Source organism: Acartia tonsa, chromosome 8 (assembly GCF_053477335.1).
Source record: "Acartia tonsa isolate MP-2025a chromosome 8, ASM5347733v1, whole genome shotgun sequence".
Lineage (NCBI taxonomy): Eukaryota > Metazoa > Arthropoda > Copepoda > Calanoida > Acartiidae > Acartia > Acartia tonsa.
In genome coordinates, this window is record NC_137267.1 from 31,913,168 (window position 1) to 32,057,346 (window position 144,179).

Here is a 144,179-nt window from a genome sequence, read left to right on the forward strand (position 1 = left end):
TAATTTATATTGTATTTCGTAAATTTGTTATGGGCACTATAAAGAGCTTATATCTGAAAACTTCAAATATACAAAATTGTATACTTTTTTAGAAAGTACCTATACTTTTTTAAATACTACACAAAAATGCGGATAGCAATCCTTTTAAATCTAATATAATGCAAATGAAAACTAATTTGTAACCTGAGGAGAGGGGAGGTATAGTTATTCTAAGATTTTAATTAATTTATTTGTTATCATGTTTTGCTTGTGTTAAAATGTTGAAATATTGATGAACAAGGACAATACTGTTCATAGAAAGCAAGGACAAACACAAGTACAGAATATTGTCACTATTACAGAGAAGCTTTGTTCTTACATAATAAAGAATAACTAATTTTGGCAAATTGTATATATCCTATCCTATTATATAAAGCAGTAAGCTTTTTTTTTCTGTAGCGAAGGATCTCGCTAACCGCTGAACCGATATGGTTCTCCTTTAGTGTGAAGCTTCTTATAGATCCCAGGGTGGTTTTAGGCTGTTTAATTTTTATAAAAAAAGTCGTTGTAAAGTTTTACGTTATTTTTCTTCACTTTCGTGTCCCTTCTAATATCCCTAGATACTAGGGACGCAGCCGCTAGTGTATCTATAATACAAAGTAGAACGATGTCTGTCTGTTTGTTTGTAGCGAAGGATCTCGCTAACCGCTGAACCGATCGGGTTCTCCTTTACAGGGTAGCTTCTCATAGTTCCCGGGAAGGTTTATAACTATTTTCTTGGGGGGTGGGACACCCCTAACCCCCCCAAAAATGAAAAATACCCCCCCAAAAAAATTTAAAAAATTTTCTTTTTAAAACTAAAATTTAAAAAGTGGGGTCGACTACCCCCCCCCCAAAAAAAAAAAAAAAATCCCCCCCCCAAAAAAAACCAATTTTTTTATATTTTCATTTCAAATCTAAAATACGAAAAATTGGTTTGATCAAACCTCTTGGGGCAAAGCCCCTAGAGGCTAGGGGCGAAGCCGCTAGTATGTATATAATTAAGTAATGGCAAAGTTATATTTAATTATCCTATGTTCATTTGTTTATCTAATTATCTTACATATGGTTTCATATTTGGTATTTCTGTACAATTTTTGTGCTGTTATTTTATCAACATAAGACTAAATATGAGAAAGTTTCTTGAATGGCTTTTAATCTGATTAAATATCGATCACACTTTGGGCTAGAACCGAAGGACGTACGTACATATCCTGTATATACATATATTAGCAACGCTTCTAAAATGTTTCTTATCAAATAAATAAAAGGATAAAATTACTACAATTAAAATTTTTAATGGCCTTGCCTTTAATTTTACAATATTAGAGGTAAAATAAATCTTTTTTTTAAAGAATAATTTACTTTTAGATAAAATGATTTTGTTTCCTAATATCTAGAAGAAATAATAAATTTTGTCATAATAATGAATCTTTTAAATATTAAACAAGCCAACTCAAAGTAATAGCATAAATATCATAGTAATACTTTAAAAAAAAACCAGAACTTCAGGATTAAAAACACTTAATGCTTAGCATTTAAAGAACTGACTCTTTTAGTATAGTTAAATATTACTCATATAACAGGTATAGAAATAATACTTACTACTTTGAAAACATAAACTAATATGCTTTCTTATGAGTAAGTGATAGTATAATTATTTATATGCAAATATTATAAAAAATTATGCTTACTAATATAAAAGCTAAAACTAATATGCTTTCTTAAAAGCATATGATCACTCTAAAATTGTTCTAAATTGATATACTTGTTTTCATAACTTTACTTCTGAGAGGGCTGTCTAATTTTACTTAATTTTATTTATCTGTAACTTAAAGTTTCATTCTTTTGCAATCTTCTGAAAGATACTAATAATTTTTAAAAGCGAAGCTTTTCTATAATTAGGGTTGGTCCGTCCGTCCGTCCGTCCGTCCGTACGTCCGTCCGAGATAGATAGCTTTTATTTGTTAATTTAGGCATGTTAGAATTGTCCTATCGATTTCAAACTTTGCATGATGATTCCTGTAGTAGTTAGGTACGATTTAGAAAGTGTAGCAACTCTATAATCATTACCAGAATGTCCGTACGTCCATTTTAAACATGTTGATTTTCTACTTTTTTACAACAAATTTTTTTGTGATCTAATTATCCGTTTGATCTGATTTTTTGTATATTGATTCCTGGAACAACAAAGAACAATATTATAAGCGAAGCAACTCTATAATCAAGTCCTAAAAATGTAAGTATATCCATAAACATTATCCTGTATCAAGCAGTTTTTCAACAAATTTACTTATAATTTTCCTTCGACTCTAATACTTCTATATTCTGATTATTCAGTTCAGACACTATACAAGCGTTTATGTCCGTTTGTCCTACCGTTTCAGTGCTTCGCTTTTATGGATGTTGTCATCCTTGTTACAAGATAATTAGATGATTTTTTCCATAAACTTTTACAAGCTTCTTCAGCATATGAAGAAAGGCTTGTAGATTAATTTAACTATAATAGCCCTCTCCCAAGCTCTCCATTCCATTATTGTGAAACAAAGTTTCTTCCCAATAACAGATATTGATCTTGGAGTGTTTAAACAATAATCAGAAAATAGGAAATTTAAACACTTTACTTATCAAGCAATTAGGGTTTGCCCAATAACATTTTTTTTAACAATAACTACACAATTTAACTTAATTAAGATAATGTATTAGGTTCGAATTAAAAAAATCCAATAAATTCATTGATAGGTCAATTCCTTCAAGTCAAAATGTACAAAATTTTGTCTCGTTTAGCCTAAAATATTAGAGGGTAAATAGAGAGAACATTAATTTGATATTTATGAAAATCTTTATGATTTTAATTTAACATTTATGTAAATAATTAAGATGTTCATGAATTCCTTCAATACTGAAATATTTTTGCTATATTTAAGAAACACACACACACATACACCTCCCAAGAAGGATAATGTGTTCTTAAGGGAATGGATACCCCTAACACACACACTCACGGGGCGTGTAAGAGGGGTATTTGTTGGCCTCCTAACCTGAACCTGTCAAAAAGAATATTTTAGACAAAAAACATTTTTCATTTCATACTACTAAAGCTTTCTTAAACTACTTAAGCTTTACCAACAACGAAAATAATTCATCATAAACAAAAACTATAATTTTTGTTTATCACAAAGTTATATTCAATATTTCTTTTCTACATGTGCTGTATCCCCACTCTAATCATCATTATTAAGATAAAATCTTCTTTCCCCTTGTTTCTCATTAATACATTATTATATAGGGGGGGGGGGGGGGGGGAGGCAGTTAGTACTCTCCCCTAAGAAAGCAATTCCAGAAAAAAATCCTTATTATATTTATTCCAAAACAAAAGTCTTATTAGTATTACACACAAACTGACAAACTTTAGGCTAGAAGGAAAAACTTAATAATGCAAAAGCTTTGCATTTAAAATGACATCATTCATATTAATTGAATAATTTAAAACAGATTTAAGTTTTTAAATTCTTGATTTCAAAAAGTTAGATAATACTTTTTTTTCGAATATGGGTTCGGAACCCAATTATTCGATCTAATTATTTTTAATGCATCATGGGCAGGCCCTTGGCTATTTTTTGGGGGAGTCTAGGCCTACGATCATATCTAAGCGCCATACTTATGTAAATAATTACAACCACCCCCCTCCGAATTTTTATTTGCTATAATATTTGTAAGACCGGTATACTTCCTTACCACCCTCTGATATTAAAATATTATTTTGGCATCCCTTAGAAGTATAAACTGTTTATCTCAAACATAAACAAATTAAATGAAAATATTAACATTTTTAAAATTTTTAAACTGCTAGAATTAAAATATGCATTTTGCATTAGGTGCGTATCATCTCTATACTACTCACTCATTTAATAAATCACTGATTTAATCTTCAGTATGTTACTGGAAGTGAACTGTTCGAATCTAAGCAAAAACAGTTTTTATTATATTTAAAGTGTTTACGTGATTGTAATTTTAATTTTCGTGAGAATTAGTCCTAACTAAACTGATAATCATACATGTTGATTTAGTAGAAATAAACATTTTTGAAAATTGTGATTGTATATAGCACAAGGGTAAGATTTCAAGTATTTATATTTTAGAACAACTTAATAGATTACTTAATCTCTTTAGATTATATGCTTTATAAATGTAAAATTTGATGTAGTTAACATATTGATATGTATTTAATTTGGTAAAGTAAATATAATAGTTTTAAAGTCAAACAAAAGTTATTTAAAGTTTATTTGTGTTGACTCCCAAACAATGACGTACGGTTGGGGTTGTCGACACCCTATTGAAATTTATAATTGAAAATGTTTTTTTTCTTTTATCACCCCTTTATGGTTTTTACACCCCCTTGGTGAAATGCTGTGCACGCCACTGCCCCCAACTAAATTGAATATATGCAAAGACACTAACTAACTAAGCTATCAGCATTAAAAAAAAAATTAGAATGGCAAAGTCTTAAAAAGTAATAGTAGATAAAATTTTAATTAACAAAAATTGCTATAGATTGACTTAATTTTTATACATACATTGACAGGAATTCACTTTAAACCAATAATATTGGGTTGATACTTATATTTACGGCTGTAGAAGATACATTATTAAAAACCAGTGATGGAGGGGACATTGGGCTGTTTATTATACTATTCCCTAAAGTTTTATAATAAGGTTTTCTTATTTGTTCGCTTAACAACTTTAGAGTCTTTTTGATTGGATGGTTCATTAAGTTGAGTGTCCAAACGTTTCAACCACTAATTGAAGTCTACAACAGAAGGGGTAATTTTGGGTATCTTCACAAGGGATTTACATTAATTTATCAGCCATTGTTTTTAGTAGCGAAGCTACTCTATAATTCGAAATGTCCGTCCGTCTGTCCGTCAGTCACGAAGTTTCATTAAGATTTGCTTAATGAGGTGCTAGATCGATTCCTAAATTTTCACGTATAAATTTTACAAGGTTTCGTGATTTTTTTTAGTTTAATGTTTTTTATGAAACTGCTCTATAGTTCATTTTTTCAGTCATCATTGTTTTAAAATTATTTATCAAAAAATTGTTTAATAACAAATAATCTAATGCGTTGGGGTTAACTCAAACTTTCAAAGGTTTCCTCAAACCACAATCTAATTAGATGATATATTGATACAACCAAAGGTTGTGGTTTGTTCTTGGGGTTGAACCAGCGAATAGAGTTTTTATTTATTTTAATCATTTAATGCTTGTCTGTATATTTCCATTTAATTTTAATCAACTTCCCTTTGATTCCTGCTTTTTCAACACTATATGCCCCCCCCCCCCATAAAAAAACCAACATATTTGTGAAAAAGCTATGTTTGTCTAAGTAATGAGTATAATGTGTATTAATGCATTAGCGGGTGAGATGGTTATATTATTAAGCAAACAAAAGATGTTTTTATCATGGCAAAAAATATATTTTTATTGTATTAAAGTTGTTTAATTTTTCTAAATATTTTAAAATTCATAACAAGGTTAAACTTTCGATATATTTTTTAAAGGTTTTTATTTATTTTGACATTTTAAAGCTTTTTTGATTTAAAGCAAGTTATATTTATAAATCTATAAAGATCCGTCCAAAACAATGAGAAAGCCATTTTTTGCTTATTGCTTTAAGACCACCAGTACCAAACTTGAATGACAAGATTTTGCAAATATTATTACAAGTTATAAACAAGTGCAATCATTAAAGAGTAGTTTCGCTACTATAAAAGAAGAATGTAAAAGCAGCTGTATTAAATTTAAATAAAAAAAATAACAAAGGCCAATTAGGATCTTAAAGACAGCTGCCTAGTACATGCCTATTTAAGGCCCAATTTTTAACAATTTTGATAATTTTTGTAGAAAAAATCTATATTTTTATAAACGCTAGCGGCTGGACCCTTAGCCTGGAGAAGCTTTGCAAGGGGGCAAGAAAACAGCTTAAGACCACCATAGGAGACTCTAACTACTTCATATAATAAGATATGTCCTCTATAAACAAAAACATGGGCAATAAAGAAAATCGAAAATAAGAAAAAATATGAATTGATTCAATTCGATTAAAATAGCTGTTCAAGGAAATGGGTGGAACTGTTAGAAAACAAACATTCCGGATTTTCTATAGTTTCAACCAATTTATTTCCCATTAAAATTTCCATATTTGAATAAGTATAAAGTATTTGGTTTTAATTGTGTATTACCGCCTTTCTATTTCTATTAAAATATATAGAGAAAGTCTAAGTGAACAATCCCTTAATTTACACAATAGGAACATAGTGTAGGGACTATCCGACAACATTATTGGTTGTTGAGTGTATACTATTTGTTATGAAAGGATATTTCATTCATATAATATGACAGTTGAATTATGGCCTGAAATCCAAAATTCATTTATATTGAACACCTAAGGAAATAAATCTAATTAATAAATCTGTAATTTTATATTTTCAAAAAGTGATTAGTAATGCAGCGTTTATTTGTAAGGTGAGGTTAGGTTAAGTTTGGTAAGGTCGGAGCTTCCCGCGGGTAAGAGGGGGTGTAGAAGATCTTTTGGTGAAAATATTACTTATCGGTTTATATATACCCAATAACTTTCTAAACTTTCATAAAACCAAAATATTCCAATTTTAGGATATTTTCATGGAAGTTTATTTGAGGATGTACGCAATTGAAAACAAATTAGGGTGGTTTTGTTCATCTAATATTACACAATTTATTAAGTAAGAGGTCCAGGGATAGGAAAATGGACAACAAATTATCTTCATCCCATGTCTTATCATTGCTGTCGGTAGCTGTTAAATTATATAGAGAAATAAAGGGTTGTAGAATATTATTATAAAACGTTTTCAGCAAATATTTAGAAGATTTCTTAGCAAAAAATTTGAAGATTTTCTGTCATAGAATTAAAATAATGAACATCCAGCGTTTTCGTTAGGCAATATTCTTGTCCGACGTTTGTCCCACTCGACTCTGGCGTTTGGGACTCCTACGTTTCTTCTTGAACCAAAAACCAGTCAAAGTTCAATGAATCATTTTACCAAAAATGTCATTTTACTGTGTTTTCGAAATTTAATTTAGTTTACTTTAGGTTGTGATTTTATTGCCTCGCCACTAATGCACATATTATTCATTCATTCATATTAACATGAATTATTGTGGAAGGAAAAATTATCTAAACCTAACCAGGGGTAGAGAAGGAGGTAAATAAAATATTTTCTCGTATTCATTCGAATCCGGTGGATAGAAACCGGTTCTCATTTATACGAAAAAACTATGTCTAGCATCGTATTCTATCCAGCTTTCTACGAATATAAAAATGTACAATCATAAGATTAAAACTAGTTTTTTTAGCCCGTGCCTTCGGCATCTCGGGGCTAAAAAAACTAGTTTTAATCTCATAATTGTACATTCTATGTCCGCGGAAAGCCGTTTATAATACGATGCGAGAAATAACTATTATATTTCTATTAGAATCAACAAGCTTCATTATCTCCATTGTATCCAAAAATAGTGCAAATTTTACTTAGGTCTTAAGAAATTTCTCAGTAAAACTAATTGCTGTCATGATATTAACATAAGTTTAACAAGTAATATCAAAATTAAGTAAACTATGTCAACATTTATGAACTATAATATCGATAAACATTTCTGGAGGTTTATTATATTTCATCGTGGTGTGTCGACTTAAACCATTAACTTTTTGTCAACACTATCCTCGAAAGCTTAACAGGGATGTTTTTGATCGTTTTACCAATAATTGAATGGAAAACCAAGCCGTGCTTCCCTGAAAAATGCCTTTAGGGGTGAGAAGGAAATGTAATAGGAAGTAACATTTGTAAACTTTCTGGTGATTTCCTAGCAAGCCCCTTTTGGACCATTCACCCTCCCCCCTCCGATTTTTAAAAAAACAACATAATAGAAATAAAGAGAGGGGGGGAGGCTTTATTTGATGTTATTATTTTAGTGTTGTCAAAATTGGATGCTTACTATAGACTTAATGCTTGAAATGTAAAAATGGGCATGGCTGAAAAAGTATCGACATCTTCAATTATGTCGACAATTTTCTAATAGATTAACATGCAAGTGTTTGACATTTTATCGACACTTTGTGTTTTGTTAAAAGATTCTATTTAATCAAACTCAGTGTTCATGGCTGACTTATTCTCGATTTAAAATATTTCCAATGACATTGTTTATTGTAACTACCAGGGATCTAAAGGGATAAGACAATGGCCGATAAATTGATATCCCCAATGATATTACACAAAATTATAACATCTGTAGATGGCAATTAGTAATGAAAACGTTTGGACACTCAATTTCATCAACCAACTAATCAAAATTTGATAAGAGTCTCCAAAATTGTTAAGCAAAGGAATAAAAAACGTTAATATAAAACTTTGGAAACTAATGTAATAAACAGCCCAATGTCCCCTCCTTCCCTGTATAACTACAGTCTTATGTTGACATAATAACAACATACCTAAACCAGTTAGGGAGTTGAATCCATTTTTATAGAAGCAGAAATATAATCTATGATTATGGTTTGGACCCTCTAAAACTGTAATCTACCTTTCCACTTTCCCCTCTCTTGGTGAAGATATCTTCAACGCCGATAAGATTTTTGAAATGTAAGATTCTACTTTCCCTTCTCTTGGTGAAGATATCTTCAACGCCGATACGATTTTTGAAATGTAAGATTCCACTTCCCCCTCTCTTGGTGAAGATATCTTCAACGCCGATACGATTTTTGAAATTTAAGATTCCACTTTTGCCTCTCTTGGTGAAGATATCTTCAACAAGAGAGACAAAAGTGGAATCTTATATTTCAAAAATCGTATCGGCGTTGAAGATATCTTCAACAAGAGAGGGGAAAGTGGAAGGGTAGATTACAGTTTTAGAGGGTCCAAACCATAATCATAGATTATATTTCTGCTTCTATAAAAATGGATTCAACTCCCTAACTGTAAACGTTTTATAGTTTTGTATCCGAATTGATAAAATGTCAGGGGGGTTGGGGTATTGAAGTGTCCACTTAACATTTGAAGGGGTTACACCAACTTTCATAAATTTAATTGTAATATTTAAATTTTACATTTGAATAGAGAGGAAATTTATAATAATTATGTATGTAAATAACAAATACTTTAGTCGTTTGTTTTTCTATGATCTCTAAAATGGCCTTTGTTTGCAAATATGACAATTAAACAAAAATGATAATGTGCTTTTAACATCCATAAAAGCGAAGCTCTAGATTTAGATAGTAGGACAAACGAACATTTACACTGGTATAGTCTCAGAACATTGCATATGAATTGGCTATAATTTTTTTATACAGGATTCTGCTTATATCATTGTACCTTGTTGTCCTAAGAATAATTATTTCAAAGTTCAGATAGGATGATTATACTGTATCAAATATTGTTATGACATTGATAACATGCATAAATTAACGTTGAGGGCTATCCGTCAATGGACGGACGAAAGGACGGACCAACCATTATTATAGAAAAGCTTCGCTTTTAAATCAACCGATTAAGTGACTTGTTTAAAAAGAACGTACTTTCCAATAGCTTTATTGTTGCTACGCTTACAAAAGCATTACGAAGACAACAAAAGACATATGATAACTTTAATTTGCTTAAAATAAAAATCAATTCAGACTTACAGTATGTAAATTTACTCCCTCCTTAGATAATATATGCTTTAATTCTTAAAAAGGGAGTTTTTAGATTAGTTCCACTTTTTGCTTTTTAATGAATAGCACAGATGCTCTATGATCAGTTTCGTCCATAGGTCATTATACGTTAGTACTTGTTATTTTTTGGCGGATTAAGATATGAAGTTAACTTAATTTAATTTTTTTTTTGTTTAGCCATAGTTTCTTAGAGTTTGGATCTAAGACTCCTGGAGTATTTTGAGACACTTTTGTATAGCCACCAGGGCCAGTTTAAGCTCCACATTCAAGTATAACTTGACCTGATGTCTCATGAGAGCTCCTCATTATTACCTCACCCTCGCCGATTTTGAGTATGGCAGGTGTCCCAGATTAAGTCACCGTAATGAATGACACTCTCCTGAGAGGAGCCTGGGATTAAGGGATGTGTTGGTATTAAACACTTGATTATTAGGCATCCAAACTACCTAACAATCTCCCTTCCAATGTAACTGGGGGAGGTTGCGTGAATCCACATTATAGAATTTGAGACAACATGTTGTGATTGCAACACGAGTGGGTTTGAACTCAAATTTTCATCACCGTGACTCAGTGCGTTACCACAGAGCTACGGTGCCCCCTAACTTAATTTAATGACGATATCTGGTGTTTTTTCATTCAATAGTGTTGGTACTACTAATTTGCATACCCTCTTTTTATTTACTAAAGATTTTTTTTAATATGAATAAATGAAGTACAAATGTTTAAGATTTTAAACTACATTTATGTTATATCCTATAAATATAAGCATTGAAATGAAGTGGAGGAAAACGCTGATTTTACATTACATTTGTTAACTACAATCGCTAATCAAATGTCCCTTTTAAATTTGCCTAGACAAAGGCTGTTATACAAAGACAGAAAAGTTTTAAAGATAAAAGATTAAAAAAACAAAACAAATTCAGTCATTCAGAAAATTTTGATTTTTACTAGCGCAGCTTCTTTCTTATTTGTATTTGTTAGTACATCAGTTTATCCAGGGACGTGTGTGTATGTTTGTGTGTGTGTGGGGGGGGGGGGGGGGGGGTTAATCAACTGAATTTTAAAAAAATGATTTACAATATCTGCACAGTCTATACTCTACAGTATATTCAATAGACTCTCAAGTATTTGTTCAGTCCACAAAGTCTTGATTTACTTCACAGCATAAACTCAACAGTCTAGACTCTGCAGTATCTACATAGTCTAGACTCTACAATATCTACACAGTCTAGACACTAGAGTAAGATTCAACAGTATCTACATAGTCTATACTCGACAGTACCTACATATAGACTAGACTTTGAAGTATTTTTGCAGTCAAGTATTTAATGATTAGACTTTACAGTACCTTCCAAAATCTGTTAATGTGTTATATTGCTTTGCAGTATCTACGCATTTTCTTTATTATCAACTAGCGGCTACGCCCCTAGAGGCCTCTAGGGGCACTTGAGGAGGAGAGAGTCGAATTTGATAATTCAATTTCTTATTTTAGATTTTAAAAGAAAAAGTTAAAAAAAATTTACGTTTGATGTTTATTTTTCGTTGAACTCTCTTTCTAAAATTGGTAAATTTTTAAAAAATTTAATTTCTCTAGGGAGGGTGGTGGTACCCTCCCCCAAAATAGTTATAAACCTTCCCGGGACATATGAGAATCTACCCTGTTAAGGAGAACCCAATCGGTTCAGCGGTTAGCGAGATCCTTCGGTACACACAGACAGACAGACAGACACACAGACAGACAAACATCTTGTTACTTTAGTATAAGGATTATTTTTACTAAAACATATCTCTATCTGTATTCGCACACGCAATTAAAGATGACTATTGTATTTATTTTCAAATTGGGGCTACTCGACATTAGGCTGTGTCCGTCCTTAGTTATGGAGGAACGTATAGCATTCATCGTAAATTTAGGCATGAAAGAACTATCCAGTCATTTTAAAACATGTTTTTTTTTAGATTCATTTCTCATTTTTTAATTTAGGATGCAAAGTATGATTCCCATGATATAAAGGCATAATACTGTGAGTATAATGAAGTCTCAAACTATTCTAGATTTTAGGTATTTTCTTGTTATTGTTCCGCTACTCATTGACCTGATTGTCCTTGTTTTTTGGATGGGAAAACAAAACCCTTTCTTTAATCTTATTTTTCTTAATATCATATGTGTTTGTTGTCAAATTTATTTGATTTTAGTTATATCTCATCTCTTATAAGTGATTGTTTTATTGTTTTCATTTTTATAAGCGAAGCTTTTCTATTATTAGGGTCGGTCCGTCCGTACGTCACAGACATTTAGCTCTTTTCGTTAATTTAAACAGGTTAGAATTGTCCTATCTATTCAAAACTTAGCATGATGATTCCTGTGGTATTTAATTACAATTTAGTAGCAACTTTATAATTGTTACTAGAGTTTCCCTACATCCATTTTTCACATATTGATTTTTAACCTTTTTGACAACAAATTTTTGTATGTTAAAATTATCCTATTTGTCTGATTTTTTGAATACTGATTCCTATTACAACAAGATACAGTGCTTACTCAGTTCTGACAAATTAATGTTCGTTTGCCCTTTCATTACAGAGCTTCGCTTTTATGGATATTGTAATCCTTGTTAATAAAGCAGTTACTCTAAAATTATAGTAGGTAAGTCCTTCATCTGTCCATCCGAACGTACGGCCGGCCGAGTAATGCTATCTATCATATTACGTTCAGTAAGTTATTTCTTCGCTATCGACTAAAAAGATTCAAACATATTAATTTCACACAAAAATTGCATGATTCAAATCGATTAAAAAAATTGTTAAAATGTTCATGAAATTTTTATTCACACATTTGTCGTCAAATTATTTAAAACTTGATTTTTAACATATTTATTTTATCAAATATTAATGAAAATGGGAGGAGGGGGGGGGGGGGGTGTGGAGGCTTCTTAAAATAATTTTGTTAGATTTTGTTAACTTTAGAAGGTATCATTGTAATAACTTAAGCCTTTCCTTGACCAACATAAAGCTTCCCAAATTTATATCAGTGGCTCAGCTACTCTAGAGAAAGTGTTCTTCAAGCATAACGATTAAGGTAGAAATGAATGTACCTTTCCTTTTTTATTTAACTTTAACTGAGCCCCTAGCATCTTGGGTCTTTTTTAAATCGAAGGAAGTGATGGGGTATGATTATAGGATACAACCTATAGACTTTAATTTAAACATGAATATGCATAAAACAATCTCAGTGATCCCAACAGACGAGCTTAAATTTTTTTTTAAAGAATGACAAAATATATATTGCATAGAAAAGTTATTTTAAAATCCATTATCATTAGAAATACGCATTGCATCCTACTTATGGAAATAGCTGCCCCTATAACATAAAATGTCTGTATTTTATGTTAAGAATGACCTCATCTAATGATGTTTCACATTAAAAATCTGTTTTAGAGTATTTTTACAAAACTTTACTAGTACACATCTCTTGCAATTAGACATCATTCTCAATCACTCATCTAAAGTTTGAAATAGATAGTACGATTTTAATTAGAGCGATTCTCTACGGACTTACTGGGGGACGAATTTACTTCAGGAATATAGTTGCTGAGCTGAGAGAAATATGGTTGTATCGTAGTAACACTAGGTATTAAATGTTTAATGAGAGTCCTTATTTACACAAAATACATGGTGTTCCAATAATATTGTTACTATATAACTATACAGTTCATTTTTAGCTTGAAAAACTTGTTTACAAATTAGAATTTTAAGTTAACATTATATAATAATAGGAAGTAATTACACTAGAAAGAATAGTTACTTATTGCATCGTATTATAAACAGCTTTCCGCGGATATAAAAAATACGATTGCAAAATTAAAACCAGTTTTTTTAGGCCCGAGATGCCGAATGGCCGTGCATTAAAATCTGGTTTTATTCTTATCATTGTACATTTTTATATCCGTAGAAACTGGATATAATACAATGCTATATATAATTTTTAAGTATGGGTGAGAACTGGTTATGATCCACCGGATATTAATCGGTTTTGAGCTATACTGGAATTTTTTTTGCATTCTGCAAATGTTACATGACATGACAATAAAACCATGAAAAAAAGAAAAGAAAATTTGTTATTTATATATACAGGGTGTCCCACGTAAACTGTTTTTTTTTAAACGCTTATTACTCCCTTAATATTTGGGCTATCTTCGTAAAATAAAAAGTATTTAGCAGCAAACTACTGACCATTTAATGATATAGTGATGAAAAATCCGCAAAGTTAACAGAAAAAAATCTACAAGGTAATACATAACAGGCTGATTTTAGTGAATATAAGACTAATCCACAAGAAAAATATGCCTTAGTTAACTTTTAAAGCAGCTGGTGGTCAAACGGTGGATCACAAAGACTTACTCTGACATTATAAGAACTGGCATTGTAGTCTAATTTGAAAATCTGGTATATTTCAGGTTCTTGTAATTCTTGGTAATTTCATGATCTTAAAGTACTGAAAATGTTCTATTAAGTTTCGCTAGTATTGGGAGTAATCATCCTTGTTCTTCATTGTAGAAACATAACTACAACATTAGCAAATGGTAGACCAAGTACAATTACATCCATATGCAGCTTAAAGACCAGTTTTGATAAAAATCAAGCAGTACAATAATTATGTAAGATGACATCATACACAGATTTTTAAGATTTTTTGTCAATAAATCACACAATATGACATTTTATTGATAGCTTATATTTAAGAAATCTATTTTTAATTTTCTAAAAAAATACTGTGTAGGTAACGTTTTGACGTACAGTGTTTGTATAAAGTATAGAGTAGTTGCGCTACCACAAAAAGCAAAAAAAATTGCAGAATTAAGTTTACTGCATTAACTGTTTTAGTTGTTTTGTTTATTCATTTACATCATTTACACTATTTTTAGTAGTAGCTTATAATAAAGGTAGATATGTACGTCCATTATGAAAAAAAAGATAATTGGTTAAATCTATGAACGAGTTACTGTATTTATTAGAGCCTTACAGTAAATTGTATAATTCTAAGAGAAGCTTTTCTTAGTCCTGGTACTGTTTTAGGCTATATTGCATTGGATATACATATAATTTAACTGTAATTATTGAAATAAAAGGTAATGAAAGTACGAAACCCATCCATCAAAATTTAAGTTAGGAGATAAAAAGTAAAAAAAAAAACATATGCTTGTAAAATAGATAAGAACCTGTCTAGAATCTATATCAAGCTTCCCTGCAAATAGAGCTCAATTTGTTTAGTTGTTAGTGCTATTTCTAAGCAGACAGATAGATAGACAGACATACATCCTTCCTTGTAATTAATAAAATTGTTTACATAACACTTTATTTTCAGAGTTAAAATGTTTAGCTGACGAAAGAAAAATATCATTAAACAAAGTTTATAAACAAATTTACAAGAAGAAAAAAAATATATAAAAAAGCAGCAAAATGGCTGAAGGTAAGTTTATTTGAAATTGTCTGTCAGTCTGTAAAGATCTTTGATTTAAAAAAAAAATACAGCAAGTCTAAATACCTAATCACCTAATTGGACCAATAGTAAAACAGTATGGGTACAATTCGATCATATTAGTGTAAGAAATCATATTTTGGTACGATAAAGAAGGCATTTCTTTATCTCATACAAATAATCATTTCTATTATCATTTTCATAAGCTCAACAACTCTTCTATTTCTTATTGTTAAGATTGTATTTTAGCCATCTGATTTATGACACAAATGGCAGAAAGTTATCTTTGGTTTATCTTACATTGTACTATCCCTGTTTTCCAGGGTGTCGGAGCCGTTTAATTTTGATGCGGCTCCGGGTCCAGCTCCGGCTCCTACCTTAAAATTAATATATCAATTTTTGTTCATTATTGAATTTGATAAAATAAAATAAATAATATAAAATATTTTGCTTTTATTTGATGAAAGCTATATAAAAGTAGAAGGATGTGTGTCTATTTGTAAGTACCAATATTTTTTCAGTTTATTATATGGAAATAGACCGTTGCCAAATTATAATATTAGTTAAAAAAATCATTTTTAGCTAATCTGGAGCCGGAGCCGTTTTTAACGAAAAATACGGCTCCGGCTCCACCAAAAATGTTGCTGCTCTCGGCTCCCGGCTCCGGCTCCAGCTCCCGGATCCGGCTCCGAAACACTGCTGTTTTCACCCAATTTTTGTTGTTGTTGTAGAACGTATTGTGATGACCCCCAAAAAGAAGACTCAAAATTCTACCACCCTGTCTATGGAGAGAAAAGTGCTTAACCCCAGGTAATTGGTATTCTATGTCAGGTTTGAGTCCCGACCCCAACTGTATCAAACTAGAGACATTTAAAACATCATCAACTAGTGCTGTGCCAATTAAGTGATATTCATAACAGTAGGAGGAATGCCATTTCCTATAAACAGGCCTTACAATGCAAAGTCAACACTTCCAGACAAGGGTTGTGTAATCAAAAAGTTGGTTGTCTGACTTTGGTGACTTTCTACGTAATGCTAGTTCAACTATTGAATACAAGATATTTTTCATATATGAATAAATGTTTACTGTTCTTTTTGGACTTCATGGTTAATTTCTACAATACTATGCACATAGTTGTCCTTGTTTTCAGAAATACTACTGGACATAATCATTCTTGTTTATTTCAGCGAGGGTGGCACTGGCTACGTGGCGGGGGGCGAGCACAAGGGCATTGTTATCAACAAGGACGGAAATGTGGGGGGTGAGGACCTGACCCCCTTCCCCCATCTGTCCCTGGAGTTTAGGGTGTTCTTGGTCAATACCAACACTGGCAAACATGCACAGGTAACCAAATTTATCTACCTATTTATCTGTATAACTATAACCATATAGGCATGTATCTATCTTATCTTTAAGTTTATCTTTTACCTTACTGTATACCTATACTAGCGCCCCTAACTTTAAAAAGAAAAAGTAAAATTTTTTTAAATGGCTATTTTTTTTGTAAGCCCCCAGAATAGTTATATACCTTCCCTGGACCAATGACCAAGCTTCACTGTAAAGGAATATCAGTTCAGTGGTTGTCGAAATGCTGCGAGATCCTTCAGTACATACAGATTGACACCCGTTTACCTTTAATTAAGGATTTATAACAATTGGACTTGAAAACGGCATTTAATTTTTACATGATAAAGCGTAAAATTGTGTCAAATTATCTTATTTTGTTTTATCCATTATTCTTTATATCTATCCATCTCTTCGCCAACCAATAAGTCTATGTTTCTGTGATATGCAATTTAACATATCTAAAATATTTTTAGGAGAAACGTGTTCTAAGCTTTTGGTTCAAGGCAACACTTCATCAAATTAAATTACATTTGTTTGTTTAAAAATATGACCGAGTGGAAGGATTCATATTGAAAATAAAATTTGGCTGTTTTTACGTCACTGCTTGCCGAGCCCTAGATTCCACCAAAATCATAAATAATTCACTTTCTTTTAAATTGAATTTATTTATAAAATTGAATAATGTCACAATATTTGGGAATATTTGCCAATAATTTCAATAAAAAATATTTCAAATTTATAAAAAGTTAAAGGAAAATAAATGTATTTGCTGTTTCTTTAGGGCAAAAATTTGAATAAAGCCTATAGTGTCCATGGAACATAAATTTCTATAAAATCCTCCCGCTTAGTACAATACGTTACACACATAACATTAACCACCCTTACAGACCATTACACACACTCAAATAAAAAGCAAACACATAGAGTCCTATTCTGAGACATACCCGTTCTTGTTTATAAACTTATTTGATGGAGTTTTCACTGTAAAAGGAGGAGGTAGAAATAACAATTCGACCAAAAATGGCTCAGAACTTTTTCAAAGAATTGGTCAGCCCAGCAGAGTTTCCTAGAGGTTGGTAGTTAGAGGGATACAATAGATGAATATATGGATGGATGTATGGATAGATAGACGGATGGATGAATAAAAAAAGAGCAAAATATGTGGATGGATGTATGATAGATAAATATTTTCCATAAATTCATAGATGAATTGAAAGATAAAGAAATGGATGGATAGATAGAACTATAAGATTTAACTAAATTGAATAGACGGGTGAATTTAAAAAGAGATAGATGAATAGACATACAAATAAATAGTAAGATAAGATTATTAAAAATTTTATTTTATTTTAGACTACGTTGGATTTATTAAGAAAATTATGAAATTAATGCAGGTATGTTTTTATTTTTAGCGTAGCTACTCTATACACTACTTTATTTTATTATTGTCATAGTCCTAAAGGTTGATATTAGTGACTACGCCCCTAGTGGCATTAGAGGGAAGGGGGGAGGGTGAGCTAAGTCATCCCTTCAATTTCCAATTTAGTTTTAAAAAGATAAATTGAACTTTTTTGCGAATCTTGGACAAAGTAGCTTCGGACAAAATAGCTTCAGGACAAAGTAGCTTTTTAAGAAAAATAGTCTCCAATATGGCCGCAGCACGCGGCCCCCTAGCCTATAACCTAACCTAACCTAACCTATGTTAGCCTCAGAACATTTATTTAGGAAAAATATCATCAACTGATTTCGTGGATTTTGCTAAAAGTGGTTGATAGATTTTACAATTTTTAATATTGTTTTTTACAATTTTTAATAATGTTTTTACAATTTTTTGGTAAGGTTAGGTTAGGTTATAGGCTAGGGGGCCGAGCGCTGCGGCCATGACCTTTATTAACAGTGGAGGCTACTTTCCTTAGGAGGCTACTTTGTCCTGAAGCTACTTTGTCCAAAGCTACTTTGTCTGAAGCTACTTTTTCCGAAGCTACTTTGTCCAAGATCCCTTTTTTGCGGGGATATTTTTCTCTTATGAGGATGTAGATTATAAACATTCCCCGAATCTGAAGAAACTTAATGTAAGGGATAACTTTTTTAATCCGAGATCTTAATCTACAGACAGACACAAAGACTTTTTAAAAAGGATAATAATACCAAGAAAACAAAAAGTAAAAATGTAGGGAAGAAAAAGGGCAGTAAGGAAATAACGCATAGAGTAAAACAAACAAAAATAAAGCGAAAAATCACAAGAACTACTAAAAACAACAAACAGACCAACAATTGTGACTTGTAGTAGAGTACCTTCACTGTTACAAATAATGAAAAGGTTGAAAATGATAATTTTGTAGAGAGATTGTCCAAGTTGATAATCTGATCGATTTCGTTATACAAATAGTTAGTAGAACTGTTCAGATGCGTTTTGGAAGGGGGTGTCAACACCCCAATGAAAAAATTTGAAGGGGTGTGAAACACGTGCTTGGCTTATTTTTTTTGGTGTAAATTCCCCTTATCAACAATGTGCGTTTATTACAGGATTTTCTATGCAAGGTTTGAAAAAGTAGGACATTTATCCAAGCTTTTACTTTAAAAAATTAAGCAAATTGATCATCAGCAAGAATTGAGAACTTTAATTCTACTCTGCGCAAATTTGTAAAGAAATTCCTAGAACTATTTTACTCAGGGATAGATAGGTGATAGCGCAATGGACCATAAATTAATCTTTACCGAATTCTTTATTGGGAAATATTTCTTTATGTGGCTGATACATTAAGGTGGGAAGAAAAGATTGTAGGTTAATTCTTAATTCTACTATTTATATTTTTGATAGAATTTATATTTGCAGGTTATTTAATAAGATACTAGTTCTGTGGGAAGTTCTGCTTTTATTTTAGGATAAGAAGGGAAAAGAGATTAGTTTGTCAATGGAAGGAGTCAACAATGGTGTTTTAAATTGATTTATGGTTTTAGAACCCTTCCAAATCAAGTAATCATATGTAAAATTTCACACAAAAGATATTGTGGAAGATTTTTATTCTTGAGAATAGCTCCTAATTTATAACCTCAAAAACTACAGATAGCGACGCACAGTTAAAGATTAAATTTGTAGAATATCAGTTCCTGTTCTGTATTTGATTTGAACTTCATTGCCCTGTTTTTATCAAAATATTTTCACTTTTTTTTTAAAATAAGGAAAATTGAAAACTAGGTGCAGCAACAAACAAGAATAAAAACATCCAAAAACCAACGTTATCGTATAATCAAAGGGTTGGTTGTCTGTTCCTAAGTTTGTGTTATTGATCAAATTCTTAATTATTAGTCATTAACTTTTAATTAATTTTTATCTATCTGTCTATTTATATATCAGTCAGTCTATCTCTATATATATATCTATCTATTTATCTATCTGTCCATAGGCGTCCAAGGGGGGGGGGGGGTAATGGGGCGATTACCCCCCCCCCAAACGATTTTTTTTCATTTTACCCCCCCCATTTTAAATTTACCCCTACCCTGGGGGTGCCGTAGGCACCCCCAACCATTTAGGAGGGGGTATTTACCCCCCAAACAATTTTGGGGGGGTAAATTAAATACCCCCCCCAAAATAGAAAATCTCTAACAAAAAAAATTTTTGCGCGCTTCGCGCGCATTTTTAATACTAAATTTTTGATCAAATTTAACTTACCCCCCCCAAAATTTTACCCCGGGGGTAAATTTTGGGGGGGGTAAACAAATTTTACCCCTGCCAAAAGATTTCAGGGGGGGTAATTACCCCCCCAAGCAAATTTTACCCCCGGGGTAAAAATTTTGGGGGGGGTAAAAAAAATTTGCGGCGCGCTTCGCGCGCCATTTTACCCCCCCAAAACCGAATTACACCCCCCCCTTAAAAAAATTTTACCCCCCCCAAAATAAAAAGCTTGGACGCCCCTGTATCTGTCTGTCTATCTATTTATCTATCTGTCTTTCTATTTATCTGTCTATCTGTCTATCTTTCTATATATCTGTCTGTCTATCTATCTATCTGCCTGTATATCTATCTATCTGTCTGTCTGTTAATCTATCTATGTGTCTATCTATCAATCTATCTATCTATCTATTTTCAGACTAGATACCCAGAATTCAGAAAGATAGAGGTGGAATTAACCCAGGAGAAAGAATTAGATAAACTTCCAGAGAGACCAAGTAAGTTTTTCTTTTACACCAATATAATTTATAGCAGCGTAGCTTAGCTACACTAACTAGGGTATGTCCGTCCATATGTACGTAACATTGAAAAAAAAGTAATTATTGGAGAGGTGTGGTTTGGGAATTAAAAATAAAGGGAATAGGTCATTCCCCACATGCGCCCCCTTTAAAATCTCTGGGTACTCTGAGTTACATTACCTGACAAAACTTAATTAGACTGTTTTTTTTCATTTAGTCTATTTTATTTTTTTTATCTGTGTAAATACTTCAGAAAATTTTTATTTGTTCAGCTATGTTCAACAAACCAACATATACAAAGTATCTTATAAAATATTCATTGAAAACCATTACATTTGGCTAGGTAAATCAAAAGATATATTATATCTAGATGGTCGAACTGATACCATAATCCGTCAGACATTAAAAGGAAATTCTAGCAGACAAAAACCTTTGTTTAATTTGTAATTTTACATTTTTTGTCATGTGCTTCACATTCTACAAGCGGAGAATTTTTTAAACGACATAATTTAACCAAGCAAAGCTTTTTCCTTTTCCACCAAAATCTATAAACTTTCTAATCAATAACATGACCGGGGTCCGAATTGAACACTTTATCCCATGTATTCATCTATCTATCTATTTTAATGATATAATGTATGTATCAAATTCTATCAATTAAATATCAATCTAAATATCTTTCTATCTATCCATCTATCCATCTATCTATCTATCTATCTATCCATCTGTCTATCTATCTATCTATTCATTTCAGCTGAGCAGGGGAAACTATTGTTTACTGTTGGGTCTAACAGACCTAAAGGTTTGGGCTCTAACAAAATTGTGTTTTATTTAAGGACCAGGCATTTACTCCGCGATTTTTTTCAGTTTGAACAATGTAATGTTTGAATTTTAAAAAGGGTAGAATGTGTAACACAAACATTACTTAATTTAAATGTATTTAAATCGCAGAATTTATGTCTTATTGCCTGGGTTTGTAGAAATAACAGTTTTCTGTGTTTTTAGATACATAGAAATATACTAACATTTATGAGAACATTAACATTTTTTCAGGTTTTTCTGTTTTACAGTTTTTGCATCCAAATGTAAACAAAGTATATTACATATAAAAATAATATCGAAGCTTTATGAACAAACATATGTGCCCTATTGTTGTGTTTTTTTTTAAACTACAGAGCATTTATTGAATAAAGTAGTAATGAAGTGAGAGATGGGATGGGAAGAATTTCTTTATGTTTTACTAGCGGCTACGCTCCCAGAGGCCTCTAAGGGCATTTGAGAAGGGGGGGGAGTTGAATTCAATAACGCAATTTGGATCATATGAAGGAAATGAAGTCATTCCTTAAAAGGACAGAAATTTCATTCAAAAAAGGACAGAAATCATCTTCCTTTTTCTCAGATAAGTGAAATATGTACAAAAATCACTCTCCTTTTTCTCACATATCTGAAAAAGAGAATTAAAATCGCCTTCCTAAATCTCACTTAATCTTCCTAATCCTAAGAAAATTAACCTAGTTCATCCAAATTCTACCTTTTCATAACAAAGTCTACCTTTTCCTTAAACATTCTCACTTATTCTCAGATGACCTACCTTATTCTAAGAAATTCTTCCTAAATCCAAGAAAATCTACCTTACTCCCCCAAATTCTTCCTTGGTCCCCCAAATTCTTCCTTTTTCTAGGAAATTCTACCTTATTCTAAGAAATTCTTCCTTATTATAAGAAAATCTTCCTTATTCTAAGAAAATCTTCCTAATTCTCCCAAATTCTTCCTTATTCTAAGAAAATCTACCTTATTCTCCCAAATTCTTCCTTATTCTAAGAAAATCTACCTTATTCTAAGAATTTCTTCCTTATTCTAAGAAATTCTACCTTATTCTAAGAAAATCTACCTTATTTTAAGAAAAACTACCTTATTCTAACAAATTCTTCCTGATTCTAAGAAAATCTACCTTATTCTAAGAAATTCTACCTTATTCTAAGAAATTCTTCCTTATTCTAAGAAAATCTACCTTATTCCCCCAAATTCTTCCTTATTCTTGGAAATTCTACCTTATTCTAAGAAAATCTTCCTAATTCTCCCAAATTCTTCCTTATTCTAAGAAAATTTACCTTATTCTCCCAAATTCTTCCTTATTCTAAGAAAATCTACCTTATTCTAAGAATTTCTTCCTTATTCTAAGAAATTCTTCCTTATTCTAAGAAATTCTTCCTTATTCTAAGAAATTCTACCTTATTCTAAGAAATTCTTGTAAAACATAGCAAATTCTTGCAATACATAGCAAATTCTTGCAAAACATAGCAAAATCTACCTTATTCTGAGAAATTCTACCTTATTCTTCCTAATTCTTTCTTATTCCCCCAAATTCTACCTTATTCTAAGAAAATCAATCTAATTCTATGAAAATCTACCTTATTCTGAGAAATTCTTCCTTATTCTAAGAAAATCTACCTAATTCTCTCAAATTCTTCCTTATTCTAAGAAAATCTACCTTATTCTAAGAAAATCTACCTTATTCTAAGAAATTCTTGCTTATTCTAAGAAATTCTACCTTATTCTAAGAAAATCTACCTTATTCTAAGAAATTCTTCCTTATTCTAAGAAAATCTACCTTATTCTAAGAAATTCTTCCTTATTCTAAGAAAATCTACCTTATTCTATTAAACTCTTCCTTATTCTAAGAAAATCTACCTAATTCTCCCATATTCTTGCAGTATATAGGGGTCCCAAACTCAAAAACAAAGTTTCAGCGTGATCCGACCACCCATTCTTGAGATATGGTGACCTGGTGTCCTTGGTACCGACGGTGAGATTTGGGAAATGGTTCGAATCCTTAGTCCAAAGATATTTTGGCACTTTGTCAAAATTTTGAAGAAAAAATACCCAGGACAAATAATTTTGATCAAATATTTGAAAATTTGTCAAAATATTTTTGGACTTTGACCAAATTTACTGAGGATTAGAACCATTTCCCAAATCTTACCATCAGTACCAAGGACACCAGGTCACTGTATCTCAAGAACAGGTGGTCGGATTGCGCTGAAATTTTGTTTTTGAGTTTGGGACCCCTATATATTGCAAGAATATGGGAGAATTAGGTAGATTTTCGTAGAATAAGGAAGAATTTCTTAGAATAAGGTAGATTTTCTTAGAATAAGGAAGAATTTCTTAGAATAAGGTAGATTTTCTTAGAATAAGGAAGAATTTGGGAGAATTAGGTACATTTTCTTAGAATAAGGAAGAATTTCTTAGAATAAGGTAGATTATCTTAGAATAAGGAAGAATTTCTTAGAATAAGATAGATTTTCTTAGAATAAGGAAGAATTTCTTAGAATAAGGTAGATTTATTTGGGTGAATTTTGTAGATTTTTTTAGAATAAGGAAGAATTTCTTAGAATAAGGTAGATTTTCTTAGAACAAGTAAGAATTTCTTAGAATAAGGTAGATTTTTTTAGAATAAGGAAGAATTTGGGAGAATTAGGTAGATTTTCTCAGAATAAGGAAGAATTTTTTAGAATAAGGTAGATTTTCTTAGAACAAGTAAGAATTTCTTAGAATAAGGTAGAATTTGGGGGAATAAGGAATAATTAGGGAGAATAAGGTTGATTTTCTTAGAATAAGGAAGAATTTCTTAGAATAAGGTAGATTTTCTTAGGACAAGTAAGAATTTCTTAGAATAAGGAAGAATTTGGGAGAATAAGGTAGATTTTCTTAGAATAAGGAAGAATTTTTTAGAATAGGGTAGATTTTCTTAGAATAAGGTAGAATTTCTTAGAACAAGGATGAATTTCTTAGAATAAGGTAAGTTATCTGAGAATAAGAGAGAATTTGTGTAATTAAGGTAGAATTACTGAGAATAAGGAAGAATTTGGTAAAATAAGGTAGATTGATTAAACATGATTGTAATAGTGAGGAAAAGGAAGAATTTCTAAGAACTAGGAAGAATTTGTAAGATGGTGGACAGAGGTCACCTTCCTTTAGTGAGAATTTGTAAGATAGTGGACAGAAATCACATTCCTTACTGAGAATTTGTAAGAAAAAGGAAAGGAAATAGCCTTCCTATACCCAAGGAAGGGAATTTCTGTCCTTTTTAGGAATGACTTCATTTCCTTCATATGATCCATGTTCTATTTTATATTTTAAAAAGAAAAATTTTAAAAAAAGATTTATTTTTTTTTTTTTGGGGGGGGGGGCCGGGGTTCTAGGGGCGATTTCACTTGGGAGGGTGGTGGTACCCTCCACTGAAACCTTCCCAGTACCTATGAGAAACTACCCTGTAAAGTAGTACCATATCGGTTCAGCGGTTAGCGAGAACCTTCGGTACAAACAGACAGACAGACTGACAGACAAACATCCTATTACTTTATTATAAAGATTTTGTGTGTAAAATGAAACCCCATACTAGGACAAGAATGGAGTACAAGTATTTATAAGATTAAACGATATGAGTCTGGTTCAGTTCACGGTAAAATGTTCCAGGGATCCAATATCTTCAAAAGCAAAAAAACTGTAAAGTCTGCTAGGAGCCAACGGCTGAACGTACATGTTTTCCCCCGTACATCGTTCTAAAGCAGCATAAGAAGGCCTATAAATAATCTGGAATAGCCAAGATCATAGATTATTTTGGTAATAATCGTTCCCTGGAACATTTTATATTTAACTGTATAGATCCAACGATTTAAATCGATTGAAATCGCTGATTATATTTTTGTGATTTTTACCAAATTAAAATCAATTTAACTCCCCATTTTTTACTAACAGACCACGCTTGGTTTTTTATTAAATGAATAAGTTAGGGTACAATGTTTGGCACTTTCGATATAAGTAAATGATAATAAAAAACCCATAGAATGCGATAATAACTTCAGAAAAATCGAAGAAAATAGTTTTAATACTTAATTAACGTTTTTAAGTTTTTCTTCAAAAAGTTTAGATAAGATGCCTTTAAAAGTCGTCTATGATTTTGTCAGGGATAAAAATGTAACTTTAAAATAAGAATTACAACATATTTTTTCAATTAGTACAAAGTAAAATTTTGAACATTTTATTGATCAGTATATTTTTTAAAATGTGAAGTAGAAACCTGAATATTGTATCATGAAAATTGTGTTATGATTTGATTGTCTGCTAGATTACAAGAAAAAAGATACTGACAGTACTTGTTGGTTCTTTAAAAATAATTAGGTAGATTACTTTCAGAACCCCTCTTTTTGCAACGTTATTTCAATAGAACAGAGCCGTAGTCTTAGTGTACTCAATATCTAGACAGCCAACCATTGTTTTAGAATTGTTCAATTTTTTTAACTTCTGATAAAAACAGAATTAATGGTATTTTTGTAAATATTATACCTCCAAGAAATGGCTATACTTCCCAATCATATGTTGTGTGATATTTAAGAGGAATTATTTTGATATAATGTCATTAAAATATTCGTTAAAAAAAGTGCTATTCTAGCTTATACTTTACATTTTAATGTGTATGATAATTCAAATAAAAGATAATGAAGATTTATATTATATTTAATTGTTATAATTATAAAGAAATTTCCTGGAAACAGTAAAAAACTGACTTTATTTTATTGACGTAGGGAAAATTTTGTCAAATATTTGAATAAAAAAACAATATGAAACAAAATAAATTATTTTTAATATAGTCACAAAAAGGCTTAATGAGTTTAGGAAATATTTCATTTACTAATCATGTCATTTAAACTCTATTCCACAGAATACAGTGTAAAAAGATGTTCTCGTTTTAATTTTAAGTAATTTGAAATGCATTTTAATACCTTTTAATGATTTATTTTTTGAAACATCTTTTTATAAAATGTTATTGATTTTTGAAGTTATATGTTAAAATGTTTTTAAATTTTGTTAACATTTTGTTTTAAATGTAGAAAATTGGTAATTCTAAACATTCAAAAAATGATTTTATTAAATTTTCATCACTTAAATTGCATGTTTGATGAAATTTTCAACTGATAATTCAAGAAAAATCGTTTAAGTTTTATTATATTTTACTTTGAAATGTTAAAAAAATATAATTATTGTCAAAAATGTGGAAGTTATACTTTCCTCAAAAAAAGACCTAAAACATGCAAATTAACACGTGTAATGAGATTTTTTTTCTTTCAGGTTTAATTTTAAGTAATTATTGATATTTTTTGTAAAAAGGATTTTATATAAAAAGTTTTAAAACTCGAGTTAGGTAGTGGTTCTAAAAAAGGTTGCGAATTTATGCAATTTTCTTGCAAAAAAAATTTTCTAGGATTTTAAAAATAGCAAAGGGTGTTATTAGACGTACTTAGTCTTACAGATACAATTGCAAAGTCATTTTGGCCAAACACTAAAATAAAGTTTTGACATCTGAGGGTCCAACCGTGAGACATATAAAACAGAAATATATTATTTTGAAGTATTAACATGTACTTTAATGTTATTTAAACTAATGTATTATACAATAAAATGTTTGTTTGATTTGTTTGAAGTATTTTATGAACATATTGGGTATTTTTAAGGGTACATTACATATAAGAAAGAAAAAAAAAATTTCCTAAAACTGGAAAGATTTTATTATTAGAGAGTTGAAAGATTCGTCTTTTTTACTTAATTTTTAGTAGCGCAGCTACTCTTTAACGATAGTATGTCTGACTGACCGACCGTCGATACACCTACTGACCAATCCACATAAACAAAATCCAAACACACACACACAATTACTCAAAGACACGCACACAAACAATAAGCTATTCTACAATTGATGAGTAAATAAAATTTTTAACAACTATTACTTTAAGATACTTTGCTGTAAAACTGACATATTTTAATTTAAAATTAGACGTTACACGAACACAAATTTCTAGACTATTACTATATTACAGTTTACTGTTCTTTTGAAATCAAAATATCGTTAGCTTGTTATTTGTGCGCTTCTTTTAGGCATAAATAACCATATATTTTAGTTTCCACCGAACCAAGTAACAAATCATCCGAAGCCACGGAGGAAAAAGTTCTGGAATTAATAGAAGCCTCTTATCCTAACCCAATTTCTCTGGAATCTATGTGCAGGTAAAGAAATAAACTTATACCTTCTCTTACTTTCTGTCCCTTATTAATGAAATAAATAAATTGAAAACAAGGGGGAGTTTTTTCTTTATAAGCTTAACCCCTGCAGGAGGCCTTTTCTTGGCTAGATCCAGAGTAGCTATGGTGACCTAACTATCTACTATCGTGTCTTTTTACAGAAAAGAAACTATGCGAAAAAAATGATATGCGAAGGTGAATAATTAAATCCACACTTTATTATTTAAGTGGTTCAATAGCGAAGAACAATTTAAAATAACAATTTATATATTTCCAGCCATTTCGACAGTGATGAAACTTCAATCCGAGCTCTTTTATCTGAATTACAACTGAAGAAAAAAATCAGGTTTGTTTGTTGTAAAGAGTTGTGAAGCTTCTCTACAAAGCTCTGTCTTATCAGTTAGTATATAATGCTAAAGGATTACCCCTTTTAATATCAGGATTTTTAAAATTTTCTTTTTTTTGTGATTCTAGTGTATTTTTTCTATGAAAATGAAAATTTATTAACTTTTATAGGTATATCAATATTAATCATGTCAAACGGTAACTTTGATAATCTCAAACACGTAGAATATCCGCTCGTTTGCCAACTCTTTTACCACAATTTTTGTAATTTAAATTTCCAACTTTTCCAATACTGTAAAGTATACATTCTCTTTTTTCATACAATATAATTATTGTTTGGTTTAGAACAATGGAGAACAATTTGAACAATTTTACAAGAATAGAAAGAGACACAAGCAAAATCACAATTGTCAAACAGATGCCAAAGGTAACTAAAGGGGAAGCTTCACTGATCTTATGTCTATTCAGTTCAGTCATGGACGTCGAAGCTCTTTCTTGGAGGGGCGTACTAAATTTTTATTTTGGTGAAATATAGTTTTGGGTAAGGCGGTGCTAATGGCGCGAAGCAAGCACGCTCTAAATATTGCTAACCCTTCCCTTTCTTAATTTGTTTTGGGGAGTGTAATAATCACCCCCTAACCCCTCCCTTCTCTTTATTTCCTTCAGTTTAGATGGTTAGAGGATAATAATTGATAGATGGTTACAATTACAAAGTGCCTAAATTGGACGCATTGCATTGTATATTTTATTTGGAATTTCCATTTAGAATCTACTTTTTCCTATTAGTGACCCAATATATTTTTAAAAGTTTAAATATTATAACTCTATACATTTCCACGCCATTATAAAAAAAGAAAACGTTCTTTTAAGGTTGAGCGAGCTAAGCAGCCAAGTATAGCAATCATTTGTAGCCAGTTCCACGAGAAAACAGCCGTGGATTGCCTGCTCAGAAATCAACAAACATTTGTTAGATATGCTACAGTAGGTTAGTAATTAAAAAATGCATCCTTTTTGTTCTTGTTATTGATTCTGTGCCTAAATGTTGAAAATTAAAAACAAAAATTCAAAATATTTAATTTTATTTTCTAACATTTAAGTGCTTTTACTTTTGATGTTGTAGTGTTCATAGCAATTACAAAATCTTTCTCTAGGACAGATAGATTAGTTATTCATCGCATCGTATTACAGACAGCTTTCCACAGATATCATAAATGATAAATTATATGATTAAAACCAGTTTTGTTAGACCCGAAGGTCCATAGGCCTGGGCAAACAAAACTGGTATCGATTTTTGAATTTTAATTTAATATTCGTGGAAAATTGCCTGTAATGCGATACTACACAGGATTTTTCAGTATGGCTGATTAGCGGTTCTAATCCGGTCAATGTCAATAGGTTTCGAAGCCATACTGGAAAATATTTTTCCCACCTTACTAGCTTACTCTTACTATAAAGCATCACTGATTGAAATACCAATCAATTTAAAACAGTTTGTATAGATAACTATTTGTATGAACATTAAACACTAAAATTATCAGATTCCCTTATTTCGCAAGTGAACTACTTTTAATTCAAGATCCTCTTATAATTATTTGTAAATTTAGCCACTACGGAACTTTAAGCCCAATGCAATGCAATGGTGCAAAAATACTATTCACCTAACCACAAAAAATGATAACAATAAGATATTTTTTAATGAAGAATTTATTATTAGTGAGAAGGGTTGGTTCACTAGTGAAATAAAGTATTTCACCCTCTTTGTTTTGTCCTAAATTTGTCGTTATAGATATAAATAAACACCAATTTACAAAGTACAAAAATGATAATGATTTCTTATAAGGTTTAATTATTTATTGGGTTTTTTAAGTTTTATGCATACAAAAAATATATTTTAACAATATTTTTAAGAATGACATTTTAACGAGGTAATAATAATAGTATAACTGGTATAACTTCGCCTGAAAAAATGAAAAGAACATACAAATAATCCAATAACAGCAATAATTACAATGATATCTTATAAAACAAGGATGACAACATCCATAAAAGCGAAGCACTGAAACGGTAGGACAAACGGACATTAACACTTGTATAGTATCTGAACTGAATAATCAGAATTTTAAAGTTTAAGAGTCGAAGCAAAATTGTAAATAAATTAGTTGAAAAACTGCTTGAAGCAGGATAATGTTTATGGACATACTTACATTTTTGGACTTGATTATAGAGATGCTTCGCTTATAATATTGTTCTTTGTTGTCCCAGGAATCAATATACCAAAAATCAGATCAAACGGATAATTAGAACACTTGGAAATTTGTTGTTAAAAAAGAAGAAAAATCAACATGTTTAAAATGGACGTACGGACATTCTGGTAATGATTATAGAGTTGCTACGCTTTCTAAATCGTACCCAACTACTACAGGAATCATCATGCAAAGTTTGAAATCGATAGGACAATTCTAACATGCCTAAATTAACGAATAAAAGCTATCTATCTCGGACGGACGGACGTACGGACGGACGGACGGACGGACGGACGGACCGACCCTAATTATAGAAAAGCTTCGCTTTTAAAAAGAATACACAGTTAATCAATTAATTATAAAATAAAGTAACACAAGTAAATGGGGATGGGAAGGAGAAGTCGAAAATTATCAAGTGTAACAAAAAAGTACAGAGCTATTCTCAAGAAGAATAAACAAATATTGCATAGAAAAATGTAATAATAGCAATAGATCTAATAGGTATATCAAATAAGAACATGATTCACTCGACGGTTTCTTCTAAATACTATTTCCAGCAAATCTTGATTTCAGGAATCTTCAATCTTCTTGGCATTATTTCGGTAAAGTTGTATGTAAATAATAATAATAAAGGACACTCTAAAGTTTTCAAATCATAGTAACAAAAATACCGAAAAGCAAACTTTATTTGAAGACTTAAAAGTGTCCAAAAATTACAATTAATTTTAAAATATATCATAACATTATATAATTACAAGTCACATTAAATATCAAATTTGCCAAAAATCAGTCCTTTCTTTAGGCCTATTGGCCGATTTTATACTCTAAAGAGACTAATGAAACAAAAAATGAAAGAGAATGAAAGGCCTAAGTGACCAAATATTAATGACATTTTGTTTTACATTCCAGATCTACCTTGAATTGTAGTTTACCAGTGATTTGTAAAACAATTACCAATAATTGGTAATTCACTTTTTACCGACAGTACAAAGTAAAAAATAGAGTTCTAATTTAAATGCCTACATTTTTAAAACTAAAACGATTACGTTAAAAGGTATGAATGCCCTTCCTAAAGTGAATTAAAAGCCAATTTAAAACAAAGGCTAATAAAAAAGAAAATTCGTAGTCAAACATAAGATTACAGATTTCAATTTAAGGCCTATAATTAAAGTAAGTTAAGGATGTTTCCTGAACATATCAAAATAGGTAAAGTTTCATTTTTATACTAATAAGATGTGCATTTTATTTAACAAATGGTGGTCCATAACTATAATCGAATCAATGTATCTAAAGTTCGAAACCTAACTTTTTAGATTTAAAGAAAAGAAAACACCAAAACACGCACACACACATACACAATCGTAGTGCTACAAATTAACAACAAAAATAACATAACCTAATTTATATAAAATAATGTGTATTCTTTGTTTAGAACTAACTCATCTGAAGGTATAATAATTTTATGTACAAGCCATAAAAAATAATCAAGAAATTTCTCACTCTTGTAGATAACACACATTAATGACATGATATAAGTTAATAGTCCGTTTTCTTAAACAAGCTGCTAACTTATCTAAAATAAGTGTGGTTAGGTTACAGCTCTCAGTTCAGTTACCAATCATAAAGTACGCAAAAGTTTTATTATGGTTTCATAAATAAACTGATGTGGACAATGCGTCATTTTTAACATAGGTTATAAGCTGCCGCAGCTAACTGATGAAAGGCAGGGTTGCCGTTCTAAAATTAATTTAAAATAGCATAAAAGGCCTATTTCTGAAAAATGTCGTCTTTTAAAAAAATCCTAATACGTCTTGGTACTAATTTTTAATAATACCATATGTAATGAAATGATGCAAAGAGTATAGAAAATAAAGAAAAGGTACAAAGAAGAAATTTTTAATTAAGGTTAAATACATATAATATTTTATATGATAACATTTTTTTTTAAATCCCTTGTCAATTAAGATCTACAAAATTAATAGGCCCATGCTGATTTGTTATAAATTTTTAATTGATTTTTTTTTTTTTGGGGGGGGGGGGCAGGGGGATGGACGCGACTGCAGTCCTTTATTAAGTAATTTTTATAAAATTATTTTAAAAAATTTATATTTTTTTTGAAAAAAAATGTCTTCCTCCAAAAAAATTTATTTTTAAATCTACAAAATCATCGTAGCTATTTTTGCTAATTTACAAAATTAATACCACCCCTTTTCTATTTTGTTTTTATTTTTTTTCTGCTGAAGTACAAATGCCCCGTACGAATTTTGACAGCTGGCTTTGGTTAAGCTGTTTTTACCACCTTCGGTTAAGTCTTAACTGATGTGAACATTGGTTTAGCTTTAACTTATGTTATGACGTCACACATCGGTTATCATGATCAGTTAAATTTACTTCAGTTTGGTCTATGAAACACTTAACAGCACCCTTTACTTATGTCTAAGCTGCTAACCGATGTCAATTTATTTTATGAAAACGGAGTAATAATTATTCTTAACAGCACAAGAGTATGACAAATATGTTAACTTTTAATGTAAGAGTTTAAAACAACACATACTTTCACAAATTTACCGTCGCAAACTTTAACTTTAGCATTATTTGTAGCACCACTGAATAGTAAGAAAATATGTAGTCTCAATTTATACCAGTAATATAATAATTGTTTTAAATTAAGTAACTTAGAAAAAAAGTATTTAATGAAAACTTTAATGCAAATAAATAAAAAATTATACCGATATTTAATAAAATCCGTCCATGATAATTATTTGCTTTGCACGTGGTAATCCACTAATACTTATTATTTAAAGGGCGAATATAGGTTCGATATGATATGAGCTTATATCAAAGGTGCAATTTCATAGATTATAAATAACTTAAAAATATTGACATATTCAATTGTATAAGTCTATTTATAGCTTAAAACCCGTCAATCTCGAAAAAAAAATTTGGAATTAGTGTGGTTCCCTAAGAACTCAAACACCCTAGCATCACACAAGGCTTCGTGGCAAGGTTGAATTAAAAAGCTTTTGTTAAATGATAGTCGTAATAACGTGGAAACCAATTAATCAGGGGTAAATATACCCTCCTTCTACCTTCATAAAGTAAATTAATTAAAAGTTAAAAAAAACATCAAATAATGTAAAAAGTAAAAAAAATTAATCGATAAAATTTTCTTGGAGGAAGAATGATTTCGAATCCCTGTTTTTTTGTGGCCGTGTGTGTGTGTGTTGGAAATGCGTACAGAAGGGTTGTTTATATCATCATGAATTAATCATTGATCTTTATACAGAAAAAAAAACTTTAAAACGTATTATTTACCCTAGTAATTACTCCGGACGCAAACTGACGCAAATTATTTTTATGCTTTTTTAAAAATCAATAAAATAGTATATAATATAAAAAAATAAACACTTTAATTATCAATTAAGATGCATGCCAATGTAATAGTCAATTAAACTTAAGAAAAATAGTCAAAAAAAGTCTTGTAAAGGGCTAAAATAAACGATTTTGTTGACTTTCTCATTTAACATATGTTGAAGTAAAAGCAAAAATTGCAAAATCTACTTAAGGATTTTTTTGATTTTTTAAATTTAACATAGATATTTTAAAAGTATGTAATGGCACCTTTCATATAAGCTCATATCATATAGAAACTATATTCGCCCTTTAAATACAGCTGTTAGTCAGCATAGACTATTAAAAAATCATTCAAAACTTTAAGCATTCGAGTAAGAAAATCCAGTAAAAACCTAATAACATTAGTATAAGGTGACGCATACACGTGGGTATCGAATAAAAAGTACATTTAGTAGCTGGTTATTCAACTTGAAATATGGAGGGGGGGGGGGGGGGGGATTAAAAATGTAAATTTTGGGTTAGAGGAAAAACATTTAATTTTATAAAAATCACGATGACACCTTATTTACATGTTGGATCAATCAAAAACAAGTATAAGTTAAGGAATTGTTTCATAACTCCATACAAAACAAATTCCGTACAAAAACCACCTGCGGACAAAATAAATTCAGTAAAAGAGAAATAAGGACGAGAAGAATTGTTTGAATTATGAAGAAAACTTAAGCGACAAAACTTTATAAGAGATAACTATAAATCTTATCACACACACACACACACATAAATAATTTGTACAACCTAACACGACGGTGTCCGCCTATAAAATGCGTGTCGGTGATCCAACAGGGTATAAACCAGTTTGTACGAGACTGCGCAAAGACAGGAGAGGTGTACAGAACACCTTCCTTCTTGGCGTCTCGTACTTATTGAAAGTTATAATAATACTGATTTTTTTATAAAACCTCAAGAAAAATGTAAATCATCATAACATTTTTGTACTTTAATTTTCTAATACCTAAACATTTTTATCAAATTTTCTTACTAAAACCACATTTTTCTTCAAATTCACATATATTTTTTTGAGTCACACCAATTTTGAAACAAAACCCTGAAACATGTTTTAGACTTCTAAGTAAGTTATATGTATAGATCAATTGAAGATAATCTTGCTAAAGTAGTGAAAATGGCAAAATTTAAATTTCTATTTAGAAAATGATTAATTTATCTTCAATTGAGCTATCCGTGTTCCTCTTACGAGAGTTGCAAATAACCAACACATATATATTTTTTACCTTTATATATTAATCACTCTTTAGTTATATTTTTAACCTTTATGTTTTGTGTTTTTATTTTAGGTTTCTTTCTCCATGTTTTGTCTTTGTGTTGTCCAAATAGGATTTAAAACAATTTTCTTTTTAAAAATTTTTCAAAGATCTTAAAAATTTAAGAGACATAATCAGTAAAATTTGATGATAATTTATATTTCTGGTATGGTTTAATAGACAGTTAACCGCAGACATGTAAATAAAAACAGGACCAACAAAAAAGATCAAAAAATTTAATTTTATTTATGTTTCTGTGGACAATTTCTAAAAAAGAACATACTAGATATGCATTTCATCACGGTTTAGAACCGGTTTTTATCTCAAGAAAACTTATCTTCCTGTAACTTTTCCAACAGTCAAAATTTATCATTAATAAATCAAAATTTAAAAGCTTGTTATAATTTCTATTGGCGGAAAAGTTGGAGATAAATTGTTTTTATTAATATGAAATATTATTATCCAATTAATTTTCTTGTCTCTTAGTAAAATTTACAAATTTTATAAAAACAAAATTGTTTTAATATCTATTATCCTCTACCTTTTTTTAGAACGGTAAGTTTTTATAAACTGCATGATTTTATGTTTTATTTTTTATTTTATGTTTTTTTCTTAACTACTAGCAGCTGCAAATAGCCTATTATATAAAGTAGTAAGGTTTTTGTTTGTCCGTTAAGATCTCGCAAACAACTGGACCTTTTAAGGCTATTTTATGTTAAAATCAAGTATTGGACGGTTTTGGGCTATTTAACTGCCTTCCCTAGCATTGGGGATTACCTTAACTCTTTCTCGAACGAACTAAAAATCTACAAAAGACCATTATAAAGTTTTTCTTAAAGATTTAATGGTTAGTGAGATTTTAAGAGACAGACAAACTGATATTAAGATATGTACATAGGTTCGAATCTCTTGCAAACTGTAAAATACTAAAGAAAATAAGATAAATACCTGATACTTCTATGTCAGATGTGTGACTTTAATTGAATAGGGTCTTTAGCCAAAAAACAAGCCCAACTAGTTAGATAAAAACATTCAGGAAAAGGTTGTAAAATCAAAACTTTGTTCGTAAGTAAACTGTATAATTTTGAATGAAAAGGGTCTATTTTTTTTTACATTTTACTCTATTTATGGTACTTGAAGTTTCTAATTTGCCTAGTTTTAAAATATTTTTTTTACCCCCCCCCCCCCAAAAAAAAACAAACAAACAACTACCACAGTTTACTTTTATGGGTACAGAGAAATTTAAATGGATTAAAGAATGATATTTTGAATTATATAGGAGAAGCACAAGCCTATACTCTCGGTGATTTGGGTCCTCATAGAGTTGTTGTTACGAAATTGCCTAGGTAAGATATAAAATTTTCTATCTTTCTAATTAGGGATTCGGGTCCTCATAAAGTCGTTATTACAAAATTGCTTAGGAAAGTTATCTATTTTCTATCTTTCTATCTCTCTATCTAATGGCTGATTTGGATCCTCATAAAGTTGTTGCTACAAAATAGGCTACGTGGGATATCTGTTTATCTATCCGTATTTTTTTTTAAATTTCTTTCTTTAATTATCTTTTATTAATTTTTGCTAGTGGCAGTATCACTATATTTATCTATAAATTACAGGACGGGTAGCTCAGAAGAGGCGGGTATAGCCAGTGGTAGTATCTGTATATCTATCTAACTACATATCTATAAATTACAGGACGGGTAGCTCAGAAGAGGCCAGTATAGCCAGTGGTAGTATCTGTATATCTATCTATCTACATATCTATAAATTACAGGACGGGTAGCTCAGAAGAGGCGAGTATAGCCAGTGGTAGCAGCACAACAAGATTGTTAGGAACCTTCCAGGTAATTAATCTTCTATATAATTTCAAAAGTTACAAGATGTCTGTGTGTACCGAAGGATATCACTAATCGTGGAACTGATTTGTTTTCCTTCACAGTGTAGCTTCTCATAGGTCCTAGTAAGGTTGATATCCATAACCACAACTCACAACCCTCCTAAGACTGAATATCTCTTCTCCCCCCCCCCCCTTTTTTGAAACTTAAAATTGCAAGTGGATGAATCATTTCATCCCCCTTAAGTGCCCCTATAGGCTACTGTGTTTGAGGGGGGGGGGGGGGCGTAGTAGATAATAATAATGACCTATCCATCATCTTATCTAGCTATCTATTTATCAATCTATTTAGGAAGTAGAATATGTGCTGCTATTGGGTGTGGGTGGAGGAGTTCCCAACTATACAGATTATCTATCTATCTATTTAGGAAGTAGAATATGTGCTGCTATTGGGTGTGGGTGGAGGAGTTCCCAACTAATTAGATTATTTATCTATCTATTTAGGAAGTAGAGTATGTACTGCTAGTGGGTGTGGGTGAAGGAGTTCCCAACTATACAGATTATCTATCTATCTTTCTATCAATCAATCAATCTATTTAGGAAGTAGAGTATGTACTGCTAGTGGGTGGAGGAGTTCCCAACTATAGATTATCTATCTATCTATTTAGGAAGTAGAGTATGTACTGCTAGTGGGTGTGGGCGAAGGAGTTCCCAACTATACAGATTATCTATCTATCTATCTATCTATCTATCTATCAATCAATCAATCTATTTAGGAAGTAGAGTATGTACTGCTAGTGGGTGGAGGAGTTCCCAACTATAGATTATCTATCTATCTATTTAGGAAGTAGAGTATGTACTGCTAGTGGGTGTGGGCGAAGGAGTTCCCAACTATACAGATTATCTATCTATCTATCTATCTATCTATCTATCAATCAATCAATCTATTTAGGAAGTAGAGTATGTACTGCTAGTGGGTGGAGGAGTTCCCAACTATAGATTATCTATCTATCTATTTAGGAAGTAGAGTATGTACTGCTAGTGGGTGTGGGCGAAGGAGTTCCCAACTATACAGATTATCTATCTATCTATCTATCTATCTATCTATCAATCAATCAATCTATTTAGGAAGTAGAGTATGTACTGCTAGTGGGTGTGGGTGGAGGAGTTCCCAACTATACAGATTATCTATCTATCTATTTAGGAAGTAGAGTATGTACTGCTAGTGGGTGTGGGTGGAGGAGTTCCCAACTATACAGATTATACAAAACATGTTCGTCTGGGGGATGTCGTCCTCTCATCACCCCTACATCACAACCAAGGTACGCAGTGTAGACACATGCACAGTAGTTAGTGAAATAGGGTCTGTCATTGTCGAAGGGTGAGAGAAGTGAGTCGACATACAATTTAAAAGGTTTTTAAGGTTGTTTTCAATAGTTGTCAAGGTTGACATATTATCCATATGTTGTTATTAAAGCTAATTTACCTAATATTTACATCGCTATTTATTGTTTTACGCTATTCTAATAATGATTTTTTGATAATTAATTTATAATGATTTCCTTTATTAGAAAAAATGGGAGGGGGTAAAATTTTCATTAATTTAAAAATATTTTAGGTGACTCAAAAACGTCAACAAGTTACATCTATCAACAATGCGAATCGGCAGAGGTACATTTTATTTTACTTGCTAGTAGCGAAGCCACTCTAAAATTCAAAATGTCTGTAGGGCAAAAATGTTTTGATGCAAACAAGATTTTTCTGCTGCTATTTAACTAGATGGGTTTGGGTGAAACATTGTGGATTAAGGTCGCTTATAAGTATGTTTATTTTTAGCTTCACGAAGATGGTTTGGTAGAATTTGAATGTAAATCTTGGTGTCCACCTGACCTCCTTTTACAGAACTTGGCATGCCAGCTTCTGGAAGAACAGGTACAGATATAGATAGATAGTCAGATAGATAGCCAGGTAGATAAAAAGATAGATATACAGCAAAGTAGTTGCATAGAATAATTAACAAAAGATTATTTGCAAAACATCATGATTCGTTGATTATAGCAATCTTCAGTTATTATCTTTTTAATACTGACAATAACGTAAGTGTTTACAGATTTTTCTATGAGATTTAGAGGATTTATTTAGGATATTTAGTTATATTGCTATGCAAACAGCTAAAGGAATCGATAGACAGAAAGCTTGAAATAATAATAAATAGTAAATGTATAACCAGCGGCTGTGTCCATAGAATCTAGGGTAACGAGTAAAAAGGCAGTAAAATATCCTAAAACCATCTCTACACCGGTGTCCTGGATAGAAAACAGGTTTTTTTTGACATACGTCTCACAAGACCTACATAGTCATGACCGGGAGACAATGACGGTTCAGTACATGACTTTCGTTAAATCACAGCTGATCATTTTTGTGGATTTTTTTGAAAATTACTTTTTTATCCAAAATTTCATAGTTTTTCCCAAAAAAATCTCAATTTTCTCACATTTGCTGCTTAGTTAGCCTAAATTTACGCAAGAAAAGTATAATAAGTAACAGCTGTACTGAAGATTGTGCCTATAACAAGATCTTTCAGAATCAATGGAATAAGATTTGTAGTCTAGAAATTGAGTAAGAGTTAATTATTTTGAATTAATGTTCAACAATAAATTTGCACGTCAGAACTGCTTCTAGCCTCCATAGGCTTTCACCTGGCTTTAACATGATTTGACTCCACAACATAAAGTTATTGCCCTCAAATTTCTTTCACTAAAACATTATCTCCTATCAATCCACATGTTAAACTTCTTGTTTAAAGATGTTAAAGTTACCATCCCTGTCCTTCAACTTTAACAAGTATGCCTCATAATACTTTCCATTAAACAGGGTACCTCTCTCCACCCTGGTATAGCCAGACCTCTATTCTAGCCGGCTGACATGTTTCACCCAGCCTATAAATCTTGATGGAAGTCAGTTAAGAATTCTGACCTTGTTTGTTAATCAACAATTTCACACACTTTTGACTCTTTCTTTATGGCACTTGTTTGCTATTGAACTTGTTGCTTGACTTTTGCCATATAAAGGGATAACCTCAAGATTCAGAATAAACTTTCAAGTATTCATACTTTTTACTTCCTTTGGTTTCCTATAAACCAACTACCGTGAATGAAAGCCAAGACTGCCATGCATCTAGCTACATGGTCTTTAAGACTCCCTTGCCTTAGTTACTTCAGCTAAGAGCTCATATCCTCTCATTCTCTATTACTCAGAAATTCACCATGGTTTCTGCCTACTCTGCTGATTGAAAGTCAGGTGGGTCTATGATTTCAAATTTAACACCACTTGATAGACAAACTGCCTGTTATTTTTGCTTTGCTAATCCTACATTTTGGTCTTCCTGTTCAACACCTTCCTAAGTCCCTTTACTACTGGTAGCTTTTAGGAAGGGTAGTATTGATCTACTTAGGACAAAGAACTTGTCTGTGTTGATTTTTAAAGTCGCCATTGGAAATCACACTTAAATAAAATCCAGTTATGATCATGTAACCAGCATTCACATTCACTCTAGTAATAAGCTACTATTATTTTCTTCAAGCTATGAGCCAAGTGCTTTCCTGTCAGTTAGCTGCTCTTACACTATCTTGAATACACTATCTTGCAAATTATTCATCCAGCTTAGAATCCAATATGTATCTATAATCATTCTGTAGGTTCACCTATGTAAAACCTTCCATGGTTCTCACTATGACATTTAATCAGTAGTAAAGACAGGCAGTGTGTACAAAAGGCAGAGACTCAATCAAGATCAGCTATAGACTGGTCTTTACACGGATTCCAAGTTCATGTCAAACACTTACAAGTGATAATCCCACTTGTTAAAAATATTAACCTTCTACTAAGCTCTTTTGAACCAAGTACTGGTTGTATATTCAATTGTAGCCTGATATATATGGTAATATAGAACTTTAAACATGGCAACTGTGGTTGTGGATATATATGTTATACTCCAAGAAGATATTGTTTTGATGTTGAGACATCAAATTAGCCAGGAACCAATATTGAGCAGGATAACTTGTTAATATTTCAAGAAAACTTGTTTTAAAAATATGATATGTCATGAGGCATGCAACAGGGACATGAAATATTTTTTTAAAAAGTTAATTACAAGAGTTGTTTAGACATCAATTCAAATATTTACTTCAAATAACTCTTATTTCATTTCTAGACTACAAATCTTAGATTATTCAAGATTCTTAAAGATTTTGTTATTAATGATAACACAGTTTTTTAGTTCAGCTGTATTTATTATACTTTTCTTGTGTAAATTTAAGTTAACTAAGCTGCAAATGTGAGAAAATTGTGATTTTTGAAGGAAAAACTATGAAAAATTGGCCTATAAAAGTAATTTTCAAAAAAAGCCACAAAAATGATCAGCTGTGATTTAACGAAAGTCATGTACTGAACCGTCATTGTCTCCCGGTCATGACTATGTAGGTCTTGTGAGACGTATGTCAAAAAAAACCTGTTTCCTATCCAGGACACCGGTGTCTAGACTTAAAAAATTATAATATAGCCCAAATCATCTTTGAACCTATGTAAACATTTTCTGAAATGGAGAACTCAAACGGTTCAGTGGTTCTAGAGATCTTATTGGACAACTACTTCATAAGATAAGATAGAATAATATATATTTAAATAAATTCTTTTTCTTAAGGCATCACAAGATCTTGGTACAAGATGTTGGGAAAATTATTTCAGGTAAAATTAATTATAAAAGTTCGTTTATCTTTTGGTGATTTCCCTCTAAGCGCGAAAAAAAACCCTACTCTCCTTAGGATTATATAAAACTCCAGATATGAGGGGGGGGGGGGGGGATTCTTTAATATTAAAAGTAAAACTCATGTTTGAAAAATTTATGGCTTGATTTATAAAAGGTAAATTTCTGATTATTAATTTTCACTGAAGGTTTCATCGGGATATCGCTTAAAGTTAAACAGTCAAACTCTTTGTTTTAGTCTAAAATACCGTAATTATAATAAAACTTTAACTTTTATGATTCAATCTATTTTTGTTGAAAGGAGACAGATTTTTAAGACAAAGGCTAAAAGAGACTCTTTTAATTTCTAAAATTTCTTTGCTTTTTCAGGGAAGGTTTATCTGAGTTAGGAGAAGAATGGGACAGACCTTCAAATGAAACTGACAAACTTTTTATGTCATTAGGTAAATTGTGAATTATTTTTTAATGGAAAAAAGAATAGAAGGAATTCTTTAAAGTACAGTTTACTATGTCATAAACTATGATTAAAATGTTAATTATTAATTGCTTTAAGAGATATGCTTCAAAAATTTATAATGTAGATTCTCCCATACACATTGCTATGAAAAAAAGGGATTTATAAGGATAATTGTGTAGCAATATGAAATAGGCGTCTGATATTTCTATGATTTTCTCCTGGTCAATAACAACCATCTACTTAACAAGAGCAATACAAAAAAATGGAAGCTAAATAGTTTTTATAAAAGTGCAACAACCTTTGTGCTTAGATTCTCTAAAAATGATTTAACCACTTATTTATCTTCATAATGATTTTGTTTTATAGGAGGACAAGATCTTATCGAGGTTGGGCACCCGGCACCCCCCGAGGGGGTAGAGGACCCCCGTGTACAGGGAGCCCCAGTGCTGCACATGGGCCCTGTGGCCGCTGGTAAACTGGTCGCACAGGATGATCAGCTCAGACAGGACTTTGCAGCTAAGGTGATAAAATCTATGTATTCCTTTTATTTTCTATCTATCTATCCATTTATCTATCTGCCCATTTGTGTTTCAAATTGCCTATCTGTTTATCTTTGTATATCTTTCTACATAAATATCTATCTATATCTAACTACCTATCTAATCTCTCTAATTAATCTAGAATGGAACGCTTGCCTATGACAGTGAGCTAGGATCTGTGGTGGAGAGTATATATGGAAACAGAAAGGATAATTATATTCTTATTAGATCTATAGCTGACTATAAGGTGGGTAGAATATATTCTAAATTGATACTTAATTGGCTTTGAATTCAAATAAGACACAAATGATAATCAACAAAATAACCCTTATATAAATTATAATTATTTGTTGAAAAGTTTGAACACTACCAGATTGGAACCAACCAATCAAATTTCAACAAAGGTAAAGAAGATTATTAGCCAACGAATAAAATAGTTTGGTTATGAAACTTTGGGTACCATTAAAATTTTCAGTCCAATGTCCCCAATCTATATACTGAATATTTTATATTTCTTCAGGATGGCAGTAGGCGTAGAGAATGGCAACAGTATAGTGCTCTGGTGGCCGCTAGTGTTGCCAAATCTATAGGTATAGTATTGCCAGTATTTATAGTAGAGAATGGCAACAGTATAGTGCTCTGGTGGCCGCTAGTGTTGCCAAATCTATGGGTAATGTATTTCCAGTATTTATAGTAGAGAATAGCAACAGTATAGTGCTCTGGTTGCTACTAGTGTTGCCAAATCTATAGGTATAGTATTGTCATAATTATAGTAGAGAATGGCAACAGTATAGTGCTCTGGTTGCTACTAGTGTTGCCAAATCTATAGTTATAGTATTGTCAGTATTTATAGTAGAGAATGGCAACAGTATAGTGCTCTGGTTGCTACTAGTGTTGCTAAATCTATAGGTATAGTATTGCCAGTATTTATAGTAGAGAATGGCAACAGTATAGTGCTCTGGTTGCCGCTAGCGTTGCCAAATCTATAGGTAAAGTATTTCCAGTATTTATAGTAGAGAATGGCAACAGTACAGTGCTCTGGTGGCCGCTAGTGTTGCCAAATGTATGGGTAATTTATTTCCAGTATTTATAGTAGAGAATGGCAACAGTATAGTGCTCTTGTTGCTACTAGTGTTGTCAAATCTATAGGTATAGTATTGCCAGTATTTATAGTAGAGAATGGCAACAGTATAGTGCTCTGATTGCTACTAGTGTTGCCAAATGAATTGCAAATGTTTTTACAAACCAAGTTAAAATTAGGGACCTTAAAAATTGTTCCTTCAGTTGTTATATAAAAAGCGCAGAGTAGTGGGCATACCTTGGCCCAAAACAGTCGCAACTTATTACAATGCTCAGTTATGACAAAGGTCGTGGAACAAAGGGTGGTTTGTCTGCAATAGGTTGGGACTTGAGTTAGTGCCTTAGGACTGACTATAAGGGTTTAATTAACTGTATATAGTTTACTTTAATTTTTGAATCAATACAATATTTATTTTCTTTTTATTATCCTTGTGTTTCAATATATAATATTTTCAGTTGAAATGATTCCAGTTCTTCAAAATTAAAGGATCTCAGCTGGTGGCGTGCATACTCATAGGGGGGGGGGGGAATGTGGTTTTTTCCTCCCCCCTTTTCCCCTCATCTCTACAAATCTCTGTGCACATTACTAATCTCATCGAAGAAGCAATCAAGATTTTATAAATACAATCTATCCACAATCTTTTTAGAAGCAACTTATAGTGCCTAATAAAAATTACAATTGACCAATGATAGGCCAGTTTACATTTATATTGACCAATGGTAAAATGTATACTGGCCTATCATTAATCATTTGTATTTAATGAAGTCATTTTTTGTTAAGCACTTTAAGCTTCTTCCTATTTTTATACTATTATGATTAAATGGTGTTTATTCACTTCTGTATAATGTATTTAATGTTCGCAGAAAAATACAGAATAGCAAGCAAATGTAGTGAGGTTTTATATTGAAAACATAGTGAATGTGGAAGTTTGTTATAATTTGCAGCTCTGACGCATTGTTAATGTGATATATATGCGGAAGTGAAAGCACACCTTTATATATATTATTCTTGTTTTTTATTAGCGCAGCTACTCTTTACTATATTGTGTCTGTATAAAGTTCAGAATTCTTCAATTTACTTTTGGAATAAAGGAAAGGGTGGGGGGGGGGGGGGGGTATTTGAGATTTTCATTCCATTTCTTAAGTCTAGTGGCTAAATAACCCTAACCTAAAGACCAATCTATCTTGCCATTTTTAGTGCCATTTTTCTTGACATAAAGCTTTGCTCATTTTAGACCGTATATTGACTTTAAGTGACTAAAAGTAATTGCTATGCATCATCTAATGGATAAAAAATTCACTTTGGTTGATTTATTTCATGTACATTGAGTAAAACATACTTCATTTTAAAAATAGTTTAAGATTAGAGAGAATTTTCTACTTTTTAAAGGTTAAAAATTTCTTTAATTGTCTTTTCCCTGTTTTCATATTATAAAAAAATATTGTAATTTAAAGAAAATGTTTTAGCATTTTAAAGCCATCATGATTTCTATTTTTTGTTGTTGCTGGAATCACATAAGAGGTATAGGTATACCTACCTAACTAAAATTAGGGATACCTATTTATAGTTAGGTATGCTTATATACATTCTTGTATGTGATTAGATCCCTTAGCAATTCGATTTTACATCAAAAGAAAAATATTTTGTCTCACAACTACTCTTATTTTTCATATTATCCATAGAAATAAACGATATTCAGCTATTTTAATTATGCAATGATTGGCTAAATAGAACCATAAAAAACAGGGCTCGGCAGCCGCCTATAAGTCACAGAGAAATAAACCTTTTACAATTTTAAAACATAAGCTGGAAGTCTAAACCTGACCCAAAAATTACGATACATATTTTCAAAGCATCCAAACGGGTTTTAATTTGAGGCTTGGTCGCGGCTGCCGAGCCCTTGTAAAAGTATATTATGATTTAATTTGACTGAAATTGCTGAGTTTCTGTCTGTATCTTATAATAGAAATATAATTTTATTCATAATGATTCAGGAAGAGGGGATAATGCATCAGAGAAAAACTAATGTACGTCAACTTCTTGACAGTATCTTTTTGTAGCATGCTTATTTTCCATATTAAGTTAATAATGATTAATTGACCTAATAATTAATACTTTTGATTGACGGAAAAAGTTTGCGTAGTTTTTTCTTGAGATACATTATCCCTCCTTGTCCCTGATAAAACTAAAAATGTTGTGCCTATTCACCTAGTCAATAAATTTTAGTCTTTTAGTAAACTATATTTTTTAGAATCTATGCTGCTTTTTAAGTCTGTTGATATGAGTCTGTATTAATTCTGCAGCCGCTCTAATGCGATTGATTCTCTCTCCAAGACGCCCAGCTATCTCAAATCAGAGCAGTTTGTTGAGACTGTTAGTGCACATTTGTCTAATTGCGGCTCGAGCTAGATAGCCGCGTAGCTGAGGCTATACATTTTGATGGGAATTAATACGATGGGTGGCTTATTAGGTAGCTTTAAAAACCGCACTTCTTACTGATAGATGCACCTTTTAATGCATCGGCTGCCGACCACTGTCATTTCAGTTGGTCCAGAGGCGTGCGGAATTGGGGAGGTCGAATCAAACCCCCATGGAAAATACAATTTAATTGTGATACTTGTTTACGCATAGCATTCAGACGGATAAATGTATCATAGTTCTAGAGTAGTTGGACTTTAGAAATATGGTACCTCGTAAGGTTTTTCCTTTGATTTTTAAGTGATCTCTAAGAGAATAGAGCATCGTCCGCTTATAATGGGATGCGATACTCATTACTCAAACGCCCAAGGATATTAACCAGACAACTAACCCTTTTATTACACGACCTTTATCTGAGAGTCCCACCTATCAATGGTAATGAATTGCGTCCGTTGTTGGGCAAAGATATTCCCCCTACACTTAATTATTTATGTCGAGGACCTAACATAGCAGCAGTAGAACCCACTTTTAAAGTATTTAGTTCTGACGCGGTGTCGAGCCAAGATTCGAACCAAGCACCTCCCTGACGACGAGCGGATGCGCTACGTTTTGATCCACGTTCGCAGGTTGAAAACACAAAATTAAAAATCAAACTTTAATAATCAAATTTATTTTCATATAATAATTACTTAACACATTTACAAAATGCTGACAAATAAAAATGCTCTAATAAATAATATGTAATTAAAATGAAATAAAATCACTAGGATAAAATAAATATAATAAATCACAATAATATAAAAACACCAATTCTTTTTCAAATTTTACCTATAGTCTTAGATGTTATATTAGGAGGAAATATAAGTTTAATTTTAAATAACCTTATATGCAAGGCTTTAGAATTAAAATCAATAAGTAAGGTTCAACTTTAAATCAATTTATCTTCAAAATTTTTATATAAACAAACTTTTAATTTTCTTATATCTAAAACACTTAAATATAAATGACTTTTTTAATTTGATAATTTAAGAGTCTTTTTATCTTTTTTTACAACGATTTTTCTGTTGAAATTTACTGAAATGAAACAGCTTTAACAGAAATAAAAAAAGAATTAATTTTGGTGTGATTAAGTTCCTATTTTTTGGTTATCTCGAAGCAATAATATAGTTCAACCTAAACCTATAAAAGATAAAGTCCACTTAATTCCACCAAAATTAATCTAATTTCCTTGTTATATTGGATAAGACAGATCAAAGCAGGCAGAAATTTAGAAGATGGGAATGTAGTTATCAATCTTGGCCCTGAAAAATAAAAAAAATATACATATAAATATACATTTGAAAATTTATTTTTATTTGGTATGCCTTCCTTACCTTTTATTACCTATTGAAAATATCAAAGCACCAAAACCGAAAATTATCATCAATTATCCGTTCTTAGACTCCATTTTTCAAAGTTGTAAGAATAGATTTATTATGACTTGGATCTTACACTAACATTTACTCTAATAAAGTGAAACTTGAAGCGGGCTAAAATAACGATTCCACCCATCCCCTCCTCTAATACTGTATGAAAGAACTGACCAGTAAATGACAGGGGAAATAGCAACCTACATTGATAACAACTTTTCCACTGTCATAATATCAACGTATATTCTACATCTATTCTTGTAAGTCAAGGGAAAGGGGATGAAGTTTTGACCACCACCAACAATCTAAGAAGTATCGCCAATGAACAAACTTACCTGTGCCGTTGTGCGACACACTCAGAGATCCACACAACATTCCTACACTCCTGTTCCTTCAACTTCAGGAAGGAGTAGAATACGCCATAGTGGAATTGTTGCAGGAACGCATTCACGTTCAACTTAACCTAGATAGATAAAGAATAGAAAGGTTGACAAATCAAATAGCAAGGTAGAAAAAAGATACTGGTATAAATGAAGGGTTAATAGCAATAAAACCCCCCTCCCCCTTGAATAAAAATTATCTCCACTCTTAGTACCATTCCATTTTTCTTTTTACAATTCAAAATCTAACACAGGCAACAGATTTTATGAAGTTAAGATGTTAAAATTGTACTTTCTGTGCTACTATCAAGTCAGTTGCGCGTAAGAAATATAAAGATCAAGGGGAATACATTAGCCTAAACAAGAACTCATGGCAAACCAATTTATGGCAAATGTTGTGCTATCAAAAAGATGCTTCTATCATAGTCAAGATTAATAAAGTCCTTTCTGTTAAGAAAATCTGCCCTTTAGTTAATAATATTAACCATCCACCAAAATATCAATCAATATTGGGCTAATAAACCATTATTGATAAAACTCACCTCATACTCAAAGAATTTATCTTCCAGTGTCTTCTCCCCGGGATTGGTACCAGCACCCTCAAAACATTGCTTGTACTCACTGTAGTATTCAGCTACTTGCCTGACCTAAAAATTAGAGCATTTTATTCATGTTCAGCGGTCAAACTAAAGTAACATTTGAAGGATCACTGCCTAAACTTATTTAATAAACTTCATGGAACTCCCTTTTAAACTAGTGAAAACTATCTAAAGTAGTTTCTTTCTTTTTCCTTTGAAAATATGTTTCAGTTAATCTATTTGCTGTCAGTGGGTAAGATCATTATGTTCCTTTTAAAAGGTTGGAGATAAATAAGACACCTGCCACACTTAGGCAATGATAAAGTAATTAGACAAATTCCGCTTTGAAATAGGGGTTTAATGTTTGGTTATACCTAAATAATTAACTATAATTTAAGAGGTACTACTCATAAGTTCATAACCTTTTTATGGCTGTTTCTAATCCTTATATATTGTAAGTAAACAATATACATAAGGTCTTGGTAATCAAAAAATAACAACAAAACCTTTTTCTTACTGCAATTAATTCTCAGATATGCAAAGAACCTAGAGAAGTTTTTTTTTGTCAGTTAAGATCTCGTTAACCACAACGCTCTCAACTTTAGGAAAGCTTCACATATATCACATGATGGATTTAAGTTAGCTTAAAAAATAAGTATAGAGATGAATTTAGACTATCATTTGTCTCCTCCCTCGCCCTTCGTTTACAAAAACCTTAGATGCAAAGGGCACAGAGTTAGTTGCTGTAAAATATCATACCTGTTCGTAATCATCGGCCCTGGCAAGGGACTTCAATCCGTCGGGGTACAGCTTGCCACATGTAGGGTACAACTTCTCTCTATCATCCTAAATAGGTAGGTAATAATCAACTAAAAAAAAAAATTATAGTAAAATCATCCAAAATAATAAAGCTACTATTCTGAAAATTCGGATTTGCCTATTTTTTTGGCTTCGCAGTGTATTTGAGAGATAATAGGTAGGTAGTTATTGGAAATCTATCTTAGGATAGGTAAACAATTTATTAGATAAATAGAAATCGGTTTGCCACAAAATACGGACAGACAAGGGGAGTTAAAGAGGAGAAGAGGCTAATACGAGCCATGGGAATATTCACAACAAACATAAGACATTTCCAAGAAGCAGGTAGACTGACGATTGTACAAAAATAGTTATAACAGAAGAATCAGGCATATGTCTGAAACAGTAGCCGAGAAAATCAGATTTTAATTTGCTACTAACAAGAATGCAGCTTACCTTAGTGAGCTCAGTGCCGAAAGAGTTGATAGTGATGATAAATGCTCTTCTGTCTGCCTCAAAAGCCAAGATCTCGCACATCACGTCAGCGGTCTCGCTACCGATGGCCTATAAATAATTTTAATTCTTTAATTCTGCAAGTAAGGTGTGCATGGGGGAATCTACCCATCCGGGGTACCATTTTGCTCTTAACCTTTACTTAACCTATCCTTTAAAAGCCAAAAATATTTTTATCATTAAGAATGTTTGTAGTTCAATCCTCTTTAATTTAACAAGACATTTCATTACACATATTATTACCTATTAATGTCATAATTCTTAAATACTTACCTATGCGCTTAAGAACCATTAACTCCTTAAAGGGGGGAGGCGGATGTGCCACTTGTTGAAACCAAAAGTAAAACGTGCATGATCTCAGCCCATTAAAGAGTTATAACTCTAAAATTCGGCACAGCAGTTGCTTTTGTGGAGAACAATAAGAAACTGCGGCGGAACCGCCGCTCCCGCCGAAACCGCCGTTTCCCGCCGAATTTTTTTTTGCACATTTTCGCCAAATTAGACAGTTCTCAACCATCTGAGATAAACTTTTTTTCTCATAAAAATTTCCCTTATATTTTCACGTGACACTTGTAATATTTCAAACATGTCAATATTAAAAAAAAATGCAAGTGTAAAATCTTACAAGTGTCACTGTCAAGAGAAAATATAAGCGAAATTTTTATAAAAAAAGTTTATCTCAGATGATTGAAAATGGCGAGAAAAGGCAAAAAAAAATCGGGGGAAACGGCAGTTTTCGGCGGGAGCGGCGGTTCCGCCGCCGTTTCTTCACAGTTCCTTACTGTCCACCACAAAAGCAACTGCTGTGCAGAATTTTAGAGCTGTAACCCTTTTATGGGCTAAGTTCATGCACGTTTTACTTTTGGTTTCAAAAAGTGGCACATACGCCTCCCCCCTTTGTAGGTAGAGGCATAATATTTTATGCGGATGTTAATTTACCTTGCAAAAATTGTAGAATGACTCGAGATAAGATTTGTACAGGGTGTTACGGATGATTTCAATGTTCATCTCATCAAGATCCTAAAGAAATTCATTTAATTACATGGAAAAATGTACCTACCAAAAGAGAAGATTATTGTAACAAACTCGTAATTTAAGTATCTACATTTTTATATTAGAATTACACTAGAAAGTATAAATTCAGAAATAAAATCAAGAATTTGGTAGCCCAAATGAAATAAATAAATATATCTAATAATTGACATTCAATATACTGCAATTTATTTGACTTCTTATATTTTTCTTCTATTTATTGTTAAAGAATTGATTACCTACCAGAATTTCTATTACACTTTAAAAAGTTAACTTACTTTTTAATTTAATAGACTGAATATAAAAGTATGACACCTTCTATATCTTTTTTATGAAGATGTTTAGTGTGGACTTTTAATACTTTTTAAACAAGAAAGATATTAAGCTGTAAAGCTTAAGTTTCTGAGACAAAGTGACGTACAAACATACTATTATTTTCCCGTAGCTGCGCTACCATTAGTGATGGGAATCCGGATCCGGAATCCGAATCCGGAATCCGGAATCCGGAATCCGCTCAATTTTCGGCCAATTTTGGAATCCGAATCCGGATCCGGAATCCGTTTTTTTATAGCGGATTCCGGATTCTAAATTGGTAGGCTAAAATTACCGTCTTTTTTCTTATAACTCCCTCTGTTTGAAGACAAAGATCAAAAAAAAAATTTTCTATATAACAAATTTTAATAATTACTAATGTGATGTAAATGTTTTAGTTATGCTGGAAGTCAACACTTTAAACAAATCAAGGCTTCAACCAAGTAACATGACATAGTGATAAATTAACGAAAAAAGCTATCCCTCTGTGACGGACGGCCTTTTAAAATACTGCTAGAATCCGGAATCCGAATCCGGAATCCGCCAAAAATAAGAATCCGGAATCCGCAAGAATCCGTCACTTTTTTTGACGGATTCCTTCAGAATCCGGAATCCGAATCCGGCCCAAAAATTCGACGGATTCCCATCCCTAGCTACCATGCAACAAAAATGTACCTGTTCATTGATGCATGACTGGAAGAAAGGAGCAAGCGGGGTGTCGACAAGGACAGCGTTGTACAGCTCAGCGGGAGTTGATGCAATATGGATAGCCTCCATCTTAAGTAATAAAATACTTCATAGATCAATAATGATTGTCTACTGAGTTTTTAGAGAAATATTTTAGGTGCGATTGTTTTATTTTAGATACCTAGCATCTATATATTCTTAGTATAATACCTCAACTCTTCTACATTTGTTTATTTAAAATGTTATAATGTACCTGTTCGAAGCTACCAAGAGGATGGCATTTTCCAACCAACTCAGCAATTGGTCTTTGGTGCAAGGTTCCTAACAGTAAAAAAGTAAAGTTGATACCTAGGTAGTGAACATATCATGAATATCCAATAATTATATTTTATTTTCTGTGCTTAGATAAGATCTTAAATCAGTAAAGTAAATCAATGCTAATGTAGTGATCAAACTATACAAAAACAATCCTTTAATTATAAGACCTTTGTTCAAAAGTACTTGGTGTTCAAGGTAATAGGTTCAAATAGCATCAAACGTGACAATGTGTAAGTAACATCTTCTGAGTTTAGCTCGAGTCACCTCTTGAACAAAGAACGGACGCTATATCTTCCCCTTATAGTTGCAATCTGCACAAGTTGGAATTTTGTACATTTTAAAAAAGGATTAACATATCTGCAACTTACTTAGCCTTGAATTGTGAATACCTGTGATAAGGAGGACAATATTATCAATCATGTATCCATAAGTGATATAGTCCAGGAATGTAGCCAGAGGACCACTGGCATGGTTGCGCAAGTGCTGGAACTCCACCACAAACTTCTCGCGGATTTTCTCGTCGATGACGCTGACTTGCAGGGTGCTCTCGTTGGCAAGGAAGTTTCCGTAGTCGGTAGACTAAAACAATATTACCACTTTAAAATTAGGACTGTAGGTATACATGTTTAAAGTGAAATGTTTTATTTAAATGTTGGGCTTAACAGACACAAAACCAATGCAGCAATGATGGTCTATTTTCTTTTAATCTACATAACCAATTTCCAACAATTGGATAATTATCTCACAACAAAAACGTGTTTATACTTCCCAATAAGTGATTCACTTTAGGTAGGATTTGTTAAACAAAAGTGAGACACCTGTCATTTGTAGACAAAAAGTATGTTAAGAAATTTGAAGTTGAAAATTATTTATCGGTTGAGAAGACTTTAAGCTCACAATAAAACATCCTTTATATTACATTCTTAAAGCCAGAACAATAAGATGAAATTAGTAATGTCGTTGTTTTACATCCATATTTGTAAAAACAAAACAACAGTAGGTACATAAATTAAAATATTTTCACCTGAAGATGGAGCTTCAAATCATCCAAAGTTTCACATTGAACAAGATTTAGATAATCATCCTAAAAAAGTATTATTGAATATGACTATCGGGTTGATTTGGATATTGTTGTTGGATGGATTTTTTGTGGCGCGTGATGAATCCTATATTCAAGGATAATTAGGTATGTTTTAAACCCTATTAGAAGTTTGTCCACCAAAAGCTTCTCCTAACTTTTCCCTCTCTTTCTTTGGGAGGCTAAATCGTTCTTAACTAACATCATTCAACTTTTCTCTAGTCCAACAAAAATTAACTTAATTACATATTCTATGATGCCATTTTAAGATTCTAATTTGTGGATATAATTGTTCTTATCAAACCTTCATGTTATGTAATTTTTATTAAAAAACAATACCTGACGTAGAATACCATTCTTGAATCCCCTGCAAAGGCCCTCCAGATATCCATTATCGATGTTAAAATAATGGGCCTTCATTTTTATTCTAAAATAAATATTCATACTTATCAATTATGAGAATGCAGACAATAGATCAGAAATGATAAAGACTGTAAATTAAGGGGGGGGGGGGGGAGGGGGGAAGTTTGTACACTTATAAGAAATGAAAATTCAGTATAAAATTTTGCCCTGGCATTTTGGGCTTGTTTTTATAGTTATCAACCTAATTCTTTTTGTAAACTCTCATATATGATTGGATCTACCTGTAAAACTTTGAAAATTCCTTCTAGGGGCTAGTGGTGCAAAAGACCCCCCCCCCCCCCCCCCCAACAAAACACTAAAATTTTAAGTTATGAGCTTATTTTTAAAGATATCGAGCTGATTTTTTAAATGGAACCTTTTGTTACATAAATGAGTTAATTAGCCACCTCATATTATATTTTTGCAATTAACTTCTAGGGGCTTGTAAGCTCAAAACTTATAAATTTTGTATTTAATTGTGGAGGTTGTTTTACCCCAAAAGCCCCTAGAAGGATAGTGCGTAAATAAAATTCATAGTTACTACTTATTTCAGTCATGTGAAAATAGTTTCCAATAAAAAAATCAGTTCGATATCTTTAAAAATAAGTTCAGTACTTAAGATTTTAGTGTTTGGAGGGGTCTTTTGCCCAACTAGCCCACAGAAGGAAAGTCCCAAAATTCAATTTTCAAAGTTTTACAGGTAGATCCAATCATGAGAGTTTACAAAAAGAATTAGGTTGATAACTATAAAAACAAGCCCAAAATGCCAGGGCAAAATTTGATACTGAATTTTCATTTCCTATTATGTGTAAAAACTCCCCCCCCCCCCCCCATTAATTGTGAACCCAAAGTTTTATAAACAATTCTTTTCTTCGTTAGCTAAAAACTTTATGTACTTTTTATCAAAACATAATTGGTTTAAACTTGCATTGTACGTTTGAAATATATAATTGGGTACGTGTATCAAATTTTTATCCATAGCTTTATACCTTTTAATTCTAAAATTTATTCTTAATTAAAATCAATAAATCTATTAAAATAATCAAGTCCTACAAACGAATGGAACTGTTTTAAGACATTGTATGTGCCCAGCAGGATCTCATAAACATTTGTATTTCTTTTGTGCAGGTTTTTAGCTGTTTAATTTACAATTGCTGTAAAAAAAACTACTGTCTATCTAGCTTAAAAGCAGAAAATAAAATCACATTTTCTCTAAAGCGCTACAGACTAACGGATAAAAAGATGAATTATAGTGTAGAATCAACAAAAATATCACTTCTTTAACATTTTATACTATAAAACATAAAAATTAAGCAGCTGTGAACTGAATCATCCTTATTTCTGCTCATATGACTGAATAGAATCCTTCAAAACACTTTTGTTTATTCTCATTGGTTCATATTTTATTTGCTCGACTCTGATTGGTCAATTTAATGTTATTGTCATTTTTCATTGGTCGAGGATATTTTGCTCGATTTCCATTGGTTGAGAAAAGATCAATAATAAACAAAGACGACTTTTTGACATTTGATAAGGATATTATTATCATATCATATTAATGTTTTTTCTTGATTTTATATTTTATTATTTTCTCTATGTATTTTATGAACATTTTTTTGGAGGAAATACGATTTTCTCAGCTGCTATTTGTAATAGATGTACAAAATTTTTGTCGATTATTCCTGATCATCCAAATTCTATAAAAGGTAATAAATCCTTATTCAACCCTTCAACCTCTAAAACACATATACATATGAAACGTAATATTTCACATTAAAATAAATATACTATACATGTATAATTAAAACATTGATTATACACGTAAAACATGAATTTCATAAATAAATGAAAATATATTTTACATTATATGTTTAGTACTTTATGTACATCAGGTTTTGGCAGGGGCAAAATTTCAAAACTAATATTTCTAAAATCCGATACTAATTTAGTTTAAATCATCTTTTACCTAAAATTATCCTAAATAAAATTGGGGTGTAACAATATATAAAGCTAAAAAGGCTGCGCTCCTAAAATTGTATGGAATTTAAAAGAAAATAAAAAAAAACCTAAAATCGTCCTAAGACTTCAATCTGAAAATAAAAAAGCCTAAATCTATCCAGGGACCAATGTGATATCTTTTATTTATCTTCCTTCTCTCCACTTTTCAAATTTTGAAAGTTGTTGGTCGGCTATACATTATGTTATCCATGTTATTAAAACATTTTGTTATTGAAACATGATCCAGTTATAAAGAAGAAAACATTGGATTTTGTAAATATTTTCAAAATTGTTCTTTTAGTTCTCGTAACAATGTTAATAATGTAGCAACTCTATAATAAGGTTAAAAGGTTTTTAATGGATTTGTCAAATTTATACCTTTTTATTTAGGTAAGTTTGAGTTTTTATGTTTTAGACGATATACTCATCTTTAGAAAAGAAAAAAATTCAGAAAACTAAACCTGGAATTGTAAAGCTACTCAGCAATTAACTTATTCTGGTTTGACAAACATATGTTTTACAAAGTTCTTGTTATACTGCCATTCTATGAATAGAAATGAGCATAACATTTCCAGTATGTAAATACATATTATACTTTCTTTACGACAACTATTTCTGTTTGTGGGTTTAACCCTTACAGATCGGGGGGAGGGGGGGGTCATATTGACCCCCCCCCCTCTATTTTTTCAATGTCATTTTTTTGTAGGTAAGATAGAGAGTTGTGACTTCATGACTTTTTAAGTTTAGTAATTATACGTCGGCAAGAGTTGATTTTATTAGGATATCTGGTCTGTGTCGGTCGTGGTGTCCGGTCAAAGTCAATATGAACCCCCCCCCCCCTCCCCGATCTATTAAGGTGGGAATAGGGGCCCGATCTGTAAGGGTTAAGTATTGGTTTTAAAGGCATATTTTATTGTTTATTGATTTTATTTAGCTCCTACAATTTCATGTTATGGACAGGGTAAGTCATATTTAGAAGAAAAATTATATATGTTTTCGCGATCTAAATTTAATTAATGTACCATTACAAATTTTCTATTTTATGGAGTCTTATCCTTGATAATCCTTATATTCTAGACAGAACTATTTTTGGTTTTGATATGGATTGTATTGATTGAATCTTATAATCTTCAAACAGGTTGATCATCTTATTAAATATAAAAAATCAAATACATTATTTTTTAAAATTCTTGATATCTTTTTTTGAGAATAATGAAATTATCTCACATTTGTAGTAGCTGATTCAAGCAGTGGTTCCAAACCTAGCAAAAAAGTTGTTGACAACAGAAATTTGATAAATATTCCTCAATATCATCCTATTAAAGTTCATCCTGGTTTTAAATTGCACCAGAGTGGCCATATCAATAATGGTAAGGTGAAAGTAAAACATTGGTATTACAAATCAAAAGAAGATAATCATGAACAATGGCTGACATTAATGCATGACAATAATGGGAAGTTCAAAAAAATATTGACTTCGACATGGGAAGGTACACATGGAGGTGTGGGAATTGCTAGTAGCCTTCATGGTACTGGAAGCCATGGAGAATCAGGACTTGGAATTGGTTCTCATGGAATTAACAGTCATGGAGGTTCTGGTTTGGAAATTGGTAGTGGTTTCCACAAAACTAGCACCCAAGGAGGTTCTGATTATGGAGTTGAAAGTGTCTCTAATGGAGTTAGCAGTCATGGAGGTTCTGATATAGAAATTGGCAATGGCTTTCATGAAATCAACAGTAAAGGAGGTTCCAGTATGGGATATGGAAGTGGCTCTCAAAGCATTAGCAGTAATGGTGGTGCTGGTATTAAACATGGAAATGGCTTTAATGAAATTAATAACCATGGAAGTTCCAGCAAAGGAACTAGTAGTGGCCATCATGAATCTAGCAGTCATAAAGGGTCCAATCTTGGAATAGGAAGTATCTCTCATGGAATTAGTAGTAGTGGGTTGTCTAATATTGGCCAGGGCAGTGGCTTTCATGAAATTAACAGTAATGGAGGAACTAGTATTGGAATTGGCAGTGGATCTCATGGAATTATCAGTAATGGAGAAGGAGGAATTCATCAAGGTGGATCAATTGTAATTGATGATGGCTCTCATGCAATTAGCAGTCTTGGAGTGTCTAATAATGGCCAGGGCAGTGGCTTTCATAAAATTAACAGTAATGGAGGTTCCAGCATTGGAATTGGCAGTGTATCTCATGGAATTATCAGCCATGGAGGAGGAGGAATTCATCAAGGTGGATCAATTTTTACTGATGGAGGCAGCCATGGACTTCATAACATTGGAGGGAACATAATTCATGGAGGAGGTGGAATTCATGAAGGTGGGCCAATCTTTACTGGTGGAGGAGGTGGAATTCATGGGGGTGGGTCTATCTTTACTAATGGAGCAGGTGGAATTAATGAAGGTGGGCCAATCTTTACTGGTGGAGGAGGTGGAATTCATGAAGGTGGGTCAATCTTAACTGGCGGAGGAGGTGGAATTCATGAAAGTGGGACACTCTTTACAAGTGGTGGAATTCATGGAAATGGAGGAAACATTGCAAGTACTATTCACAGTGGAGGGGGAACACATACAGCAATAAATGGAGGACTAAATTATGGGAATCAAAACATAGTGGATAATTCTATTCATAGTGGTGGAATTCATAACATTGGAAGGAACATTGTTCATGGAGCAGGTGAAATTCATCAAGGTGGGCCAATCTTTACAGGTGGAGGAGGTGGAACTCATGAAGGTGGGTCAATCTTAACTGGTGGAGGAAATGGAGGTGGGACACTCTTTTCTGGCAAAGGAGGTGGAATTCATGAAAGTAGGACACTCTTTTCTAGTGGTGAAAATCAGGAAAATGGAGGATATATTGCAAATACTATTCACAGTGGAGGAAGCACACATACAGCAATTGATGGAGGAAAAAGTCATGGGATTCACAAGATAATGGGCAATTCTATTCATGGAGGTGGTGGAATTCATAACATTGGAGGGAACATAGTTCATGGAGGAGGTGGAATTAAGGAAGGTGGGCAAACCTTTACTGGTAGAGGAGGTGGAATCCATGAAAGTGGGACACTCTTCTCTAGTGGTGAAAATCAGGAAAATGGAGAAAACATTGCAAATACTATTCAAAGTGGAGGTGGCACATATACAGCAATTAATGGAGGACTAAATCAAGGGATTCAAAACATAGTGGGTAATTCTATTCATGGTGGTGGAATTCATAACATTGGAGGGAACATAGTTCATGGAGCAGGTGGAATTCATCAAGGTGGGCCAATCTTTACTGGTGGAGGAGGTGGAATTCATAAAGGTGGGTCAATTTTTACTGGCGGAGGAGGTAGAATTCATGATGGTGGGTCAATCTTTACTGGTGGAGGAGGTGGAATTTATGGGGGTGGGTCAATCTTTACTGGCAAAGGAGGTGGAATTCATGAAAGTGGGACACTCTTTACTAGTGGTGGAAGTCAGGGAAATGGAGAAAACATTGCAAATACTATTCACAGTGGAGGGGGTACACATGCAGCAATTAATGGAGGAGGAAGTCATGGGATTCACAACATATTGGGCAATCATGTTCATGGAGGTGGTGGAATTCATAAAAGTAGTACACATGGAACAGAAGGGTATGGAAATACAATTAAGAATGGAGGTCACAACATAGGAGCTATTGCAAATGGAGGGGGCATTCACAGGGAAAACATATTTATTAATGCAGGGGGTGGTCATGGAATTGACAACATAGGAGGAAGTTCTGTAATGCGTGGAGGTGGTAGTCAGAGTATTCATAACAGTCATGGAGCACAAGGGAATGGAATCAACTTTCATGGTGGTGGAGGAATGTATAGTGGAAATGCAATCTTAAATGGTCAAAGCATTCAAAATTCAGGAGCTGTTTTGCATAGTGAAGGAGGCATTCACAATGGAAACACAATCATTAATAGTGGGGGTATTCAAAGCATTCATAATATTCATGGTATAGAAGGAAATGGAAATACAATTATTAATGGAGGTGGAAGTCAGAGTATACACAATATAGGAGGAGGCACCAGTATCCACAAAGGGAATACTATTGTACATGGAGGTGGTAGTCAAAGTATTCACAATTTAGGAATTTCTGGAAGTGGAGGAGGTATTCTTAAAGGAAATTCAATGATTAATGAGGGTGGTTATGGATTAAAGCATGAAGGTGGATATGGATTAAAGCATGAAGGTGGCTATGGATCAAAGCATGAAGGTGGATATGGCAGAAAACCTGAAAGTGGTTATGGGTCAAAACATAAAGGTGGTTATGGCTCAAAACATAAAGGTGGTTATGGCTCAAAGCATGAGGTTGGATATGGAACAACTAAAGAGAGTGGTTATGGCACAAAGCATGAAGGAGTATATGGCTCAAATCACAAAGGAGGTTATGGCTCAAAGCATGAAGGAGTTTATGGTTCTAAGCATGAAGCTGGCTATGGTGCAGAAAATGAAGGTGGTTATGGCTCAAAGCATGAAGGAGGTTATGGGATAATTCATGAAGGGGGTTATGGCTCAAAGAATGAAGGTAGCTATGGTGCAGAAAATGAAGGCAGTTATGGCTCAAAGTATGAAGGAGGTTATGGGACAAATCATGAAGGAAGTTATGGAACAAATCACAAAGGAGGTTATGGCACAAATCATAAAGGAGGTTATGGCACAAAACATAAAGGAGGATATGGCACAGAATATGATGGTAAATATGGTAAACATATGGAAAATAAAGGGATAAATAAAGCTTCAACACAGGATAAAGTAAAAGGTACGGAAGTATTCAGCAGTGGAACTTCATTAGAAGTTAGTGATGGAGGAGATGTTGAACATATTTCTGCCAATGGTGGAAGAGGTAACATTAGCAAAGGTTTTATTGAAGATGACAAATTTGGTGAACAGCAGCATGAATCAAATACCAGTAGTAATAAAGGAGAATTACCTAGATTTGGTCTACAGGCACAATCAATTGGTAATGAAGGTTTTACAAAAGACACAAAAAATGAGACAGCTTTAAATGATTATGTTGGAGAAGTTGAGAAAAGTGCATTAAAAAATTCTGATGGAAATACCAACAATAATGGCAATGAAAGAGCATTATCACATTCAATCAAAGGAGAATTAGGAGGAAGTGGATTTGGTTCTATCAGAGGTCAATCAACACACACTAATAAAGGAGAATTAGGCAGAAGTGGATTTCATTCAATCAGAGGACAATTAACACACATACCTAATGGAGATAAAGGAAAACACTTGATTGCAGGCGAAATGAAACCTCCAACACTAAGAGGTAGAGAAATATTATCTAACACAAGAAGAGAACCTTTTGGAAAAAGGGGATCTATGTTAGGTTTGCACCCAATTACAAATGATGGTTCATCCCACAATCAAAAACTAGACACTAGTACAACAATACTAGATAAATCAAGCAATACAAACAAAGCAGGACTAAGAGTAATAGAAACAGGACCGGGATTGATAAGAGGTGGGCACTCTTGGACACTTCATGGAGGTCCAACAGGTGAAGATAGACAGGTTCCATTCACCAAACCCAGAAACACTGTGGAAGTAGGAAGCAATCCAAAAATGAACAAATCAATCAAAACAGTTGGAACATTGTTACCAAGAGGTGGATATTCATGGGATAAATTTGGAAGTAAAATGGGAGGACCTCATAATAATACTGAAGATTCTCAAAACAAAAGAGGTATTGAAATAATTGGTGGTGGTAGCTCATGGGACAAGTTTAAACAAAGAAATAATATGGATGACAAAAACCTAAAAGACATGAATAAGAAATTAACTGACAGGCAAATAGTTATTAGTAAACTTCCAAATGGTGGAAATATTTGGAACACTATGAAGGATAATAAGCTTCCAAGAAGGGGACATTCTTGGCACAATCTTATGGGAGAAAAAGGATCTCAGAGAAATTTTGGAGACAATGCTGATGTAGGCATAATGCAAGGAAAACTTCCAAGAGGTGGTCATTCATGGCACAAATTTGGAGATGAAAGAACTGGTAGGGGGGAAAATATGTTGAAATCAACTGATTCAAATGAAGAATTAATGGAAGGGGAAAGAAGTAAAGTGACAAAACCAAATGATAGAGCTGTAAATGAAGAAGACATTTTGAATGAGTCTACAATAAAGGCTCTTGGTAAAGGCTCAGTTCCAACTAATTCAAATGAAATATTAAAGGAAGCAGAAGCAAGCAATATAAATACAGACATGAAGCCAAAATATGAGGCTGAAACCAAAGAAATCAATACAATACCTTTAAATGGAAATGAAACAGACATTGAATCTATAGATTCTAATGAAGTATTGAAGGAAAGAAAAGTAATTGAAATGAATGCAGATCATAAGCCAAAAAATGATAGTATAGCTTCAGAAGAGTTTATTAATGGTACCTCTTTAGAAACAAATGATGGAGATGCAGATGATTTAGGTGAGGATACTAACAAAGCTCTTATGGTACATCCAGAAAATAAAACAAGTTCAGTTAGTGCCAGTAAAATACCAGATTCAAAAGTGAGTCAGAAACATACCAGATTGATAAGCTCATGATAAATATAAGAAATAATGTCTCAGGTTTAAAGTATAAATATATGTTAAAGTATATTTTAAGTTCTTTCTTCGCCTCTATCTTCAGGGTCTTAGACTTGCTAGGTGGTGGAGAGTCCGCTTAACATCTATTTCTGTTTTATAAAAAATTAGAGAATGTATGAGAACGTTGCTTCAATCTATGCTTTAATAACAAATAATCACTATAAATATATTTTGATTTTGATATAAAAAAAACTTACCAAATTAGTAAAAGCTAACTCACAAATATTTATTTTACATATCTATTATTCAGACATTACAAATTGACTTGGGACTATTTATATCTCCTCAGATTTCAATGTGAAACCTAAATATTTATATATACCAATCACTATCAAAAGCTATGCTGAGGTCTAAGTTACGCTAATTCCGTGCTAAAAATTGATATAAAACAGTTTTGGAGGCTTTACTAATTTTAACGAATGGACCATGTAACTCCCCTTTTATTTTCGTTTATAGAAAAACACGCTTCAATCCCTTAAAGGGACCATACGATGTTCTGTCCCTGCATGACTCTTAACCTTTACTTGACCTGACCTATCAATAACCTTATCTTATCAACAAAAATACTTTCTTAAACACATAAATAATACATTAGTGGTTTATATGAAATGTGCGAGTGCGATGTTTAAGGACATTGTTGTCATAGTTTTTGTATAATTTAAAAGTATAATAAGGCGTGCAGAAAATTCAATTAGGACGAACGGCTAACTTAGCATTACTGACAAACAGATCAGGGAGTAAGGGAGGGGACAATGGATCGAATATTCAATCTTTAGGAGTCTCAGACTTTGGGGACTGGCTTAAAGGGAATGTGCAAGAATTTAGCAGTTTCTGACTGAGTTTGGGGACTTGCGCAAGAAATGCCGTTACTCACTATGTTAATTTTGAATATATATAGTTTTGCAGACAGAGAGTAGTTCAAATATAAATACACGGCCCCCTCCCATACTATATTTCACTCCCTTCATTCCCACCTTTTTAAAAGTAGACGAGAAAGGGAAATGGAGAAGGGAAGTGGGGGAAATAAACAGGATAAAAAGGGGCAGGAAGGCGTGCGGGTCATAAACTTGCCCATCCAGCTACACGCCTACCTGCCCCTTTTTTCCGTGTTCACATCACTTGCCCCCAAATCTCTTTTCTCTTTCCCTGTCATCTGAAGAGATTCAGGGAGATATTTCTAGTAATTAATTACAGAATGGTTATGTCAGTCTGTAATACTGGTAATCTTATTTTCAAATAATTGCTTTTTTTCTTGGAACTTTTTTCTTAGTTTATGGTTTTCTAGATTTAATCAGCAATCACTTTACAATTTCCACCATATTTTCGGTATTATTCTGGTTATCATGGCCTTTCTTCAAAAACTCTCAAATTGAATTAATTGCCCATTGTCCCCTCCCTTACTCCCTTGCAAACAGATGCTACATAGTGTAGAGTAGATTTGCAACAAAAAAATACAAAATAAATTTTAAAATGTTTATTTTTGGTTAATAGTTAAATATATAATATAATAACAAGGTTTCAAAATCACAAGAATTACCAAAATGTTAATATTATACAACCCTTAACAAAGGGGAAAAACAATAATATAAAATCATAATATAAAAAGTTAATACAAGTATAATAATACAAGTTAAAACATATTAATTACAAGAATAATAATATCACAAAATTTTTAAAACACCAAATATTTTAATTTATATAAATAATCTTAACAAAGTAATTTTAAATGAGATCTTTTTTTTACATTCATATTCCAAAATTTTGACAAAAAAACAAAAAAAAACAGTAATTTTCAACAAATTATTTAGTGGTAGTATTTTAGCTTGGTTTTAATTAATACTTTTCTTTTTTAATACATATTCACAAAGAACAACATCAAGACACAAATCAATATTCAGATTTTAAAAAAATTAACAATAATACAAGACTATATCAGGAATTTAGTGGTTATTATATTTTAATATTAGAGAAGCAAAAGAGAAAATATAGTTTTAAAGCGTTGTTTGCCTAAATTTTTAACATAAAATAGTAGAGAATTAAAGACTAGGTAACAAAAATAATTAGTTAATTTAATTCAGGTTCAAACATTTAAGATTTTAAGTTAAAATTTAGGCATTTTTTTCTATGTGAAATATTATTTTGTTGTGAGATGCTTGTCAAAAATATCTATTTACATTTTCATAGGATTATTATAGCATATTTATACTCTTTTATGTACAGGGTGTTCAAAGCATTTCAAATAAAATTGGCGAAAAAAAGTACTCCACATGTTTTATTGTTTGAATGCAAAATAAAATTTTTAAAATCTAAGTTTTTAAAACTAATTCCAAAAAGTCTTGAAATACTTTGCTCACCCTTTAACTTAACTCCATCTTAATCTTTTTATTAAAAATTCCAATAAAATTTATGTTTAATAACAGGAAAAGCATTTTTGTGTTGATAAGAAACTTCATGGAAAAGTAAAATTAGTTTCTTGGTTAATTTTCTTTGGTTATTTTTTAAATGAAATATTACTCATCAATATACAAGGTTAAACAAGACAAAAATAAAAAAGAGATTCATCAAAAATTGATATTTATAAAAAAAGGCAGTCAAATACCTGTATTTTTTACTTGTAGATGAAAGATATATATACTGAAAAAATGAAAAAGCCAAAACAAAGCTTTAGTCCAAACAATAATATTTCAGAAAATCATCAAAAGTAGTGATTTCTGTATTCCAAACATAATTATTATTTATATACATAAACACAAATGTATTTGTTAAATAAGATTTAGTAAAAAATGCTATATACAAAGAAAATATTAGAAAAGAGAAGTGTTAACCTTAGTCGAAGAAACAATTTTATATTTACATTACTTAAAAACTGTAATTATCTCATATTTACAAGAAAAAAAATCATCTTAGGTGGGTTCACTTTTTAACAAAACAAGAACAACTATGTTTAAAAATAGCGCAACAAAGCAATGTCCATCAATATTTCGTATATACTTGCTTTAAAAGTAGTTAAAAGCACTCTAGGAACAGCCAGACTGTCAATTAGATTTTATTTACATACTAGGTCGGACGGACGGACAGACAGACCTTTATTACATGGTAGCAGCGCTCTACAGTATAGATGTGTATTTACATTAGTCCCAACAACAATATCTACACAACAAGGACGATTACATCCAATAAACAGAACAAGATATATATTTACAAAAACAATTGTGTCAAGGTGTGGTAACAATAGCCTCAACAACAAACTTTATAGTCACAGCCAGAATTCTTATTCCGGGGGGGGGGGGTAGATATACCACTCTTTTCTGGGATCTTGCTGCGTCAAGTATCAACTGTTGGGAATATCAAAGGATGACTCCATGCAAAATTTGAGCCGGATCCGGCCAAAACCGGCCGTGAATTTTATAAAAAACCGGTTTTTTCCGGTTTTTAGGGGGTATCTGTAAATCGATTCAGCTGGAGCAAAACCGGTTAGAGGTACAAAAAAATTTACTTCACATGAAATTTAGCCAATGCAATTGCCTACAAAAATGTACTTCATCATCAACTTGATTGGACAACTCTTTCCCCTCCTATATGTCCATTAAAACCTCGAAAACGGCAAAAATCGCCAAAAATCACGCCTTCGGCGGCGAATAACGGCTAAACGGTCAGCCGGAGGCGAATGAAACATAAATAAAGAAATGTGCGCCTCAAAAAGTTGTTCAACATCAAAGAGATGCTTAAAGTCTCTAAAACGACTCCTTCCCCTCATTTAAGGGGAAAAACTGAAAAAACGTGGTTTTCAAAAGTATGCCCACTTCGTGGGTGTGGGGGGCACTGAACCCGTCACCCCAGGGTCACCAATTATAAAGTCTAGGCGGCCCACAATGCTGAATTTTCACCAAGTGAAAGTCTTGTGTCATTATCTCTTATGAGAAAAAAGTTATTAATTAATTAAAATTTCAAATTGTGATTTTTTGATGGATTTCTTTGATGAAATGACAGGCTTGTCAATTTTTAGGCCATTTTTTGCGGTTTTTGGGCTGTCACGCCCAAACGGTTTGAGATAATCTCACGGGACCTTTTGCCCGACCTAAGTCTGGTTATTTGTGAGGTCTAAGAAAAAAAAATCCTGGATTGGATGAAGCACGACGTCGCTGCGCATCGTCAAAAATCGCTGGTCGGCTCATTTTGCCCCCTCAAACCCTCACCTCGTGCCATTTTTCTGTGTAAAGATTATAATTATAATCTTTTGCGTAATTCTGATTTTTTTCCTAGACCTCACAAATAATCAGACTTAGGTTGGGCAAAAGGTCCCGTGAGATTATCTCAAACCATTTGGGCGTGACAGCCCAAAAACCGCAAAAAATGGCCTAAAAATTGACCAGCCTGTCATTTCATCAAAGAAATCCATCAAAAAATCACAATTTGAAATTTTAATTAATTAATAACTTTTTTCTCATAAGAGATAATGACCAAAGACTTTCACTTGGTGAAAATTCAGCATTGTGGGCCGCCTAGACTTTATAATTGGTGACCCTGGGGTGACGGGTTCAGTGCCCTCCACACCCACGAAGTGGGCATACTTTTGAAAATCACGTTTTTTCAGTTTTTCCCCTTAAAGGAGGGGAAGGAGTCGTTTTAGAGACTTTAAGCATCTCTTTGATGTTGAACAACTTTTTGAGGCGCACATTTCTTTATTTATGTTTCATTCGCCTCCGGCTGACCGTTTAGCCGTTATTCGCCGCCGAAGGCGTGATTTTTGGCGATTTTTGCCGTTTCCGAGGTTTTAATGGACATTTAGGAGGGGAAAGAGTTGTCCAATCAAGTTGATGATGAAGTACATTTTTGTAGGCAATTGCATTGGCTAAATTTCATGTGAAGTAAATTTTTTTGTACCTCTAACCGGTTTTGCTCCAGCTGAATCGATTTACAGATACCCCCTAAAAACCGGAAAAAAACGGTTTTTTATAAAATTCACGGCCGGTTTTGGCCGGATCCGGCTCAAATTTTGCATGGAGTCATCCTTTGATATTCCCAACAGTTGATACTTGACGCAGCAAGATCCCAGAAAAGTGTGGTATATCTAGGGGGGGGGGAGAGGTTAAAGGAAAAAAAAATTATTGAATTTAAAAATTAAGTTTTAATTATCAACTTTTAATTTTTATTTATGGGACAGTATAGAGAACTAAACATTTAGGGGATTAATTTAAATAATTTTTAATCAAAATAACGAAATCCAAGACAAATAACATATTTACATAAAATATAAATAAACAAGTATGCTTTAAAAATACAATAAATTGACAAAAAAATAATGCCACGAGAAAAAATCAGAGACAAGGGATAATCCATTTACAGAAGAATATTTTCAATTTTCTTTATTGAACCTATTTCAGTATGATTTTTACAAAAAGATGCTTTTAAATTTTTTGTCTTAGGTTAGGTTATATTATCCCCAGTCCCTGCTATAGCCTTCAACCCTGCGGGGATATGAGCTCAAGCTGTGATAAGAAAAAGCTCAGGGAAGCATATGGGAGTCAAGGACACAAGGGACGTACTAACCACAGGTATTGTAGTCAAATCACTATTTACAAGTCCTTTATTATCGAATTTTTCATAATAATGTCCCTTGCGTCCCTGACCAAAGCAATTGAAAATACATATTAATAATAATATAATATAGAGTAGCCACGCCACTAAAATTGTAACATATTTTAATATACATACAGATTTTAACTTTTTAAGCCTCTTTTCATGGAACTTTTTAAAGTAAAGCTTTGAAAGAAGCTTTTTTGCATTTGTGGAAAAAGCCCAGGAGGTAGAGGACATGACATTTGAATAGATAATCTAATTCCATTGTCATATCCCTTCATCCTTGGTGATAAACCAAGAATAGGGACAGATATTTAGCCAATATTACAAATTATTTAGCTGAAAATCTTTCCCTATTCCAGAGAATGAATAGTTAATTTAGGTAACTTTTGTTGTGGTAATTATTTCATAATTCAAATGAGGCTTTTAAAGTTATATCATAAAAATCATATAATATTTTCAAAAAATATTACACCAAAACGTGGTTGAGCACAAGACCTCCAGCCCCTGTGGTGCCTAACTATTAAAGGAACTAACGACAACTATTAAATGAGTGTTACCCCGAGTGGGCGCAATTCTAAATCCGTGAAATTAATAAAATATATGATATTTATACATTCAAAATTTTGATACAAAATAAAATTCTTACTGATTTCTACGTCCTCCATAAGAGTTGCCACCACGGTTAGACGGCTGGAAAATTCTTCCACAGTATCCAGAGAAGTGTGGCCCTTTCTGGACCGGTTTGGGTGACCGCTTGTTGGGCCGTTGCTTGCCGGTCATGCCCGGCTGATGGCTGTACGTCCAGGATTGAAGTAGTGGGGTTATTGAGGTGGAATATGCCACTGTTGGACTGTCTAAATTATAGAAAATATTAATACAACATTGGTGTTTAAATAGTTATCATTTTGAATGGCTGAAAAGTCAGGGGTAAAAAAGGTATACTCGAAATGTAATAATCATTTTTGTTACGTAAAGCTAAAAATGCATCTATTGAATTCAGCACCTTATAAAACTAATAATTTGAAAAGTTAAGATAGAAATATTTCCTTTACAAGGAATGCATGGACATATATGGTAGATATAGAGTAGCTTTGATAACATTAAAAGTATGATTACCCTCTCTCTTAGTTTTGTTTCTTTTATTTGTTTTTGTATTTGTTCTTCTTTCACCGCTGGTATCGCTTAATGACAAGTTTTTCTCCCTAACATTTTGTCTGCCCCTCACATACTTTGCCTCCAACCGCCGCAGTTGGCTAACTTCCGCCGTTTGAATGTCTCCAGCTGGTATTAACCATCTGCCACGCTCATTCTCCTTCTCGCTCCAGGCCCACTGTGACCAGTCACTGAAGATATCTTCAACAATGGCCGAGTTATTGGCTGCGCTGGCTATCTGGCGCAAGGAGGGAATGCGGTAGCTTTTGCGCTTGCGAGGAGTGCACAACGCGCTCTTCGGCTCGGTGAACAAATACCGCCACGTGCGGAAGGTTGAAAGTGGATCTTTGGGCCGCATGCGGATTGCGTAGGACGGAATGGCGGGTGAGCGGGGTGCAAGAGATGAGGGCGGCGGTAGCTGAGCACTGCTGGACTCAATTAGTTCGCAGGCGTCGCGGAATACGTCGGGGGCCTCCCAGAACGGCAGGTTTGCCAGTTCTTGGGCCAGGCTGCTGCTGTTGGGTCGGCCGTTTGTCTCTATACGCCACATGATATCGTTGACGTCAGTCACGGTGATTTCCACTAATGGATTTCCCCGCCTCTTACGACTGCTGCGCTTTCTCAAAACCTGTAACAAAAATAGTTATTTTAATTTTAAAAGAAAGTTTTACTTTTCTTACTACTAAAATATGAATATAGGGTTGATTGAATCAAAGACGATTACATTCAAGTCGCACAAAGATGAAATGTCTCTAAATCTTTATGTTTATTCTGTAAGTCTGTTTGTCTGTCTGTATATCTGTCTTTCTATCGTCTATTTGCCAACAATTTATCTGTCAATCTATCAGGATTTATTTATACCTGTAAAGCTGGTGGGGAACTGGCAGCTGCTGCCTCATCATCAGCCAGACCATCCTTGCCCTCAACATCAACCCACAGCGGTCCCATTAGCTTGTATGCCCTCCACGGCTCATTCTCCTTATTCTCATCCTCATAATCAGCAAATTGTGCCGCCATATCAGTGATGTCACTGTCAAAGAAGAGCTCAAAAAGATTGGTATCAGTATTTTCAGTGATGATTCTTCTGATGTATACATCATCAGCACTATCCCAATGGATTAAGTCATCATCAGTATCTCTTGACGAATCTTCCCAGAAAATGATTTCCTGTTGGTCACGTGGCCCGCGTAGAACAGCTGATTGCGGCGCCTGCAGGCAGAAACAGCTGTCAATCTCCCGGTCACTGTCGTCCCAGAAGATAATTCCATTGGGATCTGTGGCCGATGGTGCCAGGGATTTGAAAATCATATGCCGGTCAAAGTAGTCGTCAGTGACATGAATTTTGTCTACTATTGTTCCATTGTATTCATCAATACTTTTGCGCTTTATCTTATTGTCGTCATTGAGATATTTGCAAACTTTTTTGGTTTCATTTTGTTTGCGTTGCTGCATTATTTCCTCCTGTTTCCTACGCTTCTCCTTGCGACGGCGCCGTTTGATGGACCCGTAGTCGCCGACGGTTCTTGAGGATCCGGCCAAATTTGGGGATGATTTTTGGGTGGTTGTGCTTGATCTAGGATCTTTTCTATTATCCAAGAGACTGAAAAATAAAATAAATGATAACAATTTACAAAGCTACAAAAGAAAATTTATGATTTAGAATTTTCAAATAAAGAACCGGAAAGTTTTTAAAATTTTAACTGCAAAATCCTAGATATAAAGTAGCTGCGCTACTTAAAAGCTTTAAAAATGTGAAATCATACCACAAAGTACGTGACTGAATTTTAATACAAAAAATTAAATGAAAATGAATTAATTTTTTCCTCATTTTTGATAATCCTTATACTAAAGTAACAGGATGTTTGTTTGTCTGTGTGTCTGTACCGAAGGATCTCGCTAACAGCTGAACCGATCGGGTTCTCCTTGACAGGGTACATTCTCATGGTTTCTGGGAAGGTTTATATCTATTTTGGGGGAGGGTACAACCACCCTCTCAAGAGAAATGAGAAAAAATCGAAATGTTTTAAATATACGGGAGACTTCAACGTAACATAAAGAGAATCGTAAAATAAAGAAGTAATCAAGAGACTTTAACAACTGAAAACATCTAAAGTGCCACTAGAGGCCTCTAGGGGCGTATCCGCTAGTGCATAAATAAAGGAAATAAATAAATACCTAGCAAGTAAATAAATATATGTACAAAACTTTATGCATTGGTTATTGCATAATAAAGCTTATCTATCTGGCTATCTATCGATGGATTTGTTTCTTTTATCTATGTCTTAATATACCTTTCTATCTATCTATCAATTTTCCTACCTTTCATATTCATCATCTCCGAGACAGCCAGGATCATACTCCCCTATAACCACGCCACCAAGATATCCAATATCCTAAGACAAAACATTTATTAATAAGTAGTTGGTAGTATGTCTATGTTTGGGTCTATTTGTTTAGTAAAATCTTAAAAACGTCTATTTTGTACTTATTCACACAGAAGCGAAGTAATAACAAAACAAAATCAAAGAAGATCTAGTATGTGGAATGTGGATGCATGGAAATACCCAAGTCATAGAGTAGCCGCGCTCTTCAAAAGTCTTTTAAAAATAATTGCAGATAAAGATAATTGAAAATGTAATCTATACATTTAATATAGATTTAAATTGTGCCTACCTTTAAAAATTCTTCACTGGCCACCCAAACAAAATCTTCAAAACAGCCAAAAACCATCAATTCTGTGTTGTTTTCAAGTATCTCCTTTACTGATCCAATTTCATTCCAGAACCTCCAGTTTTGCCAAGACTGTTGCTGTTCATTGTCGTTTACAAAATCCTCGAAGTGATCATTGTCAAAATCCTCCAAATATTCATCAAAATCAGTTTCAGAATCATTCATTTCCGTGTCAGAATATTCTCCACTGTCGGTAGAAATACTGTCGTCAAAGTTGACCACAACGTCAATATTCTCCATCTCATCCTCATCTGATATATTATTGTTGACATCTCTAATGCTGATATCATCAAAATCAGTATTATCAATATATTCCTGATGACTGTGACAAGTGGCAAGTTCAACTGTTTCAGCATTGTTAAGAATCTCGCTGACCGACCCAAACTTGTTCCAGAACTCCCACATTGTCCAATCAATGCTGTCATCATCCAAATCCATTCTCTTCAGAGCTTCAAGTATCTCTTCGGTGTTGTTCATTATTTCCTCTTTGCTGCCAAAGTGCTGCCAAAACTGCCAATTGTCGCAGTTTAGAATATTTTTCTTCCAGTTGTTAAATTTTTCTTCAATCTCGACTGTTTCTTTCATATTCCAAATCCAATCGTTAAAAATATCTTCAACTTGCTGTTCTTCAAATATAGCTTTGATTTCTAAGTCATCTTTACCATAATTTTCATCATCAACTGTTTCAATATTCCACTTCCAGTCATCAAAGATATCCTCAGCCTTTTCGTACTCGTCAAGATTCCATTTCCATTCAGCAAAAAAAGTGTCTGACTGAGCTGCGGTCTGGTCTTCCAAAATCCAGCGCCATTCCTCAAACAGATCCTCTTGACTGAGAACACTGTGGAACATTTTGCGCTTGAGGAACATGTCTTCGCCACGACAGAAGCGAATCTGTTCAATCTGAATGTCTCTCAGCTTGCGAATCATTCTTCTGATTTGTCGCTTTGTCTTGAGCAAGTTTGGTCTTTGCTGCTTGTACTTCCTTGTCTTCTCATTCCGTTGTCTTGGCTGCTTTTTAGGTGGAGTTTTAGATGGATTCTTGCTAGCAGCTAATTCCTGGTGGTTAGCACAACATTTAAATTGATTTTTAGTGCCTTTGATCCATTTTATGATATCCTGAGCATTTTTGCTTCTTCTCTTTGCTGAACATGTAAAATAGCCCCTTGAAAATCCCAACTTTTTGCGGATTCTTCTCCTGGAAGTCTTTGCTACCGGCCTGTGGCTAAGATCAGGATCTGACTTGGCCTTGCTGTCACTTGCCAGCGGCTTAAATGGTTCATCCGTTTCAATAGTTGTACCACTGTCATTCTCGCATTCATCTCCAGATAGAGAAACAGTTTCAAAACTTGCTTGGTCGCAGTAGTCAAAGTTTTCAAAGTAATTGTCATCCGCCAGGAAATCGCGCAATTTGCTTGACAATGCCGCGTCCTCTTGTTCTGAGCGATGAAGGTCGTCTTTGATGACGTCATAGTCCTCTGCTTCCTCTTTGACTAATGGGAACTCTTCTCTGGATGAATGAAGGGGCGAACAGTGGGAGGAATCCATTAGACTTTCCTAAAACAAAGTTACAGGTGAGGGAACTAATTAAGATCCTTGTGCATTTTTTATTGTACCTTTACAACCTGTAAGGACAAATATATATTTATATATAGCAAAATCCAGCTAAATAAATTTTTTATAAAAAGAACAATAAAGTGTTAAATAGCGAGAATATATCAAATTTGGCATGTATAGTCAATAAATCTTTGGATATGATTTAGTATTTAATTAGAGTAGCTGTACCACTAAAACTCGCCTACCTTTATATCATTATTAACACATTGAATAAGATCAGCTGTAAGATCCATGATTCCAATCAGCTGATCTTTCCAGGATCTTAACACCCTCTCACGAACTTCATAATCTAAAAAAAAACAAGGACAATTAGGTCAGAAAATAGCGCAACAACAATGACATGACAAAAGAAATGATTGCTGAGATACGTGGAAGAGATTGATGAAAGAGGAATATAGAAAGACTATTTTTCTATGTCTGTCTGTCTATATCCATCTGTCTGTATGTCAATTGTCCATACTGTTTTCATTTGTATGTTTGTATGTAATTCTGTCTGTATATATTTCTGTCAGTCTATCTGTCTATTATCTGTCAACCTTATTTATAAGCATCTGACATTATCTAGCTATCTACAAATTTGTTGGTTTGTGTGTCTATTTGTTTGTCTTTCTTTCTATCTGTCTGTTTTTTTGTCTATCTCTCTATTTGTGTCTTTTATTTCTGTATATTTGTATGTCTATCTGTCTGTTTGTCTGTCTATCTGTTTATATGTCTATCTGCCTGTTTGTGTGTCTATGTGTCTATATGAGTGTTTGTGTGTCTGTATGTCTATATGAGTGTTTGTGTGTCTATCTCCCTGTCTGTGTGTCTATTTGTCTTTCTGTTTGTCTATCTGCCTGTTTGTGTGTTTGTCTGTGTGTCTGTCTGTTTGTTTGTCTATCTGCTTGTTTGTGTGTCTGTATGTAAGTCTATCTGTTTGTCTATGTGTCTATCCATAAAATTACCTGCTATGAAAAGAGCTTGTTTTGAAGCATCTGACATTTGCCTGGCACAGTTCACCTCTTGCTGTAAAACTGTCTCAAGTCTACACAAAAAATAAATGTTGAAAAAAACATTTTGAATCACTACTTCTGTTAAAACATAAAAATTTTTACCACCTCAAGTTTTATTTTAGAAAAAATGTATACTTTTATAAGGTTAAAAGCAATATAGGTATTTATCTATTCACCTGTTTATCCATCTATTTTTCTATTGATGTAGACAAATATCTATCTATCTATTGACTATACCTGTTTGCCCATATCCTGACAGTCTCCTCCAGAATGGCAGGATTAGGTTCTGAGGTGTTTATCATCTCAACATTCACATCACAACCAGAATCAGCTGATACAGTCCTACAACATATATATACTTTCTCTTATACTGTTTAACAATTTACTGTTCTAATGGACAACTTTATATTGCCAAAATGACATCAATATAGTCAAAATGTAGGTGGCAATATTGGCTGGAATTACAGAACAAGAATGACAACATTATTAAGAAGCGAAGTCCAGAAAATACAGTTATAGAGCAGATGTTGAGAAAAATGTATAGAAAGAAAAATCACGAAACCTTTTTATATAAAATGTGCATAGGTTTTTTTTTGTGCAAGACTGACGGACTAATTAAATTATTAAATCAAAAGTTCCAGTTAATCTTGACAAAAAAATCAACCGTCTATCGTAAACAAAAGTCGAAAAATTCATATTCCACCATTCCATTTTTAGAGGCAGACAGACGGACGGACAATTTGCTACAAAACAAATAAAAATATTGCCTACCTCTTTCTTTTACTCTTCATATTGATGTGATGTAGCGTTGTTGTATTGCCATAATGCCAACCGTTGCCAAAATTGCCAATTGGTGGCAGCTGGCCTACGCTGTTACTGGCGCTACTCGTACTTGTGTAGAATGGCTTCATCATTTTAGCCTATAATAATGCATATTTTATTACTCGGATGTTACATCATATTTTTATGTAAAAAAACTCACAGCGGGCAAAAATAACGTTACCCTTCACCCACCCCATTTAACCATCCCCTCCCCTCCCACTGGATGTACGAACTGACCAATAAATAAGTTCCATGTTAGCAACTTAAATTGATGATAATTTTTCCCCTGTCAAAATATCCACGTATATTCTATACCCATTACCCATTAATCTGTTAAAAAGATAAGATAAATTTTAAATGATTAGCCTATCCTCCAATTTGTATGACCAAGCACCTGTTCTAGATAAGTCTTAATTGTAGTAATAATTTTTAAAATAAAAAAACGTTTCAATCTACCAAAAAAAATATTTTATTTGGTGGTTGAGGGGGCTGGGCATTTTAACTGTGAAGGGTTAACTTTTCTCCTTAAAAATAGCCTAAAACCCAAAGATGTAGAAAGATATCCTAATTTTGTAGACGTTTCGTGGATCTAGATTAATAAACTTATAGTGCCTAAATTTATGTTCCAGCGAATTTTAGAGCGACTTTTTATTGACTGCAAGACGGACATGTTGTTATCATAGAGTAGCTACGCTGTCATTAAAAAGGTAATTTTGAGCCTACCTTCAAAATTTCACGAAATAGGTTATCGTTACTCATTTAAACTACTTTTGTTTGTACCAATTGGTGGTATAAAAGATAGTAAGAGCTAGTTAACACAAAATGTCTTTTTTCCACTTGTGATATGTTTATTTTTATATTCAAAAGTTTCTCTATAAGTATAACTAAAATAATTATATTTTCAAAACGTTTTCTTAAACTTTATCCTTAAGTCCTTTCAGTTCAATATCCAAATAATAACTAAAGAGTAAACCAAGATAAAATACCGGCAAATAAATCTTTATTACGCACTTAAACCTGACGCTTGACGCTAAATAAGGAAGTTGCACGCACGCACGGGGGGAGAGAGGGGGGGGGGGAGAGTGAGGGAAGTGGGGTGGAGGGTTGATGTCCTAAAATTTTTAGAAAATACAACATATATCTGCAATATAACTGCTACAGAGATAGTTATTCTCAAGATAAAAATAGCACAGAAAACAAGGACAATTATGTTTTCCATAAGAGGGCGAAGCAGTAATAATATGTAAAAAAAAGGCAATATAAGTAAGTAAGTAAGTTATTGTAGACTAAATTTGACAATAAATCACTCAAAATGATAATTTATGATAAATTTATAAACAACTCAACAGTGTAAAATACTACTTTTGTTAGCGGATATTGAATAAAATTTAATAATATAATTGTTCAGGACGATTATATCCAAATGGAGAATTATATTTAAAGAAAATTGCAAACATTAGATTATTAAAATCACTAAATTTTTGTTACTTTCCTTAGCCTAACATATGTGAGTTATATTGGTTAATATTTGATCCAACCAAATTTTAGTACCAAAAGAGCTCTAAAACGTCTGTAAAGAATAGTTTCAATCTGTGTGCTTGACATGAAAAGCGCATCAAAAAAGACAGGAAAAAGATCTTTTATAACCCTATTTTTTGGCAAAGTCCATCTGCCTGTTGTCCGTCTAGAGAATGATACAAAACATCAATGCACATCTAAACAGTGGCGTGAAGAGGATTTTGCCAGTATGGTGTAAAACTTAAGGGGGTTAAAATAAATGCCAAAAAAATTAATGTATCATTTATTTTGTTGTACGTTGAGGTCTCTTTAACCACTGAAATTATTAAATTCTCCATTATAGAGAAGTTTTGCATAGCTTTTGGATAGTTTTTAGATTTGTGTTTTGGATAGTTTTAGCTTATAGATGCATCGGGAACAGCCTTAATTATTAATTCAAATATAATCACAGAAATATATGTATTTAATTTCCAAACTTGCAGCTTTCAAGATAAACAAGGATGACAACATCCATAAAAGCGAAGCACTGAAACAGTAGGACAAACGGACATTAACACTTGTATAGTGTCTGAACTGAATAATCAGAATATAAAAGTATCGAAAGAGTCGAATCAAAATTGTAAGTAAATTTGTTGAAAAACTGCTTGATACAGGATAATGTTTTGGACATACTTACATTTTTAGGACTTGATCATAGAGTTGCTTTGCTTATACTATTGTTCTTTGTTGTCCCAGGAATCAATATACCAAAAATCAGATCAAACGGATAATTAGATCACATAAAAATTTGTTGTTAAAAAAGTAGAAAAATCAACATGTTTAAAATGGACATACGGACATTCTGGTAATGATTATAGAGTTGCTACGCATTCTAAATCGTACCTAACTACTACAGGAATCATCATGCAAAGTTTGAAATCGATAGGACAATTCTAACATGCCTAAATTAACGAATAAAAGCTATCTATCTCGGACGGACGGACGTACGTACGGACGGACGGACGGACGGACGTACGGACCGACCCTAATTATAGAAAAGCTTCGCTTTTAAAAATAAATTCATAGTGATTTCCAAAAATTATAAAGCTTTACCCCAGTTATGATAAAGCAACCAACAACCCCTGCAAAAATGACAAATGACCAACCAAAATCGTGAGAACGCCATTTACTACTAATGCTTTTTCAGATTACATTTTCCCGTCCATGTAAAGGAGACTGCGGATTTATTTTTTGCGTAGTTAGGGAAAAACTTCGGAGAGTGGTGAAAACGAAATTAAAATGAGGGAAAATATATAGGGGTGGGAAATAATACGCAATATTGGGAATCCTCCGTCCCACCTCCCATGTTTCCTGTCTAGTCCTCTCGGAATGTTCTCGAAAAAGCCGGCTATAGTAATAGGGGATGGAGGGTTGGAATTTTCCCCACCCTTATCTTGGACAATAGACTATGCAATATTCGACTAATAACATTTGTTTCCATATTTTTTGCATATTAAGATATCTCTCTAACCACTGAGTTTTCATTTTTTGGAAGCTTCGTATAGGTCATGATACGAGTAAAAGCTATGCTATTTCAAATTTAAGTCTTATGATGGCTTTAACCTATTTTTCAGCCTCCTTCCTCTCCCTTCGAAACAGAGCCCTTAGATGTTAAGTTTTAAAAAATTACAATAGAAACATTTGAAAATGAAATTTAATGTAATTAAGATAAGATAAGATAAGATAAGATTTATTTTCCCCAAAGGTACAACATATTTTATTAGATATATATTATAAATTATGTTACTATGCTTGATTTGTTTGATTCATCTGGTTTGTTGTGTTTGGTGCAGGTTAGATAATAATATACATAATAACAATTATTAAGTACCTAGCATGGAATTGGCCGAACTTCATCTCCACCTAGTTACCAGGCCAGTTTAAATTGAATGGAGACAATATTTTACAATAAAAATTCCATGCAACATTGTACCAGATAGTTGGCATAACCCTTTAAGGGTTGTGGAGCCACTGGTGTACTTTGACGCTTGCCAAGCCGATACAATGTTATATGTGCAAATAAATAATAATCTTAACAATGAAACAATATCTTGCTGTGTATTTCAGACATCCTCCTACTATCAGTTGCAACTTCTCCAAGCGTGAATTCGGAACAATTAAGGAACCAAAACCTCCATAAGGAGTCGCTATTCCCGTTGAGATCCCTTTTCAGCTCCAAATAGACAGTTTCCTTTAAATCAAATTATTTTCATTATAGAGTGGAGTTTTGTCCGGGTTTTAAGGACATCTCCACACCAATAATTACAGGGTAACGGCAAATTTCGCGATAACACTTGGTCCAATCCAAAAAATCCAAAAAAAAACCAAAGAAAAGTCCAAAAAAGGACAAGAATACCCTAATAATAATCATATCGTGTACTTAAGTGAACAAGGTGTAATGGTTGGTTTCGATTCCTACGGAATCTGATTTTTATTTTTGAGAATGGATATAAAAAATCCTAAGAATAGGTCATATGCGATTCCTACGGAATCTGATTTTGGTATTTTGATAATGGGAGTGTGTCCCTAAATATGTATGGTTCGATTCCTCCGGAATCTGATTTTTGTGTTTTGAGAACTGGTCACAGCATGGCTGTGAATGGGGCAACAAAATGGGAGAGGAAGAGGGGGGGGGGGGAGGGGGTTTTAAGGGAAGGCGAAAACGTATCATTAATCCATTGATTCCACTCCTTTTGAAGGTAAAAGGGTGAAAGTGGGTCATGTTAAAAAAGACTGTGGCGTGCTATTGCGCGCGTAATTTGGTTATAGCTTTGCTTTAGTGAGGTTTAAATCTTACTATTGTTTAGACACGAAATGTTCGGAGAGGAAGAATACCAACAAATGTGGCAGCCGCTACGCAATAGATTGACAATAACATATGAACGACTTCTCAATATAGTTAATGGTGACAATGTCAGTGACGAAGTACGTCGTGAGGTAGCCCGTCTTCTATACCAACAGGGTTATTTAGAAACCGAGTTGGCCCTCACACTATACAACCCAAACAAGGACATGGAGTTTCATGAAGCTAAATTGGGTGAAATTGCTGAGCGGATAACTGCTCAAGAGGGGGCCTGTCTCCAGCTATAGTTCCAGAAGTTGGCCATTTCCGGTTTGAACCAGTTACGGTCAAGTTCTCTACGACTTTATATACAAGATATCCACATGATGTTCACAAAAATCAACAAAAATCAACAATGAATCAACAGAAAAAAAACTGCAAAAAGTTACTGATATGGCTATTGAAATATAAAATTGTTTTTGAAGAATAATACAGTTTAGTTTTATCCAAAAAAGTAAAAGTATTAAAAATATCATAAATTATCATAAATTCATTGATTTGTTTAATAAATCCTAGATATCTTGCTATGAACTTTTATTTTTTTTATGAAGGATGTATAGAGTAATAGGATGTCTGTTAATATTTCGCTATGGATTAATTTTCATTAGCATAAAAAAGTGAAGGAATTCAACAGGTTAGGGGGAGGAGGGGGGGAAAAAACTAGAAGGGGAGTGGTGGGTGGTTTGTGCGCGGCCGTGACTTCCAGCTAGACAGACGGAGCGGCGCCTATCGTTTGGTATATACTGGGGGGGAGAAAAATAGGGGGAGGGGGGAAGAGTGGTTTTCCGGTAAAGCACGGCAGAATAAAGCAAAAGAATAAAGCAAAAGAGGGGGCGGGGGGGAGACAATTGGTTGTAAAGCATAGGGGGAATACGCGGGAAATCGGAAGTAGGGAAAGTTATTTATTAATTAATAAGTTAAATTAAGATTGAATAATGCATGGTATTAAGACACAAGGGGGGTATAAATATGGGGGTGGGTAGGGTCAAAGTTCAATTGTCTCAGAAATGTCAGATCAAGAAGAGGAAGTTGGACAAGGCCAAGGTGCTTTACCGGATGGGGCGCCGGAAGTTCCGGAGGAGGCTGGAGGAGAAGAAGATGTTCCCCTCCAAGACCAGGTGCAGGAGCTCATCGCCATGTTGAACTCAAGCGATGAAATCGATGATCCTGCACCCGTGCACGGCGTCCAGCAGCTGCTGAACCTCGCGGCAGTGCCTGATCTACTCCCATTTCCGGGGGTAGACAGGCGCTGTCTGGACCTCTGGTTTATGGTCAAGAGGAGGTTAATGGGCGTCGTGTACGAGGGCGACAGACTTATGTGGAGGAGATTCCGCCAAGACGCCATCGATGAGGAGATCCTCCGCATGATGTACTCCAACTATGGGTTAGTCGTGAGGCTAATTTCAGTAATGCCCACGTACGCCCGCTCCTTCCAGGCCAACATGGATTCCATCGCCACCATGGACCGCTTGGTCACCGTCCAGCAGGACCTTGTGGAGGAGCTCCTCCAACAGGAACCCGACGACGTCGATGACTCCAGCGACTACGACGAGTAGATGGCTATGCCCACTACATGAGCTTAACCAGTCCAGTCAGCGATAGTCATATATTAAACAAAATTTTCGATATCTAAATTTGAATAAATAAATATATTTTTGGTCAAAATTATGAAAAAACTTTGTTATTTTTTTTATTAGATAAAATAGAGGTAGAGGTTGCGCGATTCGTTAGTTGCTTGATAAAAAATATATAATATAATAGAAGAAGTCAAAGTCAAAATATAAAATGTAAAATGAATAAAGTGGATAAGAAACAAACTATGCTAAAGCTACTCTATACATAGGTATGTATGTCGGTTCCTACGGAACCTACTCGTTGAGATTTGAGGTTAAAGAAATGCTGTTTTATTATTTTTTGATATAGAAATTAAGTGCTTACAAAAAGTCGAGGGCTAAAGATACGAATAGAAACTTAGTTAGAACAAAAAATTGTTAAATAGAGGAAGAGAAAAAATAAAGTATTTGCTTTTTTTAAGAAAGTAAGTAATAAGTAAGTAAAATATCTTTCTTGAGAATAATTTTATTATCAGTCAGTTTAATTTCAAAAATAAAATATTTGCTTTTTTAAAATATTTGCTTTTTTAAAACTCAATCTTGTTTAGGTAATAAGTAAAACATTTTTTCTTAAAAATATTTTTATTATCAATTAGTTTAATTTCAAGTGGAAGGTTGTTGAATATAGTTGGGAAAGAGTTAAGAGGGGCGTGCAGGAGAAAGTTTCTATTGGTGCCCGGTTCGTAAGCAAAGTTGTTCCTGTTCCTAGTGCCATACGTATGTCTGTCTTGAACAAAGTTCCAGGTGTTTTCGAAAATTTTGGGAAAATTGCCTAATTTATAGGCGTGCATAAATTTACAAACATTGAATTCAATTAACAGGTTAAATGGAAGTATGCCATTAGATTTAAAGAATTCAGCTGTGTGAGCTCTGCTAGGTAAATTTTCGATTATTCTAATGGCTTGCTTCTGCAACTTAATGATTGGTGCTAACAGATACATAGGACAGGCAGTGAACAGGAGACAACAATATTCGATATTCGACTTAATATAAGAAGAATAGAGTAGCTTTAAGTGTTTCTTGTCCAACAAATGACGCATTACTTTCATACTATAAATTATTTTAGAGACTTTGCTATAGACTTTTTCAAGATGATAAGAAAATTTCATTTTCTCGTCCAATTGAATTCCCAAGTGTTTGATACTACCCTCATTGGTACCGCTCACAAGATCCAACTTAGTGATTTTTGACTCATCATTTTCATTATGATTATTCATGTTTACATAGACTTCAAAGTTGGTCTTAGCGGCGAGCTCAGCGGGGGTGAGTATCTCACGGGGGGAGGAAAAGACCATACATTTGGTCTTGCGGGGGTGAATAAGAAGTTTATTGGCATTGTACCATTGGGTCAGTCTGGGGACAAGCTCCTTTGCAAGGTTGATCAATTGTATAATATTCTGCTTTTCAATGAAGCCCACTGCGTCATCAGCAAAGAGATTGATTAGGATCTCTTCACTGCATGAAACAAGGTCATTGATAAAAATCAAAAAAAGAATTGGTCCCAGGACTGACCCCTGAAGTACGCCAATGATAATGAATTCAATTGTGGAGGAGAAAAGGCCCTTAAAATATACACGCTGTTTTCTATTTGCATAATAACTACGGAACCAATCAAGTGCAACCCCCCTTATCCCTGAATTCTCCAGTTTGCTAAAAAGGATGTCCCTATTTATCATGTCGAAACACTTCCTTATGTCCAAAAATATGGCCATACAGGAAGTGTCTCGACTGAGTGCTTGGGTGATCAATGTGCTTAAGTTCAATACATTGTGAAAGGTTGAGATTCCTTTCATGAAGCCAAACTGGCGGTTGCTAAAAAAAGACCGATCTTCCAAGAACTTAACCAGCGTTTCACAGACATATTTTTCAATGGGCTTGGAAAAGTTGTCAATGAGTGAAATTCCTCGATGATTATCTGCCTCGCTGAGTGAACCTGATTTGTGAAGGACAACTATTTTGGAAGTTTTCATTTTTTCAGGAAAAGTGCCATTTTGAAGTGATAAATTATAAACATGTGTTAAGGGAGTGGCAATGGTATCAGCACAGCGAGACAGAACATACATCGAGACATCATTTATGTCTGTGGAACGCTTAGGTTTAATACTACGAATGATATTAATAACCTTGAAGGGGTACAATGGCTCAAAGAAGAGGGAATCTTGACATGGGGGTGGTAAATATTCAAAGAAATTTTTGGGGGTGGAAGGAATTTCAGGCCTTAGGGAAGACCCAATCTGACTAAAATAACGATTAAATTCATTAGCTATTTCTTGGTCATTTTCAATTTTGTTTGGGCCTACTTGAAGGTATGTGCACTCAGGGGAAGATTTACTAAACCCAATGACTTCCTTTAGGGTTTTCCAGAGTTTTTTCCCATCCCCGTTTGCATCTCTTATTTGTTGTCTGTAATATTCAATCTTTGCTCTTCTCACTTGCCTATTGTAATTATTCCTATAGACATTGTAAATACTTTCATTTTCAATTGTTTTGTCTTTTAAAAAGTTGCTGTACAAAATATCTCTATGCAATCTACAACGCAATAAAAAGTCTGACATGAAAGGCTGCTGAGGCTGGGTACGTTTGTTTTTTCGTTTTTTTCTAACTGGACACTTTTCATTATAAAGTCTCAAAAAGGTTGAAATAAAGTTATCATAAGCAATGTTTGTGTTGTCTTGGCTTAAAACGTGATTCCAGTTAGTGTGGTAGAGTGCATAGTTTAAGGCATCAAAGTTTTCATCATTCAATTCTCTTTTTTCAAAGAAATCTGGAGGTTTGGGTTTATTTACTCTGTCTATTCGGAATGAATTAATAATTGGCAAGTGATCGGAGATTTTTGAAGTTAAGACAAAGGAAGACATTAGGTTTTGAATAAAGTTACCTACCCCGAATAAATCAAGAAGGGTTGCAGTGGTTCTAGTTACTCTAGTAGCTCTGGTAACGGTATTTATGATACCGTTAAAGGAAAAAGACTCAATAATTCTCATGGAGTTGCTATTTATATTATTTATTTTGAAAAGATCAAAATTGAAATCTCCTACAATGAAGTATGGTATGCTTAAAGCTGCTATTCTATCAATCAGGTCCAAAAAAAGTTCAAAAAATTCTTCTATTTCAGCACTACTCTGATTGGGTGGCCGATAACAGTTTAGTAAGCAAAACTTTAGTCCATTGTGGGAAATTTTTAAGCAAATAGATTCAAGAATATTTTCTTTAAATGAAAATTTATCAAATAGTTTATCTACTTTATAATATTTGCTTACTAGAATACCCACCCCTCCCCCCCTACTTTTTGTGCGGAGTTTAACATGCCAATCGTAATTATTAATTCCATAGCAATCCATATTTACATCCTTATTCAGCCATAATTCTTGAAAACACAGAACATTTAAGTGGATATCATGTTGCCTAAAGAAGTCTACAGTGGAGACAATATCATTGTATTTAGAATGTAATGACTGACAATTAATACTAAAAATATTGAGAAGGTTTTCATTGAATGTTTTCAGTTTCTGTACGATACCTTGTTCACTTGAAAAAACGCAATTTATTCCGAATTCGTTCTCAAAATCGTTAAAGTAGTCGCCGTAAATCGGATTCATAAGATTTAGACCAATGTTATCGTTTAAGTTACCGTAATCCTGGTTAATCTGATCATTAGGGAGGTTTGTCATAGCAGAGCTGGTCCAGGAGCACCGCAGGAGGAATCGTCTTAACATCAAGTATGGACATCTGAAACACAGTAGATATTAGTGGACAAATAAAAATAGGTAATATACAATATATTATCGTTAAAGCGAAAAAAATTATCATATTTACTATGGTTATTCCGATAGCGTTTAGTTTATGTGTGTGTTGGGGGTGGCAACACATTTCAAGCTAGTTTAGTTCCCCCTACTCATTTTCATACAAGTTCCAAGTATTTTATATGCTAATCAGCAGAAAAATAAGAAAAATAGATTGAAATTAATATGCTATGTTGGCGTTCTAACAAGTTGGGTAATATTTAATATTAATATTATAATAATATAGAGTTTACGTGGATATAAACATTAAGTTTTTCGAAATAAATCACTTTGTAAATGAATTTAAAAATGATGATAATAATTTTGTTAAGTACCTTTTTTTCCGACGTATAAGATACTTAACCTCATGATGTGATTACCGCCTTTGTAGCTTTGCTTTGCTTAGCTTTGTTGGCGGTGTCTCTAGCTTTGGCCCTCGTGGCCACAGGATCAGAAGGTGCTGAGTCAACGACAGGGGCAACAGGTACAGAAGGTGCTGAGTCAACGACAGGGGCAACAGGTACGGAAGGTGCTGAGTCAACGACAGGTGTAGATGCGGCAGATGCGGCAGACGTGGCGGCAAGTGCGGCGGTTAGCGGGTGTTTTAGCCTAAAATCACTTTATCTGCAAATTGTGATTCTACAGATGAATTGGTTACTTGGAAGCAATTTGGTATGTATACCTGTTTTAACCGACAAGAAAAAAGAGAGAATCCAACATTTATTCAGCTTTTAATGACAAATTGACATACATATAGACAATGACATGGCTTTTATATAGAGATGCTACAAGTAAAGGAAAAGCAAAGGAATTTAAAACTCGTATTACTCTAATGTGAAAATTTTCCCCCTTTAGAGTTTGGGGGAAAAGGAGAGGGGAATCAAGTTCGATAATTTATGGTCAAAACAGAGGAATTTTCCATTCATTAATTTAAAATAACATATGGCACTATTGTTAATCTTTATAATTTTAATAAAAATAAGCATATTTTAGTGAAATTTAAGTTACTAGAAATACTAAATCGTTGCTTATTAATGACGTCATATAACGCGCGCTTCAGAAACGCGCGGGAAATAGAAAGTTTTTGAGATATTCCGCATTTAAAAAAGAAGAGTTGTTGCTGCTGCTAGTAGGGGTGAATTTGGGGGGGGGGGGGGATACGCACAGCTTATAAGAAAGAATAATAATAACTGAATTATTCAAGGGGGTTGGGGGGGGGGGGGGGAATAGACAGCAACTGCTGTTAGTTAGTTAGGAATAAAAAAAGAGGGGAAGGGTGGAATTTTCTAGATTTAACTACTAGGGTGAAAGTAAATAATGAAAGTAAGGGTAAATTATCTATCCCCCCAAGGTGGAAGGAAAGGGGCCCGGCATATTATTGCGTAGTAAAATAATAAGGATTTCCCGCATTATTTTTTGGAGGGATAATTCCCTCCCTTCCCCTCTCCCTATCCGGAAAATTCTAGGAATTGTGGGAATATTTCAATTGAACATCTGTTTGTCTTTCAGGTTCATCTATCTGTCTATCAATTCTAGAATTTGTTTATTTTTAATCTTTATGTCAATTCATCTAAATGTCTATCTGTCTGTCTGTCTATTGATTTTATTTTCCTTTTTGTCACATTATAAGTACAATCCTTCCAATCTGTTTTTTTAAAACTTTCTAATATACTTTTTTGTTATTTTAGTGTCAATAAATGTCTATTCATCTGTCTATCTATATAGATGTCTATCCGTTTGTCTGTTTAAAATATTTGAATGTTATATCTATGAGTTAAAAACTTCATAAGATAGTTGTCTGTCTGTATATCTATCCATCTATCTACATATTGTTGAATGATATTAATATTTATCTATCCTTCTGTTCATTTTTCTAATAACAATATTTCTGTAATTTTTCTATTTTTTTGTCTCAGTCTGTAAATATCAATCAAATTCATATGTTCTTTTATTTGTCTGTATCTTTCTATATGTTGAAAAAAGTAAATAATTTTCATTTTGAATTACGTTAAATTATTTCTGAAGAAAACCTAAAAATTTCTAAGAAAAATATAATTTAATTTCATCAAATTAATTTCTCTCAATACATTAACAGACAAGAGTAGTTTCATGGAAACTTATGCCTATGAGAAATGAAAGATAACTTTTTTGGCAATAAACAACCCCTATAGAAAGTTTGCAATAATTGAAATTGAAAATTCAATGAAAAATGAAAAAATACGCAAAATTTCATAATGTCTGGCAGACTGTCAGACTTATTCAAAGACTTTAGTTTTAGCAGTCCTCGGGGCCTTAATATTTTCTAGTGGAAAAAGATAATACTAAATAACATCTGTACAAGCATTAAAAAGTTGAAATAAAAAAAATTATTTGATTTTTGTTCGATTGGATACTTATTTAATTTTGATAATTTAACACAACTGACTCTGTCTTACTAACAAATTCAAGAATGACAAAAATAATATATATAGAGTAGACGTGCTATTAAATAAAAGTAAAGCTCTATCAGGCTACAAGCGCAGCCACTAATGCTTACTATTATCCTATCATAAAAATTGATTGGCTGTCAGTTAGAAAGCTGTAACTACTATGCATTTCTATTTACGCACTAACAACTTTATTGGTGTTCTATCACTTCAGAAAAAAAGTTTCCTGTTATCTAGTCCTAAAATTACAATAACAAAAATTGTCCCTTTCCTGCAGCTTAACTCTAAACCATTATAAACATCTAATTCGCCTGCTTTTGTGATTCTTTAGATTAAAATTATTGGTTTAAAAGTTTGGACATTAAAGATTTGTACCAATAAATCAAGTTCTGAAAAAAGTTAGTCAATGAACAAGAGGAATTGTTTATAAGACGTTGGGTACCAGTATAATTTACAGTCCAATGTCCTCTCCCTTTATGTTAATGTAACACACGGAAATGATAGCCCACCCAAACTTTTATTTTTATTGATAAGCTAATAAAAATATATATCAACAGTGGCGTGCGAACCGAAGGGGGCATTTGGGGCAATCGCCCCCCCCTAGCGACCAAAACGCCCCCCCCCCTGCCCCCCCCTAGCCACCGCCCCCCCTGCCCCCCCCTAAATGTTGAAAAATGCCCCATTTTGCCCCCCCCCTGGTCAACAAAAATGCCCTTTTTTGCCCCCTACCCTACAAAAAGCAAAACTATCCCAGTTTCCAAAAAAAAAGATCAATAAATACTCAACAAAAAAAATTTTTTGGCGCTTCGCGCCAAACAGACAGTTACTATTCATTTAACCTTACCAAATTTTTTAATTAGAGTAGAAATTAGGTTATAATCTTATTTCACTGAACATAACAAACCAGGTAATAGGAAGTATTTTATTTTGTATAATATAAACTTTTTACCAAAGAAATTTTGTACATCCCCAATGATGATACACAAAATTACCCCTTATATAGATTACAATTAATGGATGAAATGTATGGAAACTTGACTAAATTAACAAACCAATCAAAATTCCATTAAAGTCCCCAAAGTTGTTGAGCCAACGAAGAAGAAAATTTTATATGAAATATTGGGGACTAGTGTAATAAATAGCCCAAAAACCCCTCCCTCCCTGCATATTTGAAGAAAAAAATTTGCGCTTCGCGCCCTTCCAAATGGTTTCTGCTTTTTATCACTATTATATTTGTTTTTATTTCTAAAAAAACATGTGTAAAAAACAAATATTTAATCAAAAAGTTATTTTATATAAAAAAATAACAGCGTTGATATTTATATAAGCCTTTTTCTCAACACTGTATGTCTGTCTAAATAAATAACTATATATGATGTCATATTATTTTCAGGATAAGTTTATCATTTTTTGTGTACATACCCTTACAAAAAGACATGTTTTTTTATGGCAATTTTCATTAAAAACCCTTAAAACTAACTACACTCTATATTCCTAACTTGATAAAATACGCCACTCTTGTTGTCTTTAATTGATTTTAGTTCAAAGGGGGAGTAAATATTTTTAGGTGCGCTTCACGCACCGCCCTTATAAATCATTGGAAACACCACTTAATCAAAAATTAACAGAGTTTTATAGTGCCATTTAAAGAGGGTAGGATATGTTGATATAACTTTTTAGCTTCTCTATAATTCACTATGGCTGTCAGTATGTAATGCTAAGGGGGAAATGTGATTTTTTCAACTGCAATTAAAGATAGAAGGCTAAAACTGAATGTTAACATTCCAATCATTATGGAGTATAATTAACTATTAAAAATTCATGGAGGTCGGACTGCTTTACAGGACGTTTTTGGCTATTTTTGTATCTTTTAAATTTCGAGTATAGTCCATTTTGTGACATTGCCTCTTAAGGTGCATTTCGTCGTATTTTCACAGTAGCTTTTCACCTATTTATAGCTCCTGCGGGGCCAATTGCCTAACCCTGAGGGGAAATCACCTGACCTAACTTAACCTAGAATAACCTATTAAAAGCTACAGTGAAAATACGACGAAATGCCCCTTAAGAGGCGTTGCCACAAAAGAGACTATACCCCAAAGTTTTCCATATTTTTAAGAGATTTTTATATCTGTAGATGAAAGGGCAAGTAATTTTTTTAAATTTTTTACATAGTTCTTTATATCTTTGGTTTTTATGGTACGATAAATTTTTTTTTGGATTATAAGATTAAAAAAATTTTTTTTTCGCTGTTTCTAGCATCCAGTATGTAATTTACTTTGACTGTCATCACACAACATACAGGAAAAAGGATTTGTGACTTTTTCTATCTAAAATATATATTTATTTCAATAGATGCTCTTTAAATCTACTTGTCTGTATTCTTATTAATGATTTTTTGTGCTTTGCTACCTAAAGATGTTGTCATCCTTGTTGTCATACAATAAAGAAATATTTAAAATCAGTTTTACATATTAGGTTAATTTTTGGTAAATTATTTCCAAAATGAGTGTTTTATCTCCCCCCCCCCAAAAAAAAATTTTTAATGGGGTTATTCATCCTTCCTGCTGAGATTTTATAACATCCCCTTCCACCCATAAAAAAATGTTTTGTGGGGGGGGGGGGGGTGAAGGTTAAATTATCTTCTGTACTTTTTTTTCGAAGATGCTTTCTAGCTCCCTTCTATTCGGTCATTACAGGGTGGGGAGAAGGGATGGGAGAGAAGGGATGGGGGAGAAGAGATGGGGGGGGGGAAGAGATGGGGGATATAAATGGGAAATAGGGATGGGGAAGAAGGGATAAGGACTAGAAGGCCCATAATCAAATAATCCCACCCCTTAAAACGCCCTTATTTAAAATTAGTATGTATAATCAAAATGCCCCCCCCTAAAGCAAAGTGCCCCCCCGGGGCACTTTGTTTTAGGGGGGGGCAAAATTTTACAAAATCTTCAAAATGCCCCCCCCTAGACAAAGTGCTTCGCACGCCACTGTTAATATCAATAGAGCAAAACAGAAAATTATTTTTAATGATAGATTTTATGCATTAAATATAAAAGCGACCACAACTTACAAACTGACATGTCAAACAGCCAAATGTGCATAAAGTTCAAATTTAACACTAACGACTGCGTCCCTGGCACCAAGTGGATCTGTATTCAAAAGGGAAGAAGGGTGGTGGATAATAGCATAAAACCATTCCAACACTTCTCAATAGTTTTAGTATTAAGCGAGATCTTTAAGCGGATAAAAAACCTTACTACTTTATGTAATTAGAATTAAATACAGTGCTATACTAATATTGATCCTATTGAAGCTTTGTTTTTTCTTCAATTATATTATGGTTCTATTTAAAAAAAAACACCTTTCATAAGTTATAACATTTTTCATTGAAACTACATAAAATTCGGTGTGTAATCACTTTAACATATTTTCACATTCGCATGGTAATTAATATTTGCAAAATAAACAAGAATGAGACAATATCCATAAGTAGCAAAGCTTGTGAAGAAAGGCTAAGTGGGTAGAATCAACCTCCTATCTTAAACAGAATAATAGAAAAATTTCCTTACATTGTAAAAAATGGATGTCTTCTTAAAGTATTAGAGACAGACCAACGGACAGAGTTAGTTAGTGAAGAGCAGTTTGTGTAATAATAAGTAATTCTGATTATTTGATAATGTGATGCTTGTGTGGAAATAATTGCACACCTCATTTTATAACATTAAATTTGCACAAAAGTCTAGACATATTTTTCTTTGCAAAACAAATAGAAAAAGCAGGACAGATAAAGATCATAGTGTTGCCAGGTAGTACCAGAACCTGGATTTATTAGGCAATTACAGGCCTGTGGAGACAACCAGGTCTTTGATTGCATAATTTTTGTCTAGATGTACTAAATTGCTGCTACTATATGAATGCAATATTGTCAATTTTTATTTTTTTTTGAGTATCACTTTTATGAATGTTGTCATCAATGTTATTAATGAATGTTGTTATTTTGCAATCATGAATACTAATGTTATCAATAAAGATTAAAATATAACACAATTAACATAAAAAATGCATTAATTTATCTAATTGATTTGTCATCATCAATAGAAACTTTTTATAAAGTTTATAATTTAATTGATAGGTAATTTTTTTTCTAAACTTAAAATCAGTGTTGCGGAGCCGTTTGATTTTGGTGCGGCTGCGGTAAGCCGTCTGTGAAAACGACGGATCCGGCTCCAGCTCCGACTCCGGCTCCGACCCAAAATCAAGAAAAATTCTACATATTTTTTTTGCCAAGTCTATTTTTGACTTTTGAAGGTTCAATTTCTAATAAAAATGGACTTGAAAAACTTAAAAGGGGCGTTTGCACACGACACAACAGAGTTATCAAATTAAAATTAATAAAATTCTCTAATTTGAGCTAACCCGGAGCCGGAGCCGTTTTTGACGAAAATCACGGCTCCAGCTCCAGCTCCGGCTCCAGAAAAATATGGCGGCTCCACAACGCTGCTTAGAATACAACAAGAATGATAACATACATAAAAAGCAAAGCTCAGAAATGCGCAAAAAGATTTAATAGTTAACAGAAGAGTAAAGTTGAAAGGCAGATGCTTATTGGTCAGGGGAATCTTCAACATAAATTTTATAAGACTAACCAAGATATCAGCTGATAATATAATATTTTGAAAAGACTGCCGGACAAAGTAAGTTTTAGAGAAAGCCGAGCAGTTGTAGACCTATGGACAATGAGTTTCTTGGCATTAAAGAACAGCTTTGTTACCTACATCTGAGATGCTTTTAGTAACTATCAGCTATACTACTGCTGCGATTGGTTGCCGGTTGCGGCTTGTACCAACCGAAGACGCTAAAAAGCTAAATAAGGTAGAATTCAGCGGTTGCGGCTTTTGACAGCTGACCAAAACTACGCGAAAATAATGACTTCACTCAAAACTTATCAAACATAACTACATGTTAATAATAAATCATTATAACAATACATAGATTATAAATATTATGAATCAAATAAACTAACCTTGATTTTCAATTCATCTTCCTTCTAATTACTTCTCTTTTCCTTCTATCTCTTTTTTTCCTTCTCTAACTTTTGTTGTTTTGTTCCTTCCAGTTTCCTCGTTAGATTTCAACTATTTGCACTTTTTAGAGTCCTTTCCTTAGAAGTGTAGGTTTATGTATATCAAATATATTTAAAGTTTCAAAGAAAATCTAGCCTAAATGAATCACAATACGTATTCAGTCCTTCTTGGATGCTAATTGTGTTGTGATATTTCAGGCGTAGAAACTGGGAAAGAATATTATATATGCGACGCAAAAGCAAGATTCTCTGACAGCTTTTTGAATCATGGTGTTTCCTAATTCATACAAAATAATAAAAAAGCGAAGCAACAACAAGCTTAGAGTATTTGGCTACTGCAATCATATAAAGAACGTAAGCGCTTAAAGTGCAACTTTTAAGACTAATGTAGAATCTAGATTTGTAGAGACTGAACAAATAAGATACTGTAAGATCTAGACTAAAAAAGATCAATAGAGTCTAGACTTCATGAATACTGTTGTTGTATATACTAGACTATAAAGTGATTTGAGACTACTTACTGTGTAGTTTCAGTAAAGTCTAGTAATAGGTATTGTAGAGTCTTGACTATTCATGTTGTAGAGTCTATGTTAAGTTAATGTAGAATCTTTGCTGCCTAGAAACAGTAAAGTCTAAACTAAATAAGATTGTACAGTCTGGACTATGAAGATACTGCAGAGTCTATAATGTGTAGATAATATAGAGTTTATATTACAAAGATACTGTAAAGTCTAGACTATTGTAGAATCTAGACTTATAGAGACTGGACTCTATATTTGTTGGAAAGTCTGAACTAATAAGATACTGTAGGGCATAGGCGTCCAAGGGGGGAGGTAATGGGGCGATTAACCCCCCAAAACGATTTTGGGGGTGCTGTAGGCACCCCAAAATTTTTTTCATTTTCCCCCCCCATTCAAAATTTACCCCTACCCTGGGGGTGCCGTAGGCACCCCCAACCATTTAGGAGGGGGTATTTACCCCCCCCAAACAATTTTGGGGGGGTAAATACTAGGGTTGGGCCGGATACTTTTTTGGCCGGATACCGGATATCCGGCTGATTCCAAACGCCGGATATCCGGTAACCGGCCGGATATCCGGCAAATATCCGGTTATCCGGCCAAATTACCGGATATCCGGCCGGATAACCGGTATCCGGTATCCGGCCAAAAAAGTATCCGGCCCAACCCTAGTATTTACCCCCCCAAAATTGTTTGGGGGGGGTAAATACTAGGGTGGGTTCATATCGGAATTAGACAAAGCGGGGATATGCAACAGATAAAATTAACCTTAAAAACATTTCTGACCGAAAAAGAATTTTAAAAAATTGAGTTTTAGAACACGACCACTTAAAAATATAATTCATTACTTATTAGTATGCAAAGACGACATTCAAATTTTTTTTTGAATCAGAACTATGTCTTCATGGTGCTCCCTGGAAAGGCCTTGAGGAGCTGAATCAGGAACTTTTGTCCGTTTCAAAATATCTCGTTCCTAGCCTTAGAAATCACTAAAAAACCAAATTTTTTTAATGTTTATTGAGAATTGTCCAATTTGTAGAGGTTTTTTAGATTTTCTCAGGCTAGGAACGAGATTTTTTGATACGGACAAAAGTTCCTGACTCAGCTCCTCAAGGCATTTCCAGGGAGCACCATGAAGCCATAGTTCTGATTCAATAAATTTTCTACTCCCATTTACAAAAGCTATACAATTGAATGTCTGGTCGTCAGCGGTTTTAAGACTTAGGATAAATTTTAAATCATCCAGAGGTGTATTATATCTATATAAATTGAGTGCAGATCCCCGCTTTGGCCTCAGAAAAAAAATGTCCAAAATCGACCCACCCTAGTAAATACCCCCTCCTAAATGGTTGGGGGTGCCTACGGCACCCCCAGGGTAGGGGTAAATTTTGAATGGGGGGGGAAAATGAAAAAAATTTTGGGGTGCCTACGGCACCCCCAAAATCGTTTGGGGGGGTTACCAGATACTAAAGTAGCAAAAAAAAATTTCTTCAGAAATCTTATATAAATTTACATAAAGTTAAACTTGTTCAGAAAAAATGTTCTTCTAGCTTCAATAATAAGAAAAAATTTAAAATTTTAAAAAGCAGAGATTTTTGGTGTAAAGTATAAAAAATTATAGAGCCGGATATCCGGCCGGATAGTTTCAATATCCAGTATCCGGCCACACCGGATATCCGGCCCAACCCTAGTAAATACCCCCCCCCAAAATAAAAAATCTCGAATAAAAAAAATTTTTGCGCGCTTCGCGCGCATTTTTAATACTATATGTTTAATAAAATTTAAATTACCCCCCCCAAAAATTTTACCCCGGGGGTAAATTTTAGGGGGGGTAAACTGAATTTACCCCTGCCAACAGATTTCAGGGGGGGTAATTACCCCCCCCCCCAAGCAAATTTTACCCCCGGGGTAAAAATTTTGGGGGGGGTAAAAAAAATTTGCGGCGCGCTTCGCGCGCCATTTTACCCCCCCCCTAAAAAATTTTTACCCCCCCAAAATAAAAAGCTTGGACGCCCCTGCTGTAGGGTCTTGACTTAAAATACTTAAAGATTCTAGACTTCATAGATGTTGTAGATTCTGGACCGTATAGTTACTTTCTACTCCTTTCTGTATAGTTGGTTTTGTATTTCTTGATTATTTATACTCTAGACTAAAATGCAGAGCTTTATAGGCTCTATATAGAGTCTAAACTGTCTAGATACTGTACAGTCTTTATTATGCAGTTTCATTAAAGTCTAGACTTTATAAGTATAAAAGAGTCTAGACTGTGATATGCTGTTAAGTCTAGAATGAATATATTAGGTTTAGACAATTTATAGGTTAATATGAAGTCTTGATTTCTTTTTTTCTAAAACAAAACTTCTTATTGGATGGGCTGATAGGCGCCCATTAAAAATTGGTTTGTGCAAGTCCTTCATCTAAAGCCCCATCCACATGTATTGTACTTCTAGCATGTGCTGTATTGTTGGAGCACCATATGATAAGGGATAGAATCACTCTTTCTGGTTCAGGGCTGCACAATGTACCGTTCATGCTATTGAATAGTTATTTATTCCATCGTATTATAGACATTTATCCGTGGATTTCAAAATGAAAAATTACATGAAGAAAACTAGTATCAATCTTGTGATTTTATCAACAAGACAACAAGCCTCCAACCTTTGAAACCCATCATTTTAACCCTTTTAAATGAAAAGCTTGTACGTCCCTGTGTATTGCTAACACAAATTTAAATGACAAGAAACAGTTGAATAGTAAAAAGAGATGAAATGAGAAAATATAACTATAAAAATTATTTTTTAGAAAGGAATGCTTTTCAATGTTCTCTTCTCTCCAATTGAGCATATACACAACATTTTTATAGTCTGTGAGTCAATTAAGAAACATAAAGCTGCTACACATCTAAAATTGGTAAAAATTGTAAAATATTTTGCTACTTTTTCATACTTTTCCATGGATAGCTTTTTACTCACCCTCCCTGCATGACAGCATATTGTGACAGCTGCTGCACCAGAGAAAGAGAAGAGCGGGGGGCCTCTTTAAGGTTGCATAACTCAAATAACAAACTTTCTATTTTACACTTAAAAGTAGAATTTTTGTGTGTTTTTTATTAATAGAAAATGTTGTATTTTTGTGAGCTTTATCTGCTAGTTTTGTTAAAAATAAATGTCACTTTCTACATAACAAAATATTTAAATTTTAATCATCAAAAAGGGTGATAGGGAGGGGAAAGCTGTTGAGGCCCTAGTTCCCAGCCTGAAGCTAGCTCTCTATGCTGTAAGCGCTAGTGTCCCAGTCTTGGCTAGTCAGCCCGCCACAACAGCTGTCGTGCAGCTGTTACTATGAGAAACCGGGCAAAATGAAATATAAAATGCAGGATAACTCTCATAGATAATAATTTCTTCATGCAAAAATAACTATAAATAAACTATATATTATTCATTCATTTTATCCCTACAAAACACAGAAACAAAGAAGAAAACAAATTTATATACAATTATACATGTCAAGTTTTTAGGCAAAAAGCACATTTTTTCCAAATAAAAATGAAAAAGACCACATTAAAAAACTTATTTGATTTCTTAATTAAAAATTAGTAAATAAATAGTAAAAAAGTAAAGAAAATATAAGAATTGTTTGATAATAGAAATATACATTTGTATATATGCAAAATAGAATACCCACAAAAAATATGCACGCCTATGCAAAAATGTTTGCAATAATTTTACCAATTCTCTGTTGAAGTTTATGATGACAGATAAATCAATTTGTTTGTGTCGATATAATGATAATTTGTCGCTGTTGTATTGCTCAAACACATATTTATAAAAACATACCTCGCTTTACCATAACTTATATTTATAAAAAAAAACATGTGGGGGGGGGGGGGCTGGCCTAGAAATTAGATTACGTTAAGGGTAGCGCACGACAGGGTTAAGACCTCTTGCAGGGTTAAGAAAAAGTAAGGACATGGTTAAGACAAAATACCTGAAGGGATGAGACTAAAAGTGAATCCCAACCCTCCCCCAGTCATAGCCCATCAAGGAGCTAGTTTAAAAACTTTATCACTTAGTTCTTATGTTATTGTAATAACAGACAAAAGTTTTATAGGGTTAAGTATCACACACTGTGCAAATATAACTTCCCTATTTCCTTCACAGTATAATATATATGATATATAATATATATAATGCATAGGAGTGCAAAAGGTGAGAGTCAAAGTAGAAAAGTCACATTCCTCTAGAATTTTAAGGGGGTGTGAAAAAAATGTTGACAGCCCGCTTTAAGGATCTTTTGAGTATGTATGTAGGGGGGTGACACCTAAAGGGGTGTATCCAATCCACGGACAATGAAATAACACCCCTCTTGTTATTTGTATTACACCCCATAGTAGGGGGCCGTCACAATTTTCTTGTGAGCTTGGCACAAAAAAAAACATTTTCACGCCACGTCACATGTATCTTGTTATATAAAGCAGTAAGGTTTTTTTTGTCTGTAGGTTAAGACTTTGACAACTACTGAACCGATTGAGTTCTCCATTTAAGAGAAGACTAATATTGGTCTCAGGATTTCTATAGGTTTTTATTTTCAGATTTAATTTTTATTATGGTTTAATGCTATTTTTCTGTCCCTTTCTACCTCTTCTAATACATAGCCCCTAGATGCTAAAGGCGCAGCAGCTAGTAGTTCTGTAAAGAAAGTGTTCTTTAGGAACTCTAAAATTGTTAAGCTAATAACTATGTTTTCATGATTATTTTTAGAAGAAACTTAATTTCTTAGATTCTATTGAAGATAGAAGGTTTGATTCATTTGTCCAGATAACTTTGACAATTTAGCTGCCATTCTATAACTTATTTTTGTTTGCCAATCTGTTTTTAGTTGTAAAGAAACTCTTTGATTCCAACTGTTCTTCTGTTTGACAGAATGTTTAAGGGCAGACATGATTTTCTCAGCTGCTATTTAAGATAAATGACCAATTTTTTTGTGTTAGTATTTAACTTAACTAGGTTAGGTTAGGTTATATTAGGTACATTGTAACCCCACAGAGGTTTCCACTGCAGGTAGGGTTAGGACCTTCCGCAGGTATTAGGCACAAAAAATGAGGCGTGAGGGTTCTTTTTTTACTTATGTTCTTTCTGAAATGTCCAAACCTGGTACACAATCATTGTATATGTAGAACTAAAGTATTAACAAAACTTTTTTTTATTAATTTCAATCTACATTTGGACGAAGCCCAATCTGTACCACTTTTAATTCATGTGACGTCATAAAATGAGGGAGATGAGAGGAGAAGTAGGTAAGAAATCCCCTAAAAAAGAGATGGAGAATATGAAGTCACAGGAATCAAAAGGAACTTCTTCCTACATTTCTTCAACTTTTTTTATAAATATTAATCTAATATTATTATATTTTTTGCTCCTGCTACACAGTGCAGATATACAGCAATAAATCTTTATAAAATTTGCATTTGAATCTTTTGTCCTCAATCCATACAAGTGTTTTGGCATCTGTTTATTATGAATCATAAAAATGATATAAAATATTATTATATAATTATTCATCTTACAAAATAATTTTAATTGTGAAATATTTTCAGTTAAATTTAGTGTGGCGTGCACGGGTTTTGCCAGGGTGTTACGCGAAGTGAACTCGAAAACTACCCATTAACCAACATTCTAAGAAGTAAAAAAGTGTTTAAGACTAGAAAATCTTTTTTGCACAGCCCCCCTAAAAGCTTTAAGACGGGATTGATCTACCCCAACCAAATAGCTTAAAACCATGATATAAAAAATCGGTTTAGTGGGATCTTTAGCTTCATATCATAAAGAATATAATAAAAAGCAAATATCTAAATTTTCAAAAGATGAAGAAAATCATTGGAAAGGTTGTTAATTATGTTTTCTTTTGGACGGGGTGGGGGGGGGGGATTGCATTTTTTTTTTGCCAGGGACTATTTCTATTAGTAGGGTGGAGGTACCCTCCCCAAAAGTAGTTATTAACCTTTCCAGGACCCGCAAGAAGCTTCACTGTAAGAGATCCTACAGACACACACAAAAACATAAAGACAGACTTCCTGTTACTTTTATATTATCCAAATTATATCATTAATTTGAAAATATTTTTTTCTGGAAATGGGAAAATTGCAGGGATAAGGGATGGGAAACGTAAGAAAATATTATTCCAGGCCTATTTTCCAACTAGGCCTAAAAAACTAGTTTCGGGATGACGCAGTAGTTAGATTTGAAAACTATGAACAATGATGAAATAGCTATTATATGAATGCAAAGAAAAAAAGTATAGAATAGAATTCAGGTAGTTGATTTCACCAATCATAAAATATAATAAAAACTTTCCAAAGAACCAATATGTTATTGGCTTTAAGTAGAATCCCGTTATTACTTCGCCAACCCCCCCCCCCCCCCATTAAAAAAAAAGTTTTTTTTTGAGATGGTTAAATCTGATTTATTTTCAAACATTTTAAGGGGGGATCTACTTCACCCCAAAATTTGTATTTAGAAATGAACACCGCTTTAGCCCCCCAGCTTTAATAAATAAATTAAGTAGATTTGAATAAGTACATGGGTAACATTCTATCAACTAATTGTTCCATAGCATACATATAAATTAAGAATTTTTAAAAAAATTAATTTTACGTTAAATATTAACAAAAAAGTTCAATTAAGTGTGCATTAATTTTTACCAAAATTAATGAAATTTTTTTTTTAACAAAACACAGTACACTTTTATTTACATATTGAACTAGTTTTGTATTTGTAATCATTTAGGTGGGTTATCAATTCCACATGAAATGTAACTTTTAAATTGTCTAAAGACAATGAGTTTTTCACATTGTTCTAAAGTATAAAATGTTGAATCCTACTCAGTCTTCAAAAAACGATCTCTCAATTTATGTTTTGCTATATGGACATTTATTAATGTGTAAATTTAATAATAAGTTGATGTGATTGAACGTCATATATATTGTTGTCCTTCTGATAGCAGAAACTTTCCATTGTTGTCTTTCTAATAGCAGAAATTTATGTTTGCTTGAATTAATTTAGCCAATAATGAACTGGGGGACGCGTTTGTTATTAATAATTGGTTAATGCTAAAAGCAAGTTTCAGGTTATTGGATATTGGCCTACAGCCAATGAGGAACTGGCGAAAATGAGTTGATTTTATAGGCAAAAAAGAAAAGTTGCCCCATCACTTTTAAAAGGAGGCTGAGACCTAATTTTCGGCCAGGTTTCCCATCCCTTATCCCTGGAAAATTGTAAAATGAAAAAGCTAGCTAGAGCCGGCTATACAAAGCTTCCTTTCACTTACACGGACCCCTTCCACAACAGCTTACAACATAAATGTTTCCATGAAACCATTAAAAATACAATGGAATTCTTAGCTTATAAACAAGGACAATTATGTCCCATAATAGTTATTTATCGCATCGTATTAAGTTTTCCGCGAATAAAAATGTACAATTATAAGATTAAAACCAGTTTTCCTATCCCCGAGATGAAGAAGGAACTGGCTAACAAAATTGTTTTTTTTTATCATTATGACTGTACATTTTTATAGTCATAGAACATGATATAATACAATAAGATGCACTATTTTTCAGTGAGGCTGAGAACTGGTTCCATGTCATTAAGATCAAGTCTATTATCCACCGGATATTAATCGGTTTCGATGCCATACTACATATATTGTACAAATTCTAAAAAGACTAGCAAACTTTAAAAATGATTTCAATAGTTATCAGTGTTCAATATATATTGTGTATGAATTATCCTATGATATAAATTAGTAAATTTTTTTTGTCTAAAGCCTAAGATCTCTAACGTTGCTTGTCCTACTGGGTTGTCCCTTTTAAGGAAGCTTTATAAATGTATTGGGTTGGTTTTATGCATTTTCCTGGCATCCTTCGCTAGAGGCTAGGGGCGAAGCAACTAGTATATGATATATCAACATGTAATATAATAACTAACACAAAAAGATAGAGAAGCAATTCACAAAGAGAGAAAAATAATAATTTCATTTTGATTTTCCAAAAAAAGATATAAAAAAATAGATTGGATAAAAATGATAGATGCATTTTAAAAACACTGCGGAGGACAAACTGACGCACATTTAGCGCAGCTGTTGGCTGGTTGTCTGAAAAACATTTGAGGGGGGGGGGGGGAGCAATTATATGATCCCTGTTGCTAACTCTCTCCGTATGTAGTTAGAAAGCTCATGGAGTATTATATCAAAAGTTGATCAAATAAGATAAACTCAATAAAATCACCGTTTTTGTTGCATTTCATTTTTAGGTTAGATATTGTTAAGTTAGGCCCCCAAAAAAACTACAGTAGTGTAAAAGCCGCAAAGGGTTTGGGCTCCCCGCTTGGGCTGGATAAAGATAAAGGAGGGATAAAGGTGGATGTTTTAATTTAAAATTTTATTCCAATAGTAAGCTTCTCTTAAAAGAATACCACATGCAAATGAGTTATATTATGAGAATAAAACATTTTTTTTCTAGTAAAACAAGTAAGAATTTAGAGTTGAGCTTAATTGTAGTTATTGTTATCAATAAAGAAATATATTTGGATATTTAAAGACGAAACTGATGATTAGTTTGGCCATTTCAGAGGTCTTAAGCCTCACATGGATATATTTCAATAACCTCGCCTGTATTTTTCTACCTTTAAGAACAAAGATTTTGGATGCGTTTTTTCGGCCAATTTCACTTTTTGTACCTCATTTTGGAGGGAACTTTTTAAGACGCTTGAATTTTTTACCCCTTTTTTTTTGTTTCTATGTAAGCCTTTTTAGGGATAAGAAGTGTTAAAAAGAATTATAAAACAAATTTCATTTTGCAGTATTTGCTAATTTGTAAGGGTACATTGGCAAAAAAAATCCAGAAGTCATACAGATTTATGGACTGACTGACGGTCAGAAAAATTTAAAAGTGAGTTATTTGGTAATCAGTGTATGAGGAAAATCACCACAAAAAATTCAGACTTTCCTTCCTCATAGGCGATTTTGATTATTATCTTTTGACCACAAGTATTTATGTTCGCTTGTTCGAATGTTTGAATTTAGAAATTCGATTTTATGGATGTTGTCATCCTTGTTTATTAAAAAATGTATCTCTAATTTAGAAATCCCTCGCCACTTTCATTCTGTAGGGCCCCCTAAATATCAAACAAGGACAGAAACGTTATTAGCTGCGTTACAATAGCTGAAACACATCATCTAGAAGTCTAATTTGATCTTAAAATGGTAATTACCGATGTTATGTCAGGTAATTGTCATTAAATGGATGCGGAGGGGAATTAAAAGGTCGAAGCTTTTTTGTAGTGTGGTAAAATGAGTGGTTTCAAAGGTTTGGGGGGAGGGGGGTAATCACCCCTTTACCCCAGCCCTTGGACGTCTATGGCTTTTTACTTCGCACAGATAGGACTTTCTGACAAAGTTCTGTAATTAAAGGGTTGGTTGGAGGTGGGCTAGAGACGATGCAGAGGGAATATTCATTATTTAATTCTAATATAAACTAGCGGCTGTGCCAAGAGCATGAATGGACTAGAATAAAATAGCCTAAAACCATCCCGGGACCTTTGTGAAGGTTTCTTTCAATGTAGAACTAAATCGGTTCAGCTCAATTACTATGAAACGAGTTGATACACACTTTTAAGCTAAAATTTTAAACTGTGCTCTGACAAAAAAAGGTTATTTGGATTAAAATTTTATTTTTTTTTCAAATAAAATCTCGAAACCTTTGAATCATTAAAAATATAAAAAAAGCAAGAGAAAACAAATTTGTGTTAAATTTAACAAAAAGTTTATTATAATGCAAAATGCTTTTTATGGTTAGAAGACCCTACTTTTAAATTATACTAGTCCCCTCGTATTTAGCCCCTTGGGATAAGAAAATAGCCTTAAACCACCTGAACACATTAATACTAGGGTTGGGCCGGATATCCGGTGTGGCCGGATATCCGGCCGGATATCCGGCCATTTTCAATATCCGGCCGGATACCGGATATTGAAACTATCCGGCCGGATATCCGGCTCTATAATTTTCTATACTTTACACCAAAAATATCTGCTTTTTAAAATTTTAAATGGCTATAATTTTCTTATTATTGAAGCTAGAAGAACATTTTTTCTGAACAAGTTTAACTTTATGTAAATTTATAAAGATTTCTGAAGACATTTTTTTTTTGCTACTTTAGTATCTGGTAATTTGGCCGGTTATCCGGCCGGATATCCGGTAATTTGGCCGGATAACCGGATATTTGCCGGATATCCGGCGTTAGCCGGATATCCGGCCGGTCACCGGATATCCGGCGATTGAAATCAGCCGGATATCCGGTATCCGGTATCCGGCCAAAAAAGTATCCGGCCCAACCCTAATTAATACAGCTTACCCGAAAACTACAACTAATTCGGACTAGCAGACAAAACTACTTTATATTATAGGACTAGCGGCTGCACCATTTCCATATAGGGGTTATGTATTCAAAGGGGTAAGATGGGGGCAGAAAAATAGCTAGTTTAGATAAATATAGAGTTTGGTTTGTATTTGTACTGAATATCATAGGAATAACTATATAAAATTCCTCTAGAATGCAGAAATAAGGTATAACCAACAAGGGAATTAAATCTGAAATGATATTTGGGGGGCAAATGAAGAGGTCGTCAATTTTACGATGTGTTGCCCCCCAACGACAGCTGAAAAACACGTATAAGTTTCGTGATTTTTTCCCGAATTAATTTCGTTATTGGTATGAGCTGTCTAGAATGTTCTGTTGATTATAATGGATAATTATTGTTAATTCCAGAATTTTCCAGTAATTACAGTAATTTAACTATAATAGATAATTATTGCTAATTCTATTATGTTCTAGTAAGTACAGATATTTAATTATAATGGATAATTATTGTTTATTCTGGAATGTTTTAATAACTACAGCAATTTAATTATAATTGCTAACTATTGTTTATTTTCTAGAATGTTCTGGTAATTATTTATTAATGGACAATTATTGCACGTTATAGAATATCCTAGTAATTAATTGCATAATTTAGGAACCCTCTAGAATGTTCTAGAATTTCTAGTAATTTTAATGGATTATTATTGTTTATTCTAGAATGTTCTAGTAATTACAGTAATTTAATTATAGTGGCTAATTATTTTTTTACTTTAGAACTTTTTAATATTTCTTATATAATGAATGATTATTTATATTCTGAATATCCTAGAAATTAATTGTATATCTAATATATTATCTAATTTTATGAGATTTCTCTAGAATGTTGTTTTAATTATAATGGATAATAAATGTTTATTCTAGAATGTTCTAGTAATTACTTATATAGGAATAAGATTTTTCTAGAATTTTCTAGTAATTTTAGAAATTATAATTGTTTATTTTTGTTAATTTTAGAATGTTCAGGTAATTACTTATATAATGGATGATTATTGTAAATTTTATAATATCCTAGAAATTATTATAGTTAATTCAGAATGCACTTTTTCTAGAATTTTCTCATATAATAAATGATTATTGTTTGTTCTAGAATGTTATAGTAATTCATTCTTCCTTTGAAATTTTTTCATTGTGCTAATGATTTTTGTATGTATACCTAAGAATGTGTTTCTAGAATGATTTCATTATTTTTTCTAGTATTTTCTGATATGATAAATGATTGCTTTTTATTATAGAATGTTCTAGTAATTCATTATTCCTTTTGTATTTTTTTCTTTTAATAAACAATTTTGAATAGGTACTTGAGAATGTTATTCTAGAATGTTCTAGTAATTCATTATTTCTTCTAGAATTTTCTTTTATGATAAATAATTGCTATTTATTCTAAAATGCTCTAATGATATAAATTAATTAGTAGCGAAGCTACTCTATAATTCGAAATGTCCGTCCGTCTGTCCGTCTGTCCGTCCGTCTGTCCGTCTGAGACAAAGTGGGGGAAATGTGATTTTCTCGGCTCCTATAAAAGATAGACAGCTGAAATTTTTAGTGAAGATTCTTATAAAATATGCACATCTAATCTATACATTGTTTTGTCCATCCGTCTGTTATTTGGGGTGCTAGATCGATTCCTACATTTTCATGTTTTTCTGATTTTCTCAACTCCTTTTTAAGATAATGGGCTGAAATTTTCAGGGATTGCTTAAATTTACATTTTACATATTTTACATAAGTTTTATTACGATTTTTATATTAATAGGGGTGCTAGATCGATTCCTAGATTTTTAGGTTTTCTATTCTTTTCTCAATTCCTATTCAGGATTTTCGGCTAAAATTATCAGGGATTGAATATGCTCATATTCTCTATATTTTTCTATCAAGTTTCATAAAGATTTGTTTATAAATTGTGGTGCTAGATCGATTCCTAGATTTTTCATTTTTCGTGCTTGAAAGGTTGCGTGATTTTGAAGTTTTTGTCATTTCCCTATTTCATCAAATATATAGGATGACACTGGTATATTGTAAATATATTCATAATATACATTCATAATTTCTGAGCTTCGCTACTTATGGATGCTGTCATCCTTGTTGAATATCTACTAGTTTTATATTTTTTCTTCTAGAATGTTCTAGTAATTCCCTCTATATTCTAGAAATTCCTTCTTTATTCTAAATTTTTAGCAGCGAAGCTACTCTATAATTCACTTTGTCCGTCCGTCCGTCAGTCAGTCCGTAACGCTATGGGGGTATGGGATTTACTCAGCTCCTATAAAAGATAGAATGCTGAAATTTTTTGACAACATTCCCATCATTAAGGAGCACAATTGACTATAAACCATCATTGGCGTTCGGACCGATTTTTAGCAGGTTTTAGGCTATTTTTATATTTTTCACATTTTTCTCCATATCTTCAGTGTTTATGGTCCGATTTTCAAAATTTTTTCAGTTATAGATATCAAAATTAAATTTCCCGTCGTTTAAAGGAACAACCATGAAGGCCAGACTGCCTTTTTAGCAGGTTTTAGGCTATTTTTATATTTTTCACATTTTTCTCCATATCTTCAGTGTTTATGGTCCGATTTTCAAAATTTTTTCAGTTATAGATATCAAAATTAAATTTCCCGTCTTTTAAAGAAAACAATCATGACGGCCAGACTGCCTTTTTAGCAGATTTTAGGCTGTTTTTTATATATTTAACATTTTTCTCCATATCTTCAGTGTTTATAGTCCGATTTTCAAAATTTTTCAGTTATAGATATCAAAATTTAATTTCCCGTCTTTTAAACAAAGTAACCATGACGGCCAGACTGCCTTTTCAGTGTATATGGTCCGATTTTCCCAATTTTTTAAGTAAAGGATTTAAAAATTAATTTTTTTGTCGTTTTAATAAGACAACCATGACGGCCAGACTGCCTTTTATCAGGTTTTTGGCTATTTTTATATGTTTTACATATTTCCCCATATCTTTGTTTATTTTGATGCAATTTTCAAACTTTTATGGGATATCAGTATCAAAATAATTTTTCTTATTGTTATGAGCATCTTTAATATAATTTACTTTGACCATCGTCATCATGCAAAAAAAACAAGGTTTCATGTTTATTTTATCCAATAAATCTATTCTTGATTTTAGTAAAAACCTTTTAAATCTACCTGTACGTATTCCCATCGACGATTTTTTGTGCTTCGCTACTTATGGATGTTGTCATCCTTGTTTATTTATAATTATGGTAATTCGAGAATAAACTAGTAGTTAATAATTTATTCTAGAATTTTCTATTAATCTACAATCATGACTTTTTATTTATATTCAGAATAACATTTTTGTGTTTTTATGAAAGTCGGTGTAGGAATTATCATTGGTAGTTTAAAACAAATGGAACAATTCTATCATACCACAAATAACTAGCATTGATACAAGATTAAATGTTATAAATTAATTCAATATTAATTATTAAATCGATTAAAGTTGAAAGATTTCAATTTGATAGAACAATTAGAACTAGTTGTACACAATACACTGAAATACATAAATCAAACCACTTTGAAAACTAAAACGATTCTTTCATTATCAACTTTATAAATTCTTAAATGTGTATTTAATTATTGATTCCGTTTAGTTGCTCTTATTAAAAGCGAAGCTTTTCTATAATTAGGGTCGGTCCGTACGTCCGTCCGTCCGCGATAGATAGCTTTTATTCGTTAATTTAGGCATGTTAGAATTGTCCTATCGATTTCAAACTTTGCATGATGATTCCTGTAGTAGTTGGGTACGATTTAGAAAGCGTGGCAACTCTATAATCATTACCAGAATGTCCGTACGTCCATTTTAAACATGTTGATTTTTCTACTTTTTTTACAACAAATTTTCAAGTGTTCTAATTATCCGTTTGATCTGATTTTTGGTATATTGATTCCTGGGACAACAAAGAACAATATTATAAGCGAAGCAACTCTATAATCAAGTCCAAAAATGTAAGTATGTCCATAAACATTATGCTGCTTCAAGCAGTTTTTCAACATATTTACTTACAATTTTGTTTCGACTCTTATACTTTTAAATTCTGATTATTCAGTTCAGATACTATACAAGTGTTAATGTCCGTTTGTCCTACCGTTTCAGTGCTTCGCTTTTATGGATGTTGTCATCCTTGTATTAAATTAACAAGCAGTATAAAGCCAATAAAACGATTCAATCAAGCTTACTGAATTGTCACATCTAGTATAGAAAATTACCATGCAAAGTTTTAGATATACAGAACAATTCTTAGTTCTTAGTTACTTAATATTAACTTATTTTGATCATATTTTAGGCATATTACAAAGTTGCTACGCTTAATCAATATTTGCACAACGTTTAACAAATACAAAGGCGTTCTCCCTTAGAGTGCCTTGTGGAACACAGAAACCCTCTCTCTCATTCTAAGATAAATTGAAAATAGGGGGAGGGGGAAGGTAGTTATTCTTTGTTTGTTTATTACTTTAGGTCAGGTTAGGTTAGGTTATCTTAGGTACTGGGTAGCCTCGAATGGTATTGGTCCCCCGCAAGAACTAAACATAGGAAAAAAACAACCCCCTCTACCCACCATTTTCAATTTATTTAAAAAATAAGGCATTTTTGAGTGAAAGCACCAACCCAAATAGAAAATTTAAATATTATAGAACACTTCTATTATTAAACTATTATCTAAAGCAGTAAGGTTTTTGTTTGTTTGTCTGTTTGCCACTTGTTCTCTAAACTATAGGAACGCAGGCTTGCAGCTACTAGTTAGTAATTGCAATTAAGTTAATCAACAACCCTTTCATCCCCCAATATTTACGTGACACAATTCTAAACACAATAATATAGAAGAAGATTTATTAATCCTCCATTGTCCTATCCCTGTATATCTCTGGGAATAACAACATTATACGTGACTTATAACATGGAAAATAACTGCAACTATAACTGAAACTTCGAGAACTTTCTAGAATTATTTGTGTTTAGTATATAAGGGTGGGGGTTACAACCCTGATAGTTCAGTTAATAATAATCAATTGATATATAAACAACAAAGTAATCTGCCTTAAATACAGATTTTGGTTAAAATCAGTGTTGATAAAGTGTTTTAAAAAACATATTACCAAAAATATTCTATTTTTGATAATAATTTTTAGTTTGATCACTATGAGTGATCAAGCTTATAAACTTCGGCCTATCCAACTGGGAGCCGAAGTTATAGACTATGATCTTTCCAGCAATAATATCCCAAAAACAGTTATTGAAAAAATCAAAAAAGACGTGGCTAAACATAAAATTGTTGTGTTTAGAAACCAAGAAAATCTCTCCCCTCAGAAGCATTTGGAAATTGGTCGGTGGTTTGGAAATATAAAGTCAACATTCTACAATCATCCCAAATCGCCGTCGTTGGATATTTTTAGAGTTTCCAATGATGATACCGAAGGCTGTACAAATGTGGGACGGACTGGATGGCATATTGACGGTAGCTTCATGCCCGCACCTTTTTCACATTCTCTATACCATATTATATCAGCGCCTACAATGAGCAGTACATCCTTTATTTCATTAACAGATGTTATAAAAGGATTAAGCGAGGAACGGCGAGAATTATGGAATCGGCTGTGGATGGTCAGTGACAGCCATAACGATTTGGTGCACCCGTTAATCTACACTCATCCTATCACTGGGCTACCAACACTATGCTTTCATCTGGGCATGACAGAAGGATTTTTTTTAGACTATGGTACAAATTGTGAACGACAGCTCTCAATGTCGGATACCTACACGATCCTACGCCAAATTCGCAATGAATTCCTGAAAAATCCGGCAAATATTTACCATCACAAGTATCAGCCTGGAGATTTTATCATTTCAGACAACTTAGCGGTGGGTCACGAGGCGTCGCCGGATACACAGTGGCCGCGAGACAAAATTGGGCTACGTGTCATGCACAGGGTGACAGTTGCCGGCGCAACAAAGCCAGGGAAATCATATAAGCTGGCCAATAATGATTTTATTGAGCTGAAAACGGTGGCTAGTTTGCCGAGCATCACGAACAAATTTGCAAATTCAATTTGCAATATTGCCGAAGATTTTGAAGATATGAGATGTATTGGCTAAACAGCCAGTTAAAAAAACACCACTTTATGACAATAATACTAAAAATGTCAAAATACTGTCGATAAACATTTAAAATTAGGCATTAATTAAAACTGATATACTATATGGTTTAATAAAGAATGAAAAGCAGTGATATAAATGAACATGAAATGAATTATGATTGTGATATAAATGTTATTAATAGTTGATACATTTAAAATATAAAGCACATATTATATTGTAATTTTATGAAAATAAATGTTATTAAATATATCTGTTTTTTTATTATTTATATGAACTTGTAAAACGGAACTATTATATAAGAAATTTATGTCTGTCTGTCCGTCCGTCAGTTCGAATACTTAATTATTACAGGTATAATTTTTGTATTGTTAAGCAGAGAGAGAGGGGACAATGGGCTGTTTATTATACTCGTCCCCCAAAGCTTTATGATAACGTTTTCATATTTGTTGGCTTAACAACTTTGGGACTTCAGTGAAATTTGATTGGTTAGTTTATTAGGATGAGTGTTCTAACGGTTCAACCACTAATTTCAATCTGTAGAAGGGGTAATTTTTGTGTATCATTATTTGGGATGTACATCAATTTATCGGCAATTTTCTTGTCCCTTTAGATCCGTAAGTGTATAGGCCCCCTGCATGGGTTTAGTAAAATGGGGAAAAAACCCCAGCCTTATTTTTAATCCTGAGTAGTAAAATTTTTTGTCTGTAGCTTAAGATTTTGATAATTGCCGAACCGATTGATTTCTTCATCGTAGGAAAGCTTCAAATTAATCCCAGGATGGTTTCAGTCTTTTTTAAAAAAAATTTAAGTCTTGGGATGGGATTAGGCTATTTTTCTGCCCTTTCCTACACTTTCTAATACGGAGTTCCTAAATGCTAGTTTTTCATCCGCTAGTTTTAAAAAATAAGGGAGGATTTCTGTGCTTTCTTGGCACTTTTAGGGAAAGTACCCGAGTACAAATATTTTTTATCGTGCCTAAAACTAAAGCACCTAGGGTATAGGATAAGAAAGGACCACCAGATGACCAACAAGTATAAATTGGCCAATCTAATGTAATGTCTATTGTCTGAAGGCCTGGCTTAGCCCTAGGCACATTATTTCAGGACTGGTATTTAATTCTGATATACGTATATACTGAGAAAGTGATATGGATTCTTATAAGAAACAATAAAAAAAACAAGGATTTACATCAAATGGTAGAACTAACGAACATTGAACATTATCGAAAAAGTAATAAATTAAGTTGGTTAAAATTGACGTACGTTTTTCTTCTCTATTATAGAGTATCTAAGCTTTCAAAATCATACCTAACTGTTACAAGAATCATCATCCAAAGTGTTTTGCTACAGTCATGGGTTCTGTTCTGGCATAAATAACACTTATTAGTCTATCCTTATATCCGTCACTCCGTAACGCTATGGGGGAAATGAGATTTACTAAGAAGCTATTAAAGCTAGACTTCTGATTTAACTTGTATTTCAAAATGTTTTAAATGGACCTATTAACTAAATGTAGATCTGTTATTTTCTTTCTTTTCAAATAAGTTGAAATTTACATTATTTATATATTTGATATATCTTTTAAGATTCCTTAATCCTATTGGTAAAGAATTCATCTTGAAGTGATTCTGTACTATACACAATGGATATAGAATACATGAATATTGTGAGAGATCCTTGCATACCCTCATAAAATGTTACTTCCAGCTAGCAAATATCATGATAACCCCTCCCTCCCCACCTACTCATCCCCCCTATGAGTTAACTCATCCAGTATCTGAGGACTATATTAGCAACCTTAATTGACGACAAATATTTCCCTGTCACAATATCCACGTATTCTATATCCATGCATTTAACTGGTCCTGTTGGTCGGGTTAATGCAGGGAAACAGGTATAAGCAAAAATATTAAGTTTCTCATCCCCATGCAATGTGTGATAATTAACAATAAATGTTCTATTGGTTTAAATATCTTCTATTATCCCCTCCCCTCCATGGGTTATTGGAATGTGTATTGATGCATTCTTTCAATACACATAAAGATGGCACAATTAATTTTAATTTTTAATTAATAACTTTTTATTATTTATTAATGTCTTTTTGTATCACTAGAAATGTTTTTTTTCAAATAGGTACTTTCACAGATTTCAGGGGGGGTAATTACCCCCAAGCAAATTTTACCTCCGCCATTTTACTTCCCCCAAAAACGAATTTACCCCCCCCCCCAAAAAAAAGCTTGGACGCCCCTGATATTAGAGCCACCCTATTTAATCCTACACGTGACTACTGGTTCAAAATATCCACACTTTTCCATAGCTTTTGCGTTCCAAGTGGAAATTTTACAGTTCTAGTAGACATTTTAGTGTAGACTGATCACAGTTTATGTATTTACTAATATAATACTCAGTTGTCCCATGGTTTTAAAAACAGATTTATCTGTAGGAAGTTAAATGAAAAATTACACTATAGGTACTAAACAAGGATGACAACATCCATAAGTAGCGAAGCACAAAAAATCGTCGATGGGAATACGTACAGGTAGATTTAAAAGGTTTTTAAATCAAGAATAGATTTATTGGATAAAATAAACATGAAACCTTGTTTTATTTTGCATGATGACAATGGTCAATGTAAATTATATTAAAGATGCTCATAACAATGGGAAAAATTATTTTGTTACTGATATCCCATAAAAGTTTGAAAATTGCATAAAAAAAAAACAAAGATATGGGGAAATATGTAAAACATATAAAAATAGCCAAAAACCTGATAAAAGGCAGTCTGGCCGTCATGGTTGTTTTATTAAAACGACAAAAAATTTAATTTTTAAATCCTTAACTTAAAAAATTTGGAAAATCGGACCATATACACTGAAGATATGGAAAAAAGTGTTAAATATATAAAAATAGCCTAAAACCTGCCAAAAAGGCAGTCTGGCCGTCATGGTTACTTTGTTTAAAAGACGGGAAATTAAATTTTGATATCTATAACTGAAAAATTTTGAAAATCGGATTATTAACACTGAAGATATGGAGAAAAATGTTAAATATATAAAAATCAGCCTAAAACCTGCTAAAAAGGCAGTCTGGCCGTCATGATTGTTTTCTTTTAAAGACGGGAAATTCAATTTTGATATCTATAACTGAAAAAATTTTGAAAATCGGACCATAAACACTGAAGATATGGAGAAAAAATTGAAAATTATAAAAATAGCCTAAAACCTGCTAAAAAGGCAGTCTGGCCTTCATGGTTGTTCCTTTAAACGACGGGAAATTTAATTTTGATATCTGTAACTGAAAAAATTTTGAAAATCGGACCATAAACACTGAAGATATGGAGAAAAATGTGAAAAATATAAAAATAGCCTAAAACCTGCCAAAAATCGGTCCGAACGCCAATGATGTTTAATAGTCAATTGTGCTCCTTAATGATGGGAATGTTGTCAAAAAAATTCAGCATTCTATCTTTTATAGGAGCTGAGTAAATCCCATTTCCCCCATAGCGTTACGGACGGACGGACGGACTGACTGACGGACGGACGGACGGGCAAAGTGAATTATAGAGTAGCTTCGCTACTAAAAATGGATATACATAGAATACGTGGAATTTCTTCATTTTAGGTTGCTAATGTGGACCTCATTTATTGGTCAGTTTGTTCATCTAGTAGGAAGGAAGAGGTGGGGGGGTGTCGTTATTTTAGCCAGCTGCGACCATCACTTTATGGGACTACAATGAAGTATTTGTTTTTGATTGTATGTTTTTTATCAGTGAAGAAACCGTTGCAATCAAATTTTTTAAAAACCTGATTTTATTGTTTCAAAATTATTAGTTTACACAATTGAATACGAACAAAATATATTAAATTTTGACGCACAGACTTACAGACAGACTTTGGTAATATAAAAGCTTTGATATAAGCCATAATTTCATAATTTATAAAATTACGTAAGTGTATAAATTTCAAACTTCACTGTTATGAAGTAATTTCTCAGAAAAAATTCTTAAAAATTTAATAAAAATCCTTAAAATTCCTAAATCTTTTTATTAACAAGGATGACAACATCCATAAAAGCGAAGCACTGAAACGGTGGGACAAACGGACATTAACACTTGTATAATCAATGAATAATCAAAATATAGATGTATAAGAGTCGAAGCAAAATTGTAAGTAAATTTGTTGAAAAATTACTTGATACAGGATAATGTTTATGGACACACTTACATTTTTAGAACTTGATTATAGAGTTGCTTCGCTTATAATATTATACATAGTTGTCTCAGGAATCAATATACAAAAAATCAGATCAATCGGATAATTAGATCACATAAAAATTCGTTGTTAAAAAAGTAAAATAATCAACATGTTTAAAATGGACGTACGGACATGCTGGAAATGGTTATAGAGTTGCTACGCTTTCTAAATCGTACCTAACTACTAAAGGAATCACCATGCAAAGTTTGAAATCGATAGGACAATTCTAACATGCCTAAATTAAAGCTATCCGTTACGAACGTTCGGACGTACCGACCCTAATTATATAAAAGCTTTGCTTTTAAAATATAGTTCTATAATAAGACTGTGTCCATTTCTTTAAAAATCTATTAAAGAAGTTGTATCAACTTTTTTGCTTTTTATTTAAGATAGCTAGCCGGTCCTTTCAGTAAGTAGTAGATGTAAAATTTTTCATAGAATTCAGATATGCAATCGGTTTTTTTGTAGACCTCTTATTTTTTAAGTAATTTAAGTTTTTTTAAAAAATAATTAAGTCGGTTTTAAGGTACTAAAACGCAACAAAATAAAAGAAGAAAATAGCCAGTATAAACAAAAATAGTAAGATCTTTAATTTGACACCTTACTTTTAAAATTCTGTTGAGTAATTGTTGAAAAAATCTATTTTTTTAACCTCGGTTTAATCAAAACATTAAACCTAAATATTTTCTCATACAGACATAAAAAATATGGGTTCATATATACCATTAGAATGAGAAAAATAATATGAATCCATTGTAAGCAAAATTGAAAAAGTTTAAAAAAATTGTAATAAAAAATAGAAAAAATAAAAAAGTTATTTTAAGAATTGTAACTACTAAACTAGCCAATCACAAATCGCAAAAATTGACGAATCGGGAGGCTTAATCTATAAAATTAACCTATAGAATTGCCAGAAAAAAAGGAGAACGTTCATACAATATATACAATAGATACTACAATAAATATAGTGATATTAAAGAACATGTAAAGAATGAAAAATTATGAACAAATATGCATCAGTCTGTTTATAAACTTCAAAACAATGCAGTTAAAAATACATTATTGTTTCTTGTGTTTAAAAAATATCTGCTACATTGCATTGTCTTTTGTTTAGGTTTTGTTCAGGTTTGGTTCAAGCTAACCCTTTAAAGCCGAAAATTATGATTCTTAAAATAAACTTATTTTTTTTATTATAGTTTTATAAAACTTTTTCAATTTTGCTTAGAATAGATTCGTAATATTTTTCTGATTCTAAAGGTATATATGAACCCATGTTTTTTATGTCTGTTTGAGAAAATATTTAGGTCTAAAGTTTTTATTAAACCGAGGTTAAAAAAATAGATTTTTTCAATAATTACTCAACAGAATTTTAAAAGTAAGGTGTCAAATTAAAGATCTTACTATTTTTGTTCATACTGGCCATTTTTTTCTTTTATTTTGTTGCGTTTTAGTACCTTAAAATTGACTTAATTATTTTTTAAAAAAACTTAAATTACTTAAAAAATAAGAGGTCTAAAAAAAAACCGATTGCATATCTGAATTCTATGAAAAATTTTACATCTACTACTTACTGAAAGGACCGGCTAGCTATCTTAAATAAAAAGCAAAAAAGTTGATACAACTTCTTTAGAGCCTTTAATTCTTTCAAATAAAATTCTTTTAAAAAATCAGCCACCTTAATAAAAAGAGTAAAGAAGGGTTAATCATGTGGAATTATTATTTAAAGTAACAGGATAGCTGTAATCAAAGATCTCTGTAACTGAAGTACAGATATAATTATCCTTTAAAGGAAAGCTTATTATAGGTCCCAGTAAGGTATTATCTATTTAGGAGGGTGGTGGGGCTATCACTACCCTCCCAAGAGAAATCACAAGTATGTTTTAAAGTGGTAAGATGTTAGACAAAATTTTTAAATCTTATATAACATTATGCTTAAATCATGAATTATATTAAATTTTAGTGCTTTTAAACTTAAAACCTATATTGAGAGACAATGATATAAGCTGACATACATTTTAGTAACATAACAAGATCATTCCGTTTAACAGGAGCGAAGATTCATAACTTAAATATTTTTTTCTCTCAATTTTCTCCATACTTTATTTAAGCTTTTCTTACATGGCTTCAAGGAATAATAATTTTATTTGCAGGTAGGGGTTGTTTCTCTTTGAAAGATTGACTAAAGCGAAGCCGAAAAATAGCCTTAAACCAGACTAGAATTAAAACCCTTACAAACCTTTATGTATTTTGTACATAGTTTAGTAAACAGATTTTCGAGATTTTATTGAACAAACAAACACACATACATCTTTTTTGTAGTTTTGAAGATACTATGCATCTAAAAAAAGCTTTTATGGTAAGCTTATCTAAACAGCTTTCGGGCATAGATTGGAAAATAAGATAAACGTTTTTATTTTCATAGCGAAGCTTCTCTAAAAGTTTGAACGCCTTTATTTTTGCCTATTGATCTGTGATTTAAATTATATGATAGATTTGTTCAAAAGGATCTTTTCAATGCTCAATAAGCTTCTAAATGAATCAATTAAATCATAATCAAATAGAGGAAAATGCTGTTTTTGAAAGAGTTTTTTGTTCAAGTTCTCTTACATATGTTAGGCTGTCTTTTTTTATAAGTGAATGTATTTTTATTTGGATGTTTTCACTCTTGTTGTACATATTTTTAATACATACTTAGCAATTTTTTACATTTATAGTATGATCAGATAAGCGCTTAAAATTTTTTATCTCTAAAATCAAGGGACTACGTATGTTTCAAAACTTTTAGCAGATTCAAAAAAGTTTTAAAACTAGACCAAATTATTAAAAATGTTTTGGGTATCGAAGCTAGTACATAACAAAGTCTATCTGTTAGTATACTTTCTTCCAAGAAAGGATAAAAGTAGACCTTTTTTTGTCTAAAAAGTATGATTCAATTTTCAGTAAGGACTAGATTTTAGTCTGACTGCACCATTGTAAAATGTTATGTATGATATTCTACTACTTAAATTGTACAAAAGAGGATCTTGTAGTCATATTTTTTTCCAAAATTGTTTTAGAATTACACACATTTCTTCCTTACCTTAAAAGCTAGCGGCTGCGTCCCTAGCAATAAGGTGATATGTAAGGGGGAATGAGGGTGCAAAAAATTTGACTTACCCTTCCCGGGACCTAAGCGAAGCATTCCCAAGACTCAATCGGTTCAGTGGTTAGCAAGATTTTAACAAAAAGGCTGAGAACTACTTTATTCAGTAGGATGCTAAATTTCTGGACATAATTATACTTGTTAAAAGGCCAAATGCCTTTAATTTCTGAATTTAAGGCCCGTTTTAAGAATTCAAAGAATGTGTACATTGATTTACTTTAGTGTACACTTAAAAAAGAAATTTTCATTGTTGGTTTTTTGCAGTAGTGTAGCTACTCTATAAGCATAAATGTAGTTCAACTTTTGTTGACATTAATGTACACAGAAAGAGACACATTCAGACACAAAAAATCATTCAGATCTTACCACGGATAATTTTTTTCAAAGCCTCAGTCAGACAGAAGGACATATTACATAGGAGTGATATATCCTAGTTCTGGTGTAGCTTCTGCACTACTAAAACAAGGATGACAACATCCATAAAAGCGAAGCTCTTAAACGGTAGGAAAAATGAACATTTACTCTTGTAGAGTGTCAGAACTGAATAATCAGAATATAAATGTATAAGTTTTGACAAAATTGTACGTATATTTGTTCTAAAACTTCTTTAATACAGAATACTGTTGAAGGACATACTTACATTTTTAGGACTTGATTATAGAGATCCTTCACTTATAATATTGTACCTTGTTGTAATAGGAATCAGTACTCCAAAAATCAGATCAATAGGATAATTAAGTATTAAAAAAAAAGTTGTTATCAAAAAAGTTAAAAATTCAGCATGTTTTAAATGGACGCACGGATTTTATGGTAACGATCACTAAGTCGTACCTAACTATTATAGGAATCAATATGCAAAGTTTAAAATCTACAGGACAATTATAACATGTCTAAATTAACGAAAAGAGCTAACCGTTACGAACGAGCAGACCTTAATCATAAAAAAAGCTTTGTATATTTATAATGTATATTTATGAAAAGGATTTCTGTTTTTTTTAAAATGATTTTGATTAATGTTTGTATATTGTATGCGTTTGGTTAAAATTAGGACCTCATTGGCCTGGAGTAAAATTGTTTAATGAGACACTCTTAGAGTTTTTTTCTGTTACTTTTAGGAATTTCCTAAACAAACTGTTAGACATCCAGTTGCTTTTATAAGAAGCTATATATAAGATGCTATAAATTTTTAGAGAACATCTTTACAAATAATTACTTAATTTATCATTTTTTAACAGGCTAAAAAAAGTTTAAAAAGTTATAGTGTTTAAATAAAATTAAAACCCAAATATTTACAAGCTAAAGAGTTAAAATTTTACACACAATAAAAAAGTATAATTATTTGCCGTTCAGTTTCCGATCCATTTCTTTATATGACAACTTTAATTATTCCAATCTTGATGAGTGTCCTATTGAAATATTTTTGTAGAAGGTTTATTTTTAACTACGCAATTGTCTGACCTATTAAAACAATATACACAATTATTAAATTCATACAAGGATGACACAACCTATAAATGGTAGCGGAAAAAAATCGTATTATATAAAGTAGTAAGTTGTGTCAAAGGAATGTGTGTGTGTCACAGGAGATCTCATAAAAGGCTGTTCCGATTGTTGCACCATTTTTAGAAAAGCTTAGGAAGAGGAAGAAGAAAGTTTCAAACTATCTTTGTCCAGCATTCAAATCAAATGGTATTTTTCTAAAAGTGCCTTTTTGAGCACTACCCCCCCTCACCCATTGATATATATGTAGGTAGGTTATAATGGGTACTGGTTAGCATTGTAGATATAAGCCACGCAGGGTTTAGGCATGGTAAATGATACCCCCAAATTTTAATTTATTTTAAAAGGTAGGCTGGGGGGGGGGGGGTCATTGATCAGCAAGCACTTTGTGGTAAAGCACCAACCAAATAGAATAGGCCAAGGCCTAAGTGTAATAAATCAAGGCTTTTCACGTTCAGACTTTGTAGAAACTGCGTAAATATAACAAGGATTCATAAGTATGGACGGATAGTAAACAAGGATGACATCATACATAAAAGCGAAGCACTGAAACAGTAGGACAAAAGGACATTAACACTTATATAGTGTCAGAACTGAATAATCAGAATATAAAAGTATAAGAGTCGAAGCAAAATTGTAAGTAAATTTGTTGAAAAACTGCTTTATACAGGATTATGTTTATGGACATACTTACATTTTTAGGACTTGATTATAGAGTTGCTTCGCTAATAACATTATATTTTGTTGTCCCAGGAATCACTATACCAAAAATCAGATCAATCGAATGATTAGATCACTTATAAATTTGTTGTTAAAAAAGTAAAAAAACAACATGTTTAAAATGGACGTACGGACATTTTGGTAATGATTATAGAGTTGCTACGCTTTCTAAATCGTACCTTATTACTAAAGGAATCACCATGCAAAATTTGAAATAGATAGGACAATTCTAACATGCCTAAATTAACGAAAAAAGCTATCCGTTACGGACGGACGGACGTACGGACGGACCGACCCTAATTATAGAAAAGCTTCGCTTTTAAAAATCAAGTATAGTAAGGATATTTTTGTCTGTAGCTTAAGATTTCGATAACTACTGAGCTGATTGAGTTCTCCATTTTATGCAAGCTTCTACCTGGATGGTTTGGATATTTAATTCTTAGGTTTGCTTTTAGGCTATACTTTCCTTACTTTTTCGAATACATAGCTCCTAGATGCGAGGAGCGCAGTCGCTAGTAGTAGAGATGGATCAATTAAAAATATATTTAGATTTGGATTTTTAGAATGATTTTTTTTAGACTGGTGGATTTATTAATAGATAATTCCTATACTAATCAAATGGGTGAGAAAAGAGAGAAAATATACAATATATGAAGAAAAAAGGATTTTAGAGTAAAAATAAAAGATGCATAGATATTGACATTCTTTTTAAATTACTACAAGTGGCTTCGACCATGGCTTAAAATCTAAACACTGGAATGCATACCTGGCCAAAATCAAAATTTAAAAAAGTAACATTATTTTTTTAAAAAGAGGGAATTGGTGAACCCAAATTCGGTCCAGCAGTTAGCGAGATCTTATGCCTCGTCCGTAACGACAGACTTGCAGACATCGTTCTAACTTGTATTATAGAAAAAAATTGCTTCAATAAGGTGAAAATTATAAAAAAAACTGCGTATTTATGTTTATTTATTATAATATCTTATGATTATTGATGCAACTGTTTTTCCGAGGCTGATGTTTATGACGTATTTGCGTCATAACGTGGGTTCTACCCTGTCATACGTGGTTGCATTGTGTTAACATATAATCTAGGGTTTATGTCGACATACACATTTTGATATTATTCTAAAAATCCGCAAATCGTTATAGATAGATAGCTAGATATATAGAAGGAGAAAGAGATGGATAGATATATACTAGATAGAGAGAGAGAGATAGAAAGAGAGAGAGAGAGAGAGAGAGAGAGAGAGAGAGAGAGAGAGAGAGAGAGAGAGAGAGAGAGAGAGAGAGAGAGAGAGAGAAAGAGAGAGAGAGAGATAAAGAGAGAGAGAGAGAGAGAGACAAAGAGAGAGACAGAAAAGGGAAGGAGAGAGAGAGAAAAAGAGTTGGTTGTACTTTTTAGTACTCTGTTACTTTTGTCACGTTATAAAAAAACAGGAAATAATGCAAATATCAGAATAAAACTAGAATATAAAAGTACAAACTAAGACGTCATAAAATTAATGCAATTTATTCTTATAAATTTCATTATTTATAACATGTAGCTAGCTATAAGACAAAAGTTACATAATTATTTTTATTAATAAAGTAATAAGTGTCCATTAAGATCTCGTAAACAGTTGTACATAAGTTTCAGCTTTTTAGTGTGGAAGGTCTATTTTAAGTTTTAACCCTAACATGTGAAAACAAGGTTGAGAACATCCATAAATAGCAAAGCACAAATAATCATGGTTGTACAAACGGACAAATAAGGTGAAGAAGAGAAGAAAATCAGTATTTATGTTTTTTAACAGACAGACGGGCAAAACATTGTATAGATGGCACAGGAATCTGCAATAAAATATAAGGCTATCTTTATTTCAATAGCAGACAACCATATTTCCTCAATGAGTTGCGGAACGACTGACGAACGGACAGAAAAGTTTTATTATAGATTAGCTTCGATATAAAAAAATACTATAGCCCACAAAAAATATTTTTCTTTTTAGTAACACAAAAAATGTGGTAGATTAACTACCTACCCTTCAGGCAAAGCCAAGATTTAGGCTATTTTGGTTTGGGTTAGATAAAAACCTATTCTTTGCAAACAAATATCTATCATATTCCCCTCATCTTTAGAGAAGCGGCGAAGCCACTTGTAATAAAAAAGATCAAGAGACTTTAAGACGGAAAAAATGTAAAAACAATCTGTAAAAATGCAAAGTTGTAAGGAATGAGAGAAATCACGTTTCCTTTAACTTCCTTCTAATATTACGCAGTTTTATATAATTCATAACTTTTTGCAAAATAAGCTACTCTATAATTCTAAATATTCGTCTTTCCGTCAGGTATCTACGATTAGAAAGAAACGTAATTTCTTTGCTGCTATTCAAGCTATACGGCTGTTTTTTTGCAAATATTCTCTAATCTTTACAATCATTCAGTATAAAATTCATTAAACCGTTAGACCGTCAGTAATGCTACAAATATGTGAATAGAGACAGCGTAAAATGGCACCAAAAAAATGACGTTATACAATAAAGTTGTCCAATGAGAGGCCAGTACACATTGTAATTGACCAATAGTAAAATATATACTCGCCTCTCATTGGTTATTTTATCATATGACGTAATTTTTTGGTGCCATTTTGCGCTGTCCAATATAAATATTAAAATAGATGTGAAATATTTATTGAATATAAATTTTCTGTAATTCTAATGTATGACCACTGAACATATGCTCTATAACTCAACTTTTCCGCAATGGATGCTGTTATCCTTGTTGATCTATAGATAAATACATTGAACACGGATAATTATGATCATAAGTGGCGCAGCGAAAATCAACCGGCTAATATAATTTTTAAAAAAAACAGAGAAATATCTGAAGCTTATGATCTCAATAACCACTGAACCGATTTGGTTCTCTTCTATCTATTTTAGGTAAGATCTACATTAGGTAATGTATTGTTTTAGACTATTTTATTTTCAAATTTAAGTCTTGGGATATTTCAGATATTTTTCTAGCTCTATGCCCTTTCGAATACAGAGCCCATAGATGCTAGGTGCGCAGCCACTAGTAATTATTAAATTGATATAAAGAGTTAATACTTCACAAATATAAACTTACCTGAAAAACATATACCAAAGAAGCAAATCAAATATTTAAATCCTAGATAATAATGTAATGCAAAAAAAATAAGCCAGAAATTATACCAACTTTTTATTTAACTAGGTATTTTATGAAAATCATTTTATGACTAAAAAAACAAAATTGTAAAAGGTTCTTTACATGTTATTTTGTCTTTATTTTATATGGGTTTGTAGGTACTGGTACATTCAACATAAACAGTAGACTTTTAGTTCATAAAATTCTAGCGTCTATGCCCCTAGAAATTCTAGAGCCACTACAAAATAGGGGAAGGTATGAAGGACAAACCTTTATATCAATTTCTCTTTGTTAGGTTAAGGCATCCTCCCTCAACATATTACAACATTTTATAAATATTGAAATCCATGTAATTCCTGCAGGTTTCTAGATCTTTCGGCACAAACACACAAACAGTCAAACATCCCTTAATGAAGGAATTGATTGATGGAAAGAATTATGATTTTACATTAAAGCGAGGTTTATGAAAGTTTCCATTCTTGTTTTTAGATTTTATTGCATAACAATGATTTTCATTATTATAGAAAATATATAGGAAAAATATTATTTTAGCTTTTAGAAAATCGATAATAAAATTTAATAACTCTATGCTGGCTATTTTAAAAAATGGCAAAACCATATAAAAAAGCAAATTTCAACTAAAAAACGAGTTAAAAAATATTTACAAATATATGGTGACTGCACGTATAATATTAAAATCGATAGAACAATTTTAACATGGTCTGAATTTACGAAAAGAGATAATCGTTACCAAAATATAGAAAAGCCTCGCTTTTAAAAAATCTTGACAAAAAATTTATTGAAATTCGCCGTTAAAAGGGTTCAATTCAGGATATTTGATATCGACAAACGAACATTACATGAAACTTAATCGTCCTAGGTATCACTATACATAAAAAAATATGTTAAATGGACTATTTGGTAGAGATTTGCAACGATTTCTACATTACACTTAACTGTGTCAGGAATCATCATGCTAAGTTTAAATCGATAGGATAACTCAAACCAAAAGTCCTAAATTATCAGTGTACTTTGATTTCTAACGTATTTTGAAAACGTTTTTCTAGAAAGATATAAAAGCTTTCTAAATTTCTAAGGGTATTAAACCCATGGTGCATTTTTGCGTTTGTATATGTGTGTGCGTCGCTGCGTAGATTTCTGTGTGATGTACCGGCATTTTTTGTACTAACGTATTAATGCTTAAGCGTGGAAACTTAAATATTATTTATTGAAGAAAATAATTGATTACATGCGATTACTAGGTTGATTTGGCATGATGATATGAGCATTTTTTTGAGAATATGTTGATGTAATAGCTAGAAATGATGCATTATAAAACTAACAAAGCAGAAGTAAGACTTTATATCTTCACATACCAGCGGCTGTGCCCATATACCTTGGGGTTATGAATTTGAAGGTGGAAAAAAGCATCACGTGGTCTATGCGAAGTTTCCCAAAAATTTAAAACTCAGTTTAATAATTATTTATCGAGATCTTAACTGACTAATATAAAAATCTTTCTACTTAACAGAAGCGAAAGATTTCTCCTTTACATTAAAGCTTCTTACAGGTTCATTGATGGTTTACATCTATTTTTTGGGAACCTTACAAGAAAAATCAACCCCCTTCCCTCAAATGCCCGTAAAGGCCTCTAGGGGCGTTGAAATTATTATTTAAAATGAACGAACAGATATCAATTCCACTCATTGGTCATCAGCGTATCTTCATACATACGTATATGTATGTATGTATATATATATGGAATCAGAAATCTAGAAAATTCTAGTTCCGCGTTGTTATACAGCTATAGAAGATTTCACGAACAAGGGATTTGCAATGACATCTTAAATAGCCATAAATTTACCAAAACAAGAAGTATTTTGTCCATGAATATACATATATGTAAAACAAGAACAATTATGTCTCAAAGTAGCAATTTTGAATCCAACAAAAACGGAGATACAAGAAAAGTAAACAGTTCATATTATTGGAAGACCAAAGTCTGGCGAACCATAAAAAAAGACTGATAAACGAACGAACTTACTCTAGTTATAGAGATGACCATATGCTTACCCCTGTGGAGCCTAAACCTGCGGGGCTACCCACCAGTACCCAATATAACCTTACCCCTGTGGAGCCTAAACCTGCGGGGCTACCCACCAGTACCCAATATAACCTTACCCTTGTGGAGCCTAAACATGCGGGGCTACCCACCAGTACCCAATACAACCTTACCCCTGTGGAGCCTAAACCTGCGGGGCTACCCACCAGTACCCAATACAACCTTACCCCGGTGGAGCCTAAACTTGCGGGGCTACCTACCAGTTCCCAATATAACCTGACCCCTGTGGAGCCTAAACCTGCGGGGCTACCTACCAGTACCCAATATAACCTTACCTAAATAAATTACCAACAAAAGAAATACTCTCAATTTCATGTTTATTTTAAATTAAGGGGGAGGAGTTCCGTGCTCGATAAGTCACTTTGAGGGAAACTGCTGTTTATCCATTCAGCAGGGGACAAAAGGACTACAAAGACGATTCAATTTTCTAAATGTCCCATAACTTATTATACTTCCCAAAAACCTGCTATGAAGATTCCTAATCCTACAACAAATAATCTCTAAAGAGATATTCGATGATTTTAATCATATTATATTTTTGTGATTGTAATTCAGTTAGTGAAGATATTCTATAACTATAAATATCTTTAATGTTTGTTCAACAGACCTTGTACATTAATCATAGTGTTTTTTTAAGGGTTGATAAATTCATATTTCTATTAATTATTTGAAATGTTTATAGGTTTAAATTACTTCACTCACATGGTCATAATTTGAATTTTTAGTGCTCTTTTTCTCTATTCATACCAATTCCCTCTCATTTTAATCCTTTTGTCCCTGTGTAGAAATTATGGGGGGCCCGTTAGGGTCATTGTGAATGTTTTGATATGTGTGATCGTTGTTGAGTAAGGTTGAGGGGGGAGGGTGGGGTCAATGATTTTTTCTTTTTATAAATTTCCCCTGGGAAAAAAGAGAAATCACTGCGTAGTTAAACTTTACGGCGTATATGTTGTCAACTATGGTTTTTTATTCTTCAAGATGGAGAAATGAGAGTTTTATTGAAGGAAGGGAGGGGTAATTAGGAGGTTTATTACACTAGTTGGCTTAACAACTTTGGGGACTTTTAATGAATTTTGATTGGTTGGTTTATTAAGTTAAGTGTCCAAACGTTTTGACCACTAATTGTAATCCATAGAAGGGCTTGTAATTTTTCGTTAATTAAGGCACGTTAGAATTGTCCTATACATTTCAAATTTTGCATGGTAATCCCTGTAGTAGTAAGGTACAATTTAGAAAGCTTATTATCTCTATTATCGTTACCAAAATGTCCGTACGTCCATTTCCAAATTCAATGTTGACTTTTTCACCTTTTTAACAACAAATTTTAATATGATCTAATTTCCGATTGATCTGAATTTTGGTATACTGATTCCTGGGACAACAAAGTACAATTTTATAAGCGAAACAACTCTATAATCCTATAAGTCCTAAAATATAAGTATGTCCTTAATAATTATCCTGCATCAAGCAATTTTTCAACAAATTAACTCACAATTTTGCTTTAACTCTTATACATTTATATTCTTATCATTCAGTTTTGACATTATGTAAGTGTTAATGTCCGTTTGTCCTACGGTTTTAGAGCTTCGCTTTTATGGATGTTGTCATCCTTGTTTGTATCAATAATGGGGTTATATATCAAATTATCGACCCTTGTCTTATCCCTAAATACATACATGTTTTTTTTATAATACCAACAAAATGTATCTTTTTAGTATAATGCAGCTACTCTAAAACTAGTTTGTGAACGTTTCTTATGTCGAATCCATGAATCTTAAGGGATCAGAAGATAAATTGATTTTCCTTCCCAATTATGATAAAACAAAATTATCCCATTTATAATCGGAGAAAGATTTATTACTCTCCATTGATATAAGCTTGTGTAACTATACACAATGATGTTTTTTCTGTCTGTCGGTCCGTCGGTCTGTATGTCCTTCCACATGTCTGTCTATAATTTGCATTAAGATTTTACCGTTTGCAAACTTATGATAGAGGATAACAACACAAACGTTTGATTCGAACCATAAAGTAACTTTGAATAAAAAGTATTTAATCAAATCAATTATACTGATATCCAAAGTTTTATGACACGTTCATTGGCTTCAAAACGTTGGGTACCTATTAAGTCGTGATTGGTTGGTCAATCTTGCAGAGTTTCAACTTTTCCTAAGTTACAGTTTTATTCTACTAAAGGGGTAATTTTGTTTAATATAAATTGGGATGCAAATCAATTTATCCATTGTCTTATTCCTTAAGAACCCTCAATATTAGAAAGAAGTAAAATGTCCCATAAAATCTCGCAAACTGTTGTACTGTGTTATAGGATTTTTGGGGATAAGGGTAATTTTGTTTAAAGGGCAAATTCTCCTTGAAGTATTAAGATACCCTTCTACATATTAGATATAAAATGTTTTCTTTTGAAGGAGCTGCAATGTAAACAAAATATATTGGTCTAACACTTTTATGTATCTCAAAAAAAGCCACTGAACCAATTGTAGAATTCCTTTACGCCTGGTTGGAAACACTCAGTTCTTTGACCTTACACTTGCAAAATTACCAGGGATCTAAAGGGATAAGGCAATAACCGATAAATTAATGTACATCTCTGAGGATGATACGCAAAATAATCCGTTCTGTAGATTAAGATTTGTGGTTGAAACGTTTGGACACTCAACTTAATGATCCAACAAATCAAAGTTGTTAAGCCAACGAATAAGAAAACGTTCTTATAAATTTTTGGGGACTGGTAAAATAAACAGCTTAATGTCCCCTTCCTCCATGAAAATTACACATTTCAACATTTGTAAACAATATAACAACAACGATTTTGTGCAAAAAAAATTAAGCAAATACAACAATATTAAATTTAATGAACACAGTAATAGTGTCTGACTGATTATGAATAATAAGATTGCATATTTGATTCTAAAGACGTTCAAGAAATCGTCAATGCAATGGATAAATAAAACCATAAATTGATGTACAACTTCAATTATAATAAACAAAATTACCCCTTAGGTGAAATATTGGTTTGGACACTGGTACCTACTAAAATCTAAAAGAAGTCCCCAATTACTTCAACCAACACATAAAAGATTTTTTAATATTAAAACTTTGGAAACCAGTATATTGTAAGGTCCATTGCCACCTCATTTCTTATAGTCTTTTTTTTTTAGAAAAGAAAAGTTGATTAGTAAATCAATTGATAATTATGAGTAGCTTTGCTCCATATAAATTTCGTGTGGAATGCGCAGAAATTCACATTTTCACTGAATTCACCATATGGTAGAAAAAGCATGGGATAAAGGGGTAAAATATTGTCATTTTTTTAAATCTAAAAAAACATTTCTGTAAAAATTTCGTCAATATTTCCCTATTTAATAAAGCATTAAAGCTATTTCGTTTTCCCGTTAAGATCTCGCTAACCAAACAGCCAGCAATGAATCATTCAAGTCATATTATCGTCGGCATGTCCTTTAAAACTATTCTGTATTTACAAAATTTTGCAAAAAAAAATGCATGGAATTATAAATTTAAATTCTGTTTATCAAGTGCTGACACTCTTCGAATTTACATGTTAATATGTCCTTCCATCATATATTATTGCTTAGCTTTGATTGATGCTATCAATTTTATTATTTTGTTTTTATGTACTTAAATTTTAATGACCCCATTTTTAAAACGTTTCATGTTGTGTAACTATGAAAGTGTTGAAACGACAAATAAATAATAAACATAAAATTTGATATACACAATTTTTTAAAAGTACAAAACTTATTTCAATTTTCAATTTAATATCCACAGAAAGCTGTCTATAACACGAAAAAACCATGCAAATCCTCTTTTCAAATTTCGCTCTTATTTTTTGCACATACTAATATGATAAGGCTAAAAAAAGTAAAATGATAAGTCAAAACTTCAACATACCTGAATCTATCTAAATATTTTTTCAAAAACGTTTTAACATTTTTTTTGCATAAAATTTTGCGAAAGAATGTTCGAGAATATTCTAGTCTTTCTTTCATTAAACGTTCTTCATAAGTCCAAGCGCACCTAACCTAACTTTTTTCAAAGAACCGTCATTTAATATTTAAACAAGTAGGACAACATACATTAGAGTAAAGCTGATAAAATCAGAGTGGGAATTGATTGCTCGTTAGTCACTTTGAGGTGAAGCACTATCATTATCGTTAGCATATTTTAGCTGTGTTTGTATGGACATAATCATCCCTTTAAAGCCAAGCATTAATATTAGCATCTGTAAGTATAAAAAGGATGGCAACGAAGCTCTGAAACGGTAGGACAAAGGGGCATTAACACTTGCATAGTGTCAGAACTGAATAATCAGAATATAAATGTATAAGAGTCAAAGAAAAATTATAAGTAAATTTGTTAAAAATTGCTTGATGCAGGATAATGTTTATGGACATACTTACACTTTTAGGACTTGATTATAGAGTTGCTTCGCTTATAATATTGTACTTTGTTGTCCCAGGAATCAGTATACTAAAAATCAGATCAATCGGATAATAAAATCATAGATAAATTTGTTGTTAAAAAGTAAAAAAATCAACATTTTGAAAAGGGACGTAAGGACATTCTGGAAACAATTATAGAGTTGCCTCGCTTTCTAAATTGTACTTAACTACTACAGGGATCACCATGCAAAATTTTAAATCAATAGGACAATTCTAACATGCCTAAATTAACGAAAAAAGCTATCCGTCACGGACGGACGTAAGGACTGACCCTAATTATGGAAAAGCTTCGCCGTATCTTTTTCCACTTAGCAACCAAAATAGAAAGTAATACAATAATAACATTAGAACTCGGAAATAGGGGTTGGTTATAGGAAAAATTAATTCATCCACAAGCTAAAATAAATTCATGGTGGGGGATTGTAGATAAAACGCACGGACTTTATATTAACGGTGATAGATTTGCTCCGCTTTTAACATCGTACCTTATCTTTACAGAAATCATCATGCTTAAAATCGATAGGACAATTCTTACATGGCTAAATTTACGATAAATCTATCCATTACAGACGACCGGGCAAAACGTTTTAAATAAAAAAAAAATTTTAAAAAATGAAAAAGATACTTTTTATACTGTGAGTACAGTTTTAAATATTTTTAAAATGATACAGTTAAAAGATACAAAATCTACCTAAAAACTCATAAAAGTCCTTCTAATCTGAAACTTTCCATTGCATTGGCTGAAATAGGGTATGACCATAAAATGAAAATACCATAATATCATGTCCGCAATAACACAAATTCCTTATTTTAAATCTGCCCGGTAATCCCCTACTCCCCCTTGTTCCCCCCCCCCAAAAAAAAATAAATCCCCCCCGTAGATCCCCCAAAATTAAAAATTGACCATATTTGGAAGATCTGAAATGTCATGTACTTGTGCCATGTTAAGAAGTTATAACCAGGGATTGACGGATGTAACAATGGATGACAATTCAAGTTGTAGATTCTACCTCCAGCATATAGCATATAATGGCTAAATAAGGGGCTGTATATGATATTAATTTACTCAACATTGTCCTCTGTCTCCCTGTGATATCCAACAAATTTCATCATCCAAGCTACTTTTACCTAAAATGGATGTCACCACCACGTAACAATTAAAATTTTACTTTATTTTAGCTAATTTTACACTAAACTATCTTTTTTATTGATTCATTTTGATAATGAACAAAATACATCTATAAAACTAAATTCTTTATTGAATTGTTATTTAGATTCTTACTTTAATTTTACACTAGCGGTTGTAACCCTAGCATCTAGGGACTCAAAAATAACCTACAATAATCTCATGCTAGTTTCTAAAAATAAAATATCCTAAAACCATCTAGGGACCTTTGTGAAGCTGCTCTAAAAGGGAGAACTCAGTCATTTTAGTATGCATTTACATCTTGCGATTCAGACAAAAATTCTTACTACTTTAACAAACTTTTTGGCCTTTATTACACCATCATAAGACTGTAAAATTCGTTTTTATATATACATGGCCGTTCGATCATGTATATAGCCCATAACATCAGATAGAATAGATGATTTTCAAATTTAGGCTTGTAAAGTGTATATGTAATTATCTTTGAAATAATACACTTTTCATATAATATGCAATAATATGTCAGCCCTGATCACTTTAAACAAATGTCATATACCGACACAATAATGTTTCAAACTTTTGGTAATTGTAATGGACACCTATTTGACTAGTGCCCCATTAAAACAACCTCCCCCCCCCCCCCTCCCCCATTTTTAATCTTCCCTTATTTATACTTACTGTACTGCTTAAACCCTGTCGAATTTAGAATCATTAAAAGGTGATATATAATTTGAGGGGCACATTGTTCTAAAATTGTTGACAAATTCATAATTATATTACTATTTGTCGGTTTTCTCATATGCTCTTGTGCATTTAGTATGATCAAAAACATTTTTTGATGTTTTTTAGGTAAGTTAGATTAAGTCAGAATCAGAATGGCCCCACAGGAATAGTACCTATTAAAAAATGGGTCTTGCAGGATTAAAGCCCCCGCAGAATTAAAACAAAGTTTTAAAAATACGGTCAAGAATTAAATAAGTTCGATTAAAAGCATAATATATATTCTTTTGGATCAAAGACATTTATAAGTTGATATGATAACAGCACAAACTTTTTACAGGGACCCCCCCCCCCCCCCCAATTCCAATATATCTATCTATCTATCTATCTAAGTGCTGCGTCATACCCCCCCCCCCCCTAAGTGTCTCTGCCTGCATGATGCCATCATGATAATTTTTCAATTTTTCAATTTTGAAATGCAACAACAACAAGACACGCAGTGCTTAAACCATTCTGAATAAAAAATTTAAAATAGCTAAAATGTCTGTTTTATATTTTTTGGCAAATAAAACAACTAAAAAAACAAGAATAAAAAGATCCATGGGCAGAAATGCACAAAAAAATCAAGGCTCACATGAAGGAGACTAGCACCGGTGCTAGTTTCCTTCATTCTACACCATTTGGTGCTAGGATTCTTCATCCTTAAGATTTACAAGATTTCTAATAGTGGGAGAGATTTTAGGTGTAAAAGGGCCGGGACATATTTTGTGTGAGAAAGAGGGAGGAGCAATTTATGTATTACTAGCGGCTACGCCCCCTAGAAGCCTCTAGGGGCACTGCACTGGTAGGAGAAGGAAAAGTCGACCTCATCCTATTTTAAATTTGAGTTTCCAAAGAGTTATAAAAATTATTTTTTGGGGGAGAGGGGAGTTAAGACACCCTCTCGAAATATAGTTTAAAACCTTCCCAGGACCTTTAAGAAGCTTCAATGTAAAGGAGAACTATATTGGTTCAGCGGTTAGCAAGACAAAAAACGCTTACTACTTTATATAATAGGATTAATACATAATACAATTAATAAGGGTCAAAACAATAGGTGCTAGCTTTCTTCACTTTAAGACATTTGGTGCTAGCTTTCTTCATTCTTCGATTTCGGTGCTAGTCTCCTTCATGTGAGCCAAAATCAATAATGGTCAAAGTTGTTATGGTAATCTACCGTCATATAAAATCATCTCAGAATTTATCTTCTTGGATATATTTGATATTCATTACAGGCAAACCAACGGACTATGAGTGTTTTAAACATTATATATGGCCATATGTTTTTAAACGTTTTTTTCCTTCTTATTTTATTCTCAAGAATGATTTTTTGGAGAAAAAAAGTATAAACATTCTTCTTCCTTACTACAAATTGAAACAATCCTATTTTATAAAGTAACACGTTTTTTCTGTCTATAGCGAAGGAGCTCGCTAACTACTGAACTGATATGGTTCTCCTTTATAGTGAAGCTTTTTAAAGATCCTAGTGTGGTTTTGGGCTATTTCTTGCCCTTCTATTTCCCTTTGAATATAGAGCCCCTAGGTGCTAGGGGCGCAGCATCTAGTATACTTTTATAGTGATAATGAGTAAATCAGTATTATTATTTAAAAAGGCATATTTGAAAAGTAACAATTCTACATAAATTGTTAAGAGTTTTTGTGATGACACCCACTACTAACAGAAACTATATTCCTCTTAAAACGTTTACATTATAGCTGCCATGCAATAGAGGAGGGACAAGGATTAGACACTTAAAATCTGTACAAAACAAGGACATTTAGGTCAATAGGTGGCGCAGAATCCTTATAAGGAAGTAACATAATGGTGTCTGTGTGCTTGTCTGTTTGTCTGTACTGAAGGATCTCGGTAACTGCTAAAGAGATTTGGTTCTCTTTTAAATGTAAATATTCTTAGATCTTGGGATGTTTATGAGTATTTTGGAGAAGGTTTTTTTTTCCTTGTAAATCATCATTTAAAATGTGCTGGGGGGTCGACTCAAATCCCCCTCACAATACAAGTGCCCCTAAAGGCCTCTAGAGGCTTAGCTGATAGTAACACTCATTTCGATATAAATTATGTGATATTTTTGTATTCTTTAATTTTTCATTAGGGTGATTTGAAGGTTGGGGGGGGGGGGGGGGGTAAATTGTAATACTTTTTATACTTTTTATTTACTAAGTATATTTGCGATTACTTTTATTTAATGAAATCTTCCAATTTTTAACATGTACAAAACGGCCTGCTTAATTGCTTCAAGATCCATGTCAGATCTATATAGGAAATAAATGTCTATAAACGAGCTCAAGTTTTCCAAGGAATATATGATTAAAACTCATAGTGCTCCAATAATCCATAATAAACTCTCATTGCCCAGAACGATAAGACCCAATATTTTACACTATTAAAAATAAATTCATTTTTTTCATTTCATGTTGCTATTTACCTTATATTGATGTATTTCATTTCTAATCATAAAAAAGAAAATTTAAATTTATAATATGATAAATTTAAGAAAACTATGTTTTAAAAGAATTCGATTGTGGCGACATTTTGTGTGTTCAAATATTAAACTAAAATTGTAATCATCATCATTAACCCTTTGGTGATGGTAATGTAAAGAAAAAAATATAATTTAAAAAATCTTTTAAAAATCATTTAAATTATTAAATATTTACTTTCTTTTAGATAGTAATGCCGGGTGAGGAAAATAGATTTATTGAGAAATAGATATGCATATAGAAAACTAGCCAATAGGGAGATAATTATATCGAGCCAACTCTAGTAATATATATCCTAGCAAAGTAGTGGAATTTGGACTTAACTTGCATTTAAACAATTCAAAAAATATTATCAACCTTCAATATGACAGTAGATTTTTGTCTTAACCAGGTAAGTACAACAGTGTAACAGTGCGGGAATAGGCGGCCCTTGGAACCGGAACCTTGCCTGGATTCCAGGAAATACCAGATTTATCCAGAATGTATAATGTAAAGGAGGAGATTGCCTCAATATGGGGACCAGAAGAAAATACATTATGTGTCCCAACAAAACTACAGAAAATTATTCTCTGTGAAGGATAGACGTACAGAGATGTGGTATTCTAATTATAGAGTAGCTTCACAACACTACTATATAAAAATAAATGACTTATACCTTTAACAGGACAGTATTTTGATAATAATCAATACAATCCAAATAGCAAGTTAAAATCATTTTCAATGGAAAAAGAATAGCAGTGTAATTAGTAAAAACTCGTTGTCCTTACTGAGTCTATGGTAATGACTTGCGCCTGTTTTGGACCAAGGCATATCCCCTGTTTATTATTGTCACGTATCTAACATAGCAGCAGCAGGAATCAACTTTAACGTCTTTAGTTATGACGCAGTGATCATACGAGACTAGAACTTATCGCCTCCTCGACACGATAAGCGGATGCCCTACTTGTTAAGCCAAGGCCGACAAATCAAAGTTATAGTAATTTTAGGTAAAATTGACCACGAATGAACCTCTGTTAGACTAGCAGTTTTGTATTCACATATTATATTGTAAAGTTAGCTGCTAGTCCTTCAGAGAAGACGTTTTACATTATCCAATATTGTTCAGTCAAAGATATAAATAAAAGTAGTATAATCAAATTCTATTTAATGAAGTAGATGTATGTATGTATGTGTGTCCAGTAAGATCTCATAAACGGCAAAACTGATTTATATTATGCGCGCTAATACTCTATTAAAGTACCTAAATGTGTCCGTTTGTATGCATGTAAAGTAAATCCAATAAACACAAGGATTTATGCTATTTTCTTTTTAACGAATTCGATCTAATTTTTAAAAGCGAAGCTTTTCTATAATTAGGGTCGGTCCGTCCGTCCGTCCGTCCGTCCGTCCGTCCGTCCGTCCGTACGTCCGTCCGAGATAGATAGCTTTTATTCGTTAATTTAGGCATGTTAGAATTGTCCTATCGATTTCAAACTTTGCATGATGATTCCTGTAGTAGTTGGGTACGATTTAGAAAGCGTAGCAACTCTATAATCATTACCAGAATGTCCGTACGTCCATTTTAAACATGTTGATTTTTCTACTTTTTTAACAACAAATTTTCAAGTGTTCTAATTATCCGTTTGATCTGATTTTTGGTATATTGATTCCTGGGACAACAAAGAACAATATTATAAGCGAAGCAACTCTATAATCAAGTCCAAAAATGTAAGTATGTCCATAAACATTATCCTGTTTTTAAGCAGTTTTTCAACAAATTAACCTACAATTTTGATACAAGTGTTAATGTCCGTTTGTCCTACCGTTTCAGTGCTTCGCTTTTATGGATGTTGTCATCCTTGTTTGTTATAATTTATCATCCTTATTTTATTCCCATTAGTTGATTAGTTGAAAATTGTTAAATATCACATTTTAGTAATTTCATACCTGCCCCCCCCCTCCTCCCCCCCCCCCCAAAGAAAAAATACTTTCAAGTTATTTTTATTGAATTAAAAATTTCACGTAGAAGAGGGCAGTTTATTTTAACACTATCTAATCTAACCCGGGAAGAGAGGGGACATTGGACTGTAAATTATACCTACTGGTACCCAAAGTTTAATAATAGTTATTTCTCGTATCGTATTATAAACGGCTTTCCGCGGATATAGAATTTACAATTATAAGATTAAAACTATTTTTTTTAGCCCCGTGGTGCCGAAGGCACCGGCTAAAAAAACTAGTTTTAATCTTGTGATTGTACATTTCTATATTCGTAGAAAACTGGATATAATACGATGCTAGACATAGTTTTTTCGTATGGATGAGAACCGGTTCCTATCCACCGGATTCGAATGAATACGAGAAAAACAATTCTATATTCACTGGCTCAAAAACTTTGGGAACTTTTATTAAAAGTTGGTTAGTTCAAACCTTTCCAAACCTTTTTAACCAATAATTTTATTGTAGATTATCATCATTGGGGTTGTACATGAATTTATTGCATATTGTCTTATCCCCCAAGATCCCTAAATCTATGTACACTAGAGGGGGGATTTTGGTTCACCCAATTGCAAAAAAAAAGATTTCTTTAAAAAATAACTCAATTATCTTGATAAAAAAGCATAAAATATAACAGGAATAAACTGCTTTCTGCCTTGAAAATTTATGTCTAGATTATTATTCTAGTAGCGCAGCTACTCTATAACTACGTTATGTTCGTTCGACCAATGGAACTTGGACTATATCTACTTTGTTTATTGGTGGATTTAAATGATTAAAAAGAAAATATTCCTTTAATTTAGATTGGCAATTTTACGAAAGTTTTATATGCAGGAATTTATGACAATACTTGCTAGAAAAACAAGGATGACAACATCCATAAAAGCGAAGCACTGAAACGGTAGGACAAACGGACATTAACACTTGTATAGTATCTGAACTGAAAAATCGGAACATAAATGTATAAATGTCGAATCAAAATTGTAGGTAAATTTGTTGAAAAACTGCTTAAAAACAGGATAATGTTTATGGACATAATTACATTTTTGGACTTGATTATAGAGTTGCTTCGCTTATAATATTGTTCTTTGTTGTCCCAGAAATCAATATACCAAAAATCAGATCAAACGGATAATTAAAACAATTGAAAATTTGTTGTTAAAAAAGTAGAAAAATCAACATGTTTAAAATGGACGTACGGACATTCTGGTAATGATTATAGAGTTGCTACGCTTTCTAAATCGTACCCAACTACTACAGGAATCATCATGCAAAGTTTGAAATCGGTAGGACAATTCTAACATGCCTAAATTAACGAATAAAAGCTATCTATCTCGGACGGACGTACGGACGGACGGACGGACGGACGGACCGACCCTAATTATAGAAAAGCTTCGCTTTTAAAAACTTTACTGTTGTTTATTACATAATACATATGGTGTTTCCTTGTTATTGTTGAGCTACTTATGGACATAATTATCCTTATTCAGGCTAAATCTGGATAACTCTAATTAGAATTAAATTATTACATTATAAGCAGTTTTTATTGAATTATGACATATCATAAAATTTATATTTTATAACTAAACTTATTCTAGAATATTCTACTTTAAACGTTTAGAGAAATTTTACAGTTTACAAGAATGACAACATCCACAAAAGCAAAGCTCAACAACACATTCAATATTCAGCTATTTAATTAGATTTAATACTACTTTTTGTATGTAGGATGCTTAATACGGACATACCGGCAAGTTTAGGCTTGATTATGGAAATGCGTCGCTTAAAACTCGCTCAATCTTAATTATATAAATCAGATGAAAAAACTAATTATATCATATAAAAATTGTTGTTAAAAGGTGATCAGATTGGCGTTCTGGTATTGAAAAAAGAGTTGGATAGCTTTCTTATGCTTGACTGTTCCATCATGCCAAGTTTGAAATTTAGAGGACAATTCTAACATGCCTAAAGCATAGCCTTTGTCATTTTATGTTTTAAACCAATTAATTAACAAGGATGGTAACACTGATAAGTAGCAAAGCTAACAATTTTTAAAAAGGAACCATAAACATTAAGGTATTAATTAGATGTTCATTGGTCAGCAGAATCTATACTGCAATATTCTTACATCTATCTTTTTTAACAGCCGAGAAATTGTACATTGCAGTATGTCCAGAAAGTTACTAAGAAACACACAATGGAGTAGCTTTGCTATTGAACAAAATACATTTCTTAAAAATTTTATGCTAAATATTATTTTTACTACCTATTCTATAATTTCAAATGTCTGTCTGAAATGTTAAATGGGAAATTTGACTTTTTCGGCTTCTATTAAAGATAGACAGTTGGAATTTCATAGTCCTATTCCCATCATTATGTAGCATGGTAAATCCAGACTGCTTTTAAGCAGTTTTTGTAGTCGCTATATTCTTTTACTAGCGGATTCGCCCCTATCCTCTAGGGGCTTTGCCCCCTAGAGATGATATAAAAAAGTTAAGGTGAAATCAGTAGGTATAATCCCTGAAAAACAGAGCCCAATCGGTTCAGCGGTTACTGAGATCTTAAGCTTCAGACAGACAGACGGACAGACAGACATCGTTCTACTTTGTATTATAGATAACTGATCTTCCAACATACCGTTGGTTTTTTGTGTGTCTTAGATGAAAGGACAAGTAGCTAAATTTTTTTTCATTTCATGTATCTTTAGTGTTTTTATTCCGTTTTCTTCACATTTTTTGTAGATGAACAAAATTTTTACTACTTTATATAATACTAGCGGCTTTGCCCCTAGCCTCTAGGGGCTTTGCCCCAAGAGGTTTGATCAAACTAAATTTTCGTGTTTTAGATTTTAAAGAAAAATAGAATAAAAAATTGGGGGGGGGGGATATTTTTCATTTTGGAGATGGGGGGTTAGGGGTGTCCCACCCCAAGAAAATAGTTATAAACCTTACCGGGACCTATGAGAAGCTACCCTGTAAAGGAGAACCCGATCGGTTCAGCGGTTAGCGAGATCCTTCGCTACAAACAGACAGACAAACAAACAGACAGACAAACAGACATACAGACATCGTTCTACTTTGTATTATAGATTGTCATCCTTGTTAAATACTTTTCTGTACATAATTTATATTTTGTTTGTCATTTATAAACAGATTCCTATTTGCTTATAACATGAGTTTTCTCAGGTTTCACTCAGATACAGAACAAAATTTCATCAGATTTTTGTCCTATCTTTTATTTCGTTTATCTTTCTATCCTTTGGAAATAATTCATTTAAAGGGGAAGTTGGGGGGATTTAATTGTGAAATCTTGTTCAGAATGGTATCCAACTTTTGCGTCCAAATAGTCTCCCTCAAATAGTGCGAAAAGGGGCGGGTAAAAGAAAGGAGTCATAAAGAATGAAGGACAGAAAAGGGAGGAGTTTTTTAAGGCAGCTGCCTAACAGCAAGCACGTGTATAGAGAGAAAAGCCGCGGCTAGCTACACACACACACGCACACAGCTAAAAGGGTAAAAATTAAGGATGGATGGGGGTGCGTAATCCCCACAGCTCCGGGCGTAACAGACAGCAGGTGGTAGTGGGGGCACTAGAGGATGAGGGGAGGGGGGAAGGGTGCGTACAAGCAATGCCTAATGAATAAAAGGGAAAGGAAAGTTTTTGAATGGAAATATACTGTAAACAAAAAAGGGGAATGTTTTGGAAATTAGAACCAGAGTGGAATCTTTTTAAGGCCTCGGCATGAAGGAGGCAAGGTAAAGGGGGAGTGGGTAAAGTGAGATTTTTCTTTAACACTGCTATATAGGGAAGAGGAAGGGCGGGAGGGTATAAAGTGATAGTTCCCCGGGTAACTAGCTACATTCTCACACAGACAAGCCTTCAAGCAACTCTTATCCAGATCAACTATTAACACTATTCTAATAATCTACCAAATTTTACTTCCAAAGTAAAATTTTAAAGCTTATTTACTTTAAGTGCGATTTATTAGTGGTTATTGTGAAGTTTTCAAGCTTTTAATTTGACTGAAAAAGTTGATTATAAGACTGTCAGTTTTGCTTTTGGTTTAGCCAAACTTTCCGAGATCTTAGAGACTTGTTAAGCATGGACATGTGGAGGAACCCAGTCACCATGAACGGCGGCGATGTTGTCTGCCACAACCGCTGCCGGGCCGTCAGCCTAGGAGAGGAGGACATCAGCAGCAAGCTGACCAGCAGCATCATCAACAACAGCAACGGCAGCCTTAACAACTCTTTTGACAGCAGTAGTAACAATGGCGGCAACAATCCCGACAACACCTTCTCCCTGAAGTCCTACATTGTCAACATTGCGGCCAACGAGCCGGTCCACATGAAGCGGGAGCTTAACAAGAACGACATCAGCGAGAGGAAGGGCATGGACATCAGCTGGAAAGAGCGCATGAACGACTACTCCTTCATGAAGCGATAAATTGCGCCCGACGCGCTGTAGATTTCTGCATTTTGTAGATTTTCTGCCTTAATTATAATCTACATATATTCATACTATAAGTAACAAAGTCCCCAAAGCCCTTTTTTTTTGCACAAATTTGATCATTTTTGTGCATTAAAAGATCTGAAGAATGGCAGTATTTATGCCATTTCTTGATGGACAATATATATTGTATATTTTTTACTTTGCAAGTGAAATTCATTCTTTTTCATCATGATATATTATACCTGTTATATATAAAATAATTCTTTTTTTTACAACATCTTTTCATTTTCATACTTTAAAATGTAATTTTACAACCAAAAATAGCCAAATTTTTCTAGAAACCTTTTTTTTACATAAAAATAATAGAAAAGTAAAACCTAAAAATTTCCAAATAAAAAATCATGTTCATAATTTAATTTTAAGATATAATAATACTGTACCTTATTTATTATTTTGATTTTTTTAAATCGAGATATTTTATATGTTTTTTGCATGTTTTCTATGCAGTCAAAAAAAATCAAAAACAGAAAAAATGTATTTTTGTAAAAAAAAACACTTTTCTGTTTTTAAAAGTTTTTATATCTACTAATTACTTGCTATGTGATATGTATATTTATTACAAAAAAATTAATGTGTACAAAAAATGAAAATATATAGATGCATATAAAGTTTTATCATAAAAAACTGTCTTTTTCACTTTTTTTTGGTAGAATAGTTGTAAAGTAAGGATGATTATGTTCCTAAGTAGCGCTGCTATCCTATTAATATAGAAGTAGTGAAGTATTTTTTTGTCTGAAGCTAAAGATCTCGAAAATTACTGTACAGATTTGGTTTTCAGGAAAGCTTTGGACTATTTTCGGCCATTTTTTTTCCTCCCATCCTTTCCAAACTATACTTTAAAAAATATTTAGTAGCGAGGCTACTCTATAATTCAATTTGCAACTCAATTTCCGGGTAGTGAGGTTAACTCAGCTGCTATCAAAGCTAGACTTTTCTGTCAAAATTCCCATCATTACAAGGGCACATTTTAGAATACACTGAAAGATTTCATCCTTGTTACTATACAAAGCAGGTGTATAAATGAAAAGGAGGAAGCAGAGACAATAATTAGTTACTAGGGACAAAAGTTTTCAAAAAGAAAATTGACCGACAATAAAGTGTTGAGGAAAGCTAGACATTTTATCTAAAACATGCCTCGCCTGGGTGAACGATCTACGTTGTTACGATCATAAAAAGCCATCGGAAAAACTTTCTTAGGGCAGTAAGCGGTACTGACAGCCACCTAAATTCAAAGAACAACTTGGCTTGACGTTCAAATAGGGCGGCTATCGATGGAAACGACACACTGATTGCACGATCTTATTCTGGAAATCCTAATTGTGCATAATAATAAGTTGCGCCTGTTTTAGGACAATCTCCCTATTTTAACCATTTATGTCGCGTTCCTGACATAGCAGCAGATGGAAATTTTTTTTTGACCGTGTTTATACGCAGCGTTCGAGATTCGAGCCTATCACCTTCCCGACAACGAGCGGATGTGCGACGTGATATGCTTGAGTCGCGCGGGTATGCGGCTGCTAAGATCTGTTTTGAGAAGGTTAGATAAGGTAATTTTATTATTATCTGTCATGACCAAAGCTTGAGACCATATTATTTGTAGAGTACAAATTATTTAGGTAAAATCCCTTTTTCATAACTAGACTTGGTAGGACATAGACAATTTGTTAGAATTATAATGTCCTTTTTTACGCCTGACCATTTTTCATTTGTTGACTTTTTAATATAACTTTAGTAACGAATCAGACAATAAACCCTTTCGTGGCAACTCCCCTTAAGAGGTGGTTTGTCGTATTTTTAAAATGGCCTTTGATAGGTTATTTAAGGTTAGGTGATTGCCCCACAGGGTTAGGCAATTGACCTCGCAGGGTTAGAGCCCCACGCAGGGGCTAGAAATAGAAGTGGTGGGGGTGGAGGTACCCTTCCCTAAATTAGTTATAATTCATCTCTGAACCTGTAAGAAGCTTTACTGTAAAGGAGAACCATATTGGTTTTGCGGTTAGAGAGATCCTTCGCTGCACACAAAGACATCTTGTTACTTTTGCAAGGAGATAATCAACATTATGCATTAGTAATCTCCCATATAATGCTATTCATATAATGTCTTTTCTGAATAAATCTCCCCACTCTTACTTTGGCAGAGAGAAAGTAGAATTTTCTAGAACTCATTCTATACAAAAACAAAATAGTTATAGGAATAAAAATATTTCTCTTCTCTTTTCAAGACAATCTTCTTATCATAAATACTAAAGTTATAGGATGTGTGTGTGTCTGTACAGATGTATGTGTTATCTTTTTTTAATTGATTAATTTGTCAGGGAAGGTTTAAGGCTATAAGAAGGGGGTACTAATCCAGATTACTAATGGGTGTATTATGACATTTTGTAGAATTTTCCCTTTACAAACTATCTAATTTACCTTGTAAATTTACTTACATATTGGGTATTTGCTTAGAATACTGAATGGTCAGTGGAATCATCACAAAAAATATATAAAAATTTCAGCCATTTAAGGGCAGCTTTTGATATAGTAATAATTTCCAGTGATGACTTAACTGCAGAAGTAACAGTTCACCCATATCTTTTGCTTTTCAAGGAAGTTTTTTTATTTAGGGTGTTGAAGGCCTTGTAATGAAAGATAGAGCCCCTAGAGGTTAAAAGCATGATGACATCTTTTTTTAAGACAATAGTGTATTCTACTATTGACCAATTCCAAATTTATATCAATAATAATTTTGAACAAGAAGATAAATTATTTTCAACAACCCACCTACTGTCCATAAAATTGGTTCAAGGAAGTTTGGGGGGAGAGGGGCGGGGTAGGTTGCGTGATTATTAGGTTCTAGAATATTCCATGTTCAAACGTTTTGTAACTCGTATAATTGCTTCTAAGACAAATAAAATTTGGAAAGTACTTTCAGCAGTTTTCCATATTCTGCATTTGGAGCACCCAAAAAAGTTCCACAATAAAAAAATAACATACCTAGCTATTATTTTAAATGTCCGTCTGTCTGTCTTTAAAAAAAAACAAGTTATATTTCATAGAAATAAGCCTCTACTCAATAACTCATTTTGTCCATACGTCCATCCAAGGAGAATTTTCAATTCTGAAATTTTTAAGAACATAATTTACTTTTAATAATAAGCAGTTAATTACATTTATAATTTATATTGACATAAATACATAGGTAAAAAAAAGATGGACTTTGATATTTTTTTTTAAAGTTAGATAGTTCTACTTGTCCGTCATTTTTGTTGTTGTTTATATTTATTGCTTCCCTACTTATTAATGTTGTCATTCTTGTTTAAGACTAGGTTGAATAAGATTAAGAGCCCTGCATGGGTTAGCAGTGAGTGGAAAATACAGGATTTTATCGTACTCTCTCGCTCTCTATTGAATATGCTTCAAATTTTAAAAAAGTGGAAGGATATGTAATAGACCATGACAGGAACCTGGTTTGGTGAACAACAAACCTCGATAATTGGAAAACAAACGGCTAGACTGTTTAAGTATTTGTTTTCAGCCAATATTTTTAATAGTTTAGTAATTTTACGAGAGGGAAGTGAACGGTCTGACGGACGGAAAATCCTCTTGTGAACTAGAGAAGCTTCACTACTTTTCAGATATATTACTACTAGTGGCAGTGTCTCTAGCCTCTAGGGCCTATGTTGGAAGGGGAGGGGGATGATAAAAAAAGCCTTAATCCATCAAAATAATTAAATTAAAATAGCCTAAAATCATTCCATGACCTATGTTAAGAGAACTTTATCGGTTCAGTGAATAGTGAGATTCTAATGGACACCCAAAAACGTACTTTTTTTAAAATTATCATTTACATATAAATTTGAATAAATAACTTTTGTAATATATATAAAAATTGTTATTGATTACCTTTCAAAATTTTGCAACTTCACCTTGTGCAAAATTTAAATATATTTTAGCACAAAAACTTTGTACATAATTTGTTTATTGCTTAATATTATTCTTTTGACGACGTTTTTTGAAGCTTTTTATAGTGCCTGTGAAAAAATCATGTCACACAATACAAATGGCTAATGATAGGCCAATTGCAATGCAAAGACTAAATTACCAATGGCAGGCAAGTATACATTTTAATTGACCAATGGCAGGCCAATTTACATTTCAATTGACAAAGAGGTCATTGAGATCTTTAATGTAAAAATATGCAAACAAAAAGACATCTTTTTAAAAGGAAATGTTGGAATATTTTGGTAGTGAGGATACTCTTTAATTTGATTGTCTGTTAACATGATTTTTTA

At 32.7% G+C, this 144,179-nt stretch overlaps 5 protein-coding genes across 8 annotated transcripts; 3 read left to right on the plus strand and 2 right to left on the minus strand.

The window, feature by feature from the left end:
* Positions 1-15,080: 15,080 nt before the first annotated feature.
* Positions 15,081-46,025, plus strand: LOC145326727 (uncharacterized). 2 transcript variants are annotated; one of them, XM_080170103.1, is made up of 23 exons: positions 15,081-15,227; positions 15,968-16,046; positions 16,425-16,581; positions 17,058-17,087; positions 17,575-17,656; positions 17,938-17,978; positions 20,676-20,754; positions 21,530-21,577; positions 27,735-27,840; positions 28,133-28,201; positions 28,546-28,627; positions 29,071-29,185; positions 36,396-36,462; positions 36,891-36,960; positions 38,155-38,272; positions 38,569-38,621; positions 38,787-38,882; positions 41,653-41,696; positions 42,085-42,158; positions 42,539-42,693; positions 42,854-42,958; positions 43,232-43,301; positions 44,248-46,025. In XM_080170103.1, the coding sequence occupies exons 1-23, from the start codon at positions 15,218-15,220 to the stop codon at positions 44,274-44,276; spliced, it is 1,779 nt and encodes a 592-aa protein (XP_080026229.1). In that variant the 5' UTR covers positions 15,081-15,217; the 3' UTR covers positions 44,277-46,025. The 2 variants fall into 2 exon arrangements, with proteins under 2 accessions (XP_080026229.1, XP_080026230.1); XM_080170104.1 differs by lacking the exon at positions 21,530-21,577.
* An 826-nt stretch (positions 46,026-46,851) lies between these two features.
* VhaAC39-1 (V-type proton ATPase subunit VhaAC39-1) lies at positions 46,852-53,779 on the minus strand. The gene is made up of 13 exons (XM_080170105.1): positions 53,655-53,779; positions 53,262-53,321; positions 52,627-52,816; positions 52,173-52,240; positions 51,908-52,009; positions 50,828-50,908; positions 49,832-49,939; positions 49,337-49,423; positions 48,542-48,646; positions 47,955-48,082; positions 47,438-47,511; positions 47,286-47,298; positions 46,852-47,104 (listed from the first exon to the last, which is right to left on the minus strand). The coding sequence occupies exons 1-11, from the start codon at positions 53,757-53,759 to the stop codon at positions 47,478-47,480; spliced, it is 1,068 nt and encodes a 355-aa protein (XP_080026231.1). The 5' UTR covers positions 53,760-53,779; the 3' UTR covers positions 46,852-47,104; positions 47,286-47,298; positions 47,438-47,477.
* Positions 53,780-55,995: 2,216 nt separating this feature from the next.
* On the plus strand, positions 55,996-62,349 carry LOC145326729 (uncharacterized). Of its 2 annotated transcripts, none has more exons than XM_080170106.1 (4): positions 55,996-56,105; positions 56,650-56,676; positions 56,793-56,853; positions 56,951-62,349. In XM_080170106.1, the coding sequence occupies exons 2-4, from the start codon at positions 56,668-56,670 to the stop codon at positions 62,293-62,295; spliced, it is 5,415 nt and encodes a 1,804-aa protein (XP_080026232.1). In that variant the 5' UTR covers positions 55,996-56,105; positions 56,650-56,667; the 3' UTR covers positions 62,296-62,349. The 2 variants fall into 2 exon arrangements, with proteins under 2 accessions (XP_080026232.1, XP_080026233.1); XM_080170107.1 differs by having other exon boundaries at positions 56,954-62,349.
* A 5,348-nt stretch (positions 62,350-67,697) lies between these two features.
* Positions 67,698-92,717, minus strand: LOC145326730 (uncharacterized). 2 transcript variants are annotated; one of them, XM_080170109.1, is made up of 10 exons: positions 92,474-92,717; positions 75,183-75,331; positions 74,649-74,753; positions 74,364-74,443; positions 73,605-73,708; positions 71,746-73,359; positions 71,392-71,465; positions 69,934-70,672; positions 69,037-69,700; positions 67,698-68,774 (listed from the first exon to the last, which is right to left on the minus strand). In XM_080170109.1, exons 2-10 carry the CDS (start codon positions 75,323-75,325, stop codon positions 68,563-68,565), a joined length of 3,735 nt encoding a protein of 1,244 aa, XP_080026235.1. In that variant the 5' UTR covers positions 75,326-75,331; positions 92,474-92,717; the 3' UTR covers positions 67,698-68,562. The 2 variants fall into 2 exon arrangements, with proteins under 2 accessions (XP_080026235.1, XP_080026234.1); XM_080170108.1 differs by lacking the exon at positions 92,474-92,717 and adding an exon at positions 75,957-76,195.
* Positions 92,718-108,687: 15,970 nt separating this feature from the next.
* LOC145326575 (3-((Z)-2-isocyanoethenyl)-1H-indole synthase-like) lies at positions 108,688-109,641 on the plus strand. The gene has a single exon (XM_080169946.1). It carries the CDS (start codon positions 108,688-108,690, stop codon positions 109,639-109,641), a length of 954 nt encoding a protein of 317 aa, XP_080026072.1.
* Positions 109,642-144,179: the final 34,538 nt, after the last annotated feature.

What these genes read in the sequence shown, in the direction of transcription:
- LOC145326727 (XM_080170103.1), top strand. An exon ending in AAATTATGAAATTAATGCAG is followed by an intron (nt 17,979 to 20,675) that starts GTATGTTTTTAT and finishes ATCTATTTTCAG; the next exon opens with ACTAGATACCCAGAATTCAG. An exon ending in GCCAGCTTCTGGAAGAACAG is followed by an intron (nt 38,883 to 41,652) that starts GTACAGATATAG and finishes CTTTTTCTTAAG; the next exon opens with GCATCACAAGATCTTGGTAC.
- VhaAC39-1 (XM_080170105.1), bottom strand. Translation starts at nt 53,759, where the DNA reads ATGAATATTTATTTTAGAATAAAAATGAAGGCCCATTATTTTAACATC. An exon ending in TATTGTCCTCCTTATCACAG is followed by an intron (nt 52,241 to 52,626) that starts GTATTCACAATT and finishes TTTTACTGTTAG; the next exon opens with GAACCTTGCACCAAAGACCA. An exon ending in CATTCTACAATTTTTGCAAG is followed by an intron (nt 49,940 to 50,827) that starts GTAAATTAACAT and finishes AATTATTTATAG; the next exon opens with GCCATCGGTAGCGAGACCGC.
- LOC145326729 (XM_080170106.1), top strand. An exon ending in ATCTTATAATCTTCAAACAG is followed by an intron (nt 56,854 to 56,950) that starts GTTGATCATCTT and finishes TCACATTTGTAG; the next exon opens with TAGCTGATTCAAGCAGTGGT.
- LOC145326730 (XM_080170108.1), bottom strand. Translation starts at nt 75,992, where the DNA reads ATGAGTAACGATAACCTATTTCGTGAAATTTTGAAG. An exon ending in GTTCCCCACCAGCTTTACAG is followed by an intron (nt 69,701 to 69,933) that starts GTATAAATAAAT and finishes TTTTTGTTACAG; the next exon opens with GTTTTGAGAAAGCGCAGCAG. An exon ending in AAACAAAACTAAGAGAGAGG is followed by an intron (nt 68,775 to 69,036) that starts GTAATCATACTT and finishes TCTATAATTTAG; the next exon opens with ACAGTCCAACAGTGGCATAT.
- LOC145326575 (XM_080169946.1), top strand. Translation starts at nt 108,688, where the DNA reads ATGAGTGATCAAGCTTATAAACTTCGGCCTATCCAACTGGGAGCCGAA.